Raw genomic sequence first — 144179 nt, forward strand, 5'->3', positions numbered from 1 at the left:
GACAACTAACAGCTGTCTAATTGGACTTAAGCCCTACCAAATAGGAGTGGATCCATGTCTGGGACTATAAACCTAGCCAATTACCAATGGCTGTAGAGGTCATAGACCAAAGAAGAAATTACTATTGCCATTTTCCAAGCCAGAGTCATTTCTAACTGTATTTAACATATTTATCCTTGTTCTTATAGATAAAGTGTAGATGCCACCCCTCATCAAAGAAGCTTCTTTTACAGAAGATGGAGACTATTACAGTAACCCACCATAGTCCAAAATACCCAAGCACACCTGGTATATCTGTAATGTAACCCTTACATCTTAAGGCTCAGTCAGCATCACAGAAGATGGAGCAGAAAGTTTGTAAAATCCAGAAAATCAGGATTCCTGCTGCCAGGTAATACATTCTAGATATCACAGCAAAGCTGCGCCTATGAAATCTTGACAGTATAGTTGCCCAAACACAAGACCTATATAATGACAACACTGGTTGACATGCCAGCATGGATAGGGAAAATTCTCACAAGGCCTCACCTTTAGATGAGGGGGTACAGGCAATAATGGCTTCTGAGAGAAGGAGAATCAGTTCTCTCCAGGAATAAGTCCCCTGATAGCTTATCCAACCCCAAGTTGTCAGTCTTAAACACATGTACATTTGAACAACACCAAACGGACTTGGTAATTTCTTACATATATACAATTACATGTACATATGACAGTAATACATAAAGAAGAGGTCATAAATTTGAAGAATAGAAAGAGCATGGTAGGAGTTAGATTTGGGGATGGAGATGATGCAAATACAATAGTCATGTATGAGAGTCTTTAAAAAAAAGCCCTTTTAAAAAAGAAAAGAAAAGATAGGATTGGAAGGGGTACAGTCCTATGTTTATACTGTAAAATTCCAAATTGTAAATAATGTGAATAGAAAATTAGATGTTTATATTTTCTGCACTGACTGGGTAACTCTTAGATTTGTGTTTAATATGAAAGAATAGCTGCAATGTTGAGGGAGTCTTTGAACACCGCTCATCATGGAGGAACTATGGACAATGCAAAGTCATGAGAAAGTGTAGAACTAGAATTAAGCAAGTAAGCTACAGAAGCCATTCTACATTTTCAGTATATGCAGATTCAAGCAAGCCATATATTGTAAGGAATAGACTCATCTAATGCCTTATTTCAATGACAGGTGAGAAATTCACCAGAAATGATGCACTTAATAATAAAGAATATAAAGATATGATGCCCAGAATGAACAGGAAGCAGTAATGCCTGGGCACTCTTGAGAATGTCTATCATGTCTTGCATTGCCTTGCTCTGTGTGTCAGATTGTAAAACTTATTTAAACCCTGATGGCAAGTAGTTTCTGTAACTAGTCACTGAGCCTTTGGACTCTGGATCCTCTCCATCAGCCCACTGCATGTGTAGGTCCTGTTTGGCCTGTCTCAGAGATTTGACAAGGAGAATCATGTGTGAATATGCTGGTGCTCACTATTGTCTGCTGTGCTCTGAGAAAGCAAGTCCATTGTCTTTGACCTAGGAGTCTCTTATCATCCTCTAACATTCTGGATTCCAAGTAGAGCTGACACCGTAAACCCACATTACATACCCCATGTTACAGTGTGCTATGATCAGCAACCATTATTAAAGGCAATACTAAAAGGCAAAAAATATTAATACCGGAAAAAGGAAAAGGCACGATGAAGAAAAAATCAAACACAAAACCTATCAACAGTAGTAGATTGAACAATTGTAAACTCCTTTGCATTTAAAGTTATATAGTAGCTTTATCCGTATTTTTAGTATATATTTTATAAAGAAATAAGGAGAACTGTTGTTCAAGTATGCAGTCTGAATATCAACTAGGGAGCCAGAACATACATAGCTATAATTCCTTACTCATTATGAGCATGACACTGGGGTTTAAATACATATATAGTCATTCTGTATAGCTAAAATGTATGTGCACACATACCAATTTTCAAGAATTATCAACCATGAAATATTCTTATCACCAAGTATGAATTTCCTAATATAGTCAATAAAAGAAATAATGTTTCGTTTCTAGCACCTGGAAGCTATGGGCAGGAGGATCAGGAGTTCAAAGTATTCGTCAGGTATACGGTGAGTTTAAAGTCTACTTAAGCTTCATGAGAACCTATCTCAAAAATTAAAAATTAAAATGAACAACTAAATAGAATTCATTAGTATTTATTGTCTTTAATAAAGAATCACGTTAAGCCTACTCAATGTCACAGAAACACTAATTGATTCAGCAGCATGCTTGAATTTACATTAGAAAGCAAAACCCCTTGATTATTATTGCACGTAAAAGTTGTCCATATTCTAATCATGGATTTCAGCATCACAGATGTCATCCAAATGTGAACTCTTAACAATAATTAATGTTTTCAGATTAATGTATTTTCAAGAACTTGAAAACTTCAGCAAACTCATTCACCAGAAGACATTTTACAAGACTTATTTTGAAGACTATATGTGTGTACATGACAGAACATTATTATTTTGTTCTAATATTTACATATGTTTATTGAAACAATGTCAAGATAGGCCTGAATTAAGAGGTAGTCTTCCCATACCAAATAGCTCACTGGTATATTTAAGAGAAATATACCACACTAAAGCATCAGTTTGGAGTGGTGATTTACATTTTATAGTGTTTGGTGTCTAAGTCCTCAACTCAAGGAAGGAAAGAAGGAAGGAAAGGAGGGAGGGAGGGAGGGAAGAAAGAAAGAAGGAAGGAAGGAACAGAGGGAGGGAGGCAGGGAAGGGAGGAAGGAAGGGAAGGAAGAAAAGAAGGAAGAAAGAAATAAGGAAAGAAGGAAGGAAGGAAGGAAGGAAGGAAGGAAGGAAGGAAGGAAGGAAGAGGGAGGCAAGAAGCAGTTTTAGTTGATGGACTGAAAATAAAAACCAAGATACTGTAAATAGCTGCTACCAATTTTATGTCTTCTGGTAATTACAATACAAGAAACCATTTTTAGGGCTTTGTCTTAGTCACTGTTCTATTGCTGGGAAGAAACACCAGGACCAAGGCGACTTACAGAAGAAAGCATTTAATGTGAGAACTTGTTGTCAGTCAGAGTGTGAACCCATGGCTATCACAGCTAGGAGCATGGCAGCAGGCAGGTAGGCATGGTGCCGAAACAATAGCTGAGTGGTGAAATCGCATCTGCAAGTTGGAGGCAGAGAGCCAAAGACTGGGCCTGGCACGGGCTTTGGAAATATCAACACCCATGCCCATGACATATGTTCTCCCACTAGGCCACACCTCCTAATCCTTCCCCAGAGAGTTCTAGGCACTGGGGAGTAAGTATTCATATATGGGAGCCAATGGGGGCCATTCTCATTCAAACCACATAGGGCTGGAAGGCTTTTCCTTTATGTGATGGCTAATCTTTGTTGTCAACCTGACTGCATCTGGAATTAACCAAAATGCAAGCATCTCGGCACACCTGTAAGAGATTTTTCTTGGTTGGATTACTTGAGGCCACACATTTTGGTTGCAGCCCACACAAAAGGACACAGAAAAAGGAAGCTTTTGCTTCTTGATTCTTGATTCTTGCTTCTTTGCCCTTACCCTATCAAGTTTATCTATACTGTTCCTGAGCCATTATTCTCTGGAGTTACAACTTATTTCTTTGGGATTACAATGTTGATTGAAAACTGGCTGCTCTCTTGGGTCTCCCTGAAACTCCAGCACCAGAATGAGATAGCTGAAACATTTAGTCTTGTGGATGGTCAACTACTGGATCCTTGACCTGTCAGTCAGGAGACAGCCATTGTTGGACTACAGTCTATAAGTAACTCCAATAAATCCCATACAAACATACATACACACACACACACACACCAGTATATAAGATAATGATAGAATCATGTGTGTGTGTGTGTGATATATATAAACAGAACTGATAGAATAAAATACATACATATTTCATTCTACCAATTTCTGTATTTTAAGAGAATCTTAAAATATCAATATCTTATTTCCATGAAATGAGAGCCACATGATTTTTCTATACCTTAGGCAGTTTTACATTCATGGCCCAGTTATTCAAGAAAAATATAATTGTTGCCTTTTAATAAGTGGGTCAGCAAGGAGATACATTTTATATTATTTTTTTTCCTTAATGTACTGGTTTATGTCTCTGATTTACAGGGCATTTAAGTGTTTTTACAGGATAGAGTGTGAAGCTCAGTGCTAGAGCACTTGCCCAGCATGTAGCCTTTTGTTTGATATCCAGTCCCCATTATGTGTGTGTTATGGGGAGGGGAATTCAGCCTTAATGTTAAAGTTTAATAACATTAATAGCATTTCCAGGATTAGAACTATTACCAGAGCAAAAACTCTGAATGCCTTTCCAAAGCCCTGCGCATTCAGAAATGATGCCTGGCGCATAGCTCACATGCACTCAACTATTCTGTTGTTTTAAGCACTAATGCTGGAGTTGAGAAATTTAGAGGAGAAGAGACAAAGGAGAAACAGCTGTTCCCAACAAAGTTTCAAATGTTACCTCTAAATTGAGTCAGTTGGCAGAACACAGAGTCTTTAAATTATGCCAGATTTGCTGTTGATCAGATGCCACATTTTGTCCTCCAACCCACTGGAAGGTAAGCAAACACTCACGACGTGTTTGACAGAATAAATATGCCTGTCCTATTTAGGAGGAAGCCAATTTACATTATTCATTTTTCCATTTAATAAATATTAATTATTGCCTATTGTATTCATTGTTTGGCATATAAGAACAAACGTAAAAGTGTAGAAAAGCCTAGTGAGTTTAGAAATCGGAAAGCAACTCTGTAGGCTGAGTCTGAACAGATTGGAGTTGGAGATGGTGGTGATGAGCGCAGAAAGAGATTGGTCAGATGTTATAGTGGTTTTATACATCTTGGGGAAGAGGATGATTTTATCATAGAGTAAATAGGGAGCTCCTGAATAGTTGTACAGAAAAATACGATGTAGTTAGATTTAGTTTTTAAAAACATATTTACAATAATAAAGTTCACAACATCAGTTTCATAGATCTACTTGAGGATCCTTAAAGTAAGTCACTACCCATTCATCACCATGGAAAGATTCTCTTTACTTGGGCTAAGGAGCCCCAGTATAAGGCTTTTTTTTTTTTTTCTTCTTCTTTTTTTGGTTTGTACAGGAGGCGTTTGCTTTATTTATTTTATTTTATATTTTTTTCTTATTTTACATATTGATCCTTGTTCTCTTTTTCTCCCATCCTCCCATGCCCATCCCCAGACCGCCATCCCCTCCATCACATTCCCCATCCACTCCTCAGGGAGGGTGAGGCCTTCCAGGAGGGATCATCAAAATCTGTCAAGTCATTTGGAGTAGGGTCTAGGCCATCCCTCCTGCCTCTAGGCTAAGGGAATATCCCTCCATGGGGATTGTGCCATCAAAGTCCTTTCGTGCACCAGGGATACAAACTGGTTCCACTGTCAGAGGTCCCATAGACTGCCCAGGCCTCCTGAGACCCACATTTAGGAGGTCTGGGTCAGTCCTATGCTGGTTTCCCAGCTATCAGTCTGGCGTCCATGAGCTCTGCCATGTTCAGATCAGCTGTCTGTGGGTTTCTGTAGCTTGGTCTTGACCCCTTTGCTCATCACTTTACCCTCTCTGCAACTGGATTCCAGGAGTTCAGTTCAGTGTTTAGCTGTGGGTGTCTGCTTCTGTTTCCAACAGCTACTAGATGAAGGCTCTAGAATGGCATATAAGATAGTTATTAATCTTATTATCAGGGAAGGGGATTTAAGGTAACCTATCCACTAGTGCTCAGATTGTTAGTTGTGGTCATCTTTGTAGATCTCTGGACATTTCCCTACTGCCAGATTTCTCTTCAAACCTATAACGACTCCCTTTATTATGGTATCTCTTTTCTTGCTCTCCTCTATTCCTCCCCTGGCTCAATCATAAGGCTTTTAAAAGCTTCATAGGTGATGCTAGTGCATAGCCAAGGATGGAAACACACTGCTATAGAAAACAGACTGGACTGAAATGAGACTGCACTATGCTAAAGTCAGAGATTACCAGAGAACACTGCATATAAAAATTTGGGTTGGTTGGTTTTACCATTAGTTGTTTCACAATGATGAGTACATTAAAGCTAGAGTCTCCAGGATCTAGCCACATGGCTCCACCATGTGGATAAACTGTGATGTACCAAGGCATCTGATGATTTTTTTTTTATTCAAATACTAATAGAAACAAATTAAAAAGCCAACAATAATATGTTGATTAAAGGAAAAATATATTGACTCTTAAAAATATTTAGAGCTCAAATACTTTATTAAGATTTGAAATAATGTTATGCATATAATTTCTTTATAATATTTCTTTGGGCACGTTTATGAAAAGGGTATTTATTTGCATTTATTATCAATAAATGTATTAGATAGTAAAATGATAGTATATAATTTTAAGTAGAGATAGAGTTGCTATGAGGATATTTGAAATTCCAAACACTTAAAACTGCTTTTTATGTCTCTAGGATGCCTTTCAAGCAGCCCATAATCACACTACATTTATTCTCAGGATATATATGAATAGTTCAGGTAGAAATTTCTGTTGATTAGAAGGAAAGCAAAATAAATTGACTGATTTTTGACTACAGCAGTTCCTCATCTTACTTAACTACTCAAATAATTATTTTCAAAGGCTGGAATGCATGATTCTTAATTGCAAAATAAACCATTTTCATAGTCTGTAAACTTTCATATACGATTGGCTGTTACAATTTATCAATATCTCCTCAAGCATATTCTGAAAATAAGATTATCAAGATGGGAAATTAAATAATATTCTTAGTTCTGCAGTCATCAGGCAATTTGCACAGTAAGCAATTCATAATTGAGGTGTAGTTTTTAATGTAAGGGCTGCATCATTTAAATTTCAACCCTACAGTCTCCCTTAATATATCAATTCAAAGATTTGGATTTTATTTAGTGATAGTTTTTGTACTGGAAGACATATGATTCTTTCTTATTGGTACAATTTGGAGAGTACACAGAAGTAATGGAATTTAAGTTAAATAGACCTAAAGAAACTGATATAGGCATATGTTTGAGACACTGTAGTCAGGGACTGTGACGAGTGAAAATTGGGAAGCAAAAGCAGTCTGCAATCCAGCAGCATGGCCTCCCTGAGGATCAAGATGGAAATGAAAGTGGATCCTGACCTCCTGGATCAAAGTCAACATTTTAACAAGATCTCCCAGGTGACTTGTGTGCATATTAAACTCTTAAAACCAGCATCTTGGGACAATGTTGAACAAAGTGTGCTCTCTAATGGGGCAGAGAGTAAATATATTAGGCCTTGCAGGTCATATGCTCTGTCTCTACTTCTGTAGCCTGGAAGCAGTGCTGGATGTCAGCAGTCAAATGAGTGCAGAGACAGGGGTAGGAGGAGCATCTAAGTGAGAACTCCCTCTCCCCGTCTGAATAATTCTTTTGTATTCAATTTTCATGGCTGCCTCTCATGATTCCTAGCCCTTCAAATTCTCACTGGAACTGTCTCCTGGGCTTGAGTTTACAGAAAGGACATCTGGGCATAGAATTTCTCAGCCTCCATATTGTGTAAATTCTTTATATAAATACATGCACAAGCACCATAATGGTCCCTTGTGTGAAGTGGTAATAGAGATACATAAAATACCCCATTGGATACTTCCAGCCAGCCAATTACAAGAAATTGGGAGCTGGGTGGCTCTGAATGCACTATAGAACTTCTTTTGGAAACTGTGCTGGTTGGTTTTTGTCATCTTGACACAAACTAGAGTCATCTAGGAAGATGAGACCTAAACTGAGAAAATGTCTCCATCAGATTGGTCTGTAGACAAGAATGGGGCATGTTCTAAATTTGGAAGGGTCTACTCCACTGTAAGACTTTCTAATGGCTGCCAAGGCTCTTGGAGAGATGGGCCTGGATGGTGTAAGAAAGAAGTCTGAGTGAGTCATGGAAAAAGTAAGCCAGCAAGCAGCATCCTTTCATGATTCCTACTTCTGTTCTTGTTTCCAGATTCTTACTTTGAGTTCCTGCCCTTATTTTTCTTCATGATGTACTATAAGGTAAAATATGAAATAAATCCTTTCCTCCCAAAGTTGATTTTAGTCATGGTGTTTGTCACAGTAATACAAAGGAAACAAGGACAAAAAAGTAAACAATATAATGAAATTTTCTGGTTGTTCCACTGTCACTGAAGAAAAGTAATCAACAAGAAGGAGGAGTTAGAAAGTAAATCTCTTAACTTGGGTACCTCATGTGTGTCTTGAAAAGACTTGAAGACTGAGATCATTGAAAATAAAATGCAGAATTTCATTTTGTATCTGACAAAATTATAACTCAAGGTCAACTTCCTGCCCCATAGGATATTTATGTCAAAGAGAAGGCACTGATTAGGAAAGAATGACAACCTATAATATGGTATAGGGAGGTATGAAAAAATCAGGAAGAAACTGGTAAGTTGAGCCTCTAAATTCCAGTAGATCCACACCATCCCACTCTTCTGTTATTTGCTTTTAGATACGTAATTAGAACCAAGTCCTAGAGGCTCATAAATGAAGTACAAAGTGTGACCAATGGAAAAAAAAAAGAGCTGCAGTCTGTAGTCAGACTTTCTTTGGACCATCAGCTCTAAAATAGTGACACAGATATTTATTTCTTATTAAGTATGAAAGTTTGGCCTTAGCTTAGTCTTGTCCCCAACTAACTCTCAAATCTTAAATGAACCCATTTATATTAATCTACATTCTGCCATGTAGCTTGTTACCTCTCCTCCATACAGTGTGTCTGATCTCCTCTACATCTTGCTGGTAAATCTGTTGCCACTCAGATTCTTCCTCAAGTTCCGCTCTCTCTTTGGAAGTTCTGCCTGTCCTCTCCTTCCAGTCAGATTTTTATTAGAAGGTGATCAAGTATACCACAACAGCAGTCAGTTTTCTATTTCATACAGATATAAATACAGAACCCATATTTGGGAATGGCAGGAGGAACATAAAATTGGATAGCACTGGAGAGACTCTGCAGTGTGAGGTATAATCACTTACTCTGGGTATGGATTTGCTTTTCCTGCATTCAATGCTTCCACACTATGCCTGATCTATTGTCACAACTACATTGCAACTCACTTCCCAGTGCAATAATTATGGCAATGGGCTTCATACTCATGTAATGTATGAGGTAGATCTTGCCACATTCCTCACCATCCTAGAGTGGTAGATTTGACAAAAGCTTAAAATCACATTTTGAAGAGTCATTTATAACATCAGCTTTAGAGAAATACATTGTAGGGCTGGAACACAAGCTCCAGAAGGTCTTGCATGCATTGACTCAGCATGGAGCTGACTCAAGGGATTAGGGTAAAAATGTGGACTATGTCAATCACTATTACTCTCAATAACCATCTAGCAAAATCTGTGCTTTCTCTTCCTATGGCCTTAAGCTTTCCTGGCCCAAAGTCTTGATTCCAAAGACAGGAATGTCACCTTAAAGAGGCAAAATAATGATTCCACTTATCTAGAAATTAAGACTCCTGTGCAGTCACTTTGTAGGTCTCAAGTCTCTGAATGAACAGATTAGAGAGTAGCTGTGCTTGAGATAAGTGAGATGACTGATCACTACCACCTGTGAGAAACTGGCCTAGCAGTCCATCAGTGGTGGTAAGAAAGGCTGTGGATGGTATACAGTGATTCTTCAGAGTGTTTAGTATTAGAAAATTAATAACTAAAATAAACAGAAAATAACAGTAACTCAATCCAGCCAGAGCTACTAATGCTCTAGACAACAATTATCAACCTGTGGGTCATGATTCCTTTTGGGTAGAGGTAGACAGATCTCTGTTAGTTCAAGGCCACACAGAGTTACTCAAAATGATCTAGTCCTAAAGAGAAACAGCTCACACAAGGATGATCTCAGCACCTGGGATTACATGCCTTTAATCCCAGCCTGGGAGGGGTATATAAAAGATAGGAGCCCAGTGTCTCCGACTGCATTTTCTGAGGTAGTCTCTGGGTTCTCTCCTGCCATGTTGAGGAGAGCTTGTGGATCAGCTCTTTCAGCCTGAGGTAGAGGTAAGAGATAGTGGCTGCCTGCTTTGCTTCTCTTATCTTCAGCTTGAAGTTTGAATCCCAATATCTGTCTCTGGGTATTTTATTTATTGTGTTACAGTTTTCCCAATGTAACAACTCTGCTCTGGCAAGGAAAGGTTTCCCCAGAGAAAGGGTTACAGTTCTGCTGTGCCCTGGTCAGCCCTGCCCTACCCCACTCTGCTCTATTCCTGAAAAGGTATCACCCAAAACTCATTCAAGAGATTTATTGGGCAAGAAGAATCCAGGAGGGTGGCTTGGCTGCCTCTGCCAGGGTGGAAAAAGGCAGCTCCCACCTGAACAGTCAACAGGATTTAAAAGGGATGGAGTTTTTCCAGGGTGAAGATTTTCTGGGTGGGAATTGGTCAGATTTCAATCTTGGACAAGCTCAGAGATTGGCTGGATTTCATGGTTGGTTTCCCTGCTTGGGGAACGATTGGTTTTCCTATTCATCAGGGACTGGTGTGTGTGTGTGTGTGTGTGTGTGTGTGTGTGTGTGTGTGTGTGTGTGTGTGTGTTGAGTTAAGTCAGGGCTCTGGTTTGAAGGCCAAAGTGTGTTTCATTCATTGGCCCTTTTTAGTCTTTCAGATCTAGTTTCAGGACCAGGGTGTGTTTCTTTCAATGACTCTGGTTTCAGGGTCAGAATGTGTTTCTTTGGCTGGGCCCATTCACCCTACATTTGTGCAGTGTGACTGTGGAGTTCCTTGACTCCTGACTGCCAAGATACCATTCCATCCAAGCTGTAATGCTTACAAAAAGAATACAAAATACATCCAACAAAGGGAAACCATTCCAGATACTGGAAACCTGGCTAACGATCAGTGCTAGGGAAGTCAAGGCAGAAAAAAAGAATTGTAATGGATTTAAAGGTTTTTACAAAATAATATGTAAGTCTGTACTTAAAACATATTTAATAGCTAAAGGAATACAGTATCATGTTATATCTCAAAGTATATTATTTCTGTGAGCTTAAATGTAATTCACTCTTTTCCTTAAAAACAAAACTTCATGTAGCCCAGGCAGTCCCGAAACTCATTACACAGTTGGCTTTTAACTCTTGATCCTTCTGCCACCTACTCCTCTGTGTTGAGGTTACAAGCATCACCACCACTCCCGACTTCATTCTTTTTTCTCTAACCTCTAACCTTCACACAGAAACTGTGTGAAATAAGGCAATACGTTAAAGATATTTATACAAAATTTGACTTAAAAATACTCTAATTTGGGGATTAAGCATTTGCCTCTCAAATGTGAGGACCAGAGTTAGGATGTCCAGAACTCAAGTTAAAATCTAGCATGCCTGTTGAGCACCTGTAACCCTGCTCATCACCCTGAGTACAGAAATGGGTAATCTGGCAGCTTGCCAGGCGGGAACTGGTGAGCTCTGGTTTAATTGAAATGATCTTTCAATAAGTACACTGGAGAGAAATTGAGGAAGGCACCTACCATCAACTTTGGACTTTTGTACACTTTGGACTTGTAAACATGCACACATACATGCACTCATACCATACATACAAACACACATGCAAAAAAAAAAAAAAAAAAAAAAAGATACCTTTTCTTCTGGTTCCGTTTTCTTCCTTTTGAGGTGAGAACACACAGTCTTGGATTCTTTAGTTTTCCAGTATTAGGGTCACTGGGACAAGGCTTTAAAAACTGGAGAAATCTGTAGTGAGATATCAACACCACCTGCACCTGTTGCACTGAGCACGCCCATTGGGGGTGGGCACAGGTGACCTGTGGGAGGCTAAGTCTTGGGTCCCAAACTCCAGCTTGCTCTCTTTTGGTTCCCATAGGGTCATAGAGAGCAGCTTGCGATGTGGATCCTTGGAGGGGGAACTTGGCGGGTCCTTGGTTTCCCATGTAAATGATTTCACCCAGAATAAAATATACGACCATATTTTATCCTAGTCCTGTGTGTCTTTATCTGTTCTTCATTAGAGATTTCCCCAAAGCTAGAAAGGAATTCCTAATACAGTGTTCTTTCAAGTCTCTTTGGCAGAGCGTGAATAACCTCTCTTTGGAGACCAACAGGTAGCAAGTGCTCTATTAGCACTCCTAGGATTTAAAATCTGTCTAAAAATAATATATAGCATAATTTTAAGAACAAAGACAATTGTGTGTGTGTGTGTGTGTGTGTGTGTGTGTGTGTGTGTTTAAACCACTGAACATTTTCCTGTTAGTCTCTTCTTGGTAATGTTTAAATTTCATCAGATATCATTAGCATCTTTGTCATCAACTTGTGAATTTACATGTTCCTATTCTAGGAAGATAGAGCCTGTTTTGATTGAATAACCTCCATTTAGAGGCAGTGAAATGTGATCTGAAGATAAGGTGAGGTGGGTAGGGTTATACATACCTGTGTTGGCAGATTTTGAAAAGATTAGACAGGAGGATCATACATTTGAAACCACCCTAAATAGTGACTTCTAGTATACAGTGGGAGAAGTATTGGGGGTTGGGGCGGAGGGAGGGGGGGAGACAGGAAAAGATGGTGGAAAACTCCACTGCACAATTCATGGTGGTGGTGGTGGGGAGGTGGGTGCTTTGTACTCTGCCTCTGAAAAAGGAAAGGAAAAAAACAAAACAGTGTAGGCTTTCAGAACCAATGTAAACTTAGCATCTCAAATGCAGTTCTAAAAGCCCAAATAACAAAACCAAAAGATAAATCTCTTAGGCATTATGATAGTTTATTGTTATGATTCACTTAAAGCAATGACGGGGATGGGAATACCAAGAAGTGTATAGGAATCATCCACTTTGGCTTCAGAAATCAGAATGCAGGAAAGGAGAACTGGAAACCGCGCCAGAGAAAGGTCGTGTTAGCCTTAGCACGAATATGCATCTAGCGCTCCATTTTCCAACCATCTCCCGGGCCCCAACCCCTTCCGTGGCAAAGGCTTTAGGACTGGAAGGCTTAGGCCTTGTGTGTGCCCGCTTATTCTCTGAGGACGCCTCCTGCCAGCGCTCTGGAACCGTCTTCACTTTGTGAGGCGCGAGTCCCCGCGGCCACGCCCACTTTCTAATTCAGCCTGGGCACGCCCCTCAGGCTCCCGCCCCGCCCCAAAGGCCCGGAGTCCCGAGGCTCCGCCCTCCCGCGCCGCGGAACACCTCCCCCGGGCTCCGGAAGCGGGGCAGCAGGCGCCAGCACGTGACGTGACGTCACGTGCGCGCCTCGGGTCTGGGCTGCGGGCTTCTCGCGGTCGCGATCGCGCGTGGCCGCGGTCTCCTGGCACGTCGCTGTCGCTGTGGCGGTCTTGCGACCCGCCAGGGCTGCAGCATGTACCACAGCAGCAGCCAGAAGCGGCACTGGACCTTTGCCAGCGAGGAGCAGCTGGCGCGCCTGCGGGCCGACGCCAACCGCAAATTCAAGTGCAAAGCGGTGGCTAACGGGAAGGTGAGGGCCCCGCGCGCGGGCCAGCCTCCGCGCCCACCCTGAGTGGCCCCGGGAACTTGAGGGCTCTCCCGAATCCTCGCTTCCCTGCGGGCCGGCGGGCACCCTCTCTGCCTGACTGGGGTCAACCCAGGCTGCCCGTGACAGGGACGAGTAACGACGTCCTAGGAAATGGCCAAAAGCCTTGGTGGGATGCGGAGTTAGTGCGGGGCTCGAGCTGCTCCCTCGACCTGCAGGATGTCAGGACTAACCTTTCTCAGTAGTTGACAAGAGGGGCAAAAGACGGTCCCGGCAGACAGCCGCTGGTGCCAGGTGGGACGTCAGAGTCACAGGCGGGTGCGTAGAGCGCTCGTGGGCGTTTGTGGGCGAAGCTCTACCTGTGCAGCAGTAGTTGGAGCACGTAGGCAAGGAGCTTGTAAACGGAAACTGAAGGGAGCTTTTCCAAGACTTGAAACAGGGAAATGATGGCTTGTTGTTGGATCTGTTTACTGTAAACAGCCTTCATGCAGAGAGTTGCACAGGGATAGGAAATAGTTGACACAAGCCAGATGAGCAGGGAATGGTCTGTGGCCCTCTATCCAGGTCTTACAGTTCTACCGCCCATTTCTGTTGTTGTGACCTGTGGTCGCTATATACTAGCTCCTACATATTTCAAGTAAGTGATATTTACACTCCAAATACAAGGATGTAGCAAATGTAGTCATTTGTTGCTGTGTCCTTTAATTTGAATGACACAGTGATTCACTGAGAAGGGGAATTTGGGAGATTTCCCACCAGTGAAAATACTATTTATGTACACATAATGGTATTAAACCTGGGAGCATATTGACACATGCTCTGTCTTGATTGTTTAAATCTGTCCAGCTGATATTTTGGGAAATTGAGAGATGATGCTTTGGATTCAGTTTTATTATTTTTTAACATATTTTGTGTAATACTTACATAAAGAGAAAATTATGTGAGGTATTTTCCCTTTCCTGAAGCCATAAATCAAATTTAAGCAGGACAGAGAAGACAGTTTTACAGTTAACTCATTGAACTTACATTGAAATGTTCACTCTCTTCAAAGGTTCTTCCAAATGATCCAGTGTTTCTTGAGCCTTATGAAGAAATTACACTTTGCAAATACTATGAGAAAAGATTACTGGAATTCTGTTCAGTGTTTAAGCCAGCAATGCCACGGTCTGTTGTGGTAAGTACTGGGAGTGAAGTATAGTGCCTTTTAGCAGGCTTGGGAGACTGAGCTCTCTTCACTCTACAAGACTCAGCTTAGTTGTGTGTTTATTTTTGTGACCTTGTTTTTAAAACAGCAATGCTTTATTTATGTTAGAGTTGTCCTTTAGGTTAGCATAGTCTTAAGTATAGAACTAAATAGGCCTCAAACTATATAATGGCAAACCAACAACAACAAATCTAGTAGTTAATTTCTTCTCATAGTGTGGTCCAGTACAGGCCATTTCATGAGAAAGTAGCTCTCTGTAGTCATGACTACACTCTCAGACCTCTGCCCTCTGTGTCTCTAGCTTTGCCTCACTTAGTAACCCATTGCTTCGGTTGGATAAGAGGGTACTGTGGGGAAGGCATACCTACTGTTTGAACTCTGGGTGTGAGAGACATTACACTTTATCTTTTAACCTTAACAGGCAAAAGCAAGCTATGGAAATGTGGCTTCTACCTAGAAGCTTAGTTCTCTGTGTCAGGGCATGAATTTTAAGTTAGCCACTATAAGGACCTAAGTGGAAGTGTGTACCAATCAGCTGTAGTTTTTTTTTTTTTTTTAATATGGATAATTCATACATGTACCAGTATAATGAGTAAGAAAAACTAATTTTTTTTGTGTGTGTGAGATTTTAAAATAAAGACCTTAAATCCTAAGTTGCTGTGGCTGTGTTTTGTGAATTTAGGATTCTAGTGCTTCAACTTCAAATGCTGGGATTATAGGCACTGCAAATCTGGTTATAGTTAGTACTGGGGATCAAACCCCCCTGGGTGCATGCATGCCTGGCCAGCACACAACCAACTGAGCTTAAATGTCTCAGGGTTACTTTATATGATTCTTAGTGTTTTTTGTGTGTTTTACTGGGGTGAGCAATGGTATTAGAAAGCTAAACTAACACAGAAAAAGGCTGGTTTTGAGGCTGTCTAAAGCACTGTTACCTTTCTTAGTACTTACTCTCAGGCTGGTTAGTTGTAAAGGTCAAGTATGAAAGGCTGTTTTTAAAGTTTTAAAGCAGAGAGGTACTATCTAGGATCCTTCTTTTTTATAGTAGAAAAAAAGTTCAAGAACATTGAAAGTATTAAATACACATGGATTTATGGTTCATTTTTAAGTTGCAGACATATATGAGAGATGAAACAGTCATAAACAGTATCAGATACAGTAGATAGTTTCTATGATGAAATTTGTGTTTTGTCCTTTTCATTACAGAGACTGTAGAATGTGGTACAATTAAATTATCTCTTTGGGTCAAGCAATTCTCAAATGAAATTTACAAAATTTATTAATTCAATGAATATTTTTTTTTTGCTTTTTAACATAAATTGGTAGCAAATTTTTAATCATTTAAATGAAGGATTTTTCCTATTATCAAATGAATGGTTACTGTTTTGTGAAGTGATAGAATTAGCTACAGGTAGTTCTTAGTTGAGTATAGCCTGTGACCCTTAATATCAGATAAATTGTGACACTATTCTTTTTCTATGGCGATAGTGATGTTTTACTAATGTGTTAACAAAGATTGGAATAGGTTGGTCCTTTTGAACTTGGCACAGTGGGGCTTACTGAGTGGGCTGTACTCAGGTAGTATGATGTGGTGCAGTTTGGTAGCAGTCATGGTTTGTCACAGATCTGAAATTGACAGAGAAAAGGCTTTTTGCTCCAATCATTTTATTCTTTTAGCATTTTTTTTTCCAAGATTGGGTAACCTGTGATCACTGGTAGTTTTAGTCTTTAAAATTTTCTGTTGCTCTGAATTCTAACATTTTGATTATTTTGTTATACTTTAATACTTTACCACAGTTTATTTTGATTAAAGCAAAATTCAAAAGTATCAGTGTGGAGAACCTTTTCAGGGAAACCTGTGCATGGATAAGTTATTGTTTTCAAAATTTAACATGTAAGCAGATCCTGCTTTTATGGATGTATTTTTTTTTTTTTTTCTTTTAATCTTAGGGTACAGCTTGTATGTATTTCAAGCGTTTTTATCTTAATAATTCAGTAATGGAATATCACCCCCGGATAATAATGTGAGTATAAAAGTTTGTCTTTATGTTTTCATTGAAGATGTTTGTAATTTGTGGACATTTGTCTGTAGGATGTATATGAGATAATTGACTTCTTAAATACAATTTAGACTTGAATTCTGTTTTTTTTTTTTTTTTTTTTTTTTTTTCTTTTCCTACTTGAGGATAAGGACTCCTTACTTGCCATTGTCTTCTAATGCTATCTGAACTGCAACTTGTCTATCCATTCACAAAGTTTTTCTTAATCCTAGCTATTTGCTAATGTCACTCTCAGTGATGTCTTTATTCTTCCAGTTCTCAGGCTAAGAATCATTAATCATTAATGGAAATTTCTCTCCACTCCCATCCTATAGCTTTATATTGTTTTTGGTTAAACATGGGTGTATTTTTCTTCTCTTTGCTTATCACTAAAGATGAGGACAGAATTAATATAGGACTCATCAGAGTTTGCTGTCATTCATGTTTCTGTTTTTGTTGTTTTTCCCATTCCATTCTCAGCAGTCAAGCTTGGGCCTTTATTTTGACTTCAGCTTCTAAAAGCTGTGAGCAGTAGCTTGCTACTAGTTCCCCTCTCTGAACTTAGTTCTCAGGTGAAGTTCATACTTGTCCATAAGCTGGTTACTCTGTACTCAAGTAACTTGAGACTTCTACTGATGACCTTCTTCAGTGTTAATTACCTTTGGTCACATGTACATACATATGTATTATTCTGTTTTTATTAACTCTTCCATTTACTCTTCCATTAACTCTTTCTTGATACACACTACTTTTATTCCTTAGTTAATTCTCTTCCAAGTTTCTGGCTGGACTACATGATGCTACCAGTTCATTAATGGTGGCTAAATGCTGTAGCAGGATTAGATGATGGCTCTACCTGACTTATAGTTTCTCCTAAGTCTCCTAATGGATAAAATTGGAAGAGGAACTCATTTCAACTTTTATTTCTTAATGCACACAGTGTCTAGCTAGCATAGTCACATGTAAATACTAAGCAATTTACAAAGTATTTTAAGGAATATTTAGTTATTTTTGCTCTCCTTTATTTCTTCATGTAGGCTCACTTGTGCATTTCTGGCCTGCAAAGTAGATGAATTCAATGTGTCTAGTCCTCAGTTTGTTGGAAATCTTCGAGAGAGTCCCCTTGGACAGGAGAAAGCATTAGAGCAGATTTTGGAATATGAACTACTCCTTATACAGCAGCTTAATTTTCACCTTATTGTCCACAATCCTTATCGACCTTTTGAAGGCTTCCTCATTGATATAAAGGTAAACTGTACTGATAGGAAATTAGCTAATAGATATACTCCTTTGTTGTTATTTGCTAAAAGGAATTGAAAACTTTATAACCAGTAATATCCTAAGTGGTACAACGTAGGTGCAACCTGAAGATTTGGTTATCTTGGATGGTTAGATAAGAATTTCCAGGTTTCTGGTTTAGTAATCTATTGTAGTAGATTATGAGTTTATAGTAATGCTCTTAAAGAATTATGGTAACTTCTATTTGATGTATATTGTTATAGATCTGGACCTAGAACTTAAAAAAGTTCTTAATATTAAACTAAAAAGGTAAGTAACTCCTATTTTTAATGTTTTATGAACTCAGGTCACAAATTATAACCAAAACACCAAAATTATAAGTAAATAGCTGACACCTGTAGCTTTAGTCCTCAGGAAGTTTAGACTGGAGGATCATGTGAAGCTGGAAGTTTGAGACTAGCCTGCAATGTAGTGATACTGTATCACAAAACATGCATACTTTATGCATAGTACTTATATTTATGTATTTACATGTGCCACGTGTTGATACTTATGTAAATATTGACATAGTCAAGTTGTTGAATAATATAAGTTGAGGAGAAGTCAATAACTGGTTATTCTCAGTTAAGCAGCTATGGATATTCTGTTTATGCTAAATGTGTTTGAGGGTGCAGCCTGGAAACAAGACAGGACATGACCCTACAGTTTAATATTTTAGATAAGTATTTATTCAAATCAAGAAAAGGAATTAGGTACAGAAAGAATATCCCTTCCAGAGACCTTCCTAGGTCAGAGCTCAGATCTATAACTCTTAAGAAATGAAGAGCCTGGGGACAGAGGGGGAGAGTGTTACGTTTTTAATGAAAAGCAAAAGTCTACACTATATAAGTAGTGTTGAAGATTTTGAACAAAGGGTAAAGAAGAGAGTGAAAGTCTTATTTAGAGAATTGGTATGGTTAGGCTTGCGTTGTGAAGAAAATGGCATGTTCTCAGCCTCACAGGTTACTGTGATCTATATTAGGGTTCTCAACAGTAATAGAATCTGTGTTGGAAATAGAGGGGGCTTATTAGAATGACCTACAGGCTGTGTTCTAGCTAATCCAACAATGACTGTCTATGAATGTAAGGTTCAGCAATTTAGTAAACATTCCATCTATGAAGCTGGGTGTCTCAGCTAATCCTCAGTATACACTAGAATGCCAGTAAAGTAGGTTCTAATGCCAGTGAAGTAGGTTCTAATGCCAGTGAAGGAACAGCCTTCTCAACAAGGCCAGGGCAAGCAGGCCAAAAGAGGAGCTTCCTTTTTCCATGTTCTTATAGGAATACATTAGAGGCAGATCTTTCCACATTAAATGATCTGGATTAGAAGGGGATTTAATTAAGCAAAAACCCCTCGCAGTTGTGTCCAGTTTTGGGTTTCAGTTAATTCCAGATGTAGTCAAGTTGACAACAAAAACAGTCATTGCAACATCAGATGAGATTGGACAAACCAAAACAGTCATTGCAACATCAGATGAGATTGGACATCTGTATGTGTTTTGCATTATGAGGAGAGTGGATCAGAATGGGCAAAGGGATAGATACAGTGAGGACTAGTCTTGAGAAATAGTTAATGGTAGTTGAGCAATGAAGAAACTTGTAAGGGAACTAAAATTTATTCAGAGTTTTAGGATTTATTGGGAAAACAAAGGGAAATAGAGTATGCTTTTTTAAGAAGGCATAGCAACTTTCTCATTCTGCTTAGTTCAGACAACAGAAAGGTAGGGTAATAATGTTTGCTGAGTTTAGTGCCAGAAAGATCATTTATGATTTTGTTGAAATTTGTCTTTGAAGTGTAGAAAAAAGAAACAAGCAGATTGGTTGTTTGGGGGGAATAAATTGAAAAATAACTGGCTGTATAGATGGCTCACCAGTTAAGCTCTTCCAGACTTAACAGGGTTCGATTCCCAGCATCCACATGGCAGCTCATAATTGATTGTAACTTCAGTTCCAAGGAATCCAGTGCCTCCTTCTGTCTTCTGTCCCTCTTGAGCACCAGACATGCATGTTGTACACAGACATACATTCATACATACGGGCAAAATAACAATATACTTCATATGCATAAAGTAAATAAAAGAAAATATTTTTAAAACAAAAAGGAAGGAGAGTTTCAGAACTCAGAATTGTGCCTGGCCAGCTTCTCATAACATTGGTTTGTTACTTAATTATGACCTGATTGGGGTGTTTTATAATTAAACTTTTTGTTACTGAGTGGAAGGAATATGCACTAAAATAATAATTTAAAATACATAGTGAAGTGTCATTTTCAAAATTCTGCAATGTGTATAATTGTGTCTTATGCTGAACCCCAGGCTTGTTTGCACAAATATCACTAAAAACAAACATACTTGTAATGGTTGTAAAATCACTAAATGATAGGAAATGTTCAGCTGCATTAGAACCTTGTAGAACGTAAGTCTGTTATTCATTATTGATAGAAAAATTGTTTTGTAGAACAGAACTTGTATACATAACTTAGATTAAATAGTTTATCTTTGATGCGGAAAGAGGTAACATGGAGGAAATGCTGAATGTAGAGGTATTTAGAAGAGATTGACACATGTTTATATACTGATCCAAGGAGCTAGTAATAAGAAAAAGATTAAAGGGTAAACAGAGACCATACAGCATAGCTCTAGATTCTCAGTGAACCACATACAGGTTAGCATGGGGTTTGAAATGGTACAATTGGCCTTAGAGAGAGGTCAAACCCTTGCATTGACATGAGAAGGGATGGATGAAGATGCTGTTGTATCTGGGGATTTGGTGGAAATAGTGCTTTTTTTTTCTTTAGTGTAGAGATAATTTTCCACAGAATGTTGGTTTTTGAGAATTAGAAAAGACATAAAGGTAGAAAATATTGACTATCATCACTGACAAATGGGCAAACAATTTTCAGACTGAGCTGAGAGACAGACATACCCAGATAAATGAATTTGAATTTATATTTGTATCCCAAGACCTTTTGTAGATTTTTTCTGGCAGTACCCAGAAATCAAAAGCATAGAAATGGATTTGGATGTCATTGAAATTGGGGCTGGAGAGATTGCTCATCAGTTAAGAATGCTTGCTGCCCGTCCAGAGGAACTGAGGTCTGTTCGCAGCATGCACATCTGGTGGTTCAAAACTGCCTGTAACTCCAGTTGCAGGAGATGTGACACCTTTTTCTGTTTCTGTGGGCACTGTGCACATGTTATATACACTCACACAAACACAGACACACATACATAAATAAAAATTTAAAAAGTGCAGGAAAGAAATGATTGAAGACTGGTAAGTGGGATCGGGTAGAAGTGTTCATAACCAAATGGTCTGATATTTATAAGAACAGCATGAACAAATTAAAATCCTGAGAAAGGGGACATCAAGAGTGACTGCATTTATTATTTCAGGGTCAGACATTGGGGATGATAACTAGGCCTATGTGTGGTTGGACATTGGTACCTGATACTTTGTTTCAGGATATGTGCTGGTTGTCTAACTGCTTCAGGACTGGACTGAGTATCTGAAGTCTTTTTGAGGGATTGAGACTTAGTAGCTGATAGGCAGTCTAAGGTTTTCCAGATCTAATGGGTATAGTTTTAAAAATATTTCTATAAAGCCAGGCATTGGTGGCGCATTCCTTTAGTCCCAGCACTCAGGAGGCAGAGGTAGGTGGATCTCTGAGTTCCAGGCCAGCCTGGTCTATAGAGCTGGTTCCAGGACAGGCTCCAAAGCAATACAGAGAAACCTAGTCTCAAAAAACCAAAAAAAAAGAAAAGAAAAGGAAAAAAAAAATTTGTAGATATTTGGGAATGCTGATTGATCCAACATTTATTTCCATTTATTTTCTCCCACAATATTCATTAGAACAATTTCCCTGTGACATTGATGTTGTATAATTGCTTATTTGACCTTACAATTGTCTGGATTAATCTTTATCTGAAACTGTATGTCTAATATATCTTGTGTCTGCCTTGAATCCAGTAGAAATTCTAAGAGCCTACCTTTCTAACTTTGAAAAGGACCAAATTGAGAGTAATGTTAAGTATTACCATCTTAAAGCATGTGTTTCTGTTTTGTTCTTATAAGCATATATTTCTAATTGTGGTTCTGGTTTTAAAGCCGTATCAGAAAAACAGAAAGAATTATTCAAACATTTGATGAATACATTTTAGCTATGTTCTATTAATATATACCAAGTAATGTAACATTGAAAGATTAGTTTTTGGACACTGGAAAGGAGTTACTATTTTTAAATCATACTTTATTAACTCCCTTCTGCTTACTATATGTTTTTTACTGGTTATTGATCTTCAATAAACTCTCAAAAATGGTAATATCTTTATTTCTAGACGCGGTACCCCATGTTGGAGAATCCAGAGACTTTGAGGAAAACAGCTGATGATTTTCTTAGTAGAATTGCATTGACAGATGCTTATCTTTTATACACACCTTCACAAATTGCCCTGACTGCCATTCTATCGAGTGCCTCTAGGGCTGGAATTACTATGGAAAGGTATCAATTTATTTACTTTAGTTCAAGTTCCAGTTTTACCTCATAGTTGAGTTCAAGCTTTTAACTAAGGTCCATTAGATCATTGTCTTTGTATATATAATGCCTTATATCTGGTAAGCTTCATGACTGAAGAAGAAATGAAATTGTCTTTAAAGAAAGTATTTAATCAATTATTGTTGAACTAAGAGAATACTTTTCCAAGTAAGGTAGAAGTAAAACGGGTAGTTTTGGAAGACTACTAACTATAGCCATATAACATTTACAAGTGGATGAACTTGTAAATGTAGCAGACCTGCTCTATTGTGTCACTCATATGTTGTAGAGTATGTGTAACACATGCAGTAATCATTTGTAGAACTAATGCTTTAGGGTATAACCACATGAAAATTGAAGTTGTGCCATAAATAATAATATCCAGACATTACAATAAGTACTTTATATGGATTAAATTCACTTTTTTAAAAACATTATCTTATGCACATATTAATTCTTATACTTATAACAGTACTATAGATACGTTACTAGGGAGCTAGAAGAACAGCAGATTAGAAATATTAATGTACTTCAGTTAATTTCTAAATTATACTACTTTTTATTGTTTATAATTTCTCTTATGACTGGATTCTTTTATTTTTATAAATAGCTGAAGAAGGTAAAATTTTCTAAACTGAAACTATTTTGTATACTTACAGTTTAAAAAACAGTGATAAGACTGTAACAAAGATAAGCACAAATGATTTGGTTTTTGTACTCCCTCATTTGGAATCTTTCTTATTACTACATAAGTACCCATATTCCTGACCCTTAGATGCCATATTTTACATAAAGCAGCAGTCTAGCTTTATATACTGTGAACACTTATAAATTTTGAAATACATTTCCATCCAGGGTAAGGGTCCTTAGGCTTTTTTATTTATGATATGTATACCTTTTTTTAAAATATTTATTTTTAATCTGTGTGTACATGTAAATGTATGCCATGTATAGAAATACCTGTGCAGAACAGCAAAAGGGTGTCAGATCCCTGGAGTTAGAGTTAGGTAGCCATGAGCTACCAGATACAGTTTCTAGAAACCAAACTTAGGTCTTTTATGAGAACAGGATGGACTATTAAGCATTGAGACATCCCTCCAGCCCCAGTATACCTTTTTTTGTTGTTGTTCAAACAACTCCATGTAGATTTAAGCCTATTGTGATTTATATCCATTTATTTAGTGAGCTTCTGCTATATTACACTTACGGAAAGGAAGAATGAAACATGTGCTAAGAAGAAAAGACATCCATGTGAATAACTGACTTGTCTGGGGTTTAGGTGTGGAGCCTCTATAAGAGATAGCATATCTATAATTCAAACACATAGAGGAGATAGCATATCTATAATTCAAGCACATAGAAGATGAAAACAGGAATATCAGGAGTTAAAAGTCATCCTCAACAGTTATGCTGAATTCTAATTGGTCCTACATGAGACCCTGCTTCAAAAAATTTTTTTTTAAAAAAATGAAAGAATAACCCTCTCCTCCCCAAGGAAAGTGGCAAAAGTGTAACATGATGGGAAGGAAACTAGACTAGTTAATATGAAACAGAGTCATCAATGTTTTGTATGTAACTTACTACAAGTAGTCTTAAATACAGCAACAACAGTTCTTAAAACTTTTTATTTAGAACTAATTTACCTGAGAGAAAAGTTACTTTTTATATTTATGTTTGAAAGACCTAGGGTCTAAGAATCTTCATTTGGGGTTGTAGCACCAATGTACCATGTCTTGGTACATAAAATCTCAGAGGAACCAAAATGTAAACAAAGTTTAATTAGGGTTTATAAGACATTCATAGAGCATTTTTACACATTTGCAAAGCATGAGATGATACCTTGTTGGTAAATGCTCAAGTACAGCTATAATGTTGCCTTGGAATGAAAACTGACTGGTGCTGATTCCTTATCTTCTACCTTTGAGCTTAACCCATCTACAGCTCAGACTCCACGAATCACATAAAGTTAGGTTTATGGAATGTCTATATCAAATATTTAATATAAAATGATAAATATTGGTTGTTAGTACTGTTATTTTATCTCTGAAAGGTTATATATAATAAAATTTGAATAAACTTGGAACAGTACACATCTCTTAAGCTAGCAAAAGGTACTAAATCTTTGAGACTAGTTGCTGTAGATTTTAGTATTGTGGAGCTTCTAATATTGTATCATATTTAAGTAAGTAAAAACTGTACTTGATGAAATAAACATGGAAGCAAATAATTTATGCCTTGTCTTTTCAATGTGCTGTGTGTTTTCAGTGAGTTAAAATGCCTTTTTTTTTTTTTTTTTTTTTTCTCCAATAGCTATTTATCAGACAGTCTAATGCTGAGAGAAAATAGAACTTGCCTGTCACAGTTACTGGATATAATGAAAAGTAAGTGCTATTAACCAAGTTTTTTTCTGAATAAATGTTTTGGTATTTAATGTGCAGTGTTTATTGAATTACTGTGTTGTGATGCATTGAAGATACATTGGTAAGAATAAACAAACAGTATATGAAAATTGTTTTTGTAGAGATTATGGATATCAGATTTAGACAAAGCTGATTCAAAACAAGGTTCTTTTAGAAGAATCCACAGATAATGAGATAGACATGTAGCCCCAAGAGAACTAACTTCAGGGTAAGGTTTAACATTTGGAACCTCTGTTTTGTAAATAATTTTAACTAGTTAATATATGTCATTTCATGGTCATTTTGTTACTAACACAAAGCCAGTAATTCTCAAGTGGGGTTAACTGGGATGAAGTGTCAATTTCAGAAGACATATTGATTGTTACAGCTTGGTTGGAGTTTGATAAAAATGTAGGTTGTCAGCTGGGCTTGGATTGGGACTTGGTGGTAGAGCTCTTGTCTAGCACATTTCAAAAAAAATACTACTGCAAGAAAAAAACATGAAGAATGCTGCTAAAAATTGGCCCCTAAAAGGAGGTCCATATGTAGAACCTGTATCTGTTACCTTAACTCACAAGAGTTGGAGTTATATATTTCATCAGAAGATGGTGATAGTGACATGAGTTATTGCAATGACAAGTACATGTAGTCACCAGGTTCCTCATGAACTCAAAAGGCAGAGAGAAATTTGAGACATAAAAACAATGTCATAACAGCAAAATAGATGTGCAGTTTTGACCATAAAAATTGGAATGATCTAACCAAAGGAAGGAAGGAAGGAAGGAAGGAAGGAAGGAAGGAAGGAAGGAAGGAAGGAAAGAGAATGTTGGCAGTCACCAAAACGAATAGACAAAATGGATTTTCATTAGAGCTTTTGGACAGAATTTGCCTCTGCCTATACTCTGATTTTGGCCCAAGGAAACAGATTTATGATCCTGGGCCTCTAATGTGTGAAGAAAATACATTTGGTTGCTTTAAAACACCAAGTTAGTGATGATTTTAATAGTAGCCTTGGGAAACTTATTAGTGTTGGTGTTGGGAAATTGTCTTTAGAATTTCTGCTTAGCTGATGGGCACATAATACACACAGAGAGACACATGTATATGGGTTTTTGAGACTGTAGCCCAGACTGAGTTTAACTTGGAATCTCTTGCCTCAGTTTCGTGAGTGCTGAGATTGTAGAGTATGCCACCACACTCAATTCTTCAATTGTCTTGGCAATTATGTAAAAGGTAAGGTGAGTAACCAATAAAATACAGGATTGCAGACCTTTATTTAGGTGACAGTAAATGTGTGTACAAAATTAATGTTCATTTATTTTAAAAACTGGGATTCAAGATAGGCAATTCTCATGCCATGATGTGATTATTTGCTTGAAGTGATTTTTGGATTTCCTCTGAGCATAATGGAGCAGGTGTTTTTCTTTTTGCTTGGCATAAACTGTATGTCTTCATATTTACCACTAGAGGGTTCACTTCCAGAGCTAATTGTGATTTGGTAATAGATAGTAGTAGTTCCTAACAAGTCAGTGAAGGGTCATAAGGATAATTTATGCTGCTTATTTGAAGCTTAACATTTAATTACTGATTTCTCATTATCATTATTTTCTCCAATTTTAATAAATATGACACAAAGATAGTGCTTCAGAAAATACTCAGCTTTAATATAACCAATTTTCAGTTTAGCTACCAGTCTGAAACACATAACCACACAGTAAATCTCTGGACTTGGACTTAATTCATCATGTTCCTAATAAATCATAAGTTAGAGCATAGTTTATTACCTTACAATTACTGATCTATAGATTTTTTTTAAATCTTAGAGGATATCTTTTTATAGCAGTTATGTTTTTTGTTTTGTTTCAGAAGCATCCCCTTTTTTATATGTAGGTTGTTTTTGCTTTTTGTAAACAAGAGGTATATTCTTGGGCCACTATCTGTTAATAAATATGGTTGGTGGTAGAGAATAAGGAATATTTAGTAAATCACAGAGGTTACTGCACAATCCTTAAATTGAGTGAAATGTAAACATGGAGGTACTTAAAAAAATACTACCTATATTATACAGTATTCTTATATTTATGCCATATATAATGAGATAAATAGATACCTATTACTTGAACTTAAAAGGCTAGTGCCTCTTGATTTTAATATAGAATATAAACTCTGGTAAGTATGTGTAGCATCACCAATGTCCTAAAGTAAGTTAGATTATTTTGCTTTCTTTATATGAAAACAGACTTTATTTATTTTGGGTTTTTGAGACAGGTATAGCCCTAACTGTCCAGGAACCTGCTCTGTACACCAGGATGGCCCCAAACTCAAGAGATCTGCCTACCTCTGACTCTGGAGTGCAGAGATTAAAGTGTGCACCAACGCCACACTCAGCTGAAAGCAGACATTATTAAATACTTCTGCTTCTCCATGTAGGCATGAGAAACCTCGTAAAAAAGTATGAGCCACCGAGGTCTGAAGAAGTTGCTGTTCTGAAACAGAAGTTGGAGCGATGTCATTCTGCTGACCTTGCGCTTAATGTGGCTACGTAAGTAGGCGTGACACAGAAGTTATGTTCACAGTCATTGAGTTCAACTCTTCTTTAATTAGGACCCAAATTTTTGTTTATTCTTCTAGCATACTGGTTTTGCTTGTGTTGGGAGTTAAACCCAGGGCCTTGTCCATAGGCAAGTGCTCTACCTGTCTCACATCCCCCACCTGGCCTATGTGTACATTTCTAAAAGTGAAGGAAGAAATTTGTGGCTTTCATGCTACAGTTCTGATTCTGATCATTACTGTGTAACTTGGCTTGCTTTTCCACTTCATGGAATTACTGGGAATCAATCTTCCTTAAACTTTCTTTTCTTTACCAACCCGATTCTTGGTTTGAGCAACTAGTATACTGCTTTAAACTTAATTTTTATAAACTAGTAAGGAAACTTGGCTTTATTTCAATTTGAGGAAACATTGTATTAGAGAATCAATAAAATGTGTTCTTAGGTTGCTTTGTGTAAGTTTAAGTTCATACTTAATGTTTCTTATTTATAGGCTAATGTGGAATTCATCATAAAATGTTATGCTCCACCAAAACTTAATTCTTTGTAAGCGTATCATAGGACCAATGCGAGATTCTAAAGTTCTGTTATCTATTAACATGTAATGGGAATTAGCTGTGGTGTGTGTGTGTGTGTATATGTATGTATGTATGGCATTTTGATATCTATGATTAGTGAATGACTGACAAATAATATGAAAAGCTGAAGAGCATGCCAAGACTTTCAGTGCAAGGCAGCCATGACTTTAATTTCTTAACTGTAGTTGTAGTAGAGTATTATTCAACAGCTATACAGAGTGCAAATTATAGGACTGTTGTTTTAAAGTTGTGGCTTCAAAGCATGTAAATCTTGAAATTGTAATATTTCATATGTAATAACCAATTGTTAGCTGTAGAGAAAAGTTGACCTACTGGTGAATAAAAGTTCTGTAGCACTTACCTGTGTTCTTACATAGATTTGAAATGTGCAAATGAGACCCAGTACCCAACAATCTAGCCCACACCTATTTTTTCTAGATGCAGAGTTATTAGAAAATAGAATGCCCATTATTAACTTTTCATTCTTTGGCAGAAAAGGTAAGTGGCTTTGGCAGAAACTGTATTTGTGGGTCTTCCTCCTCCTCAGGGATCCTTGGCCACCAGTCCACGAGGGAGGAGGGTTTGAATGGCTGTGAACATTGATAGAAATATCCTCAGGGACAGTTTCAGTGTTACAGTTCACCTTTATTCCAGAGTAAGAGATATACAGGATGGAACAGCAGCTGTGCATCACCTAATTTATATTTGGCAGCAGCTCCAGGCAGTAGGCAGAGTGTCTGCAGGATTCTGTGTCAAAGGTCGTCCTTGAGATAGGTCAGACATCCTGGTTTAGGGACAGCTTTTAGGTAAGTTCAGGCCTCCAAGCCTAGACACTATCCAGGGAGGGAGACCTGCTGGAAAGGGAGGGAGTCTTCCATTTGCACTGAACCCAAAGAGCTCTCTGGACATGGTGGACTGCAGCCTAAGTTCAACAGGGTACTCCAACATGTATAGCCTGTAAGACCTGAAGTACTTACTAATTTGTCCTCCTAGTTGGACCATTCATTTGTTAATTCTGTTGTAGCTAATAATGGAATGGGTCATATTCTAAAATTACTAATTGACAGAGTTTACATTTTATTCCAAGTTGCCATTTGCTTTGCACTCTGCCAAGGAAATTCTACATTTCCATGAAAGTGTCTTGAATATTTCTTAGTATAGGAATGACTTTAACAAATATCACAGACAGATTTTTATAAAATATAGCCAAAGTTTCTACAAAGGAAAATAAGACAATAAAATGTTAAAATTTTATTAGATTCTATGGTCAAAATAGTCTGTCAAATTTCTGTATAGTTTCTAAGTACAGTGTCTGCCATCTCACTGCAGGCTAGAAACGGTTTATGAACAACACTAAATAGCACTACTTCAGCACAGAGCATTTGTTTTCCTTGGTCATTTAAAACTTTTGCCTTTATTTTTCATAATACAGTAACTGTATTTGGTAAGTCACTCATTGAGTAAAAACCAAAGTTCCCTTTGATCAAACTGCTTATCTCAATCCTGGCCTCAGAAGTAACTTAACAGATAGGTCTACCCTCTGTCAACCCTTTCAGTACATAAATGCATGAAATACTTTGACAGTGTGTCTGAAGCATGCACTTATTACCAATCTTTTACTCTTGCCGTCTGAGTGAAAAAAGAATATTGTCTTGATCATTTATATTTCCCCTATTAGTTTGAATATTATGTTTCCAGGTTTGATAGCCATTTGAATTTCTTTTTTTGCATTGGTTCAGGTATTTTATTCTTACAAAGCTTCCTATATCATCATCTTTTTAAAAATGTGTGGTCCTACTTATTTTGATACAAAAAATTTCTTATTCTACTTTGATAACTTATTTTTTTAAATAAAAAAATGCTTATTGGGGTAAGCCCCCCCCCATATTAGTAGTTTTGTCTAGTTTGCTTTTGAGTATTTCATGGTTTTCTTAGGTGACATTTTTATCACACAAATTTAAATGTGTAGCCATTTATTGTGTTTCAGTTCAGAAGTGGGTACCTGTGTGTAGGGCAGAGGACACCCATTTGGGTCAGGGGAACAAAATGAGGTTGTCTGTCTGGATTGTTGTCTAAACCCAGTGAGGCTGTCACCAGATGTGTGAAGCCACTTTTGCTTATCTGCTTTAATCACTGATGTATAGACACCACATTATTAATAACCGTAGCTTTTATAGTGTGTGCTTTTATTGTTCCTTGGCAGGGTCTTGTTATAAGACCTACTGAGAGTCTCCAACTCTCAATCCTCCTGCTTTACCCATCCAAGTATTGACATTGCAGGTGTGTACCACAATTGAGCTCCACTTTAGTATTCCTTTATGATAACTAAGACAAAGTCTTCCAACACTTTTCTTCTAGAGTCTCTTTGCTATGTTTACTTGAAGCAAGGTATCACTGAGTAGCCCAGGATTATCCAAAAGCCTCATTAGTCACTAATACTGTGTTTTATAGCTATGTTCAGCCTCTTTACATAATCTGTGCAGGTTCTTGCTACATTGGATTAAGTATTGTTTTCATAGTCACAGATGATCCCTTGTTTATTTTGTTTTTAAAGATAGGGTCTCACTGTGTAAACCCAGGCTAGCCTGAACTTAAGGCAGTAGTGTTGCCACAGTTTGAGTACTAGTATTATAGCTGTGAGCTACCACATTGGGTTCTGGCTCACATGGCCTTGCTAATTCTGTTTTTATAGTTTTGTTACTATTATCAGTTTGCAAATTGCTAATTGCTTCATTATAGGAAGAAGAGGAAAGGCTATGAAGATGATGACTATGTATCAAAGAAACCCAAGCAAGAAGAGGTAAATTTTATATAAGTCATTTTACATTTTCTGACATGACCTAAGTTAAGATGTTCTGGAGCATTGTAAGCATTATAGACAGGCGGGGACATCAATATTCTAAACAGTGTCCTGCTACATAGCCCAGATTGGCTTTGAACTCCCAATTGTCTTACTTCAGCCCTCAAAGGGCTAGGACTACATGTACCTCTGAAGATTGAAATAATTTTTTACTCACCTCTTTATACAGTCTGAATTTAAAAAAAAATCTTTAATTGGAGGGTTTATTTTGGGTAACAGTTCAGAGTGGTTAGAATCCACTGCAGGGGGTAAGCATGGCAGAGGACAGGAGCATGTGGGGCAGTTGCTTGTTACATGATGCTGACTAGGTAGCAGAGTACCTTGTCAACATTTATGAGATTTGGGTTTTTTGCTTTGTCTTTTAACACTACTGTATGAGCCAATTCTAAAACTTGAAGAATCCTTCTTATATTAGAAGGGAATGTCTTATTCTGCAAGGATTCTTCCCTTACCTTGCCCCAGTTTTTAAAATTGTCTCTAACAAGTCTAAGATAAATAAGCAGAGGCAAAAAAAATAGCCTTTATATACTCTTGCATACAATTGAGTCCCTGTCATCACAATCAAGTGCTGGACTCAGCCCACACCTGTAGTCCTAGTACTTGGGAGGCAGGAGAATCCTAGGTTGGCTGCAGCCACAGGAGACATCTCAGAAAAACAAATCTGTAGTAGACTGTTGTCAACCAGTGTTTTCTTAAAGGGTGGTTTAAAAAAAAAAAAAAAAAAACTGACTCCCTGCTTCAATGTTATCCTTATTACATTTTTTCCCCTCAGGAGGAATGGACTGATGATGACCTGGTAGATTCTCTCTAATCACTTGAAATGACTACGGGGAGTGCTAACTAAGCAACAGAAGTAGGAGGCATGTCTGGCATTTAACTTTCTTTAAAGTAGTACAGTGTGAAAACATCAAAATATATTAAACTTTTCTAATTGTATTTTTTTCTTGTGATGCTTTATATATAACTTGAAAAGAGGCTGAATGCTACCTTCTTTAGATATTTCTAACTCACTAAGATTAGTAGCAAATCCGTCCTCCTAGGATGGCCAAAGTCATACTGTGGTGCACTTCCTTATATTGTTTTGAACAAAATGTGATTAAACAAACCTATCATTTAGAAGAAAAGGAGAAAACAAACCTTAGTAATAGATAAACTTTGGACATGCTAAGGAAATAGGTTTCATCTCCAGAAGGTCTTACAAATAGCTTTTCAAAAAATTTAATAGTCTGCACTAATTATGAATTACTACTAGCTGTATACTGGGCAGTTATTTAGTGCTTAGGCACCAACTCTTATTCTAAGCAGTTACTCACATCTGAGTTTAAATAAAATACAACTTTTGAGTTTAGATAAAAATCTTAAATTACTACAATTAAGTGGTAGCAAATTAGATATTCACTTTTATCATTAAATGATCATATCTAAGTGAAACCATATGAAGTAGGCATTTATAGATGAGATACATTAAAAGTTTAAAAATGAAATAAGTTAGTATACTTCTATTCTTCTATGACTTTAGTAAATTATACCTCAGTGTGCTACTTTCCCAAGCAGAGAATGGGGAAAAAGATGATGCCTACTCCTTGGATTGTTCACAGCAGTTCTTGGCATGCTAATATGTATTTGTCATGCATTAATTAGTAAGTGGTACATATTACAATTAGGACCAAATATTAGACAAGTGTTTTGTTTTTTGGATTTTTTTTTTTTCCTTTCTCCCCCTCACCTGGAAAACTGGCTTGAAGAAATTCTGAGAAACTCAACCACCTCAAATGTAAATCCACCCAGCTTTACATATTCCACGATATACTTCCCAGGAGGGTAGGTAGCATTTTAGTCTATCTTAAAATGTGGTGATATTTGTGTTCATGTTTATCCCTATATACATGTTGATCTCTCGTAATTACTTTTATGGCTTGAGTTTCTGGTTTGTTTTCTTTTTTTGTTCTGGAATAAAATTGATGAAGCATAATGCTTTATTATAGAATAAAAACTAAAGCTCATATGCCCAAGTATATATAGTTCAAGTTAAAGCAACATGATATTCTGTAGACTGAATTGCAAATGCTCAGTGTGTCTCCTGTTTCTCTTTCAGATCATTAAAGGTTAGCATCAGAGCAAAGTCCACATGCACTTCTGAAAATTTTCCACCCAGCCCCATTTAGGAAAAAAAAAAGTTTCAAAGATTTTATTTATGTCACCACTAACCACCTAGCTACTTCAGGGCCCACAAAGGTAAGTAACTCCAATTTAAGACAAACATGTCAGTAAAACACAGAAATGAGGATGAGTTTTTCTGATTCTTAAAAAGGAGAAGCATGTCAGGCCAAATAATGGCAGATAGGACATCATGACTAAACACTGAAGAATTGGTAAGGATCAACTAAAATGCCTTACACTAGAGTTTGGACCTAGGCCTATTTTTGAAAGTCCTTATCTACATTAACCAGTCTATACCCCTTTCACCTTGTAACTAAGGTAATGAGATTCATTACTGTCATAGCATAGCCAACAAGAACAGAACTGTTGAAGAGAGACAGGGACTGCAGAGATAACAAAGCCAAAAGCACGGTTTTGTTTTTTGTTACCACAGTTAACCTGAATGAAGCTATGTAAGGACAATAAATTACCTTTATGGCTGCATTCAGTACCAATTTAAGCTAGGGAAAACTGTCAATGGTAATAGACACCTTTCTAAAGAATACACTGAGACCTTTTCAGTTTTTTCCTCAGCAAAAGGAAATAAACTTTTGGCTACTTAACATCTTTCACTGTATATAGCACCTCTGAGGAATGCAATCAATGGTTTTGGAATGTAGGCCTTCAGCAAAACATTAATACTTTCCTTGATAGTTATTTTTAGTCATACCTTGGTAGTTCTTTTTAAACAATCAAAAAACCAATTTTGATTACTAAGGATACTCTGCTACACATTGTTTTGAAGTCTTGTCTTTAGAACAAGACATGTTGCCTACCAAGTTGTACATTGAATAAGTGAAGTCCTCTGTGAAAGAAACAATTAATAAAAATCTTCCTGGGTTTTGCTCTGTTACTAAGGCTTCAACTGTCCCTAAAAGCAGAAGAAAATTACAATGAAGTTAAATAGTAAGCTGATTGGCTATGCAAGCTATCCCTCAGTTTATTTTAATTTAACCCTTGTGAATATTTCACAAAAATACAAACACAGGAACAGATGAAACTATACAAACTAAATATCCAGCAGAAAAAAAAAAACAAATACAAATTCAAAGATGTGTAAGTTGTTAAGTGGCTGATGAGGTTGTCTGTATAATCAAAGCAGTAACAAAAGTCATCTTAGAATAGACATGAGTATTCTAGCAGTTTGTTTATACATAAAAGACATCTGTAATCTATGAAATGGTCAAATGGATAACATGCATTGACTGATACAATGACCAATAATATTTATTGAATTTAAACTATTTACTGTTGTAAACATTTTAACAAAACCATGAGATTAAGTACAGTCTTTGACAATTCCAACAAAATAAGTGGTATGTTTAAAAAATAAAGCTGATGAGCATAGATTCATCCATTCTATATATTGTCTTTCAACAGTTCCAGGAAGAATAGCACAGTATTTTTTAAAGGTATACAGCAAGATTGTTCCTATTATAATGTCAAACTCTGGAAACTGTAAATACAAATTCAGTGAACAGTCAAATGGTCATATTCTTAGAAAGAAATTACAGTAAGAAGAGTCTGCAATCCAGTTAAAAATTCTGTTGTCAAATAGGGTGCATTTTCTTGTCAGTTGATTTCATAGTTCCTTTTCCAAGAGACAGCAAAACTTTGGCAAATGAATATACTGAAAATATATTTTCAAAGTTCAAGACATAGCTTTTTTTTTTTTTTTTTTTTTTTTTTTTTTTTGTGAAAGTTGATCTGTACACCAAGGCTCAGAGTTTGGTAAAGATTCCATGTGGAAAAAGTGCAAATATTCTGCACAGATAGCTTACAAAGGTGCCGGCAGTGCCAGCAGAATCTTGGGCTTTTGTTTGCATAGCTTACACATCACTGGAATGTGGAAAGGTGTGCTATTTTTTTCTTTCTCTCTTTTTTTGGCAAGAGCAAAGAAGACATAGTGATGTGAATTACCATGTTGCACGTGCTGAATCCATGCAGAACACCAGGCTGCTACCTGACATCATTGGTTTTTGTGTACTGGTTTTGTTTTTGTTGTAGCAGTTCTGTTATAGCCAAAAGCTTTTTCAGTACATGCTAGGCACAAGGAAAAACAATGGGGGGAAAAATGACTAAGCAAAGAGTCTAATATTTCAAGAAATAAATTTGGGTTTAATAAAAACTATATCAAAACAATGGGATTCTTAAGGTACTAGCATTCTACTCATTACTAAAATGTGAGTTTTGGTTACATATATTTTTGGTTGTGAGCCTAGCCTTTAAGGGCTGAGCCATCTCTGTAGAACAAAGTTCTGATTACTTAAACTGAGCATTTTTAGTAGTAACCAAGATAAATAAGATCCTACCACACTACATTTGTCATTATAAACATTATTTAGGCTGTTTTCTAAACTTAAAGATTGTAGAATCTCAGTCTAATAAGAATTAATACTCACTCTTAATTTCTTTTTTGTGAAATCTCTGCCAGATAGGTCAGCAGTGCAGTGATAGTTGAAATCATGAACAAATTAAAATTTAGGATGTATCTTGATTTATACTTATTTAACTATCTACAATGATTTAACACTAAGTCAATTAAAAACCTTTCCTAGCTCTAGTCCTCATTTAAATATACCCACCCCCCTACATTGGTATGGACAGCAGAAGTTTAAGGTGTGAGCTATGATCCACACCAACTTTGATGACACTTTTCAAATTTCCCATATAGTTCTCCTATGTTTCTAAAGTTAACTTTGCTCATGTAGTTGGTGTGAGAGTAGCTGATGGAATAATATGCCTCACTACTGACAATAACTCACTTGACAGTTTTACATGTTCCTATGAACATTACCATTTTGTAAAACCTACCTGCTGTGCACCACGCTCATTACTGAGTGTTCTCAGTTCATCTGAATGAGCTACACAAATCTCATGCAGGGCTGCTAAGTCACGAGACAGGTCAGTTCTAGAATGTTCGGTAGTGTCCGGAAGTTCAGGTACGTTCTTTAAGAGAATCATAAAACTGCATTTAGAAATAAAGATACTTGTAGTCTCTTCTAAAATTATCCTAACTAGCTATAAAATACTAATTTATCTAAGAATTTTTATTTTGCTATACATAGGTTTTAGAACCTCTATTCACAAGGAATCCCAGGCAGATTCCACACACTTCCATAGGATGACAGTATCATGAGTTGTTTCTTGTTTTATTTTGTTTTTTCTTTTAAATTTAGAACATTGTTAATTGCTGATTTTGATTAACTAAACTTGTATGCCTAGACTGAATACCACTAAGATACTATATATAAATTGACCAGCATCTAAAGAGGAACTACATTATGATAATTTAATAAAGGTTTACTTTGTTTGCAATTTCTATAGACTGCTCAAGATAAAAATGTGACTTTACTGGTCATAATAGTGCTTAAGGTTCATAGAGTAATTTAGCCATCTTATATGACATGGCGGTATTGTTTCAGGCCTTGAAGTAAAATTTAACGTATGGTTGAATTAATCTTAGATGTATTCTATTTTTTAGTTATAGCGATTGTTACACATTTCTAAAAGTTGAAGAACATTTTAGTTTTTTGAGGTAAAGAATTAACTCAAATATGTTCACTAAAGTCAATTAAAATTGACTCACTTGCTAAGAGATTTGGTGAATAAAAGATTACAAGATGAAATAAATTACAATCTTGCTTTCTTTCACAGAGGTTGAAGGTTAGTAGACAAAAAAGTAAAGGGAAAACAAACTAAATATATATTTTTTTTTAGTAGAAATACTCCTAATGGAAGCTTCACAGAAGTTTACCTCAAAGTTTCTTATAAATATAGAGCTTACAAATTTGGCCTGACTTGCCATTCCATTTTTCTTGCCAAACTGGTATGGTGGTGGTAAACATGTGCTTTGAAGTGAATCACTGTATTGGAACATACTAATGTATTCCAAAACATAAACAACCCAGCCTTCAACAATTCTGATGACATAAACATGGCTCAACTCACATACATGCTATTTGGGCTTTTTTTTTTTCCCTCTGTGTATACACACTACATGATGTATCTATTTACTTTAAAATTCACTCAGTCCTTGAAATGTACCTTTGAAATGGTAGAGAAAATTTAACTTTAGTATTTAGTGTCTCAGAAATTATAGATTTTTTTTTTAATTTTGTATCAATTTTATAAAAGCTAAATAAAATGAGGCACATTAATTACATTTTCATCTAGTTCTAACTTTAGGTTCCAATCTAACTGGCTTCAAATCTTATTTTAGCTCCAACTTAAAAAGACCAAATATAACAACAGCTAAAAGATAATGAATGAAAAGAGTCTAAAATATGGGTGGATAAAAGCCACAATTGTGTCAAGAATAACTGGAAAATTTTATGTAGAAGATTTTATTTTGAAGTTCTGGTTTTAAAATCTAAAGGTTATGCTTATATGGCTAAATTCATTCTCAAAGAATGAAAATTAAATACATACCCCAAGTTCATCTAAAAACATGATCATGCGATGTTTATTGCTTTTGATAAATGGATTGACACCTTCCATATAAGGTTCCTAAACAATTAAAAACACAGGATTCATATGTCTTACAAAATCTATACAGGTAGCAAGAATTATTTTACTATATGAAATTTTGCTTATAATATAAACAACTATATGGTAGAAACATTTAATAAAAAGAAGTTCAAATAAAAAAATCACTTAACATAGCTTGGCAGACACAAATTATTTATATGTATGTTAGACTTTATTACTGGTAAATTATGAAGACTCCAATATATTGTAGGAAGTTAAAACACAATGAAACCAAAAAATCCCTATGATTGACTTGGGTTCCAGCTAAATTCAAAAGATAACCCATAAATGTTAACTACTTAACTAAAATCCTAACCTACTATATATATCTGTTAAAATTTATAGTTAGGGCAGTATCAACAATAAACTTCAAATGTGATATGGTTCAATTAAAGATGCAGGCAGGAAATTTCTAAGAAAAACAACCAAACATAAAGAGGCTGGAGAGAGATAGCTCAGTATTAAGTCACTTGCTGCTCTTGAAGAGGACCAGGGTTTAGTTCCCAGCACCCATATGATGGCTCATAACTGTCATGTTCCAGGGAATCTGGTGTTTTCTTCTGGCATAGGTAGGCAACAGGCGCAGACTAGTGTACTTAATATGCATCCAGGAAAAACAGTCATTCGCATAAAAGTAAATCTTTTTTTTTTTTTTTTTTTTTTTTTTTTTTTGGAGGGGGAAGAAAAATTACTGAATATGACAAGAATAAGATAACTGACTACTTAGAGAGAAGCCTAATTGTGTATTTAATTATTAATCACACCCCAAAGTTTAAGACAAGTCTGAAAAGAAAGAGAATACATTACATCTGAACATCTGAACGAGAACAGCATACTAACTAGTAGTTGGTAAGAAAGGAAGTACTTGAGTTGGGCAACAAGTTTGTCACAAAGTAAATCACAATAGCAGATAATTGTATTATCCCAGTATTTATATAGTATACTGAGTTTTGAAGATGATTGTTAAATAAAATAAAATTCACTGACCACATTTTAAATGTTTAAGTATCAAAATTTTACCTTAGCTCCAAATTCCACAAGATTTGCTAAATTCTGCACAGACTTAGCCACTAATGTCAGTGTTCTTGCAGCAATAGGAGATGGGGAATCTAGAAGAGAATTGGGTACAACCAATGATACCAACTCCAAAGGTAATTTCAAGTAAAGTGTTAAAAATTTAGCGCTTTTAGTTTACTAACAATCCTTTACTCAGAATATATTCAGAACAGTATTAAGAAATGCAGGACCTAATTCCAAAGAACTTGAATTAAAAGGGGAAAATTTTGAGTGCATTTATAAGTGTTTCTTGCTTTGTGAACTACAAATGTGAGTAATTCCCAACTGGCTGATAATATTCCAGAATACCTCAAAAAGCTGCTTTATGGCTAAGAAGACTGTCACTCTACAAACCTTTCAGGACAATTCACAAATCTAATTTCAACCCACTTAGGGGAGCATTTTTCAGTCTTAGTAATTCCCTGCTCCTAACATTTGCAAGCTAGTAACTGCATATAGTTCACTTGAAAGGTCAGTTTTTGAGCTCATGTAAAACTTCTCTGTAGAACATAGAACACTCTAATCCAAGGACAACCTTGAGTTTATAACCCCCTCCCTTTTCTTGCTTACTGAAGTTTTTTGTTTGTTTGTTTTTTGAGACAGGTTTTCTCTGTATTGCTTTGGAGCCTGTCCTGGAATTAGCTCTGTACACCAGGCTGGCCTCAAACTCAAGAGATTCTCTTGCCTCTGCCTCTCGAGTGCTGGGATTAAAGGCATGTGCCACCAATGCCTGGCTTACTGAGTTTTATCAGGTACCAGGAATTGACCCCAGAGCCTCATATGCTCTGTCAGCATTCTACCAACTGAGTTACACCTTTAACACAAGATAATAACAGTAATCCATAATATTCTAGCTGTTTTAGATTATATTATAAAAATTTAACTCAACTTTAAATAATGTTGAAGTGTTAGTTTAAAGCTAGTGTTTGGGTAGAAGTCTAAGAACAAATTCTAAGCCTTTCATTCAATTTTTTAAAAAATTATATGTATTTGTGTGTGGATATGATATGTGGTGGGTGTCTGGCCCCTTGCAGGTGGAGTTTTGTTGGTTTTGAGCCACCTGACATGGGTATTGGCTGTCTTAACCACTGAAGCATTTTAGCAGCCGGTCTCTTATCCTTAATATGCACATATTCAATCACTTCAGTAGCAATGAAAATTAGAGGAATGTGATTAATATTAAAGTAAAATTTAAACATTGAAAAAATGGGGTCTTGTTTGCTTTTAAGGTCCATGGAACTGGGTTCACACCACTGTGCTGAGCAGCATGGTCTAGCTAAGTAGTCTAGGCTGGCCTTGAACTTTCTTTGTGCTTCCTAAGTTCTGTGACTACAAAATGCATTCCCAGCTCAAATAATTTTTAATACAGTTTGAGCTCAAATTACTAGTATAAAAATGATTGTTTCCTTCAATTAATATTGATTGGCTGATTATGACATTGAAGTTATATTAACACTTTCCCTTAAGTTTACAAATCTGAAAATTTCCATAATGAACAATGAGTAAAAATCTCAAAATGTGATCAATCTTAGAAAATAAAACGGTCAATTTATGTTCTATAACTGCAAGAATCTGGGCTACCTTCTTTGTTAAATGTTCACAAACTACTAGTGCATCTTTTAGTTTACAGCAACCTGATATAGACTAAGGAAAAGATAGGAGGCATTCCTGATCTGCAAACACTGGGATTGCAAGAGCCAGCAAGGTATATATCTCAGTACTACCAAGCCTGGTGCCCTGAATGAATGCCAGCCACTCACACAGTGAAAAGGCAATCACCTCCCAGAGGCTGTTCTCTGAACCATGCATATGTATCATGGCAAGCAAATGCCTGTAGACATACACTTAAACGTGCTTAAAATAAATATAATGCAAACTCTTTAAAAGTCACAGGAACAAAAGAATCTAACATCTTTGATTTGATATTAAAAGAATAAAGCAGGGAATAGTGCTTTAGTGCCCTTTATTTGTGTCTCAGATTTTTAAATTCTGACTTATTTTTTTTTCAAATATTATGAAAATACTAAAGCTTTTCCCATTTCAAAGTTTATTAAAAGGTAATTACCTGAAATGATATTAAACATCCGAGGACTCAAGATAGCAGGGCAGATAAGCCGAAGAAAAACAAAACCACTAATTGGAAGGGAAAAATTTTTGTTTAGAAAAGTATGTATGTTTAAAATACAAACATATAACAGTTAAACTTAGAACCATAACTTTAATTTTCAACATGAGGAAGCCCAAATAAAGTCATTAAAAAAGCTGTAAGGCAACCATAATTTCAGATTAACTTTGGACCTCTCTTAGCTGCTTATTGCAGATGAGTAATTTGGATTATTGTTAGAGGAAGTAGTGTATTAAAACACAACTGCTACGAGATTATGAGGATAGTAACATCAGTAACAATCCTGTAAGGTCCCAAATTACCTACTTTCTTGTCTTTCAAAGTTTATTTAAACAGAAAAGTCCGTGAGTATGAATTAAGATGGTTGTATCAATATTGCTGACAACTTATTAACACTGAACAAATTAAAATGTGCACAGCAAACACTTGAAAGTTCTGTCGTTAATATAAAAGTTTATAAAGCTATCCTACTCTGCCTCTTTCAGTCAATAGTATTAAATGTATGTTGCTAATAATTAACCCTGACAAGCATTAGTCCTCACAGTTTATAAAATTCCTTCTATAATTACAGGAATGAGTAATTTCTCCTTTTTTATATTTCTTCTTAAAGAAGGCTTCTAGATAAGGTTTAGTGAAAGTACTTTATTATTTAACTAGAAACCTGAACTGGCAACACTAAACCATTAAAATATTTTTCAATTTTTAAGGTGATTTTTTTTTATATATATTAAATTCATGGTAACCACACAATTTAAAACGTATTACTAAGGAAGAGAAATAGACTTCAGGTAATGAAAAACTTCTAAATTACTTTGTCACATTAAATCCAATTAGAGGGTTCCCTGTTGTATTAGTTTAACAGAATCACACACAATAGCTTAAATAGCATGCTTGTAATTTTTCTTTCTTCTTACAACTCTTCTGTGTGACTTAGTGTAGTTTTATTGAAGATAGAATCAAATCCAGGCCCTCTTAGTGTTAACCTAGTGCCTTACCTCAAGTTATGCTCTTAGGCCACTAATAGAAATTCTGTCTGCAAGAAATGTAGAAGCCTCCTGACATTAGAAATGTAATGTGACTGATAATGTGTATTTTCCATAATTACTACAAAACTATTTGACACATTTCTACTAAATTTCTAGTTACTTTGTAGTGACTGAGATGTTTAACAAAATCATTTAACAATATTAATCATATTAGGTGGTCATAGGTTTGCTTAAGCAAATAATTTAATTTAATTAAGTCCATATAGGAGATCTCAAATTTGACTAGCTGCCAAAGCAGTGATAAAGAGACTAAATGAAAGCTTCATAACTAGAAGGTATGATTGGAGATTAGCCTGGAATCAAAAATGTTGCAAGCCAATTAAAACCTCGATGGTTCAACTACCACACTTCTCCTAGCACTAATTCCCTCCATTTCTGCCTACATTCACAAATCAGTGTGTGCTGCATACAGTGACTATGACAAATGAAAGGGCAACTCTTACCTAACAACTCTTGTTCTCATGGTGTTATTTGTAGGCCACTTACGCTGAACAGATTTCTGTAAACACCCATAAATATATCTCAGTGTCCTGTCAAAATAACATAAACATCTCAATACAGAACATAAATATCATCATAATGATAATCTACTGGCAACCAAAATCTTAATTACCCAACCAGTATACCATATAGTAATACATTTGACCTGTTAATTTCAAAAAGGTATTTTGTCAAAAGTAATGAGAAAGACATAAAGTAAGAAGTTTAGGAACATAAAGCATTAAGTTATGCTCCATTGATTTTAATTTCTGTGTTAATGAAAAGTATAAACAAGTTATTAGACATGAGATTACAGAGTTAATGTGGCACATGTTCTATTATTTTGACTTCTTCCATCTAAACCAGTGAGTTTATTTATAATGACTTGTAAGCAGACATGACACTGGTATCTTGTGTACCTATTTGATTGGTTTTTGTTTCCTGGCAAGACTAGAAACTAGATTTACAGATCGTGTTCTCAGATCTGATGCATGTCATTTACTCCCTAAGCTACAATATAAGCCAGACTTACTCAATACATATAAGCATAGTTTAATTTATAAATGTATGTGTTTCTATTTTCTCTTTCTGTGAGACAGGATCTTGGTTTGTAGCGCAGGCTGGCCTAAACTCCTAAACCACTCCAATACTGGGAATATAGACAGGTACTACAGTATCTAAATTTTACTCTGGCTGCTTTCAACAGTAATTTCACTCATTTACTCTTTTTTTCTTAAACATAATTGATCTTTTTTGGTTGGGGGAAGTGGGTGGAGACAGGCTTTCTCTGTGTATCCCTGGCTGTCTTGGAACTTACTCTGTAGACTAGGTAGTCTCAAACTCAGAAATTACCCTGCCTCTGCCTCCCAATTGCTGAGATTAAAGGTATGCACTACCCACACCCAGTTCATAATCAATTTTTTGAGTATTAAAAACCTGCGTATAATACTGAAGAAAGTATTTATTAAAATGTAGAAAACATAGATTAGTTAATATTTTGCAAAAAAATTGACAACTTACGGTGGGAGTATTTCTGAAGCCATGAATATTTTCTCCACAAGCTCTGAAAGTATGTTCAATAGGTGTGCTAAGTTAGTGTTCACATCTTCATTCTTTTCTAACTTTGATGGACTTAACTAAGAGAAGGAACAAACCAATACAAATTCATTTTGGTGATGATAAATTCAGATAAATCATGGTAAATGAACAGTTATTTTTTTCAAAGCTATCAACTGTTCCACACATGCAAATTCAATAGGTTTATCAAACATCCATTCCCAGTTTCTCAACATAAACTACTCAGTTCTATTAATCTAAGGAAAAAAACAAAACAAGACAAAACTGTTTTTAATGAGGTTTCAAGTAGGGGCTAATGAAAATAGCCAAAATGTTTAAGTAGAATTGTGAACCCTTCTCAGAACTTTTCAAGTACACCCCAACCCCAGCCTATGTGTTCTCAGTTCTGATCTGCCAGATGTAACTACAAATCTGAAGGACTTTGTCAGCTTCATAGTAAGTAATGATGGGATTACCCTCACTTCTAACAATAAATTACTCATATTCTTATGGCAGAATTAATATTTGACAGATGCAAGTGTTAAAAAAAAAAGTATTTATTTTCCTGACACTGAATCCAGCAAGCCTAAAGATTTAAACTATCTTGCTTTGTAATTGCTCTGTAGCATCCATGGATAGAATAGTTATGTAAGCATGATTCAATTTATGACTATTTGGTTCCTTATAAACTCACACTGAAAGCTTAATAATCACCACAAGATTTTTCCATTTTCTTTTGATCCTGATCTTCCACAAAACTACCCATAGAGCCCTCTAAGGAAAAGATGCTACATTTCACAAGGCAGGCATCCTTAAGTATAACTTTGGGTGCCAGAATGGCACTACAAATGGGAAATCCACATCTTACTAAACATGATGGGCCAAAATCATAATACAAGCCTTCTAGAACTCATGTAAAATGTACTTCAGCCACAAATGTATTTCATGCTTAGAGTTCCGTTCCATCCTAAAGATACCTTATTGTGTATATTATAGTAATAAAATTTCAAAACAACTTTTAGAGTAACAGATTGTTACATGTACAACAAAAGTCCCTGGAAAAATATTCAATTTAAGTCAACATACATTTTCTTAAAGCAAGGTACATTTGATCAATAGTAGAAATTAGAAGAAATGCCAAAAGAGCTGTGTATGTGTATGTGCGCGCGCACATGTACATGGGATGTGTGTGGAGGAGGGGGGGGGTGTAAATCTATTATAGAGGGTATAACTGCATTGACAAATTTAGTTCTCATTAAAATGTGCTATTGCTGCAAAGATTAAAACAATAAAGTCTTACCTCACAAGACTGCTTGCTTTCCATTATCTTTAAAATGGAGTCTTTCAAAGCATGGTGAACAAATTGTGTGGCAGTGGCTTTCATATACTGCTCCATCAAGGTACTAGCAAGTGTTGTAGCTCGAAATAGGGTAGTGGCTTCATCTATACCAAAAAAAAAAAAAAGGTCATTAGATTACATTAACAGAACTGTACTAATACAATAAAGTTGGAAATTAAATTATTTTTCTTCAGTAATTTACTTTTTACATAGTAAATATAGTAGGAATAAAATAAATATAGTAGGAAGCTGTGAAAAGCAAAGTAGTTCCTTAACCTTGGAACTATTATCAATCTAGAAATAAAATATGAGTGACAGCTAACTTCTTATACACTGCTAAGTAAAAACTGAGGTAAGATGATAAATACTGTGATACTGTTGATCACACACTGAGTCCGGTTAAAGAAATCATTTTCTTATAGCATCTAATACTTAATCTTCCATGAGAGAATTAGAAATAGCAACCCGTAATCCCAAAATCAAGAATCTCAGATGCTTTGTAAAATAATTTAAGTTTACAAAGAGTCTCAGTTAATTTATTTAAAGACAGAGCCCAAGTTTGATATATAAAGTCATACGTATTTTATGCTTTTAAAAATATCACACATCCATATTACCTTCCATACTTATCTCTCTGTCATTTAGTGTGCATAACAACAATGATTCAAGCTTTTCATGAAGGAAAATCTTCAGTAGGATGCTGGCTAGTAGTGTTCGGTCTTGTCCACATACATGTGATAAAGCATAGACTACATGAAGTTCCTTTTGTAGTACAAGCTAAAAATGACATAAAAAAAGATTGCTGAAAGTATGTAGTATTATTTACCATTGGAAACCAATGGGATGGAGAAAGAGTAGCTAATGAATACAACTGTTAATTATGGAGTAAGTTTGGAGACTATATATTTCTAGCCTTGTAAGATCAAAATCATACTACATGTTTTTTACCTCTGGCTATTAGCATGCTACCAGTCTAGGACATTACTATTTAGCTTGATGGATTTTTATTATGTTTAATGTAATACCTCTTTAAATTCACTGTACTCTTCTTCTGGCATGATTTTCTCCATAGAGTAGCGTGCTCGAACACGCAGAGATCCTGGTTCAATACCTTTTAGTGGTATATGAGAGCTGAGCAGAAACCATTCATCTGTGGCATGTCCTTTCTGTAACCTGCTCAACTGGCAACGCATAAATACTACAAAAGAAAAACCGCTATGGTCATACAATTACGTTTTCTCAATACAGTTTTCTATAGTTTTAAATGCTTTTCATTAACCCAAGTTTTAATAACATGACAAAACCAACACTTAACTGGTTTGGTTGTTCTTTTCATTTACTAAAGGTCTGCCTACTTGACATCTTGTCATCGGCTGGGGATATGGAATTAAGAAATGATTAAGGCATGGTTTCTGACGTGCATGGAAAATATCTTAAGCTATCCAAGAAGATGTAGTGTAAGTGCTACAACAGTGGATAATACTTTCAGACTCAAAGATACATAAGAGACTAGGGGAGTTAAAAAATCCATCCCAAACAAACCTGTGAGTTGAATTAGCTAGGTAGCAATAAAGACCACAATCCAAATAGAAAGTATGGCTTTCTCTCTGTGCTACTACTGGGATTTTATCAAACAAGTAATGGAAAGACATTTAAAAATATAAGCAATTACAGAATAAACATTATATTCAGAGAGCTTCAGGTTTTGATCTGTTAGTACATATCACTGCCTACCCCAAAAGCTTGAGTTGTAAGAAGGTATTAACCTAATTCACCCTGATAAGAATCACTAAACCCAACTGCCATCTGTCCTACCAACAGGAAGAAGTGTGCTGCTCACAATAGGAACAGAGTATTGGATGTTATAACAGAAAATAGCATAGCTAAACATTGTCTTTTTTTCTTTGCAGGGCTAGGTATTAGCCTCCAGGCCACTGCATACCAGACAAATACTCTACAACTGTGCTACATCTCTAGTCTGAAACGAACCTTTAATAATTGAAGTGTAGGAAATTAGAGGAAGCTAAAAAAAAAAAAAAAAAAAAAAAAAAAGAAAGAGAATGAAAAATAATCACCACTACCATTTTCTTGTTTTATTCTTTGGGGAAAGTGAGAGTAGATTTGTATATTTTAAATAGTTAGAGGTCTACAGTACATACACTTTAGCCATTTTGTTCTTTCCTTAATAGTCTCTTCTGAGACTGCACAACATGTACTTCATCTTAAGACATTTTGTTTATAAGTTCTAAAAATATATTCAACATGCTTTCATTACTTTAGAAAGCTTTTTAATCAACTTACAGATATCTGGATCTTTGCTTTTCTTTGTTTTATTACTGAGCGTGATTTCAAATCTATTGATATCAGGAGGAAGATCACTAAAGAAGGAAGGAGAAAAATTAGTAAAAAATGTTCTAGTGTAGAACTACCTTATTTCTGTTTAAAAATTCAGTGTGTTATATTTAATGTCAGATTTATATAACCTGTTACACAAGAATAATGATAACGACACATTTTCCCAATAATCTTAAACTTTCTAAACCACTAAAAACCCATGAATAGGATCTAGAAAATATAGAAAACATTGTCATTACATTTCAGTAATCCAAAGTCATTTTATTAATAAAGATTAACAAATCCAACAAAAAATAGTATTAAAACAACTGATAACAACAGAAACTTAAATTTATTTGTAAACAGCAGGAGAAAATGACTCTAAAAATGGACTGAATATTATAAAATAAGACTTACTCAAAGACAAACTCCTCTGACCACACTGGGTTTTGGCCCTCCCTTGCATGAGTTTTTGCTACTTGGACGCTATTCAGGTAGATGTTACAATATGGATTAGTAAAGTGTTTTACTGGGAGTTTGTGGGCTTCTTCAATATGTAAAACAAGGCTGCTGACCTAAAGAGAAAACAGAAATTCATATTTTCAAGACCTGTATATAAACAAAGATAGTGAATTGTTTTTCTTTGTATTTCAAAAACAAGCTTTGCTAATCAACTGTCACCATCCATTTCAAAACTCCAAATATCAATGTATGCTTATCATGAAGATTTTACTACTCTAGAAGAGTCTAGGCTAAGATGTGATTAAGACACTGATTTTATGATCTGAGGCTACAAAAAAGACACACTCTAAGAAACTAATGTATTACCAGTATAAGCACCAGAGCTGTCCATCTACTTCTTACTATCAGGTATTCCTCTACCTTAAGTTGTCTCACCTTCAACAAACAAGTCAGTCTCTGATCCTCGCCTTTCTTACATATATCATGTAGAAGACTAGGCATGCTAAGGATTGTCATCCATCCTTAAACCCACTGCAGATTAACGAACATATATCAAAGAGGTACTAAGATATGTGACAACTTCTATATATTAAATGCTAGTGTGTGTTGTGTGTGTGTGTGTGTGTGTGTATACTCATGTACATAAAACAGTTAAGTCCAACAAGGTTACTGAAAATATCAAATAGGGTCATTTTGCTCCATAAATAAACAATGTCTTAACTGTCTTCAAAATTCCAACCACAATAGAGTTTGACTACTTCCAAACTTCCAATTATCTAGGCATAATTTTAATGCAACAACAAAAGCTGTGATGGCCAAGATATAAGGAAGAAGTCAGTTACAGTTACGGTGGGTCACACTTGTTATCCTAGCATTTAGGATAGAAGTGCAGGAGAAATACTACAAATCTGAACCCAGCATAGGCTACAGAAAACCCCTATCTCTAACAATAAAAACTAAGAAAAGGTAATAATGCAGTACATACCTAGATAAAGAAACTTAGCTTAACTTCCTATTAACAAAAGTATATACAAGGTTTAGATTTTCAGAAGATTGGCTAGTTCCTATAAATTATGTAGTCAGTTTCAAGGACAAACAGGGTACTGCTGTGAATATGATGAACTCTTCAGAAGTACCTTTCATTCTACCTGAGATAATTTTCCAAATGAGAAAAAAGGCAAAATAAGGGTTTCTTTTACTGCCTTTGAATTGTAAGCAGAACAATAATCTTTTTTTAAAGTTGGCACAGTAGACTAGGAAGCAAGAGTTTAAATATAAAGAACCTGTTCACAAAGCAATCTGCTATTAAGTCCAGCAAGTGACAGTCAAGGCTATAAAATGCTTGGAAGACTAAACCTTTCTACTCTTAAGAAATGTTGGCAAAATAGCATGTAGAAAAAAAAGAGGAAAGTGACATGATAACAAGACTGTTAAAAGTTAGACATGATGAAATTTTACCTGACGAAGGCGTTTATTAGATGTCCCTGGGCTACTTTTTCGTAAACTGCAAAATGCTTGAAGACCTTTCATCCAATCCTACAAAGAAACATGAGTATTACAAAGAAACATGAGTTTATTTAGTTATCAATTTACTTTTTTATATTTATTACTTCCATCCCTAGACTGCCATTTCTAGACTCAGAATATACTACACTGTAATTTTCAATCTCAGCAAAATGAAACAATAAACAAAGTAATAGTAGTTCTCTTACTCTAATAAAGTCAACGGACCTATCTAGAGTCACCTCGTTTATATCTGGGGCTAATTGATGATATTATATTGCCAACAAAGCCACTTTCATTCACTTTTAATCCCATCTGTTTCTCCTCAGAGAAGTGCTATTGGTACAAAATATAGTTAAACCCTCCAGAAATATTACACCTAGTTGGGTTACTTATGGATTATATTGAGAACAACTTAGGGAAATATGATGATTTAAAATTATTAGCCTTAATTGAATTCAGAGTATGTAATGATCAATTTTAAATGGCACTATTTGTTCCTAATAATCCTTCACTGTTTGTTAAAAAGAATGAAAAAAAAAAAAGAAGAAAACACTTGGACAGTTTCCCACTTTTTAAAACACTAAGATTTCAGGCATGGCTTATATAAACCTGTACCATAGTAGTTTTCTACCCTAGTTAATAATGAAAGTGATCTCACCTCTGCTTGTTCTGGAGTTTCTCCTGCAAAGTAAAAGATGTAATGTTCTTCACTAAAGTGCTGAACTACTATCTGAAAACAGTTTGGCCTTGGAACACAAACAACAACAAAAAAAAAAAGGTATTAAGAAACTTTAAAAATATTAAAATATTTCTATCAACTTTAGAAACACAAAGTGTAATTTAATATTGTCAAAATTTTTAATTTAGAAGTATGTATTTTCATTGTGTCAGATTATGATGCCGTGTGCATAAATATTATAAAATTGAAACTTTTAAGTCTTTCAAGGATTAAGCTAAAGTGCAATATAAATTAATATTAAAATATACCATAAAGAGAAAAGTAATAAAAAAATTTAAGAATTCCTAGAATTACACAATAAAAAAAATTTAAGAATTCCTAGAATTACACATAATTTATATCTGAAACTGTGTACTAGCACTGAAAAGTAAAAAGGATTATTTTTACTTGTAAAAAATGTTTATGCTTTTCCCTAAGCAGACTGAGGGTGGATTAAATGTTCTTTATTGTAATTTTATATATTTTCATTTTTTTTTACAATTATTTTTTCATCTATTAAATCAAAAGCACCATCTCTCTTACACCACTTGTTCTAGAGTTTAATGGCATAGTAAGTAGTAAATAATGTTTGTTCATGTCTTCCTCTAGAATGAACTACTATAAATCTTTTGTCAGACAACTATATAATACTTAATAATGTGTACCTGTTTTGGAGATATGCTGACTTTATAGTTAAACAATTTTATTAAGCATTATCCAGTTTAACGAGGGCCTATGAATTTTCAGAACTTGGTAAGTATTACTTCTCTATTAATTTAGACAAAGATTTATATCATATGCACTTGTTTAAAAATTAAAACTTTTTCATGCTTTGGGAAAATCATAACAAAATGGAAAATGTGAACTGAGAATTTCTGGTCTGAATATATTTTGATTGAGATTAGCTGTCCAGACTGGAAAAAAAGAAAGTATAGAAAGAAATAACAGATGGCCATGCAAAGACACGTGGAAAACCTAAAGCTGGGAAATCTGAAGGGACATGCTCTTTTTGAGGGCAGTCTGACTACCCCCATTCCTCTTCAACCGTTCAAGGACATAGACAGTAAAGGCTGATGTGCTAAACAAAAAGCATGTGAAGTGATAGCTAGACTCTACGAATTCCACAGTGACTGGAGAGGAAACAGGACCCAGGTCTTTCAAAGATGAGGCTTTCATGTAAGACACCCGAAATTGACTTCATGTAAGAAGGGCAAAGTAAAGAGGCTGCCTTCCCAACCTCAAATTCAGTTTTCAAGAACACTATCTTCTGGAAGCAGTAATGCTACTCATAGCTTTTCACAGACAACATCCATCATTCACTCAAACATAAGCAGACAATATAAGAACTAGAACCAAACGAATGAAAAAGCCAAGAGGAAAATATGGAAAACAGAGGCCCAAGTTTTCAAGTATAACTTAAATGTTTAAAAAAAATTTAAAGATGGAGAATGAGATCTATAAAAATGGAACTTCTAAACTGAAAAATGTGATAAATAAAATTAAGTGGACTTAACTGTGGATCAATAGATAGTGAGCCATTAAGGTAAATATTTAGCTTGAAAAAGAGATGGCAAGAGAGGATATAAAACACAGCTCATATTTAGATTTATGGGATATGATATGTTTAATGCACATCTTAGAAGATGAGGAAATGATGTAGAAGCATTGTTTGGGGGGGGAACAGGAACGCTAACAAAAATTTTCTAAGCTCACAAAAGTCAGCAGGTCATTCATTTAAGAAATATAATCATTAGAATTATATATATCATAGTAGGCACATTTCAAAGCATCCATTAGCCCAGATAGATATATGATAGATTAGATATATAGATGGATAGATTAAAAGAAAAAAATAACAGTGAAAATAATGGAAGGTATTAAGTTATAATCAATATGGTAAAGTACTGAGAAGCTTCTTGCTGGGCATTGGTGGGGCACACTTTTAATCCCAGCACTCGGGAGGCAGAGGAAGGTGGATCTTTGTGAGTTTGAGACCAGCCTGGTTTCAGGACAACCTCCAAAGCAATAGAGAAACCCTGTCTCGAAAAACCCAAAACAGACTGAGAGGCTTCTTAATGCAGTGGGTAGTTTAATGCAAACACATCATTGTTCACAGTGCTGAGAATAAGCAACTGAGTGCTTGCTCAGTCTTAGATGAGACATCTGTTATCAAACCCCTATACCAAGACTTAGAAAATATGAAGGGCAGGCAGAAAGAATATAATAAATAGAATGTGTTGTAACATGCTGCCCTCTCCACATGGCCTGGCGGTTGCATATAAACCATAGCAACTGTAGTTACCTACTTTAAGATTCCAGCATGGAACACATCTTTGTTCTACATTATTTTGGAAGAAGTTCACTCTATTCAGTAAATAGAATATTCACATAAGAGGGTATTTCCTACAGAAAATATATTTTTAACAAAATTCTTTTACCCAGGTAATATTCTTTGATATCCAATGGTCATAGTCTGATCCTTTCTCTTCACATAAAAACAAAACAATGTGGCTGAAGCTCCCTGGATTTTTTCAAAGCCTTCTCCCAACCCCCTCACCACCCAGTTTTTCAAGACAGGGTTTCTCTGTGTAACAGCTCTGGCTGTCCTGGAACTGGCCTCAAAGTCACAGAGATCTATTTGCCTGCCTCTGCCCTCCTGAGTGCCCAGATTAAAGGCATGTGCCACCAACATCTGGCCAATCTTCATAAAAAAAAAAAAAAGAAAGAAAGAAAGAAAGGAAGGGAGAAAGAAAGAAAGAAAAAGAAAGAAAGAAATTGTTTAGTATGTATTCAGGTCTATAGGCAAAACCTATAACCATGCCCATATTGATTATTTTTAAGAAGCAAAATGTTTAATTTGGTGGGCCTCTACTGGGTTCTAAATCTAGGCCTACATCTAATTCTCTCTTGCCATAGATAATGTTCCTTTCCATACTGTACTACTCATAGCTGGGAAAGAAGTAACATACTATTTCCATCTGGACTCCTTCATTGAATCTTGTCTTATGTTCCTAAAATCAAATGTTATTTCTGCTTCTGTTTTCTTTAGCGCTAGTGAAGACAATTTTGTACATGAATAGTTGTTGCAATTAACATGGTGAGTGGAAGGTCTTATTTTGCCATGTTGCTCCAACCCTAGTCTTTCATACTATGATTTTATTAGGAATTCTTATCCTTACCATCATCCTATTTTGTTTTAAAATAATCCTTTTGATAAAAGGAAGAAAAGATAACAAGATCAAGTGAATTTCTGAATTACTTAAATACCTACTTCTATGTCTGCCTAGAGTCAAATTTTACACAGAACTTAGTGAAAATGGAGGAAAAAACCTTAAAAATCGATTAATTAATATTAGATAATTTTATGCTCTTAAAACAGGTTATAATTCAAATGGTCTGAAAATATCCACTGTTTGTATTATTAAAACAATATTTAGAAAACCAATGTCTTACCTGCCAAAGAGACTATCATGGACAACATAGACAGAACATACACTGAGATCTATTAACCCTTTTGGTTTTGTAGCTCGTTTTTCACTTTCAAAATAAATAAGTTGGGCGTCACTACCTTCTAGGATAAAATACAAGTTTTTCCAGCGTTTTCCTTTGCCTGTTTAAAAAAAAAAATGTATTTCTTTAGGAACTAAGAAATGGTATTTTCAGAATGCATATATATATATATATATGCATATATATATATATATATGCATTCTAAGAACAAATCAATCCATATATAATTACAAAATACCTATAAAGAAACTTGCCTTTCATTGTTATTCCTTGTTTAATGAATTAATGAGTGGTAGAATTGATCAGAATATTTTAACTTTATCTTCAGAAATTTTATTATGATAAAAATCTTCAAAAATTCCTGTTTTAGAGTAATTGTTTTCTACCAGAACTCACTCCTCAATATCTTAGTGTGAAATTGAGGTAGATAGATAAAGTAAAAATTTTAGTACCCTGAAGGCCAGGAATTTCTTTTAAAAACCACAGGGAGAGCCTGAAAACAAGTCAAGGTTTAACGACACACTTGGAATACAAGCTTGTTCTAAAACCCTGTTTAGATAAACAAGTATTAGTGACTGATGAAATCAACAACAAAGCTATGTCTTAAGTAAATTTTATGTATAATATTTATGACTATCATATGATGAGCACTAAAATCCTAAATTAAATTCTTAGTCCTAAATGTTGACTTACCCTTCTTCAGAAGGTAACCTTTCTTAACAATGTTTTTATAAAAGGCATCCTTTGTTTTACGACGGATTGTATTATAGATTTCCTTCCCATCCACAGTATCATTGAGTACTTGTTCTTGATCCTGAATTTAAAGAAACATTAAAATTACTTATGAAAATATGTCAAATTACTAATTAAAAAGCAGGTAAAATATTTCTAATACTAAAATCTAAATGTAAATAGTACAAAGAAATTCTTACAAAGGTTTATCATTTGTCAAGAACATCCCTCATGGATGTTCAGTCAGATTGATGAAATCATTTTGAAAGTGGCTACTTATTCCAGAATTAACTGGCAAATGAGGAGGCAGTGTGAATTAGAGCAAAGTCATGTTGGTGAATGTTCTTTATCCCTGAGAAACACCAAGTAACTAGCAAACTAACAGTTGAATCAGGACACATACCCACGTTAACCCTCACTTCACCCTCAGTTCACCACATATAACACAGCATACTGTTACATCCATACCTGGTTCTTATAAACTATCTGAATTAAGATACTTTTCTTCCCAATACTTCAAAGCTTTCTCTTGCTTCAATACTTTTAATGGTCTCATATCTACAATACCACCTTTATTATAACCTTTACATACTTCTTTATCATTAAGGATATTTAAAACAAGACTACATTTTTCAGTTCCTATTCTATTATGTGTCAAAGATGAAATGTTACGCTTTGAACTCCATTTTTCCTATGCTTGATTTTACATAATAGGCTTTAGTAATACATATAATACAGCTGACATTAATTGCTAAATTGCCTAAAGAACTATGTCACAAAGAATATAAAAAACTCATGACCTCCCCAGATAAATTAATTTTCAATTGTAAATCAGGTATGTTAAACTGAATTTTAGTCTTCCCATTTATTTATAGCAGTTCTTTAATTTTGAAAGAATACTATTTTATGGTACTTAGCCATTTTTTAGTCTGTCAAGTCTATTCAACTTTTTGTACATATAGAACATTAAACAATTTTCCTGATCACCTCTCTGTTCTATTTTGAGAGATTCTATTTCATTACCTTACTCAGCAATTGTGCCCCAGCACTAAGATGGCAATTTATGCATGCTAAAATCAACCCATTATCTCACTCTTTGTTGTTGTTTGTGGTATTGTGGTTTGAACTTAGGGCATTCTGCATGCTTGGCAAGTTCTCTACTATTCAATTATATTACCATGTGCACCACCTCCAAGCTCAGTCCTCCATTTTTGTACACAAAGTTTTACTGGACCACAGCCATGTTTATTACTTTAAATATTGTCTATAGGTACTTTCAATTACCAAGGTAGAATTAGGTATCTGAAACAGATTGTATATAAAACATAATGTATTTTCTACCTGGAACTTTTTAGAAAACCTTTGCCAATCCCTGGTAAAGATACAAGGATGCAATAGTGAAGTAAGCCCTGTATTGTATTATCCTTTAATGCATTGCCAGGTATTATAGCATCTTTAAAAGGGTAAGAAAATATTTTCTTGCCTTTTGTCATATTATTCATTAAACAGATAATGAAAACTTTAAACTTTTTAATTTTCTGTTATGAATAAGAGAAAAATATTGACATTTGCTAGAGCAATGGACGAATTAAAAAAAACAGCCACACTCTGAACTCTATTGTGAGGAAATTGATTTTCATAACACAATGTATTTTCTCAAAACTAAGAATCAATGAATATTTCTAAAAAAAAAAGAGAAATCTGAACCTTTCAGTCATGTATAAAAAGAACCCTAGCCAACTAACATATGCATATATGAGTCTATGTATCTATATAAACACATACATACACACACATATACACACATATGTATTTATAAATACATACATTTCCTTATCTAAGGCATCACTAAATGACAGCAAGGCCTGTTTCCGATCTCATCTCACACAGTCCTCCTTGAGAGTAGTAGATACACAGAACCAACAGGCTATATATAGAAGCCAGGCTTCAATTCTGAATTTGTTAACTCAATAGCTAAGAAAACAGCATTCAACACACTAAAATAACCACACATCATTAATGTAGGTTCTAATTAGAGAAAGTCAATAAGCATAGTAAGTGCACTGTTTGTTAAAGCAAGCAGAGTGTTTTGCAAAGCAGAAGCAGCTATAATGTTGGTTTCTAAATAAATCTCACTGTGCATCTCACTTTTTAGTAGAATTTGAATAACTAAAGAAAAGTAAGGATTTCTGAGATAAAAGCTAGTTCAAAGATCCAAAGGAAAAGCCTAGTATATTTATAAATCTCAAACAAGGTCAAAATATGAATTCAGTAACAGATGAGGACAGTAGAATAAAGTGTAGGTGGGGAAGACTGAAATATCAGTACAGAGTTTTCTTGTCTGCCACAAGATATTTTTTTTTCTTTCATTCTGAAATACTGAACATGTTCAAGTATTATTAAACATAAGAATGGACCCAACTCCCATTTGAAATGGATGAATACTAACTCCCCAGTTAATAACTGCAATCAATTCAATATACAGCCATTTGAAATGACCTAACTTGTAAACAGTGGATAACTTTGTAAGGGAACACCAAACTCTTTTCACAGTACTTCCTATATCTTTATTTCATCCATTCCACTTAAAACTAAATTCTTTTGTTTTCCTTTGCACTTGTTTAAAGCCATGGCCTAGAACTTATAAAGTATACCAGGGTGGTATCTTACTAGCAGCAATCCTTCTATCTCTGCCTTAGGAGCATGAGATTACAGGTGTGAATACCTCATACACCAGTTTCTGCTATATCCTCTCATGGTACACTTCAGACAGGACAAGTGTAATATACAACAGCTACTCACCTGGCATGTTAACCAGTATTTACTAGACTCTCTCATTCCATCATTCCTGACTTGTACGGCAAGTGCTTCCACTCGTTACCCCAACCCATTATTCTCACTGTCCTTTTACTCTACTTGAGTATACAGACATACTCTTCCCATGACAAAACTATAGTCAAATGAAGTAATGAAAACTTCAAACTTCTCTTGGCCTTAATATTCTTTCATTTTTTTTAAACCTGCATAAGACTGGCTCTGAAAACTGTGCCACCTTTATCCTTCCCTCAAAAGAATTCACTCCTTTCCCTAGTGTTATTCTGTCCTCACCACTATCTCCCTTCAAACAAGGTACCTAGTACTATAAGCCTGGCAAACAAACAAGCCAGGTCTGCAGGGAGGGGAGCACAACCACAACTTACACCACCCACTCTAACACTCAGGGGTCATTACCATGTAGATGCAGAAAATACGTGAAATCTGGAAATGGGGGTAAAGGCTACAAATGGCATTCTCTTGGCTCAATATAACCGGTGCAATTATCAACAACTCACAACAGCTGTAATTATCTATATTGAGTCCTTATTAGACTGGTTGTATCAACAATCATAAAATTAGGAGGGACTCACTAGGCACTACTCTATGCTTTTGATCTATTGATAGATTCTAGGAGAAGTGAGAATCACTGTCTTTAGTTGTGATAGCACTCCTAGCAAAGCACGACTCCAACAGACAGCTCCAAACACACAGTTACACAGACAACCCTGGTTAAACTTTGTGGGTCACAAAGCAAAATTAACAGACTGAATGAGAGGCATTTTGGTGGAGGAGGTGAGGCAGACAAGTGATGAGGGAATAGCCTCTAAGCATGCATACATGTGTAAAACTATAAAAGAATAAATTTAATAAAAATGAACCAAACAAAGAAAAAGAAGCTACCAAGGACTTACTTGGTATCTCCTAAGGACTTCACAAATTATCTAAAGTGAACAATTTGAAAAGTAAGAAATTCTCTTTTCTAAAGAAATTGAAAGAATCTGTAGTTTTAAGTATTATCTAGTTTTAGCAGAATCAAGGCTTATATAACCACCACAAAATTATTTTTAAAACAATATATTCGTTAAAGCAAGAAAAAAATACTACTAACCTGCATTGGTACAGGTTCCTTAAGATAATAGCCTTCCACAATCTGCTCTTTCCGATAGTGCTCTATGATATCCCCAATACTGTTAAAAAAAAAAAAAAAAAAAAACTGTATAAATTTCTTAGAATACAAGTAAACTCTGTTTCCAGTGATTATTCATAAGTAGTTTTTGATAGCACATAGTATGAATATATTCATAGAATATAGTAATAGTAAATTACCTTGTAAAAATATAAATGTTCCAAATACAGATTTATAGTTAGAATATGTAAGCCAAAGGTTTTGGTTTCCCATATATATCAAACACACAGCCAAGTCAACGACACTATAGTGACACTCAGTGAGAAAACGATTACAAGTTATGGTTTTGCTTTTTTTTTAAGCAAACAAACAAAAAAACCAACTCTTCACACATGAAGAACAGTTATGTCATCTATTTTAGCAAATGATAAACTAAGAACTTTTGTCATCAAACTTATACATTTGCTTTTGCTCATAATGCCATTATGTCATAACACATGAAAAGAAAAAGTCAAAAGAAGAAAAAAGAAAAACTAATATATTTTTGCATGTATAGTTGTCACTGTGATCAAGCCCATGGTTGAGCATCATAGGCTCCAGCAGGAAAAGGCTACAGATGCTATTCAGAGGAGTGGACAAGATTTACATCCACATTTCATAGACAAACATAGTAGAACACACCTTTAAACTAGCACTGGGGAAGAAGAGACAGGTGGATTTTTGTATGTACAAGCAAGGCGAATATGGTCTATACAGTTATCATGTCAGCCAAGGCTATGATAATCAACAGTGGCCATAATAGAGAAAGCTATTTTCTTCGGTTATTGTAGCCACTGGGAGGAGACTTATAAATAAGTCTAAAAGAATTCTAAAGACACATGTCATGTACTCTAATTTAGTATCCACTGCATATCCTGCATTTCTTCCTGAACTGTCAATGTCTTACTAAAATCCCCCTTCCTTTACACTGTTATCTAAATTACATCCTTTTTAGTGATTCCCATGGCTATTTGTATTTTCTTTCAATTTACCAAAGAACACCATCTTTTATAACAGTTCAGAGCACTGATAATGGAGAAGTGATTTTTTTTTTCTTTAATTTGTATGCAGCACAGCAGATTTCATTAAATAATCAGTCAATATATGTATGCTGAATTCAGTTCGGTGCTAATGCTTCTCCGTTTCTAAAGTTGCACCAAAGCTGTAGCTCAGTAGTTACTTCATGAAACAAAGCAAGAAGTCTAATGGGAAAACAGAATCCCACAGTATGCCTCTGTTAGAGCTAATGAATATTATATCAGAGATCTAAATAATAATTCATATCTAAATAATAGCAAATGTGTGTTTTCTTTTAACTTCCAAGGAAATATTACTAATTTTTTTTCTGTTTATCAGCCTCATTATTTGAGCTTTCTTTTTATTTTGGGTACAAGAAGGCATGTGAGTAGAGGTCAGAGGTAAGCTTTTGAGTGTCAGTTCTCTCTTTCCACCATGGGTTCCAGAAACCTAACTCATGTTGTCAGGCTTGCACAGAACATGGTTTTTGACTCTTTGAGAATTAAACAACAAACAAAACTAGAAACAAGGTACCTGAGTATTTTAAGATTAATATACCCATACGGAATAAAAGTCAGAAAGTCAGATTTGAGGAGTAGTAGAGACCATTTTTAATATTATTTTGCAAGCACTCTATGTGTAAAATGTGTAAAAATCCCTTAATTCTTTTCCTCTTGTTCCTTATGGTCTCTAATTACAAAGACTGCTTTTACAAAGCTTATCAAGAGCTCACAGTTGGTAAAAAGATTTTCCATGTTTGTACAGATAAAAAAGTTTATGACAAAATAATCTTTAAAATAAATAATCCTATGTATATCAGTTCATCCTTGTGGTAGATGGAATGAAAATGGCCCCCATCTCAGGGAGTAACGCTATTAGGTTTAGTTTTGTTGGAGAAAGTGTGTCACTGGGGGTGGGCTTTGAGGTTTCAGAAACTCAAGCCAGGCCCAGTGTCTCTGTCATCTGCTGCCTGTAGATCAAGATATAGAACTCTCAGCTACCTCTACAATACCACGTTTGCTTACACAACACCATGCTTCCTGACATTGATGATAATAGACTATAAACCTCTGAACTGTATGCCAGTCCCAGTTAAATGTTTTCCTTTATAAGAGTTGCTGTGGTCATGGTCTCTCTTCACACCAATATAACCCTAACCAAGACAATATTTAAAAAAGAAAAAAAAGAAGAAAATCTCAATTTGAATATTTAGTAATTTAGTCTATATGATTGCTTTCAAATGTATGTTTCAAGTCTTCCAAAACCTTGATAATGGGAAAATCTAAATTAAGACAAATTAAAACTCTAGGAAGCTAGATTCTAGGTGAACATGTCTAAAACCAAGGTACTCAAGTAGCTTAAATATGATGAGGTATGCAAACATCTAAAATTACATCTTCCAATTAATGTTTTTTAACTGTCCACTAAACTTCTGATAAGCAAAAGATCTTATCACTGAATTTTTTTTTCCAGATAAGCCAGATGTTGGAGCTTTATGAATTTAAAACTCAAGATTGAAATTTATGGGATTCTAATTGAAATGGGGAATACTAGTGCAGTATTAACAAGTTAAGCAGGTAAATATATTTTTAAAACAAGACTATGCCAGTCCCTGAAAGAGGAAACAACAGTACTTTCATTATCAAAGTAGGCAAAAGTTTCTTCCAGCCTTTCTTTTCCCAAAGAATACTATTCTCTGTATCTTACAGTTTTGGGTATTAATTTAATTACTTTCCTAAGCAAGCAACTGAAACTCATACATTTTAAGACAAAGTTTTCTCAGAAGTTGAGAGGTGGAAACTAATCATGACACACAGAAGTATCAACTTCAGAGGATAATCCAATTATATAATGACATTTTAAAAAGCCAGATGACTCCTAGGGAGCTACCTATAAATAGCTTATAAAGAAGTATTTTATTAAACAATACGATATTTTGGAGGAGACAGATTAACAATATTCATGTTTCATTCTGTTTAAAGCAATCTCAGATAAGAAACTCTTAATATATTAGAAATTTTATGTATTTTGAGCCCAACTGTTTTGACCACAGCTAAAAGATAATTTAAACTGTCATGATTTACCTGTTATAATATCGGCCTCCCATCATAAACTGGTTGTTAGGTGTTGGACAAATTTTAAATCGCTGAATATTTTCATTAGTCCGAAAATACAGGGAATAATCGCCAGGAGTATTATCTGAAGGCCTCACAAGAAAGCTGCAGACTTGGCCAACTGTAAAAGTTAAGTTGTTAGTTTTATACTTTATCAAATAAAAAGAAAATATGTTAAGTAATCTAATTAGGAAGCATATTCAAAGTCATAACCACATGTAAATTTTTACCATAAAACTTTAAGACAGTGTTTCCTATTTTCATTTTATGACTTATAAGCACATATAACTGGTTTTTTTTTCTAGACATATGGAACTGAAAGTCTGTAACAGTGACTTCTGTAGTAAGGCCTCTTTATCCTTCTCAGAAAAATGATAGTGACAGTAACTAAAACTATTACATCAAATGTTAATCTCCTAAAGAGGATCTTCAAAAGTTAAACTTATTTGACCTAATAGTCTATACTTTCTCTGGATTTCCAATTAATGATTAAAAAGTAAAACTGTATCGGCACTTAACAAAGGCATGTTAAAAGTAACTTAAGTATGTGAGCCTATCATCCATTGCCAATAAACACATATATTTTACTCACTCAGTGTCATCCTGAAAAGGTGACAAAAAATAATTTCTTTAATTAGCAATGGCCCCTAACACTATAATGTTTCCTTTGTGGTTAAGTACTGGTTAACAGAAGATTAGGAATTGACTTGTAAGAAAGCATGACTAATACAGTATCACATGTAATGAGAGTAATCAGCTTAGCCTCTTGCTATCAAATAATTTTGTGTTCAATACAAAGAAATATATAATAATAAAAATCTGTACAAACTGTGCAGTTTAATATATGATAAAGAAAACTCGGTAACAATGATATTTTGTTTCCTCTTCAGTGTAAGATGGAATCATGTGTAAATTTATACATGAATGTGCTTGTGTCTTTTCAGTCAAGTGTCCACTCTTTCAAAAGGAGTATATGAATAAGAAAAAAATACAAACTAATCTAAGAAATATTTTTAGATTCTTTTTATGTTTACACAGCTAAAAAAAAATCATGGACACATCAAGTATTCACTATCAAAATATAAACCTACAGCAACAACTCACTAAAGTGAGTAATTTTGATTCCAACCGTAAAGTTTTCATAGCACTCTATTTAAGCACGGTCTAGCATTGGCATGTTTTAAACTCTTTTCTGAACCTACTTAGTGCAGTTTAATATGTTAAGCACTTCAAAATCTGCCTCAAATCCTATATAAGGGTAACTAACTGATTTAAGATGTAATGACATTTTATAAAAACAGAGATCACATATTTATGAATTATCATTTATTTACTATAGTTACCTATTTCAGGGTTCCTATAAAATATAGTAACTATCAATTTTTCAAGTCCCCAATTTTGTCAGGCATAACTTACTAATAAATACCTGCTAGTTATATTAACCTAGCAAGGAACAGTTACTAATAAAGAACAAAGTAACATAGTTGTTATTTTGAATCACTTGTTCTCAACTTACCTAATGCTGCAACCTTTAATACAATTCATCATGTTTTGAACCACTGCAACTATAAAATTAGTATCATTCCTAGTTCACAACTGTAATTGTGCTAATGCTATGATTTGTAATGTAAGTATGTTGGGTGATAGAGGTTTGTCAAAAAGGTCACAACCCACAGGTTGAGAACTACTGCTTTAAATAATAAACCCTTAATGTAAATAAATCTGATTTGTATTTTCCTGTAACAATCACAGAAATTAGGAATACAGTTTTTAAAAGGCTCAATTATGTAATTCCACCATGCACACAAATAATACAAGAATGTATATTGGTGCATTCATTTAATCCCAGCATTCAGGAGAGAAAGGGAGGTAGATCTCTCTGAGTTTGAGGCCAACCTGGTCTACAGAGCAAATTCCAGTACAGCCAGAACTACACAAGAAACCCTGTCTTGAAAAAACAAACAAACAAAGTACATTATAAATGAATTATAAAAAAAAATGATATGGTTATATGGTATTTGTAGACTAGAAATCAAATGATCAATAAAAAGAGACAAAAGTTTGTATTTGTAAATATGAAATGTTTTCTTAGTTTATTTCTTAACATTAAAAAGTATATTCTTCTAAGTATATTATATGTAGGATAGATCTAAGATACACACAAACAAAATATATATCATAAGATCATAAGCTGTAAACACATGGGGAAGGAAACAGGCCCAGAAGATAAGGAAGAAGAAAAATATACTTCACAAGTGTTTATTTTACATGGATGTTTTAACTTAAAACAAACCAGAAAAATACCAGCTTCCAAGTATTGGGAACAAATTGCAATATGCATACATATTAATCAAACAAACAGGAAAGCATAGTACATGAAAAAAGATTGTTTCAATTTTAAACTTTATGAAGACATTAAAGAATACAAAGGTACCTGTCATTAGTAAATTATAAGCTTCTTGTTTGGAAATCTTCCCATGGAACCATCTTAAAAGGAGAACAAATTTGACATGTAAATCAAAAGGCCACACACAAGCTGTTGCTCTTTTCATATACTCAAAAGTAAGCAAAAATATTTCTAATTCAAGCTAACATGAAATAAACGTAGTAGAAATGATCAACTTTCATCATTACATTTTTATTGTATTTTGGAAAGTTAATATGCTTTATTTCAACAAAGTACAGAAAAACTAGGAACGATCAAATATAAACTATAGTTTCCATATTAATTATAATATTTGAAAAACACTAATTTTTCGTTCTAGTAGTATCTGTTACATGCTTATATCATGGCTATTTTTTCCTTGGACAGCTTGTAGGGGATGGGAAGATGATACACAGCACAACTAAATTATTTTTTCTCATGTTTCTCTTATAATTAATTTTCTCTTAACATAAGATCTCTCCCAGTAAAATTAAAATGTTGACAAAAGAACAAGTACACACCAACAGAGAGAACTAAAACTATTTTAAATTTTGAGCTAAAAGCCTATCAAACTGGACTACTAAAGTATTTTATAATCTGTGTCCTGGAATTAAACATTTAGGATATATTATAAACTATAGTAGTTGAAATATGACATAATAAAATTTCAAGTACGTAGCATTTACCTTCTCATAAAGTAACGTTAAAAAAATTACTTAACGATCAAAGTAGTGCATGCCTTTAATCCCATCACTTGGGAAGCAAAGACAGGCAGATAACTATAAATTCAGGCCAGCTTAGTCTACACAGCAAGATCCAAGCCAGCCAGAACCATACAGTGAGACCTTGTCTCAAAAATAAAATAAATTATTTAAAAGCCAAAGTTCTTAAATTTTTCCTCTTATTTACATTAAATCCCATTTTCTCTCACTGGGAATCTCAGATCACTTCTCTGCCACTCTGGTTTATCTTCTTATTACAATGACTTGTAGTACTGAGTTAAGACTCAGTTGTCAGGTACACATAATACAAGACAGGAAACACAAGTGCTATAGTCGTTCATTCTGCTTCAAATTGACTATTCTGTTACTAGGGAAAGTTAAAATACAACTTAATTTTCAACTAAATGAAGAAGAAAGCTTTAAAAAAATTATTTCAACCATTACTTACTAATTCAAATTTCTTGATGCTCTCAGAGCAGACATGAATAATGAAAGGGAAATAAACAATACAGTCCAGAATGCTTTAAAATGTTTGTGGCTACATACTGCATTCACGTTAAGGCTAAACTACAATTCAGTACACATGCTAGAGTAATTTCTACATTCTAGGAGAATCAGCTAGATGGCATCAAAGACCAACCCTATAGCTTTCTAGCCAGTAAAAATAAAACCCAGAGAGTTTTTTAAAATTCAATAATGTTAAAAATACTCAACTTTGAAAATTAAGAAAATAGTCTTGAGGCAAAGGGGTAATAATATTTTCTGGAGTCATTTTTGGGTAAAACGTATAACTCAATGACTTGATTTGTGCTCTTACGTCTAGACTCTGGTTAGGAAAAACAGCATATGACTTCAGTAAGTACAGTGATGAGTATGTGCTGAGGAGTTTGGAGAGTAATGGAGAGTCTTTAGCACATGTAAGGAACAACATGAAGATTCACTGAACTTAAATTTACTAAGTTAGATAAATACAAACAACTAAAGGGTAACCCTTACTTGGGAAGCAGCTTAATAAAAGCATAAAAAATAAATCCATGCATTAAATAAAAGCTTAAAAAGGGGAAAATAAGACGATATAAGGCTAATAAAAGGTACAGGAGACAGGTGTGACAGGTCATCTTTTGAAGCTCTCCTGAACTCCAGTTAACAGAGGATCAGTTTGGGATTTTCATTGAGAAAGTGGTACTATCTGAGAAGTCTTTTAGACAAACCACTCAGTGAGTGGGAGGAAACCTAACAATTTAGAGTACCTAGCAGAAAAGAAGGTGGCTGCTATATCAGGTACTTTAAAGAATGACTATAGTAAAGTTATTTATGACTGAAAGAAGGCACACAGTAAATAAATATTTTAGAAGAAAGATTTATTAGAACTTAGTAGTGCCCACACAGAAAACATGGAGCAGAGAAACGAAGTTAGTCATGCTAGCTATTTAATCCCAAAGGGAATTTATACTCTTCTGCCAGAGCCTTTACTTTAAATACTTAAGACAGTAGGCATATATATAAAACAAATCAACACAAATTTAACTTATGCAAATACCTCATAAATATAAAGGTCAAAAAAATAAAACATGAACATATGTTAATATAAAACTTCCCAGTGAAGACTTATACTTGACATTAAAAAATGAATGAAGTTTTAAATATTTACTATCATCTTAGATCTGTCTATACTGTTACAATAGGGATACAAGAGGATTTATACTTTCTCTTGAAAACCTAAAGAATTTCATAATACTGAATTCAGATTCATAGAGTATGTTTAAATGTGTGGATACCATGAAAAGCATGTAGAGGTTAGAGGACAACTTGTAGGACTTAGTTCATCTGTTCTACCATGTGGGTCCTGGAAATTGAATTTAGGTCATCAGGTTTGGCAGTAAATATCTTTACCTGCAAACCATCTCATCTGCCCCATGAGCTTCTGTTCTTGAACATATTAACTACACAGAGTGGTGACCTTAAGACATGCAAAAAACTTTCAAGTTTTTTTTACTTCTCATAATTGTTAATATTAAACAATGAATATAAATTACCATTTGCTACAGTAACTCTGCTGTCTTCTGACAAGAGAAAAAATGATTCTTTGCATTATGACCTCTATGAAGATGTTATATAATGAAGATCAGAATTATTGTGTTTGGAGAAAAATGGGAATATATATTATATCTACAAAATATATGTACATACATATACACACACACATTCACACATTCAGACACAGACACACAAACACACCTCCAATCTACTTGTTATGAATTTGATTCCTTCAACCATTAACTAGAATTTAAAACTACTGATACAGATTTCTAACATAATTCACTAGGTATAGTTCAGTAATTGAGTCACTTGTACCCATATGGAGTAATAATATAAGAACATACTCATAAGATAATATGTATTAAGAAAAAACAAAATAAAAAGAACTACATACATATTGAATATTTTAATGTATTTCCTCTACTAATAACTACAGAACATAAAGTAAAACATTTGAGGCAAGCTTTAAATTCCATCTATAAATGTTGTTAGGCTACTTAGGAAAAAAAAAATGCACTGAAAAGATAATAGATGAGTACTCTATTGAAATAATATGAATAAAATAGAATACGATTGAAGGCTAAGATTTTAAAAGGAATCCTGCATACACAAAAGCAGTCTAAAAAGTTTATTTTGAAAGACCTTGCTGGGTTATACTAAAATTGTCAAAAGTTCTCTCACATACACATGATAAAAATTGAATTTAAAAGTTCATTAGTGCAGGGCAATGGTGGCACACACCTTTAGTTCCAGCACTCTGGAGGCAGAGGCAGGTGGATCTTTGTGAGTTCGAGACCAGCTTGGTCTACAAGAGCTAGTCCCAGGACAGGCTCCAAAGCAATACAGAGAAACCCTGCCTTGAAAAACAAAAGAAACCCCCCCCCAAAAAAAGGCAGTAAGAAATGGGAGGAGGAGAGGTATGCTGGTCACTAAGATGCAAATACAACATTTACTTGATAAGGCTTTTTGTTTGAGGGTATGAGATTTGTATATCACTATAGGCCACTGCTAGCTTAAAACTAAGAATTTAGTACTAGATCTTTAAGAGATATTTGTGTATCAGTTCTCTGAACCAAACTAAAAACACATACATCAGTCTAAAATTCATTAAGTATTTTTGAATATTATTCTAATTTACAGTTTTACATTCTTTTTCTTTTAATCATTAATACAAACTCACATTTTGCCTTCGTGTGGATCTTCTTCCCGGCCCTAAAGGGAAGAGATTAAGACAGCATAATTTTTAATTAAATAAAATTAAATCCTAATCTAATTTCATTAAAATTCCTAAGAATCCAATCTTCAAAATTATCTCTATACTTTTTATAGTTGTGTTAGGAGAGAAGATGTTTCTGATCAAGAACTATCCCTACATAGTTCGCTGTTCTCTCTTTTCACCTCTTCCTCTTGCCATCAGTTTAAATCAGACCCTTTCTTCTTTTTACAAGCTATTAAGGTAGCCCAAATAAAGTATAATTACTGCTGTGCCCACTCCAACCTCTCTAAGTTCCTTTGTGTCAATTGTAGATGTGCACTTAAGAAGAAACAAACCAAATGGACACAGTATTTTAAAGCCAAACCTTTATTATCCTCTCTCCTGCCTACATACTCCTCATTTTATAACCAATGCCTGTAGCCATAGGCCTCAGGTATGTAATTCCTGCCTCACACTACCTACTCCCTTTCTGGGTGTCTATGCCATGGCCATACCTAACTACTCATTTGCTAATCTAGTTCACCTCTCCACTGTAGTCTGCATTCTGCTATTCTGCTGTGATTTTTGCTATTAGAATGTCCTTTAACTTATTGCCACCTACCTAATTAAAATAAATAAACAAATAAATAAAAAACAAGCCTTAATTAAGGGTAACTAACTCAACTGCTACCTTCTTGCAGTTGAACACTTAGACCCTAAAATGTGAGAACTTACTTTCTTTTCTGTGGAATACAAAATGAATCCTCTCTCTTTTTGTCATCTTAAATTTTATTTTACTCTAATCTGTACTCCTGGTTTTAAAGCTATTCTAGTATTAGTATTATTCATTCCACAATAGTGACTATCTTACTAAAGTCTAAGTTATTCTCTATAACATCACCACCACCCCAAACAGAGACTAAGTTCAGTTTTCATTGAGTATATGTTGAACTGTAGTTGTAGCAGCTTACATTAAGTTTTTAATGAACTGATAATAAAAGGAAAAAAAGAAAAAAATATTAGCAAGCACTTCTCTTAATTAGGTCCTTACTAAGTATTTCGTCAGACTAAAATAAACAATCAATGAATGTTTACTATAAAAACTACAAACGAATATTATAATTGCCATCCTAAAAACGCTGTCTATATAATAGTGTTTTAAGTATAAGGGAATATAGAATCATTGAGTACTGTGAAAACAGTGGTAGAAATAATTTGTCCTTTAAAAAAGTATCTAGAAACAATATCTCTGATGAAAGAGAAAGAGAGAGAAGAGAGAGAGGTTGACAATTAGACTGATCTAGTAACAATAAATAAGTTTTACAAGACAACCTAACAGACCAAGAATGTGAAGAAGAGGGACCATTATACTGGACTCATCTACTAAAAATTTACAGCTACCAGAGAGCAATCTAGGCAATGGGCTATAGCAGTGAATTAAAACAATACCAACAAGAAAAAGATGCCTTTTCATGGAGCATACAATCTAGAGGTGGAATTTAAAAATGTGAACGTGCTTAGACAGTCCTAGTTAGAATTTCAGAGAGGAGAATTCCCTAAATCAGTGTCCAAGTGGCTTTTCATTCTGCAAGGAATTCCAAAACTTCCCATAAGCCTACTGTATAAAATTATACTGAATGTTGTAGTACTTCTTAGAATGATTAATTTGCATTATGGCTCTATTCCTTTTTAGCTATCACACCATAGTGTTCGTTTATAATGAATTAACTTTTTTGTTTCATGTTAGGTAATATCCCCTTATCCTACAGTGGACTATTCTATATTATTCTTCTGTAGACACTTGCTAATGTTCATTTCTTCTTACTGAAGTTTATTTTATTAATTTTGACCCAGAAATCCAATACATCAGGAAAAGTACAACTATATTTTCATCCCTTCATCATCAGAACAGGGAAGAATAGTATAATAGGGAAAAGGAAACTTAACATAAACAAAACCTAAAAACTTATATGAGGACTAACATAGACAAAAAGGTGATTACAATAAGGTGATTCAGTCTGGATGTCCTCCCTATGTGGTGTTAGTACCTCTAGAATGAACACTAAAGAACTGTAAATTATAATCCTAGATCTTTCGCTATGTATGTGACTGAATACAGAACATATCACATATAACTTCCATAATTCCTTCCAATTTTCCTCAGTATGTTTTATGCTTGTCAATCAAGACCTAGTTGCCAGATTAGGCAGACAAAAGTAGCCAAAAACAAAAAAATTTACTCTGCCATATTCCACAGACTGTTCAGGGATTGAGGTCGGGGAGGAGACAGGGAATAAAAGATCACTGAAAGCCAATCCTACCACACAAATCTAAAAGGAAAAGCTAAATTCCAAAATAATAATGTTTAATACACTTAGTTGGTAGTGAATATTGTCTACAAAGCACAAACATTGCTTGAGTGCTGATCTGCCTCTAAAAATATATGGGGTAATTTATATTATGTACTAAGATAAATAATAATGTGATAGCAAAGTAAACAAAAGGAATAATCAAACTGTAAGACTTTGAGATTATGTGTAATATAATTACATTTTTCTAGATTATTTAAAAGCATACACATACTTGAAAACTTGTAACAAACATACAACCACTTAAAATTCCTCTATGATTGAAATATACCTGATGATGAACAGGAGCACAAAATATATCAAAATAAGTGACTGCTTAGTTCAGAAGCAGAGAAGCACTTCTGGAAAGGTAGCTATATATTATAACATACTAATAAACTGTTTATGTCCTTATAAATAAATACCATTTACTAACACCAAATATACCTTAAAATGTCCTTGTGCTAATGACTTTCAAAAGAAATTTGTCCCTATCTAAATAGCCCAGAAAGTGTACAAGTCTCAATTTTTTATTAGGACTCAGGATGTAAAGTATAGGAAAACATGAAACTCACCACCTCTTCTACTAGGTCTTCAACAATAAGGCCTTGTTCATCTGTTCGTAGATTTGTAACCCACATCCATCCATCTTCTAATTCATTGTGAACAATGAACATATCTCCTTTTAAGAAGCTAAAATAGCAAATGATATTAAAATTTTAAAAATGAACATTGAAGTAGTCCTAAGCTACCATACTGGATATTATGATATCGGCAAAAGCAGAAACACTTATAAAACCTAAAGTTCTGTGCTGTTTCTGACATGTTTTGTGAAACTGAAGACAGTTAATAATCTGAATCCTAATTTCATTACATGTATAATTTCATTATAAGTTTGATAATGGTGTTTAGTTTGCTTGATTACATTCAAATTAGTTTTTCTACCTACTATCTACTTTGCTATATTAGATTCAAATTAAAATTTCCCTAAATAATAAATTATAAGTAGTTCCAAGCAAATTGAATTATTAGTTTGTTTCAATGATGTTATTCTTCCATATGTATGAAAAATGTAATAAATATAATATATATGAGAAAGTAAATTCAGAAAGTTTCCTTTAGATAATCACACTTGATTTTATTATATAAAAATATTAATTAGCATTTATTTTTCATTCAAATGCCTATTGTGCAATGAGTACAGCCTTCTTTATCTCAACATGGCACCCATGTATTAGAAGTCATCTATACTTTTTAGAGCTTGCTTTTCCTCTTTACTACCTAGATGTTTTTAAGCTTTACACCATTAGGGGGCATGAGATGTTGACTGATGTGTGTCATCAATATAAAAAAAACCATCAGCCAGCAATTCCTTGCCATTTTTTTTCCAGGCTTTAAAACATAAAAAAACATAGACCAAATGTCTATAAGGTATCTTCATATATTTTTCAATAATTTTCTCTTTGTCTTAATACGAATAAACCTTAGTTCTATTAAATACTTCTCTCAATATACTTGAAAGCTTTGTTTCCTCTAAATGATCACATTCTTTATTGTTTCTCAAATTTCAGAAAACGAAGCTTGTACAAAGCAGAACTTATATCACTACATTTAAACAGCCACAGAATAATATCATAGTGATTTTTTTTTGTTTTGTTTTGTTTTCTTTTTTGAGACAGGGTTTCTCTGTAGCTTGGAACCTGTCCTGGAACTCACTCTGTAGACCAAGCTGGCCTTGAATTCACAGGATCCCCCTGCCTCTGTCTCCCCTGAGTGCCGGGATTAAAGGTATGTGCCACCAACCCCACCATCTTGATTCTTAATTCCTCCTTAATGGTGCCCAATATTTTCTGAGGTAGCATATTTTATCACTTAACCAAATAAATGAAGCCTTTCTAGAATCACTTTCCCAGGTGCTAGGATAACAGACACATACCCATTAACACCTATATGGAAGAATTTTCTCATTCACTACAAGAAATACTAGAAAGATGTACAAACACAATAGAATAAGCACTTTGTTTCCTCATCCATAGCATCCAATGAAGCTATTTTTGTTTAGCTACAACACTGTGATCTTCTGTGCTGTTCTCTCTCCTTTAAAGCACCAGCAGTTTCTGATTAGCAAACACTTCTGACTACCATGTGCACTCACAATTTAAAATAGTTATGGAAATAATATCTCAAAGACTTGGGTAGTTAATTTCACATTAATAGGATGACAAAGTACCTACATGAAGATTCCTTCTAGGCTTTTCTTGTGATATTTTTTATTTTCTATCAAAGATTAGAGTACAAAGCTAGACACACTAGTCAGCCATACAGACCAAGCAGTAATGGTGCACAACTTTAATCCCAGGAGCCATACTAAGCAGCCATACAGGCCAGGCAGTGGTGGTTCATACCTTTAATCCCAACACTAGAGAGGAATATAAGGCGGGTGGAGACAGGAGTGCAGTGTATTCAATCTGCAATCAAGCCGAGGACAGGATCACCCCTTTTTGGTCTGAGCCTTGGTAGAGGTAAGAACTCTATAGTGGCTTGATTGCTTTGCTTTTCTGATCTTAAGCTTGAACCCCAATATCTGTCTCTGGCTTTTTATGATTCCTGCTACATTTTCTAGGTGAATAGGAGTATCTTGTTTTCCTCCATAGAATAAATATGATCCAGTATATTGAGTTCACTGAGTGTAAGACAAATGCTTGTTTTTCTCCCCGTCTGCCTCACTCACTAGTTTCTCTGAGACATTTCTTCTTATGTCTGTCCTCAAATTGGGACTTACACTGACTCCCATGGTCTCCTCAAGCCTCTGGACTTAATGCAATGACAGCATTGGTCTCCTGAATCTGCCTCCAATTCTTGAAGTAAATCTTCACTTGAGAAGACCAGATAACATATGGACTTTTGTGAATGAGTCTCGGGTCAGCACTTAAAATGGAATATACTTTGAGAACTGCTGCCTTAGATGATTTGACTGGAACTTTATAAATTTTCTAGAACTTATATTTCAATACTACTTATGTCTAATAAAGGACTTTCTTCTTTTTAGTTGCTTTTATTCATTTTCCCACATTAATTCAAATATAAGTGCGTTAATAAGAATCAAATGAAAAGTCATTAGATTGACTATAACTATCTAAAACTGGAACTTTTATTTTGAGATTCAAACTACTAAGTCTTTGTTTTCTGATACAAATTTCCAAAACTTTTAGTACCACAAAAAATGTTTTTATATTTTATTATGCTGCTATTTCAAAGAGAAACCATATAGTTAGTAAAAATTTTATAGTTAAGAAATGAGGTTTCTATGAAAGATTAAATAGCTTTTAGAAAAGGATAATTCGATTATCAAGTTTAATAATTAGTTATAATCAAATTATACACAAATACAAACAAAAAACTATGATGTTCTATGGTTACACAATAGTCTTGAAACTTAAAATTATTCATACATTATACAAAATTCAAAAAAATTCAGTATCATTTATAGTAGACCCATAAATGTTATGGGTATAAAAACCAATCAATCTGGTTACAAAGCACTGGAACTGCATGACTGATTATAGTGCCTGCTCAAAAGGGGTGTGACAGGAAAAAAAAAAATCAATCAATAAATAAATAGGTGAGCCACCAAATTGTGAACGAACACTACTTTCTCATAAATATTTTTACAAAAAAAAAAAAAAAAAAAAAAAGGCTGTTATTTCTCCTACCATTTTCACTATGGCTACCCTGATTCCTATCTTTGATCTGAATAGACAAGACATCACATGGGACCACAACAAATCCAATACTAAAGGCAATTTTACATAGTTATCATATTTCCTCAAATTCAAAACCTGCCCTAGTTTAAGAGCAATAAATCTTCATTGTCTAGCTCTTTCAAATGCATAAACATAAATAGTATAAAATACCTTATTTCATCAGTTTCTGGTACTTTTGTGTAGGGTAGAATGGCTCGAACACGCCTTCTATCTTCTACTGGCTAAAAACCATTAAAAGTAATTAATAATTAAAGGTTGGGGATACCATTCATTTCTCTGTAGCTAAAACCCCTATCCCACAGTCTGAATACCAAAATTGGATCCATAGGACCCATATAAAAATTGTTACAGGTGACAAGTGTGGCAGCTGCCTGTAATCCCAGCATTTAGAAGGCAGGAACAGGGGATACCTGAAGTAAACTATTCAAGCCAAACTAGCCAAACTGAAAATCTCTGGGTTCATCCAAAGACTCTGCTTCAATTAATCAAGAAGAAAACAATCAAGACAGACTTCTTATGTCAACTTCTAGCCACCAGTCATGAGTATGCACATACAACCCTGACACACATGTGAGTCTGTACACATAGTCACACATACACTCATGCACATAATCAAAAGAAGACTGTCTCTGTATCCAAGTCAAAGAAGATGTATCCACACAAAGCTTAAAGCCAACTGCATATGATAAAACTCCATAAGATCACTCAAATTAAACTTTACTGGGCCTCTATCAGAACCTAGAAATGTTTACTACTCTTGCCTGTTACTTTCACAGACATTGTAAAAGTTTAACATTTTTCTTTAAGGTAATCTGAACAATCATTAAATAAGCTATCCAGAACATAGAGATTAATCTTCATTTTATAATATAAAACATTTTAACTTCTCTAGCAATTACGTTAAGTTATAAATGCACAAGATTATCTTAAAAATCTAGTTACTTCAATACAAAATTTAGTAAAAAAACAATGATTTTTGTTCTAACATTATAACCAAAATTAAAAGAAATACTTATAAAATTACAATAGACCTAAGAATTTAATTAGATCAAAGTTCATCTGATTTTGTAGAAGTTATGATATTTCATTCAAGTTTCACTTGCCTCTGGTGGTGCAACTGGATATAGTAATTTTTCTCCTTTAAGTAAACAAGAAACATGACTGTAATAACCTATTAGGTCTGAAAGTGAAGAAAAACGCCTTCCACCAATGTAGTAATCTCCACACATAGCAATAATCCTGGTTGTAAAGAAAAAATAAACAAATAGTTTGAAAAGGATCTTAAAAACAAGTGTCTTTAATTCTCTTTTTTTTTTGAGTAGAAATTAAATCCATGTTCTTTCCCATGGGGCTTTGTCCCTCTAGTACCTTTGTCCAACTTTTTGTTTTGTTTTGTTTTGTTTTTAGAGACAGGGTTTCTCTGTGTAACAGTTCTGGCTGTTCTGGAACTCACTTTGTAGATCAGGCTGGCCTCAAACTCACTGAGATTCACCTCTCTCTGCCTCCAAGTGCTAGGATTAAAGGCCACCAATGCCCAGGATTTACGTCCAATTTTTAAAACCAAGTTTCACAAAGAGAATAATTTTATCAATTTCACAATCTTTTCCATTAACATATATTCCTGTACTTCAAAAATCTACTTATTAATAATATCATCACTGGTAACTGAGTATTATTTTTTAATATGACACTGTATTTACAAGACTCCATTATGTAATTGAACCAAATATTTGAAAATTTGACCTCAGATATCTCCCATCACTTTCTATATTTAAGACTCTACAATATTTTTTTCTTTTTCTGTTTTTTTTTTTTTTGGGGGGGGGGGTATGACAAGGTCTCTCTGTACACAGGAACCTATCCTGGCACTTGTTCAGTAGACCAGGCTGGCTTCAAACTAACATTCATCTGCCTCTGCCTCCCAAGTGATGAGATTAAAGAAGGTGTGTCTCCAACACTCTGCAAGACTTAGCCATTTTTTAAAGACTTCTATGGGTAGAAGTAGCTTACAAATCTCTTAAAATTTGTGTAAATTATAATAAAAATGTTATATAAAATTATGATCAAATACTGTTATATTTTAAATTATACTTTATGTTAAAGTTATACATGTAATAAGGATGACAGTCCTCTTAAAACTTATTCTAAAATTTAAAAGTCTAAGGCACAAGAACATTTATCAGTTAATAAGGATGACACCTTATTTGAAAATATACATATCTGTTTATCTCACAAAAGTGAACATGTACCAAATTTCAAGATAGAGAAGCTAAAAAGAACTAAGGACAATCTCAACTTCTATACAGTGTTTTGTGTATTTTCTGTGACTCTACAGTCAAGTTTCAGTTTATATTTCTTTCAGTTTAGCTTTCATCTTTTCAGAGTGCATCTCAAGTATGAGAAATATATTTGAACACTGGCATTGTAATGACTAATATTACTTACTATCTTTAATCAAAGTTTAAACATTTCAAAAATATTTACTATAAATGATTAACTTAATTGAAATCAAGTAAAAGTGAATGTATTTATAAGTATGTATCAGGTTAAATACCAAATTGCTATATTAAAACAAATAACAACAAAGTATTAGGAACAAATACTTACCTAAAATGGTTGACAACATTTGTCTGACTAAGAAATGAAAGTACAAAGGACCCCGGCCTCCGATCACTCTCTCTTATAAGATAGCTTCCAGATTTCCCTGCCTGCCTGAGGCGTTCTTCTGCTATAGTTCTATCAAGTTTTCCATGATACCACCTAGGGGAGAACACACATAATTAAAATAAAAATTAATACTCTAAGTTTTAAACACTCACATGCAATTTAAACATCTGTGTAGTCTGAACAACTCAGTTTTAACTCCATTTTTCACCTCCTCCCAAAATTCCATAAAATCACTGATTCACACAAAGTTTCTAAATTTGTTCTGCACACCCAAATCCTGTATCTCACTGTTCCCTCAACCCCCTTGGCTCCAGGTTTACCTCTATTTCCTCAAAATAGAAACCTTTATTGTATCAATTCCTTTCCTGGAACATGACTAATTAGAAATAATTGACAACAACTCTATATATTAGGGAATCCATCTGACATAGCAAAGAACTCAGGATCATGTAGAAAATAATATTTTATCTAATTTTAGTCTTACTACCCTAACAGGAAAACAGATAACTATTTAAAAGACTGCTATTCAAATTTCCTGTTTTAACAGGAACCTGATCATTGCCCAGGATTTTAGACAACCTACTTCATGACCATATATTTAAGCTTAAGTCTTCTTACAAGAAAACACAATGTTTCTGTATAGAAATTCAATTGCCAGGGAACCCTTTATTACCTGAACTACATGGTTACATAGCTGATCATACTACTTCAGAAGTGTTCTATAACTTTCAAAAGGCTAACCAAATTGTCTAACAAAATTCCTGTCTCTTCTAAAATTGGTTATTTCTTGCTGGCGTTAAGTTTATTATTTGCAAAAACCATAAGCCCCATAAAGCAAATTAAGCACAGACAACTCAAAGGCTACCATGAAAGACTCCAATCTTCCTCTTTAGCCACACTAGGATGATTGCTGTATCACAAATATTGTTAACACATTCTCTCACAAAAGTCTCATAACCCTGCTTCTGTTTATCAAAATACCAGTCTGTTTTGAGATGAGATGCTATCTCAACAAAGGGAACTAAAAAGAGCAGGGTTTTGCTTAGGATTTCCAAAATAAACTTGAGAAAAGGTAGAATACATGTGTCCTAAGTAATTTGCTATATTTGCCAGTGTTATGATCAAGAGAAATTTTAATAAGTTAAATCATTCCTAACTCTCCCATCAATTTTAGAGACAAAACAGCTGCTGAATCTTTCAATATGAACCAACAATTCAAACCAAGCAAGTTAAAAATAAAACATGATGATGATAATGATAGAAATCACCTCATGCCACACTCCTCTCCTCTCCAGGATATGGCTAAAATGTTCAGGTTGGTTTGGAACTCATTCAGTCCAGGAGGGCAATGAACTTGTGATTTCCTGACTCAGTCCCCAATATAGTTGGGCACATGGCCTAACCTTTCTAGATCTTTTTATCTTTCTGCTCCTTATCATGACTTGTCATTAACATCAATCTAAACCAGTCCCTACCTCTTCTTCTAGTACTCTACAGGTTTTCAAGTAATAGTTATTTTAAGTGGGGATGCAGCTTAGTGGGGCAGAACAGTTAACTAGATGTCAAAGGCTATAGGTTCAACTTCCAACATCACAGGAAAAATTAAACAAATGAAATTATTAAATATAAAAATAAATCAAAAAACAGAAGAGAAATATAATGAAAGGGAAGCATAAAAAATCAAAACATTTAAAATAATTAAATTTATAAAATTAAGAGTTAAATGAGGTTAACAGGAAATTAAGCATATTTTCAAAAGACAGATACCTGAAAACAGAATATATGCCTACTAAAGAACAAAATCAAATAAGAAAATACAGAAAAGAAAACAAATGATTTTGCATACATGTGATGAAGTGATTTGATTGAGATGTCATCCAGAGTTTTGGGCATTTAGATATTCGGTCCCAGAAGTATAGGAGGTATGGCCTTGTTGGTTTTGAGAATTTCATGACCCCAGCCACACCCATGTGCCATCATACCTTTGTTCCACTATCACAGACTATATCGATCTGAAACCATAAGGCCCAATAAGCCTTTAGTTTCTATAAAAAAGAAACTAAACATGGGGAGTCCCTAAAAGAACGTAGGAAAGAGAACAGAAAAAAGTAAAATCTGAAAAAAAATGCAAAAAATTCTCAAGTCCAGGAAAAATATTAAAAAAATATTACAGAGAAAATATCCTTCAGAAAAAGAAAAATTTTTAACAGCAGATTAAAAAAAAAACCTCCAAGAGCTACTGAAAGGACAAATGCATGGGCAAATTTAAATAAATACTAAGAGTATGCATAATAATTATGTCCAGTGAGTATTTTAATGCATATGTAAATGGTATAAAAAGCTGGAGAAAAGCAAATTGAGTTTATATGTTCTAAGTTCTTATCATTATTACAAGAGAAGTAAAAGTGTTTTCAATAAAACTGTAATAAACCAATGCTGCATATTATAATCTCTAGGACAACCACTACAAGACCAAGATTTTCATACTGGGTAAGATAATAAAATCCATATACATTAGAGATGCATCTTTAAAGTAAGAACACAGAAATATTTAAAATAATAGGAAATATGTTATATCATACAAGTACACATATGCACAAACACAAGAAATATTATTAGGGGCACCAACATTAAAATATACAAAGTATAAACAGAACTATACATATTTTTAACAGACAAACCCCATATGGTTAAAACACAAGGATTTCTTACATACACATGGTCCCCCAAAACACAAAAAGAGAAAGTTAATCTATTAAAATTAAGACACAGCAGTTTAGTTCGCTAAAACTAAAGCACCTATAACTGTCCTACTGATCACAGTTCCAATGTCCAAAGGAGAGAGAGAAAAAAAAGACACAACAAATAACATAATTTATTAGTACCATTGTCCCTACATAATGCTAGCATTATTCACTTGCATAATTGAGATTCATTTATTCTTTTGAGATTTGTGTGGGTTTCTATTCCTGTGGCAGTTAATGGCAATGCCACTACAATTTCCAGTGGTATTAGGCAGTACATGGCAAACACATCCCTTCTTCCCCTGGAATACATACATACATACATACATACATACATACACACACACACACACACACACACACACACACACACACACACACACACACACACACTGACCACTTTGGTAACACATACACTAAAATCTAAATGGCACAGAAATTAGCATTGACCCTGCTTGAAGACAGCGCTCCCTCCATTCTTCCAGTTGTCTACACAATTAACTCTGAAATGTTGGGAATATTAATTTAATATTTAATAAGTATGTAGTTAAAAAGCATTGTGTGCCAAGTACATACAGAAAAGAACTATGTATAATATTTATATACTAAATACATCATTAAAGAGTTATGCTAACCATAAAGCATCAATATCACTATGAAACAAAAAGGAAAATGCTACCAAATTCTCAAAAATACTGAATCAAAGGAATTTAAACATACTCTTTCAATGCAATTCATTAAGAGAACTAAAGTCACAAGTTTTCCAAGGCATTTTCTTCCCAGTATTACTTTATAAACACCAAATGCTTAGAAAGTTAGTATGGTACTGTTGTTATGTTCCTGAAACTATGCAAAGAATCATTAAGTGTGTTAATTTAGGAAAAGATGAATTAAGGCAAGAAAGAAGCTTAGTAAATTTAACACTCTTAAGAGAATCCCTACACTAATATCCATGCTGGATTCCCAATAGTACACACCTGAAATTTGGAAGAGCGTAAGATATTTAACTGTCTAAAACATTACTAGCTCCTTACACTAAATATCAGAGTACACAGTGGCTAAATGTTACTGCGTGCTCATATAAAACAGTTAACATATTGAATTGCTATAATTCCTTGTAATTGTTCAAAACTGTTTCCTTCTGACAAAATATGCAGGCTTTAATCAAACCTATTAATACTGAAAATATAATGTTGTTTACTGTTAAATGTAGAAGTAAAAACAAGAAAATCAACCAAATAGTAGAAATAAAAGTTAAATGTTTATTATATATAATTAAGAAATTACCAATCAAATTGTATCTTTTTTGTTATTTTGAATAAAGTACTTACTTTATAATCTTGTCTACCCATCGTTATCTTACTATTACATTTCATAATATAAATCACTGTTCTTTGCTTATACTCTTAAAAGATGCTCTAATTTCCATAAACCAATCTCTGTATTAAGTTGGCATGGGAGCACATGCATGTAACTCTAGCACCCAGCAGGCAGAGGCAGAATAATTACCATGAGTTTTAGGCCATCTGGTCTACATAATGAGTACCAACTCATCTAGGGAAACACAGCAAGATGCTGTCTCAAAAGAAAAAAAAACATAAACAACAACAAAACGTCTTGTAAAAACACTTCCAGTTTCCTGTGTAGCATGTTAAGAAAAATCCAAAAAGAATTCATCCTTTTAAAAAGTAATGACCTGGACAAAGTAAAAAAAAATCTACAACTCTCCTACAACCTTAAACATGAAATATGAATGATAGGATTAGATGTGCACCACTACACAGAACTCAAACAGGAATTTTAAAACATCTTTTACTCAGTACTTGGGATTTAACTTGGGGCTAGTCATATGCTAGGTAAATGTTATACCACAAAGATACATGCCCTCCCAGCATCAAATAGTTATTTTAAAAATTAGGCATTCTATATTCAATATAATCCAAAGACGTGACTAACTTTTTATACAGGATATGATTTCTCCCTTAAAAATAATTTTATTTATTCTTTCTTAATTTATTTTTTATAATTCATTTATTCTTTGAGTATACAAATATACTATCATCTTGTACTACATATTCATGCTCTTTTAACAATGCCTCCCTTCAAAGAAATTTAGTTTACCAAAGCCTAACTATCTACATAGGTGAAAGATTCCACCTGCCTTTAGCCTTCTCTATAGAGAAAGAGAAGTAATGGACTCCAGCTCCTTATAGCTCTTTGGTCCCAACTAAGGACAAGGACGGCAGCAGACTACTAAAAACACTGGTGAAAACATGAATTCACTAAGACTTAGTCAGACCCACTCTTAGGACATAGACTGCTTCCTCTGCCACTGCAATCCTAACAGTGCCAATACATCACATTAACTATTGCATACTAAAAGATACAAAATACAGTTTGAAAAATCAGTGCAAGTATCAAAACCAAACATGTTAAAGAATTTCTGGAAACCCTGGCTGAAACTTTGAAAAAAATCTTACTGATATACTGAGTACTCTAACAAAGAGGTAGAAAACCTTCAAACATGAATAAGTAGTAAGCAAGGAGATAGAAAACATTTAAAAAGCTTTAGACATTAAAAAAGAAGCTGTAGAGAACATTTAGAAGTTAAGAGCAGCAAGAGGTAGAAAACCTTCAAACATGAATAAGTAGTAAGCAAGGAGATAGAAAACATTTAAAAAGCTTTAGACATTAAAAAAGAAGCTGTAGAGAACATTTAGAAGGTAAGAGCAGCATTTGCTGCTCTTACAGAGGACCCAGGTTCCATTCCCAGCATCCACATAGAAGCTTACAACCATCTGTAATTACATTTCCAACGGATCTGACACCTTCCTCTGACTTTAAAAGGGCATTGATTGTACAATGTGGTGTACAAAGATACATGCATGCAAACAACATAAAAAAAATCTTAATTTTTAACTTGGTTCTTTTCACCATACAAAACATTAATAAGCCTCTAGCTAAGCTAAAAATTACTAATGTTAGGAATTGAAGTATTATTATAGATCCCATAAAACTTCTTAATAATAAAAATTACAATTATAGTAATTTGCTACTCACAAATTTAAAAATCTATATGAAGTATACTCATTACTTGAAATACATACTCTGCCTAAACTCACAAGAAAAGGGTAATATGAATGTGTATAGCATTTTTAAGAAAATTAAATCAATAATTAATAATTTTCAGAAATGGGTACACTTGGCCCAGATGTTAATCACTGGTAAATTTTAGTTAGCATTTATGAAAAATAATAATTATTTACAGATATTAATGATTTATGTGTTACTAGCCACCAAACATTGCATCTAATAACTGGTTTATGTTACATACACTAAAGGTAAAAAGGACACAAAACTTGAGATCTGAAAATAAATAAGATTAGTAAACATTGTCAATGTTTATCATTAGATATTTTTGCACATGTAGAGTACAAGTCTCTTTGTTAGTCACACTATTTAGAAGCACACTGTCAAGAAAGGAAGTTCCAATAATTGGAAACTGAGTAAGTATTTCGGTAAAGTACTTCATTACTAAAATCAAGAATTCAGCCTAAGAATGTTTCCTGTAGTAGCCCTTTTAATAATAATTGTGTAGTATTTTAATAGGCTATAATCCCTTCATAATAAAGGGAGAAATGAACAAGAAGACATACATGCAAAGAGTTTGTGAAAAAAAATGTAATGCCTTTGTTTTACATACTTATCTTTGTTAACACCAGGAACTTTAATGTAAGAATACTGTGTGTAAATATGCTGCCTTCACTAGAAGATATACTTGTAAAACAACACTAAGCATGATTTAGATGTGATTCCCTCAAAGATTCTGAATGTTTGATGTCCACATGTTAATAAGAGACAGTGAAAGGGCTAAAGATACAACTCAGTGGAACAGTGCTTGCCTAGATGCACTAGGACCTGGGTTCATTGCCCAGCAGTGATTGGGGTTAAAGCTGCAGCAGACCCTTTAAGAAGTGGAACTTAGTAGGAGACTTCCCGTGGGTGGGATTACTTTGAGTGTTGTTGTCTTAGAATAAGCTAACTCCTGAGTACACTGTTTGACCCACTCTGCATAAAGCTATTTGCCTCCCGCTTGTCTCTCATTTTGTGAGAGAGCTACTGTACAGATGGAGCAGCCCAATATTGAATTTTTACTCTAAAACCACCACCTAAATAAATCTGCCTTTAAAAAGTACCTATTCCCAAATACTTTGTGGCAGCAACAGAAAACAAATTAAAATACTACGCTTCAGTGTTTTCCCAAGTTAAATGAAAACACTATACAAAAAAAAAAAAAAAATTTTGCACATGACTCTACAGCTGGTTTAAAAAAAAATGCACATGACTCTACAGCTGGTTTATTCTGACAAAACTTGGAAGCAACCAACATTTGAGTATCTCAATAAATAATAACTGTGGTACATTCAGATAATATAATACTAGTCACTGTTAAAAAGAAATGTACTGCACAGTCATGGAGACATTGAAATTTTTAAATTCATATAAAGAGAAGCAAGCCCATCTTTAAAAACTATTATATGATCTCATCAGTATGACACTGTGGAAAAGGCAAAACCATGGAGTCAATAAAAATATCAGTGACTGCCAGAGGTCATGACAACATCTAGTGCTACCAAACGTCAATTAAGTTCTAATTTATGTAACCATAGGAATAACAATGGGCAGGTACCCTTCATGTGACCCACTGAGAATTCCTGACCTTGGAGTATTCGTCAGGAATGAGCAAACTAAGTTCAATTATAAAGTAAAATACAAAGAAAGACTACTTTGAAAATCTTGCATAAAAGAAATAAAAAGCTGAGCAAACTATTCTGGGTTTAAGGAAATTAAATGAATGTGACATCAAAATTTTTTAAACAATATTTTAGAAACATCTGAATATTGTATTACTTTTAAGTTGATTATGTTTAACTACTTAGGTTTCCTTATTTCTACAAAAGTATATAAAGTATTTAAGAAAGGACATGATTATTAGTTTGGCATAAATAATACATATGTAAAGTAATTAAATGAGGCAAAATGTCAAAGTAAAGGATATATGATTAATTTACAGTGTTTTCACAAATTTTCCATAGACTTTAGATTTTAAATTTTTAACACAAAATGGGGATTTGCTTACATAGCCTTCATAAAAAAGTATAATTCATGCACACAACAAAAATATTAACATAATAACAAGATAAAAGCTGCACCAGAAACAGGTTTCATCCTTAGACTGAAGAAGCCCAAGAAGCCCACTGGTTTGAATACATCACTGACAAGCTACAAATTAACTGATACATGTGAGGTTAATTTTCTGATAAAAAACTTCTTACAGTTATTATTTTGAACAAAACTTTTTTATTTTTCAGTTATATCACAGCAACTTCATGATGTCCTGTTAAATACAAAAGAAAGAAGATTCACCCACAATCACAGTAGGAGGTAAGTATCTCAGACAACAGAGAGACATAAAACTCCCTAAGTTACAGAATAACCAGTAAAGCATGAAGAGACTGGAGAAAAGGTTAAGGTAATTCTACTTTTTTGCTTTATATGCAAGACCGAGATATTAGGTAAAGAAATCATCTTACATGACCAGCATTTTTGTTAAATGTGATAGAGATTTTAAAAAGGACTATAAATGAGGTGCCTCATTATTTGTAAGGGTCTTTTCAACTGTTGTCTCCATACTATTTGCTTGTTAATGCTATGTGCACTAATAAAAGGCTAGTTTTGAGTCACTATCAAAATTAGGGTTAAAAGTCACTACTGTCTAGACAAGGATATTCACAAAAGATTTCAAAAAAGAGGCTAAGATTTATCTGTACAAGATTGTTCTGGAAAGTTACAATGTGTAAACCTTTCTGTGGCCTTCACAACACAGTAAGCATATACTTTTATTGTATTTTTCTTCTACTGATTCTCTCAAAGGTACGTAACAACATGTCCACCAAATTTAGTGCTAAGTGATCCAAAGGCAAAAGTTTCTCCACAGCAATCTAAGCTCCTGAATAATCTTAACAATGAAGTGAATCCATGTTTTTGTTGCCACTCTAAAACATAACTGACATGGGCAAATAAATAAGCTCTCTATATACTGGTCTATTTTATACACAAAAAGAAACAAAAGCACTTGAGTGATGAAATAATGTGTCAAAGAATTTCTATGGCTACTGCTCTATAGATAATGAGACCCTGTCTCAAAGCAGGAACACAGAACAAAGGGAAATGCATGATTAAATTCTGCCATATCAATAAAACTGATACATAGCAAGATTAACAAAGAGAAAGATACAAATTACCAATACAAGGAATAAAAAAGAGTATCACTACATAGCCAGATTTTCAGAAAATAATTAGCATGGATTAGAAAAGTGCTTCTTCTTCAAGGGACCCCATTAAAAGAAGGCAAAGACAAGCTATAGAAGCTATAGACTGAGAAAAATCTTTGCAAACCATATAGATTAAAAAAAAAAAAAACAAATGACTAATATTTGGAACACATAGAACTACTGAATCTTAAAAATTATAAAAATTATAAACTTAAAAATTAATTTAAAAAAAAAAAAACAGCCATCAAGACTGCTCAGCAGGTAAAGACACCTGCTACCAAATCTGAGTTTGATCCCCAGAATCCACACAGTGAAGAGATGGAACAAACTCTCACGAGAGTTGTCATCTGACCTTTACATGTGCACCATGGGACCTGAATATGTCTACACCTGAAAGAAGTAGAACTGTAATTTTAAAAAATAAAGAAGAAGAGGCTATTTCACCAGAGAGGATATACAGGTAGCAAATAAGTTCATGAAAAGATTTTACATTGTTAGTCATTAGGAAAAAGTTCAAACCCTAATGAGTTATCCAGAACATTAATTAGAAAGGCTAAAATTAACAAACAGTGACACCAAATGCTGGTGGAAATGGAGAGAAATAAAGTCACTTGTATATTGCTGGTGGGATATAAAATGGGAAAAGAGGCTGAAGAGATAGCTCAGAAGGTGAAGTAAGAGAAGCCTTTAGTCAGACCAGTAAGTCATGATAGAAGCCAGGCATGGCTGTGAGCATTTACAGCACCGAGCTGTGAGGGGCAGAGAAAAGATGGACCATGGGCTTGTTGGCTGCCACCCTGACTCAAGTTCAGTCAGACACCCTGCTGCAAGGGAATAAGGCAAAGTGACAGAGGAGGACATACACAGGAAGAATACAGACAGGCTGGAAAATAGAGGACAGCTTCTGACAAAAGCAGGGGATGCCTATGTACAACCCAGCTACTGTATTCATGGGCATTTTTATCTAATATAACACGGAAATAAATGTTTACAGGTTTTTGTTTTTGTTTTTCATGGCAGCCTAAACTAAAAGGACTCGAATATTCACCAGTGACTGATTGGTCACCCATGTGTAAATACCACACAACATAAATACTATTGAACAATGAAAAAGGAACGAAGGTATATACTACATAGCTGAAATGGGACAGCATTTTACTAAGTGACAAATGCCAATGTCAAAAGGCGACATATTAGGATTCCATTTCCATAACATCCTTTAAATGAAACAATGAAAAGCAGGTAAATAGTTGCTGGGGGATAAGAAAAAGTATAAGAAGCAGATAGAAGTTAGTCACAAAAGTACACAGACAACCATGTTACAAAACTATTCTCTACCCAGAGTGTGGTGATAATTACATCTATCTACATATGTGACAGAACTGCACAGCTAATGCTAATGAACACTCAGCTAATGAAACCTGAGTAAATGGATTATATTAGTTTCTTGCTTTGATATTGTATTTAGTTATGTAAAATATTACTACTGCAGAAGTCTAGCCTGAAGATTTCCCCTGACCCCCTCCCCCTCCTTCCATGCACCCTTCCAGATCTAGCTCCCAGGTCCCTCATCCAGGGCCCCAGACTAGTCTGGCCACCTGTGCCTGCTCAGAAACAAAGTCTAGACTTCCACTAGGAATGGTCCCACCCATCCCCCAATTCACAGTCCACTTCCGCACAACACCCAACCCCTCTACTCAAGACAGATCTACCACCACAGTACACCCAGGATTAGACCAGAATACACACCTGTACACCAGCCCAGTGCCCTCTGTCCAACTGTCTTCATTTCACCTAAGCATTTCAACCTCCAGGCCCAATCCCTGACGCACAGTGACCCATGACACATCCTCTCTTCTGCCCCAACCTGCTCTATCCATATCAGACTTGGAACTAATAAAAAATGTTCACATGCCCAGATCTCCTTCCCAGAATAGGTACAATATGAAAGATCAGGCTAGTATCTCCTCTCCAAAAATTACCAGTTGAAGGGACTGAGACAGCCAAAGCATAACAAAGGTGGCTCTGACAAGCATTGCTAATAACCATTAGATTACATTTCTAAAGCTGCCACCAAGATCTATTCCCTTACGTGTCCACTTCCTCCTCCTGAGGCTGACCACCAAGGTTCAGCTATCAAAGTATTAAAATCCAGCAATAAAAACTTCGCAGCTCTCTACAAAAAAGCCCCCTTTGGGTCCTTAATAAACACACCCAATCAAATTAACATCCTAACATGGAAACTGCCATTTCTTTAAGGGCCATGTCTGTCCGAGGGAGTTCTTCAAAACCACTGCCACCCTCCCGCAAAAAAAAAAAAAAAAAAAAAAAAAACCTTCCCCCTCTCTCATATTTCTTTCCCCCTTCTCCCTTGTCCTTTGTCCCTCTGGAGTAAATAAATCTCCTTCGTGTTGAGAACTTGATCTTGGAGTGTCTTGTACCAGTTCTGTAGAAATGTTTACCAAAGAGAATGTCTAGAGCAGAGGTCCTCAACCTTCCCAATGCCATAACCCTTTAATAAAGTTCCTCATGTTGTAGAGACCCCAACCATAAAATTACTTTTGTTGCTACTTCATACCTGTAATTTTTGCTACTATTATGAATCATAATATAAGTACCTGATATATACTATATCTGATATGTGACCCAAGACTACAAAGGGGTCATGATTCATAGGTTGAGAACTGCTGACCTAGATGAGCCCAGAAGACATAATTTTAAAAGAAAAATCATAGTTCCTCAAAAAAATTCAAGAAACTTAAAAACACATGTATGGAGAGAAGGAAGGGAGGGAGGGAGGGAGGGAAGAAGGGAAAGAACAAACAGATCACTGAAATTATTAGAAGGAAGAACTTGAGAGTGAACACATGAGTGATACCCAAGAACACACAAACAGAAGGCTGATGGAAATAACAAAGGCAGTATAGGACTTGAGAACAGAATTCAATAAGAGATATGAACAATGATGAACAAAGCTGAAATGGAAATGGGACTGAAAAACTCAAAACTTACCAGATGCTGTAGCCCACACCTTTATTTCCAACACTCAGAGGCAGGCAGGTGAGTCTACCAAAGTTTGAGGCTAGCCTGTTCTACAAAGTGAGTGCCAGGGCAGTCAGGGCTACATAGAGCAACCCTGTCTCAAAAAATCCAGAGAGAGAGAGGCACAACTAGAAAACTCAAAGGAGGATTAATGGGGGCTTGAAAGAGTCAAGCATAAGTAACACTTTATACAAAATGTAGCTGTTTGGGTTCTTATAATCAAGAATAGGTACTAATATCATAAAATGAAGGTCAGGGCCATACTTACCCTTCTAAGTTGTCATTGCAAGAGAGTGATGCTTATCAGCTGTATGGGAATACTTAATGCACTGTTATTATCTAAATATTGTATATTTACTATCATATAAATAGTACTATTTTTTTAAAGATTTTTCTCAGTAGACTCCAAAAGCATTATACAAAGTCTTGAACTGAGACATCATTTTTAAGAGGTGAAAGTACTTTTTAGGCGTTTTATACAATATGTCCTTTCTAAACTAGTTTAGATATTTGTGAAGTGTACCTGTCTCCATTTTACTCATTTTTCTACACGCATACCCTCTCTTTGTTCATAGCCACTGCTGCAGCCCTCCTTGCTCCATTATGCTGTGTGTACTCACAAGACAATGCCCTTGGTGGCCCACACTGGAGATACACGATGAGTTTCCTCTTCAGGGCTTAATTTTTCTGAAGCTATCATGCAATCACTCTCAAAGTTCCAACTATGATCAATTACATTTATTGTATTTTCTTAGTTAAAATAAAACTTACCTTACTTTGGAAAACAACAAAAAATTAAAAGTCATAGGAAATACCTTAAGTAGAATGGATCAAGTAGAAGACAAAATATCAGGCCTGAAAGATATGTAGAGTATCTAGACCAAATAAATAAGGAATATGAAAAGTAAAACAAACAAACAAAAACAGGAAAAATACAGAGGGAATACAGGACATCAAGAAAAGACCAAATTTTCAAATTACAGACATAGATGAATGAGGAGAATCCCAAGTTAATGACATAGACCATAACTTCAATAAGAGCATAAAAGAAAACAACTCCAAATTCATAGGGGAAAAAACAAAAACAAAAAGATCCATGAGGCACATAGAACACCAAACAGACAAGACCAGCAAAGAAAATCCCCATGGCATATCATAGTTAAAACAATAAGTACACATAACAAAGAAAGTGTACTGAAGAATGCAAGAGGGGAAAAATGCACATAAAGGAGAAAGCATCATAGTGACAACTTATTTCTCAATGAAAACTTTGAAAGCCAGAAGAACCTAGAGGGATGTATTCCAAGTCCTAAAAGACTACGATGACCAGACAAGACTAACGTATGTCACAAACTACTCACCACAGTTGAAAAACAAAGAAAAATGTTCCACAATACAAGCAGTCAACCTAAAACATTTTATATCAAACAAACCAAACTTAGAAGAAATATAGATAGCAATACTGGGGCTAAAGACAGGAATGAACACAAACAAGAGAATGTGGAAAGAAGTAAAAAGCTATCAAAGTGCCAGTGAGAACACAAAATACTACCACCAAAAACCAACAACCAGATGACCAATTAACACATACATTTCAGTAATTGTAAATTGCAATGGCCTCAATTCTCCAAGCAAAAGACACAGGATGACTAAATGGACCAAAAAACAAAATCCACCTGTTTTCTACAAGAAACACAGCTTAGCTTTAAAGATAGGCACAAATCTAGAATAAAGAATAGACAAAAGTTCTCCAATCAAGTGGGATCAGGAAACATGCAGATATCTCTACCCTAAAATCAGATAAACATACTTCATACTAAAAGCAATCAGAAGGGAGAACACTGTGTTCTAATCAAAATAACCATTTGGCAAGATATTGCTATCCTAAACATATGTGCACTAAACTCTGGGATATCCAGTTTCACACATTCAGGAAGGGGGTGGGGGGGCAGGGGCAGGCAGGGAGGGAGGGGTACTACATGATTCAAAGACACAGATTAGCATCAATTTATTAAAAGTGGGTGATTTCAATAGCTCACTTTCTCCAATAGACAGGTCATCTGAATGAAAATTATGATGATATTTAAATAGATGACATCATATCAAATGAACTTAACTAATACCCAAAAAATATTCTACAAAAACACATTCAACTCTGCAGCACACACAAGATTCTCTACAACAGAACATATCGTAGGACACAAAGTAAATCTTTACAAATTTAAAGACTAAAAATAACTAATGTATATTCTCTGGGGATAATGAAATAAAACAAAATTGACAACACCCACACACATGCATACACACACACACACGCACGCACGCGTGCGTGCACACACATACACAATCTCTAATAAATACACAAACTCATAGAGATTAAATAATTCATCAAAGAAGTAATCAAGAAATTAAAAAAAGTTCTTGGAGCTAAATGAAAATGAAAACAGTACAACAAAACGTCTTGAACACACTGAAAGCACTTTCCCTTCTTTGAGGAAAAATGACAGCTCTATGTACATACATTAAAAAAAATAAATCAGAAAGAGCACAAATAACTTAATGGTGCAACTCAAAAATTTGGAAAAACAAAAATCAACCAAATACAAACCCAGTACATGGCAAGAAAAAATAAAAATTCAGAGCAAAAATTAATGAAATAGAAACAAAGAAAACAGTACAAAGACTAAATGAATCTAATAAAGGTTTGTTGAGAAGATTGACAGCACTCTGGCCCCAAATCAAAAAAAAAAAATCATAAAGTAACAGAGAATATTACAAATGGACCTAAGAAATTCAGAATATTATAAATACTTTAAAAGCCTGTACCTGCAGTCCATTAAGCTGGAAGGCCTATAAGAATAATAGATTTTCAGGAACCTTGAGGCAGAAGCTGATACAGAGGTCACAGAGGACTGCAGCTTACTGGCTTGCTCTTCCTCACTTCCTGAGTCTTAAAGAAACCAGGACCATGTAGGCCCACAGATGGCACCACTCACAATGGGCTGAACTCTCCCTCTTTAAGAGAATGCCTTACAGGCTTGCCTACAACCTAATCTTATGGAGTCATTTTCTTAATTGATGTTCCCTGCTCTTAGATGACTTTAGTTTGTGTCAAGTTGAGATAAAATTATACAATACAACCTGTATCTACAAAAACTAACTCCAAACAGATCAAAGACCTAAATCTGAAACCTGAATCCCTCAAAAAGCTACAAGAATACATAAGCAGTACCCTATATGATACAAATGTAGGAAAGGCTTTTCTGAATAGGACTCCACTTGCCCAAGAATTAAGGCCAAAATTTAAGAAGTGGGTCATCATGAAACCAAAAAGCTTCTGTATAGCTAAAGAAACAATGAACTGTGTGTCGAGAAAGCCCACAGAATGTGGATCATTCTTTGCTATTTATCTGAAAGTGGGTTAATATCCAAAATACATACAGAACTCAAAAGTTAAAAAGCAAATCACTCATTCAAACACTGGGCCTGGATCTAAACAAAAATTTGCAAAAGAAGGTAAGAGAGTGGCTAAGAAATATCCTTTAAAAATGTTCATCAATGCTAGTAATTAGGGAAATGCAAATTAAAACAACTTTTGAGAGTTCATCTTATCCCAGTCAGAATGGCAAAGTTGAGCAAAACAACTGACAACAAAGGAATGGGGAAGTGGAGAAAAGTTAAACCTCATTCACTGTTGGAGGGATTGAAACTGGTCCAGACACCGCAAATCAGTGTGGATAACTCTCAAAAAATATCAAAAATAAATCTACCATATGACCTAACTCCTTGGAATATGCTCAAAGGACGAGTCTTCATGTTCATTGCTTTAGTTGCAATAACTAAGAAATGAAAAGAACCTAAATATTCTACAATTGAAAGGGGGATAACGAAAATATTGTGCATATATGCTATGGAATACTAACTAGCTATAAAGAAAAAAATGAAGTCATAATTTTGAAGGTAAATGGATAAAACTAAAAAAGATTATATTGAGTAAGTAACACAGATACAGGAAGGCTAAAACCACATGTTCTCTCTCATTAGAGGCTTGCTCCTGAAGCCAAATATTCCGATGTAAGTATATACCCTAGAGTAACTATAAAAACCAAGTAAGTAAAAGGGACTATTGCCAGGTTGGGAAGCAACAGAGAGGAATAGCTGGATATAAGTAATCTCTGATTGGGAAACTGGGAGTGGGATCTTTGATTAGGGAGATAAATACAGGAGAAGGGACAGGGAGTAAAATAACAGTAAGGATGTCCGAAAAGTTAAGAAATACTATTAACTACCTACCCCCCAAAAAAGGTTACAATGCACATAAGTCTGTGTATAGGTACAAGTATATAGTCCCTTCTGGGCTGGCAGTGTGCCAAGACATAATGATCTAACAAAAACCCCAACAGTAGGTATGAGAAGCCCTCTGTTGAGTTATTAGTCAAAGGAATCCAAAAACTCCCAAAGCATTACAGGCTATTGTTAACTGCCTCTGCCCCTCAGTGATAGAAAGTTAAGTCTCTATAGCTGAAAGATCTCTATAGCTGAGGATGGTAAGATGTCTCAGCCAATAAAGACACCTGCCACCAAGCCTGCTGACCTAAGTGTGATCCCCAGGGCTCCCTTGGTGGAAGGAGAATCAACTCCCACAAGTTGTCCTCTGAACTCTACACATGTGCAGTGGTATGTGCATCCAGACATGCAGATAGCCACACAAAAATGGGGGGGGGGAGTGGATTTGTCCCATGCTCATATGCCATCCAAGAAATGTCCTCTTGCAATGGGTAACAGTTAATGTAGAAACTCACAACTGGTCAAAGTACAGAGAATATGTGTCTATGAAGTACTTATCAATAAACCAAACATCTACACCACAAATCTCCCCAAAACTCAATGAATATCTCAGAATAGGGAATGTAAAGAGCCAGAGGTCAGGGGAAAACTGGGCAAAGTGGCTCTCTTCTGGACAAGACAGAGCTACTGCATTCATGAACTCACAGTGTCCTTGTCCATGCCAGAGGGACAGATATGTCAACTGAAGTTCCAGGTGTCAGCCGACCATAAGGAAACTGGCTGATGGAACAATCCTGTTTTGGCAAGGCCACAAGACTGAAGACCCCGGAATGTCTTTTGCTTCTGTTATGACATTACATATCTGCTGCAGCTCTCTTTCTCTGGTATCTAGTATAATCTTAGTGGATGCTGGGAAAGAGCTCTCCAATGCCTATAATAGTGTGTTTATCTCTTGGAAACATCCCTTTCTACTGGGCATTTTTACCTGTGGATTGTCAAGAAGACTCCTCCCTAAGCTGTACTGTCTAATTTGATGATGATGATGATGATGATGATAATAATAATAATAGAGTATACAGAGTTTTGATGAATACAAATAAATACAAGGATATGTTTTATAGCTAAGGCCTATGAGTTCAATCTTAGGAGCTACCCAGTTTAATGATTAAAAGGAAAGCATCTGAATCCAGGAGCCAGGCTGGCTCTAATTCTCCTAATGCTGGAAAGCAGTCATGTACCATTAGCTAACATAAAGCTTCAAAATAATTTCATGTTATATTGGATGCCTTGCTAATGTTTTAAGATAATTAACCTCTAAAAACAGTAAGTTCACAAGGACAAAAAGCTGAGCTATCTGACTCATTAGGCTAGGGTTGAAAATATGAAACAATCTGATGTTTCTAGCTCCCCATGCTAGGTTTGGTTAATAACCAAATGTGATGATTAATTCCTTATACGCATTTCTGCCCTCGATCTCCTGATATTAAAAAAGAAAAAAAAAACACAAAAACAAACAAAACCCTTATTTGAATGTGTATGTATCCTAAAGATTTAAAATAGAGCTGACGGATTCATTTTTATTTATTAAAGTTTAGGTTTGTGATTCCTTTAAGATTCCTTATAAGATTACCTTTCAACATATGTAATAAAGTAATCGGGCCTTTCTTTTAAACTGCAAAATGCAGCCAATAAAAGATCTGATAAGAATACCTTGCTTGCACACACAGTTAATCTATTACAAGTTGCCCGGGTATGAATGCATATGGGTTCTTGGGATAATTGTTTTTCATCTGCAGTACATAAAATGTTTAATCATGTAAGGGCTATGGAAAACATGCTGTTTTTTACTGTTTGTTTTGTATTCATTGTAACCATTTGCTTGAAAAACAGAATGTAACCACGTTGTAATTCCTATATTGCCTGAACACTTTTGTGGAATATATAAGCTGTAGGAAAAAAAAAAAAGAAAGAAAGAAAAAATCAGTAGAAAAACATGAAAAAACAGGAATTAAGGAGGAAACCATCAAGAGAAGTATTGTCTTTTTCCTTAAAACCCCTCAAATGGAAAAGTCTAGTTTATGTCAACTCCATGGATTCCTCTCAAAATATTGTGCTGCTGGAGGCAACCCCTCCATCACCACCTCGCCCCACACACACACACCCAAGACAAGTGTATCACAGCAGCTATGATTGCCTGCACAAGATCAAGCCAGTCAACATTCTGGTAGAGGTACACACCTCTAACTGAGTGAGTACCAATGGCTGACAGCTTCGAGTGAAGAAAGAGTCAATTCTCTTTAACGGTGTGGGGTCCCTGGTATGTCAACCAAGCTCCAGTGGATGGCCTCACAATCATGCATATATGGGCATCACAAATCAAACTCAATTGGTTACATTGAGTACCAACAAGAAGTTGAGGAAAAACGAAGGTGGACCTAAGAGTAGCTAGAGGGAGGTATGTAAATCATCAAAATATATTCTATGTATGTATGAAATTCTTGAAGATGAAAAATACTGTAATAAGAAATTTAATCAATGTTAAAACAAACACATAATACAGAAAATCTGATGCAGTAATATTCCATCCATAGTACTTTGACAGCTATCATAATCATGTGAAGTTTCTTTTCATACAATAACAGACATGAATTTAAATATATTCCCATCTTTTAGCGCAGATATATTCTACTGCCATATCCCCTGAATGTGCCTTATCTTGTCAGCAAAGATAGAACCAAAAGAGAAATGTTACACACAAAGTGAAAGGGTAAAATAACACAAGCTTTTCTTTTCTACATGAGAGAAAGGAAGAAAATGACAACTCTTCTCAAAGTAGCATTTGTTTAATTGCCTCAAAAAAAAAAAAAAAAAGAATCACCCATCTCAATGTTTAATATATACAATTAACCATGGTTCAATTCAAGCTGCCATAAAGAAGGAAGAGGAGGAGGAGAAGGAAGAAGGAAGAAGCAGCAGCAGCAGCAGCAATTACAGCATAGTCTAAGTAGCTTGAACAACTGCAATTACTGTTTCACTCTCCTGAGAGCTACAAATGAAAAGACCAAGGTGCTAGCGAGGCAGGCTTCACTCCTTGGCTCCAGATCGTGAACTTCTCAGTATTGTGATATGCACTATCCTCAGTATCTGCACACTCCAAGCATCTCTTCTGAAAAGACAGCAGTTCTGCTAAATTTGTGAACCATGATATTTATGAACTCATTTAATATAATTACCGATTTAAAAACACTATCAGCAAATATAGTCAGATCATGGATTAGGGCTTCAAAATGAACACTGGCAGGGACATAGTTCAATCCAGGACAACAATGACAGCTAGCCATGAGGTATTATAAATTCTTAAATAGTGTATATGTGTGTATGTGTATTACATCATAGACGAGACAAAACAAAGAAAAATAAGCAAAGTATTGTTGTGGAATAATATTCTTGTAAACTGTGAAGATGTCACTCTGATTGGTTTAATAAAAAGCTGAACAGCCTAATTCCCAGGCACAGAGTACACTGGGAAGAAGGGCAGAGATGCAGAGATGCAGAGCCAGCAGAATGGGAACTAAATAAAGTCACAAGGCAGAAAGTATATTAACAGAAATGGGTTAATTTAAGTTATACGAACTAGTTAACAATAAGCCTAAGCTATTGGCCAAGCTTTCATAATTAATAAGAAAGAGGTCTCTGTCATTACTGGGGAGCCCACAATCCTGATGAAAAAGTACGATTGATTATATATGGTATCCAACAACCAGGCATGTATTTCCACATAAGACCCGAGAAGCTTTAAAAACATTTCCAAACACACAAAAACGGAGGCAAATGCAGCTTCTTAGTACCGTAGTTTCCCGGGCTTCAGTGCAGAGACACAGTTTAAGTTTTGCTCATGCAGACAGAAAAGGTCACAGATATACAGTAAAGCAGATCCAGACAGGAAAAAAAAAAAAAAAAAAAAAAAAAAATCTAAAGAGATTACTATGTGTTTTTAAAATGTGGGTAGTTTAAAAAAATGAAAAAAAAAGGATATAGACAGTCATAGGAAAAAAATAGTTTATAAATAACAAGGTAAAGTCTTTAAAGAAAAAATAATATAAAAAGGATAAGCCACATAAAGATGGAAAATACCAAGTCTGAAGCCTATATGGTGTCTTTGAATTTTTGATTGCTGACGAACAAACAATAGCTGCTGAGAGACATTGGATTATGGAAACTACTAAATTAAACCTATATATTTTTAAATGCCTTAATTTACAAACGAAGTCAAAAAATGTTACCCTGGGGAAGAGGTTATGCTTTTGTTTCCACAGGTAATGAAAAGCTGTGAATTCCTTCCAGGTTAATAGTGATCAGGTTTGATCAAAAATCCCATGAAAATCCTGGCCACAGATACATACAAATAAACCTAGAAAAACTACAAGATAGGTGGCCTATATTTTACCTGCTCAAACATAAAACAAAAATTCATCTTTAATTGACTTGTACACACTGCACATTCCATATTTGTGTCAATATACATATATATGGTACCTTTGAAAGTCTGTATGTTTTCACAGCAAGGGGACAAGACACCAATGAAAATGAGTTGCCCAGGTGATCCAGCCTCTCAATATGCCTGCTACACTTTCCTGAGAGTTCTACATTCAAAACAACTTCAAGGATGCTGGCTGAGATGGTCTAGCCGCACAAACTATTCTATCCAGGACTTGACCATCATCCTAATTTTCTCAGGATCCCCCAAAATGCCAGTGCCCCCAGACAACAAGAAACAGTCTAGAGAACACAATGCCCAATTCGCAAAAAATGTTTTTTGGTCATTTGATGGGTTATGGATATTTGTCATCATTGGGGGGGGGGGGCTGGTTACAAGATGTTATTTGGTAATAGTCAAGAAAAAAGCTGAACAAAGGAGATTAGATTCAGAAATCTTTATGAAGAAAAAAAGGGGAGAGAAGTATAAAAATGATAACAGGGAGGATTGTTGAGTCTAGTTTTGAACAACCAATAGTCTCAAATATTTAACATTGATATGAATTTCTGTACACTGATACAAATTTAAGGTTATTTTTGTTAGAAGATGCTGTGCATACATTTCTATCTTGTTTAAGGTATGATACTTTAACATTTAACAATGCAATATAAATTTCTTATTTAACAATGTAATATAAATGTCTAGTCCTTGAAAGTTGTTATTACAAGCTATGTAAGGCAATAAAGAAATTCAGGTTAGTAGCTAGTCACCTATAACAATCAAACTTGTAGTCATGTTAGTTATTTTTTCAATGTCAAACAGATGTATTTTAGATAGCTTCAAAGACCTACAGAATATAGCATTTAAAATGTTTTTGTTAACATAGGCATTTCAAGACAATGAGATACATCTGCTCCTGGCAGCACCGATTTACTTCAGAGATTATGGGGATAGAAGAGCCTCCATATGAAATTTCCTTTCAATGTGCCAAAACCAGCCATTTGAACAAGGAACTGCTCTTTCCTTGATTTCTGACAGTATAATATACAAACTGTACAAGTAAGACACAAAGAAAAAAGACTGTTGAACTTTGCTAAAGCAAGGTGGGACAGTCCTTCAAATTTCCTGTTCCATAGAAGATTCTGCCAGATATTGTAGGGCTGTGGGTTGATGATTAGATGCCCCAAAACTGCAGAGGAACCTTGGGTGACTCTCCAGACAGTCAGATGTCTATCATCTGTATAGGTTTGGAAGTGGCTTGCGCTGTACTACCTGTTTACTTAATATTATATCCTTCTGGGATCTTTGATGAAGTTAAAGACTAGGTAGTTATAGTTGCAATTTTCCTTGGTTACCATAGAAAATAAATTAGGTACAGAGCTTTGAACTCATCAAAATAGAATAATGGCATATTTTCTTTAAATATTCCAAATGCAGATGGACTAGACATTGTAAATGTGATTCTTGCTTTATGATTGTTCTTACTGTATATAACAAGTTTCATTAGTTAAATACCTTTCCTTTTTATTTAGACAATACCTGATAATTGTTCTTATTGTATATAGTTTTGCTATGTTAGCGTTTAAACCTATCCCTTTTATTTCAACAAAAAGGGGGAAATGCTGTGGAGTACTCTTTTTTTTTTTTTTTTTTTTTTAACCATTCTATTTCAGGATTTTTTTTTTATTATTTTGTTTTATATAAAAAAGTCCAATTAAATGAAAACAAACATTTATACACTTTTGTACACTGTGAAGATGTCACTCTGACTAGCTTAATAAAAAGCTGAACAGCCAATAAAAAGGCAGAATTCCCAGGCACAGAGTACACTAGAAAGAAGGACAGAGATGACACAAGATGCAGAGCCATCAGGATAGGCATTACAAAGATAAGGTAATAAAGCCATGAGGCAGAAAGCATGTTAACAGAAATAGGTTAACTTAAGTTAGAAACAAGCCTAAGCTATCAGCCAAGCTTTTATAACTAATAAAAAGTCTCTGTGCCAATAGTTCCGACATAAAAGACCAATTGCAAATCCCTAATATAAACAATAAAATTTTAAATGGATTCAAATTCAATTGGATTGATAAAATATATACATGTAATCCAGAATTTGACAAATTTAAATCTGAAATAACTGATCCAAGCATTTTGGATAAGAAATAATCTGTGTTTTTCCATCACTAACTTTCAGCTCTATCACTCAAGAATTCCCATTATTACACATTAGTGTGGCATCAATTTTCATTGTACAGTTATAAAAAGTAAGAAAATCTGTAATCCCAGCACTCGGGAAGTGAAGCAAGAGAAATAAGAGTTCAAGGTAGCTGAGCTACATGGCAAGCAAGATAGGAAGGAGTGAATGACTTGTTCATGCATACACACACAAATCTGACTAAGCATATGATACACACCTATACTCCCAGTACTTGAGACAGGAGGATATTTAACCCTGAACTAGTATACAGCAACTATAAGAGCTTGTCTCAAGTAAATAAACAAACAAAAAAAAAATTAAGTAAAATAGTTTTTTGAGCCAGTGAAGTGGCCATCCCTAAAATCCCAGTTACTCAGGATGCTCACATAAGATGGTCATTTGAGATAAAAATTCCAAGCTATATATGACCCAACAGGTTACCATTCAAGAATATATAGATATGTACAAATATATATGTATGTATGTATATATGTATGTATGTATATATGCATGCATGCATGCATGCAGTAACAATGAAAAGAGGTTATGAATTTGAAGGATGTCAGGGAGGTGTATATGGGAGGGTTTGGAAGGAAGAAAAAAAAGGGAGAAATGTATTTAAATTACAATCTCAAAAATAACAAAGATTCATATAAATATATATACATATATAATATATATTAAAAGTATAGAGAACTTTTTAGAATATTAACAACTCAGCTGGGTGGCAGTGGTGCACACTTTTAATCCCAGCACTAGGGAAGCAGAGAGGCAGGTGGATCTCATGTGAGTTCCATTCCAGCCTGGTCTGTAGAGTTAGTTCCAGGACAATCAAAGCTATTACACAGAAACACTATGTCTTCCAAAAAAAAAAAAAAAAACAGAAAAGAAAGAAATATGAACAACTCTTAATCAAATTTTATGTTCATTTTTAAATATAATTAAAAATAAGAATCATTTCTAATAGATTTGTCACAAAATTTTCTCCAAATAATCATGCTTATTTTTAAAATTTTAGTGTGAGACTAATCTGTATTTTCCCATTCCATTTTACTGTCAAGTTTAAATTCCTCTTTTAAAACCTATTACAACCTACAAAGGGAATATGATGGCTCAAGCCTACCAGCACCTGAGAGGCTAAAAGGGATCACCACAAATCCAGGGTAGCTTGGGGTAACATAGTGAGTTACATACATGTCATCCTACACTAGAATGTCAGCCTGTCTTGAAAAATAAAATAAACAAATCTACTGGAAATAATTGAATAATAAACTTGGATGGAGAGATGGCTCAGCAGTAAAAAAGCACTTGCTGCTTCTCCAGAGGAGCAGTGTTTGGTTACCATCACCCACAGAGCAGCTCTCAACCACCTGTAACTCCAGTTCCAGGAAATCTGATGCCCTCTTCTGGCCTCTGTCACTGGTCACTTTCACAATGTGCATGCAAACATGCAGGCAAACACTCATAAAATAACTGAAGTTTCAAACACCTTTAAAAAAACAAAATTCTGAATATGCCTAAATCAAATTCGATTACAAAAATGGCATAAGGCCACATTCCCTCAGTATTAAAAACTATATTATAAAGACATAATTGATTTTGGAAAAAAGGTATACACAATGCTGCAATTTTTTTTTAGCACTTACAGAACATTTCCAGGACAGACTGCAATTCACAGACATAAACTAGATTAAAATTAGAAAATAGAGGTTACACTTTGTGATGAATAACATAAAAGGAACATCCTTTCACCATAGCTGGGAAGAATCAAAACAGACCTAAATTATAATTTACAAATGTCAACAAACATAAAGCATTCTGACAAATGCATTTCTAAATCACAACACCCAATCAAAAGAGCAATAAATGTAGCTTAACTCAAATGGATTACTATTACAAAATGCTTCCCTGATAGTTTTTGACATTTTTTTAAGCCTCATAAGAAGCTGACCCTCCCAAAGAAAACTTAAGTGTCCAGAAAGTGTCAATATATGAACCAAATCTATTTTCCTAATATTCACAATGTTGTTGCAATTCCAAAGTCTCCATAAAACACGCTTTACCTAGTAATTCCACTTCCCATCTCAACACTTTTCCCTCATCAAAATCAACCTACATTCACAAAGACATACGTATTTAACTTATGAAAAGAACACATTAAGGAGACAACTCTAATTTAAAAGGGAAAGCCATTTTCCCTGATTAATTCACAATAAACTACCAAAATTAATTTCCAAACAGAACAGAATATCAGCCACTACCAATGTACTAAGAACAGTATTGTTTTATTTTAACGTTTTATACTGTCTCAGTATATAAGTATTACATGAATACTAACAAATAGTTTTAAGGAACAAGTTAGTGTTCAGCCTGTGGGCCCTTAATCACACCTGTACTTCACAGAACTTTCCATTCTTCTGCTTCTCTAAAGTGATTAGGTCTTTTCTGAATCACAACGCTTCCAGCAGACATTAAAGTAGGTTCTTGCAACTGCAGCAAAAACAAAAGTCTGACCAATGAGCTTTCAACTTACATTAATGTAATAGCTATTTAAACACCTGTACTCATGATTCTCACTATATATCCAGCTTCAGCAGGGAGTATGGGAGTTAGCATAGACAGTGGCTGCCTTTATAATGCCAAGTTCTGCAGAATCGCGGACACTATCTCTGTTAGGAAGGGGCAGAACCATATCCGGTTCTCACTGGATACAATTTCCCATGCTTCCCATCAGAAAAACTTTACATCTTCCCAGAAGAGCAATAAACACACGAGGACGCCAGGGACAGTGCCTGTAGGGAAGATGACTGATCAAATTAAACCCCTATATATATATATATATATATGAACATAAAACTTCAAAACTTTTCAAACAAATTACAGCCGCAGGAGCATGGTATGTTTTGCTCCTTCTTGGCCATTTCTTTCAGGGAACCAGCTTCCACAATCCCTCAACAGCATTTTGGACTTACTGGTTAGTGGGAGGTGCGGTCAGCGGTATGGCCACCTCTTCCTCCTCGTATTCAGGTCCATCCAGGGAGTCACCTTCATCCACCGTCCCCAGGCCGGAGCCCAAAGGGGGCAGCTGAGGAGGCGGCGGCAGAGGAGGGAATCCGCCGCAGGGCCCGAGGGTCTCGGCAGACAACGACAGAGTCCCCTTGGTGAAAGCAACATCCCCGGCAGGTCCGGCGGCGACAGCGCCCGCCACGCCAGCAGCAGCAGCAGCACCGCCGGTCAGCGCGGCGCCCCCCAGGACACCCGCCACTGGCCCTGTCCCCAGGAACCCGGACCCCAACGCGGCTCCGCCACCCAGGGCCGCGGCCAGCTCGGCGTCCGCCAGCCCGGGACAGGGGGCGGCTGCCACCGGCAGAGCCGCCGGTAACTTCACCCGGCACGCTGCGGGGTAGGCGCCAGAGCCCGCGGCCGCGCCGCCTCCGGCCCCCGCGGTGGCCGGGCCGCCTTCCTCACCGCCGGCCTCGGCCGCCATCATGTTGAAGCCCGCTCTCCTCTAGCTTACCCCGGCCGCCCGGGAGCCCCGGGGGCCAGCAGGCCCGGGCTGCGAGCCGCCCCACCCAGGCGCGTCCCCCTTCAGCTCTCCAGGCAGAGGAAACAACAACAAAAGGAGAGCGCCCGCCGCCGCGCCCCCTCCTCCGGCCACAGCCCAAGCTCGGCGGCTGCTGGCTTACGGGAAGCGACGCGGGCAAAAAAGCCCAGCGCCTGCAGAAACGCTACCCGAGCTGGCCGCGCACACCCACACTCACGCGCACACATGCACGGGGCGCCAAACTTCCTGGCTGCGCTAAAGAGGAAGGGAAGCCCGCTGCAGCGGCCGAGGCAGCTGCCTCCTCCGCCGCCGCCGCCGCCGCCGCCGCGCCTCAAGGCCCGGGTTCCGGCCGCCCCCACCGCAGCCACCGCCGGGGCTGCCGGAGCCTCGGCCGCCGCAGCCTCATCTCCGCCGGCTGGAGACCCGGGCGCTGGGAGGGGCGGAGGAAGGGGGCGGGCGCGCACTACCCGACTCCGAGGCTGCCTACCGGCCGCTCTCGGGAACGAAACCCGAGAGAGGGAGAGAGAGAGGGAGAAAGGAGGGCGGGGCGCGGAGGAAGGGAGGGGAGCAGGAGCCGGACGCTTCTGCGCAGGCGCCTTCCGGGAGCGCGTCTGGAGGGAGCGCAGGGAACGGCAGCCCGGGCAGGCAGGAAGCGGCGGCGGACGCGCGGGCGCGCGCCCGGAGGCGTGGCAGGCTCTCCCACTGAGCGGCCAGGGACGCGTGGCGCGGTCCCTCCACGCCAAGGGGCTCCGTGCAAGCGTGCCTCTCCAGGCTTTGTTTGTTAACGGGACGAGGAGGAAGGTCCCCGAGGGACCGGAGGGACGAGGCGGCGGTGGGAAGGAAAGAGTGATGCCAGGAAGTCCATTCCCTACTTTCTAACTGGTAGAAAAATGTCCTCACCCACCGATGCAGTGGGCAACAAAGGTCAAAAAGCAGCAGTCCCAGTTTATTCCTTTTCGTTGCACAATGTAAGTCGCCGTATAACTGCCACCCGTTAAAATAATGCAAACCTAGAACTTGGGACTCCAAGAAAAAACTGATGAAAGGAGCCATGGAAAACTGTGAAGGTGCACACACAGGTAAAGCCGGATTTCTACTACTATATACTAAAGTTCCCTTCACTGAACGTGTCTCTCACACGTTTGTATGCCAGATAGTAAAGAAGTGTGAACAGGAAAAGTACCACAGAAAGCATAAGTCAGTGTGTTTTCGTCCTAGTTTGTATGCAAGAATTTGCAAGACAAACCAAAATCTGAACTTAACAAAATTACCAAACCAAGATCAATGTCATCCTTAATGTGGTGGCCAAGGAAAAGGTTTTAAGTGAGTGTGTATGTAAGCTCACAGACACACACACAGTATTGTCTTTTGGTGTTCCCTGGGGATATGTTCCAGGGCACTGGTTAGTTCCAAAATATGATTATGACTTAGTATCTTATATAATTTGTGCACATTTTCCATACACATTAAATCATCACTAGGTAATTTTCAGTAGCTATTATGACCTAAATGTCTTTTATGTCGATATTGTTTGGGAATAAGAGCAAAAAGTCTGCACATGTTCAGTACAGGTAAAACTTTTTTGAATGTTTTCATATGAGGTGTGCGCCACCCATGAATATATAGTTTGCTGATATAGAGAGCAGATAGTATATAGGAATTCATATAGAGAGGTTATTCTGATTATTTAAAATTAGCAAAGTTAGGAATTTGTCCTTCGGGGTTCATGTATTGTACTAGCATTTCACTTCTCCCTGAATAGAGTGTCACATTGAATGCCACTGATCATATTTTCTCTGTTAATTTGACCAAACCAACCTGCTGAGGATGGCAAGAATTTGAGCTAGAATACCAGGGAAAGGGGATGGTGGTATACCTTTAAAGGAAATGACAAAGCATAGGCAGGACATTTCCACAGTCTGCATATCTCAGTACACCCTGTCTGTAACAACAAGCCAACCTAATTAAACAGTGGTGCTTGCCACTTATGCAGTGTGTCACCTGAGAAAGTGAAAGTGAGTTAGTTAAGGGAGCTGTGACTCTGGGTAGAACTCTGACCAATAACGTTTAAGAAATTTTCATCTTAGACTTTCTGAATCAGAAGCGGCACCATTTGTATTTAAATGAGTCCTCCCAGTGATTGTTGACACACTTAAATTTGAGAAATTCTATGCTATACTAGAATATCCTAGTTAAGGAGGCAATATGGCATTCACTAGGTAGATGGGTAAGATGTGGTTTGCTAAGGTCTGTACTATTCTAAAACAACACATGAGAACAAAATAAAGGAGATCCATGATCATTAAAATGATAATGAAATACTGCTTCTTACAGTGGTCTTAGAACAGATTTTCTTTTAAATATAAACTAATCTCCCACCTGTGCCTACTGCTGAATGCATGAAACACATATACACAGAAATAGCTGAGAGTTCACATCTTAAACTGCAAGTAGGAGGCAGAGAGGGGCCACACTGAGAATGGCAGGAGCCTTTTGAAACCTCATAGCCTGGCTCCAATGACATATCTCATCTCCTGACACAAGTCCATACCTACTTTCCAAACAATTCCACCAGCTGGAAAACAAGCATTGAAGTATCTGAGCCTATTATTCAAACCACCACAGTCCAATCCCTGGCTCTCATAGAATTGTAGCCATATCATAATGAAAATACCTTTATTCCAACATCAGAAACCCCTGGTAGTCCCTCAGTCTCAACACTGTATAGAAGTCCAAAGTCTCTTATGAGACATCTTAATTGTAATCCCCTGAAAATCAAAAGTAAATCACATTCGTCACCTCAAAAATTGAGGAACCAGGATCTAGTCAGACTTTTGGCCCCTGAGCACACCTGGTGAAAGGAATGAGAATTACTCTGTATGTTTATGATTGTTTCCCTGAGAACCTTTCGCTGTCTTGAAATAAAAGTTACAAAGAAGCCCAGTAATGGGCTCTTGAGTAGTATCACCTACAGTCACCTAGTCTGTTGAATCTCAAATCCAGCTTTCATTCCTCAGCACTGTTCACTGGTGTGCCAGGATATGCCTCTACCAAAGAAATTAGTCTACTACTTTTCAATTTAGCCTCAAATAAATTCTTAGGCTATGGGCCAAAGGCAACCACATTCTTTGCCAGATTATTACCGTATTGGTCTCTAGCCTAGTTCCAGGATTGTTCCCTTCTAAAACCTCTTGATCTGGATCTCCACAGAACACATTGCTGTCAGCCCCTACTGTCTTCCAGATACATTAGGATGGCATACTAATTCCTACTTAGATGGTTCAAATGCTTTCCTTGTTCCAAGTCCCAAACTCTTCTATATTCCTCCAAAGGACCATACCACACAGTAAGATCAATGTCAGCAATAACCCACTTACTATTGCTGTGAGAAAACACCATGATCAAGACAGTTCATAAAAGAAAGAATTTAATTTGACTTACAGCGTTAGAGGTTTAGAGTCCATAATGTTTGGGAAAAGGTATGGCAGCAGGAACAGCTGGGAGCTGCAAGTGGGAGGCAGAGAGAAAACTCACTGGGAACGGAATCAGTCTTGCAAATACAGAGTTTTATAAATCTTTTTCAGTGAGTAAGTTACAATAATCTCTGAATGAGAATGAATCTCTGAATGAGAATGACCCCTATAGGCTCATATGTTTGAATACTTGGTCCCCAGTTGGTGGCACTGTTTGGGGAGGATTAGGTGGAGTGGCCTTGTTAGAGGAGGTGTGTCACTGGGGAAAAACTCTTATACTGGATCCTCATCACTGACCCCCCATCCCCGGGCCCCTGTCTGTGGAGAGACCTCCTAGAGAGCTTGGACCACACAGAGCTACAGATATTTAACCTCCAACCCACATAAGCCCACCTGGGAAGTACCATAGAGAAAGGGGGAGACTCCACCAACACCTACTGGAAGAAGCTATGGGAAGAAGGCAATACAAGAAAACACCTAACAACAGAAAGACAGGCATGACACTACCAGAATCTAGGGAATCTACACCAACTAGAATGGAACACAACAACAAAGCAGAGGAAGCAGAAGGGAATGACTTAAAAATTACCGTCATAAAAAATGATAGAGGCCCTCAAAGAAGATGTGAGAAAATCCCTTAAAGAAATGGAGGAAAAAACAAACAAAAAAGTGGAAGAAATAAAAATAATAAAGTTTTAAAGAGTGTAAAGTAATAAAAAATAATAATAAGCCGTGTAAAGATGGGAAATATATAGGGTGCCTGGATCCTGTATAATGCTTTGTTGACTTTGATTTTTTAAATGCTAATCAACAACAACAATAGCTGCTGAGAAACATTAGATTATGGAAACTGCTAAATTAAACCAACCTATATATTTTAAGAATGTCTTAACTTCAACATGGAAGTCAGAAAATATGTTACATTGGGGGAGAGGATATGCCTTTGTTTCTCTGGGAAACAAAAAGTTATGCTTCTCTTCAGAGATAAGAAAGATCAGATTTGATTGAGGGAGACCTTCTGAGGATCTTTCCTGCGACATGAGAGAAAAAGCCAAGAAAATGTACAGCTCAACATGGGAACAGCTCAGAAACTGTATGAGACATAATAACTCTTTATGGCTATAGAATCCTCATGTCATCCTTTCATATAGCATGGATAGAGTTTTGGTTATACAGTTATATAAACAAACATAAAGTCAACAAATGCCTTTTTATTGATCACACATAAACAGAAAAAAAATTTTCAACTGACTTGTGCACACTATTCTATACTTGTGTTAATACAGATATACATGTTACCTTTAAAAGTTTGGGTGTTTTCAGAACAAAAGAACTAGACACAAAACGCCAATTAAGACAAGTAGCCCAGGTGATCTAGCCTTTCAAAATGCCTCTGTTACAGTTTCCTCAAAATTCTGCATTCTGCATCCAGAATAACTTCAAAGCTGCTAGCTAAGATGCTTCAGCCTCATAGACTATCCAAGCAAGACTTCAAAGAAGCCCTATACTTTCCCATCCCACAGAGAATAAACAAAAGATAATACAGCTAACTCTTCCAGGACTTGACTATTATCCAAATTTTCTCAAAGTCCCTAAAGATGTCATCACCTCAGAACAACAGAAACAAGTCTAGAGGACATGAAGCCCACATTCCCAAGAGATTAGTGGGCAATTTTTGCTCATTCAATGGTTTATTGGTGTTTTTCATTGTTTGGAGCCGGGGGGGGGGGGTTGGTTACAAGGTGTTATTGGTAATGGTCAGGAAAAAAGAAAACTAAACAAAAGGGATCAGATTCAGGAATCTTTGAGAGGAAAAAAGGGGGTATAGAAAGATAGTATAAAGGGGTGAATTGTTGTGTTGAGTCTACTTTTAACCATTAGTCTCAAATATTTTACATTGATACAATTTTTTTACAATGTAAGGTTACTTTTATTATAATGTGTGTGTGTGTGTGTGTGTGTGTGTGTGTGTGTGTGTGTGTGTATTCTTGGTTAAGGTATTGTACCTATGCAGCTCATCTAAAAATGTAAAGTAGTGGGTCCTTAGGAAATATTTAGGATAATTAGAAAAATAAAGGTTAGTAGTTAGATCATCTATAATAATCAAACTTTTACATGTTAGGTATGTTTTCAAGATTTGAAAGACATATTTTAAATCTATTTAGATAGGTTTTCTTCAAACACTTCAGAGACCTACAGAATATGGTATTTAAGATGTTTTATTAACTTAAGGCTTTTCATGACAGTGAGCCATGTCTACTCCTGACAGCACTAATTTACTTCAAAAACGTACAATGGGCATCCAAGGACCTGCATATGGAGTTCGCTTTCTCTGTGGCAAAGTTAGCCACTGGCAAAGAAACTGCCTTTATCTCAACAGCTGACAGTATGCTGTCCAAACTGGACAAGCAGGACACAAAAGAAAGCAACTGCTGAACTTTGCTAAGACAAAGTAGGACAGTCCTCAAAATTCCTGCTTCACAGAGAAGTCTGTCAATATTCTAGGTCTGTGGACTGAAGATGGATCCCCAACATTACAAAGGAAACTTTGTAATCCAACAGTCTGCTATTTCTATAGTTTTGGAAGTTGCTTTCTCTATCTCTCCTGCTTACTCAGGTAATATCATTCCTTTCTCATATCTCTGATGGAGTTGAAGATGAGATTGTTATAGTTACAGTTTTCCTTGATACAAAATTCAGCAAAGAAAATTACATAATAAATATAAACTATATAAGGTTGAGAGACATAAAAACTTAAATTGTTCACCTAAGAAAATGTGTTGAGGTCTAAAAAGGTAGTTTTGTGTAGCATGGAAAATAAAAAACTCAGAGACAGATATTGGGGTTCAAGCTGAAGATCAGAAAAAGCAAAGCAGCCAAGCCAGTAGAGAGTTCTTACCTCCTATCAAGTCTCATAGCAGTGGAGAGGGGAGGGCAATCTTGTCCTCAAAGTGACTGCACACTGCAGTGCAATCCACCAAAAACCTGCCTGCTCCAGTATGACTTCCCTGAGCTCCTGCCTTGTATTCCTCTCTATTGCTGGGGTTAAAGGTGTGTAATCCCAATGCTGGGATCAAAGGTGTGAGCTCTGTTTCTCTTTTAGACAGATCCACTCTCATGTAGCCCAGGGTGACCTTGAACTCACATAAATCCATCTCTATCCCCCGAATGCTGTGATTAAAGGATTGGTTACCATTGCATATCCTGTATGGCTAACCAGTGGCTTAGGTGTGTATCTAACTAGTGAGTTTGTGTGTGTGTGTGTGTGTGTGTGTGTGTGTGTGTGTGTGTGTGTGTGTGTAGCTAATGGCTAACTCTTAACTAGATGTGTGGTTAACTAGTGCCCTAGCACTGCATTCTGCTATTCAGACAAAATTTATTTGTACCACTACACTTTTGGGTTGGTAATACAAGTTAGAATAGAAAGTGAATTAGATACAAACTTTGAATTCACTAAGATAGGAAAGATAATACAGTACTTTCTTCAAATTTGACAAGTACAAATGGAGTAGATACTATGAATGTAATTCTTACCTTGTAATTTTTCTTATTGTATGTAGTTTTACCATGTATATAGTTTGTGCTGCCTCCTGAGTCCATGTTGGTGTCCATGATCTATGTCAAGATGGTTCACTTTCAGTTAAGTCGTGGGACAAAACGTAACTTAAGAAACAGTAGTCTTTCTATGTATACACTGAGAAAGAGATAGAGGAAGCAGCCTAATATTCACAATAACCTAAATGTATATCTTGGAGCAAATGTAACACAAGAGATAAAGGAACTTTACAATAAAAACTTTAAATCTCTGAAGAAAGAAATTACAAAGGACTGGCAGATGGAAAGACCTATACTACTGGATTGGCATTATTAATATTGTGAAAATAATCATATCAAAAGCAATTTATAGATCTAATACAACCCAAATTAAAATCCTCTTTGTAATTGGACATTTCCAGCCAGTTCCCAGATAATCATCTAGAGGTTTAATATTACTTATAAATGCTTGGCCAATAACTTGGGCTTGTTACTAGCTAATTCTTACATTTAAATTAACCCATTTCTATTAACCTATATATTGCCATGTGGCTCATGGATTTATCTGTCCTCTAGCATGTCTTGCTTCCTGAGTGACTGACTGGCATTTCCCTTGAATCTGCCTTCCTTCTGCCCATTATTGGTCACACTGAGTATGCTTCCTGCCTGTCTACTGGCCAGTCGTGTTCCATTAAACTAATTATAGTGACAAATCTTTACAGGGTACAAAATGATTATTCCATAACACCCCATACTATTCTTCACCTGGGATTATTTTGGTGTCTGAGGGTCATCCTGCCACCATGCCAGTCTGAGGCCTGCACTGACAACTTGGACCATGGTGTCATCCAGGCCAAGAATGCAGCCAAAGACCATGTCTGCAACTATGGAACACCATAGGTGATTCTGTATTAATACTTATGGCCCATGTTGCCAACAAAGGCCACACAATGATCGGGGTCTAGGAAGCAACCTGTGACCAGGCTGGTGTATGAGGGCCATGTCACCACTGAAGCCATGCCAGTCTAAGTGACCTATGATGCCATGCTATCATTCAGACCTGGGCTGCTGCTAAAGGTCATGTCTGGGTCTGTGGTCCTACTGCATCTGGTGTCTGTGTTGATGTACATGGTTCATGTTACTACATGAAGCCATAGGAACCATGGTGAAGTTTGAGGGCTGTGCTGAGCTGGCCCCACTCTCATTGCCCTGTGATAGTTGGCCATGCTCCTTGTTCTACACTTTAGTAGGAGAGCTGAACTCCCACATTCGGGAGAGATGGTATCACCCCTCATCACTGGAGTAGGAGAGCTAGTACCCAATGGCATGGGCCTAGGAGAGCTGGATCCACCTCTCACCTAAGGGGGTAGTCCCAGCAATCAGGACTGAACAGCTCAGCCACCACCTAGACCCAATCCCTGGACCTTGGTTTGGCCTACCCCAATATCTAACCCATCTGTACCTGCTGGGCCATGTGAAGGAGGAAGGGACTAGTCCTGTGGAATGATAGCCATGGGATTTCCATGACTTGGGCAACATCAGGATATCCAAGAGGAGTTTCAGTGAGGGTCCAGTGATGATGGTGTGCCCGAAGTCAGAAGCCTTGAAACAAACCAATGAGTGACATGTGTCAGTGGGGCTGACTGGACTAAAGGGTATACTGTATGACACACCACAGCAACCAATGACACTAGGACAAATGATAAAGTGTTGGAAAGATGAGTGAGGGAAATAGGGGTTTTGTTGTTGTTGTTTTTAAATTAATTTTGGGGGGTCATTTTGGGGGAACACTGCAGGATTGAGGAGTCAATTGGAAGAACTCTGAGGTAAGTGGGATTGAGTGGGATGTGAAATTTCCAAAAAATAAAGAAAGAATTGTGTTATATGAAAAAAAAAAAAAAAAGACAAGCTTCAGTTTCATTTGGAAATACAAAAGATCTAAGGCAGCCAAGGCAACTGTGAGTGAAAACAAGAATACTGGAGTCATTACTGTATCTGATCTCAAGTAATATTATACAGCTACAAAAACACGATGGTACTGGCACTGAAACAGACACATAGATCAGTGGAATAGAATAGAAGACCCAGATTTCAATTCATACACCTAAAGCAATCTGATTTTTATAACCACCAAAATTTGAAGAAAGCGTCTTTAACAAAATGTATTAGGAAAACTGGATGTCCACATGTAAAGGAATCAAACTATACATTATATCTCACCTTGGAAAAATCAACTAAAAATGAATCAAAGACTTCAATGTAAAACCTGAAACTCTGGAATTCTTCTCTGCTAGAAGGGAAGGCAAGGTACATATTATAATATGAAGGCATAAGTGAGACTTTCAAAATAAGACTCTGGTAATTGGGGAAATAAAATTAACAATAGACAAATAGAACCTTATAGATATAAAAGGTTTCTGAAAAAGCAAAAGAAACAAAATAGCAAAAGCAATAGTTAATTAAATGAAAATTATCCTATAGAATGAAAGGAAAACATCTGACAGAGGATAAATATCTACATAAAGAATGGGAGGGGAAAAACATAACTTCAAGAAAATAAGCCCATTAAGAAAATGGGCTATATATTTGAACAGATATTTGTCCATAGAAGAAATGTGAATGCCCAATCAGCATGTAAGTGCTTAGTATCATTAGGCATCAGGGGAATGCAAAATTAAAAGTACATTGACGTTCTTTCTTATCCTAGTCAGAATGGCTACCACCAAGGAATCAAGCAACAGAAAATGCTGTAGAGGATGTAGGAAAAGAAAGGAACTTATTCTGTGTTGGTGGGACTATAAAAAACAGGATTGGGATTCCTCAGAAAGTTAGAAATAGAAACACCATGTGACTAGCTACTCTATTCCTGAATCTATACGATTGAGTCCAAGTAGTGTTGTGTGCATATGATTTCAGGACTGACCAGTTGGTATTGAAAAACCCAATCAGAGAGTTTATTTCCCTTTTCTTTAGCTGCCTGTGGTTTATGGTTAGGGGTGGTATTCTATGAGCTTTTTTACCCCACATTAATTGCTATTGGTGTTTTCCTTTTTCAAGTCTTCTTTAGGCAACCATATTGTTGAGACATGATGAGTAAAGCTTTTCTGTCATTTCTAGGAGACACTGTAAGCACAGTTTTCCTGTCCTAACTGCTTGCTCCCAAATAATGACTCAGAGACATAATATGAATTATTAGTTCCTAGGCAATAGCTCAGGCTTATTATTAACTAGCTTTTATAACTTAGCCCATTTCTATTCATCTGTGTGCTGGCCCAACACTTCTGGCTTTTACCTCTGTCCCATTTTGTATGTCTAACTGGGTCTCTGGTTGTTTGGCAACTCTTCTGACTCTGTTATCAAGTAATAATTATTTACAATATCCAGTCTACTTGTATTTGGTAAAATTAGGGAAAATACTCTATTATCTATCTTGATGAGTCTAAAATTTTATACCTAATTTGTTTTCTATCATCACTAAGGAAAACTATTAAGTTTAACTATTTAGTCTAAAACTCCATCAGAGACCCCAAAAGAATGAAATGTTACCTAATGGCAGGGGCATCTGGCTGCCTGGACAGTCACCCAAAGTTCCTCTGTAACATAATTTTGAATAATTTTGAAGGACTCTCCTGTCTTGTCTTGGCAAAGTTTAGCAGCCATCTTTCTTGCAACCTGCTAGTCCAGTTTAGACAGTATATTGTCAGCAATTGAGGGAAGGGCAGTTTCTTTGCCCACATGGCTAGCTTTTGCCATAAAGACAACAAGCTCTATATGTAGTTTCTTTGATGACCATCATCTTCACTGAAGTAAATTGTTGCTACCAGGAACAGACATGTCTCGGTGAAAAGCCTTAAGTTATTTAACATATTAAATGGCATATTCTTTAGGTCTCCTAAGTGTTTGAAGACTACCTGTCAGTCTAAATATATTTGTGTATGACCTTGAAAACCTAACATGACTATAAAGTTGACTATTGTAGATCACACTTAATCTGTATTTCTTAATTATAGATTACATTTTCAAATGAGCTGCATAAATACAGTGCCTTAAACAAGAGTAGAAATATACATAGAGTATAACAACATTAACTTTAAATTCATATCAATAAACCCAAATCCATACCAATGTAAAATATTTAAGATTAATAGTCTTTTTTTTGGATTAAAGTAGGTTCAATAATGTACCCTTTTATCCTAACATTTCCATAACCCCCACCATTTTAGAATGAGATCTCTGAATCTAATCTCCTTTGTTCAGATTTTTTTCTTGACCATTACCAATAAGAACTTGTAACCAACCCCCATAAATGATAATAAACATCCATAACCCATCTTTTGGGAATGTGGGTATAGTTTTCTAGATTACTTTGTACTCTTTGGGGGAGCTGGTAATCTTTTTAAAACCCTGAGAAAATTTAGAATTATTGTTAAGTCTTGGCTGGGGTAGTTTGTGATGCTGAACCATTTTAGCCAACAGCCTTGAAGCTGTTCAGGATGAAGAACTTCTAGGAAACTACAACAGAGATGTTTTGAAATGCTGCGCCATTTTTTTTCTACTGGTACCTTATGCATAAACTTTTAAAGGTAACATATATATCTGCATTAATACAAGTATAGGCTGCACATTGTACACAAATCAGCCAAAGATGAGATTTTATTTTATGTTTGATCAGGGAAACATACACATCACATGTTTTGTAGTCCTACTACGTTTATTTTCTTATGTTTGTAGCCAGAATTTTCAGGGAGTCTTCCTCAATCAAATCTGATGATCTTTAACTTTGAACGAATACACAGTCTTTTATTTTCTATGGAAAGAAAAGCAGAACCTCTTTTCCAATGTAACATATCTTTTGACTTCCATTTTGAAGTCAAGACACGTTCAAAATATATAGGTTGGGTTAATCCAACGACATTTGTAACCAGATGTCTATTAGCAGCTATTGCCCCTTCCTAAGCAGTCAAAAAATTCAAAGACAACACAATAGCATACAGTATCCAGACTCTGTGTATTTTTCATCTTTAGAAGGGTTTTTCTTATATATTACTTTACTCCCCTTATAAGGACTTTATTATTGTTGTTGTTGTTTTTGTTATGGTTTTTGGAGATAGAGTTTCTCTTTATTGCTTTGGAGCCTGTCCTGGAACTAGCTCTCTAGACCAAGCTGGCCTTGAACTCATAGAGATCCGCCTGCCTCTGCCTCCTTCAGCTGGGATTAAAGGCATATGCCACGAATGCCTGGCTTTTATTTTATAATTTTAAAGCTGTATTTTTAAATCTACGACTATGTATGCTCTTTCTTGTGGGAGAATCTAACTGGGCTACATCTGGCATGTATGCAGAGTTCTACCACCTCATTCTAGTCCATCTTTTGTTTACGGATACCTTTTGTTTCTCTTCTTGTCCTTATGTGAATCTCCCTGAGAGCTTCTCAAGGACACAACCCCTATGCATAACTTGGTTTCAGGGAAATCTGGAAAACTGTGGTACCTCATGAATCGAGATTTGCACTTGGCATTGTCCATTTGGAAGCTTTATTCAGGTAGTTTTGAAGATAGCAAAATCAACTTGCTAAGGTATAAATAGGAGAACAATAAGAGGCTTGTTCCCCCACAGCCCCAGAAAGGCTAAATTCATTCCTAAGGTGTCTCTGAGTCTTCTTTGCATTGTACTTCCATGAACCCAACACCAGTGTCACAACACTGTCTTTTCTCTCTCCTGAGCCTATGTATATTTTTAAACACAGCATAAACCATTTAGAAGTTTGTTTTTTATCTGAATCTGTTTTACTGCATATTTACATCATTTTCTGGCCACATGAGCCCTTAGCTACTAAGTGGTATGGCTAATACCAAGGCAGAAGCTTGGATGCTGGCTCTGCCCTGCTTCTTCATGACACAGGTATCAGTGGGAAGTCATGTTCATTGCCCCAGCTCTGGGGAACTTGGGGGTCCATGCCATCACCCAATATTGCTCTGCCCACTGCTCATGAACCCCATTTAAGTGTTCTGTAGCAAGATCTCCCAAAAGAGCAGTCTCTGTTGCTAGTGCGATCCAGGAAGCCATGGTTTGGAGTATCTGTTTCTGCATATTAAAGAAGCTGCATTTTAAAGGAGCCCTGCTATTTGTCATGAGCAAACAGAGCTTTCCAGAAGAAAGAGTTATTGTTATTAATAAGTCAAGTCTGTTTTCATTTTATTTATTTATTTATTTTGTGGTTTTTGGAACCCTTTTTAAAGCTTTTCCAGGCTTTATGTGGATGAATGTAAGTGTCCCTGGGCAATCAACTTCCTTTGTAGGAGGAGTTTTCCTGCCTGACCACCTGCTCCCCAATAATCATTCAGCGGCGTAATAGAAATTATAAATGCTTAGGAGATAGCTCAGGCTTACTACGAACTAGCTCTTACAATTTAGCCCATTTCTGTTAATATATGTGCTGCCCTGAGGCTCATGGCTTTTACCTCTATCCCATTTAATGTGTCCAATTGATTCTCTGGATGGGGATTCCTCTGGCTCTGCCCTTCCTCATTCCATAATTCTCAGTTTGGCTTTCCCGCCTAACTGTATCCTATTCAGCTATTGGCCAGTCAGCTTTCTTATTAAACCAATCATAATGACATATATTCACACGGTGTACAGAAATGCCATGTCCTATAGGTCTATAAAGTGTTTGAAGATAAAGCATCTATGTCTGACTAATCTCATAGGTATAAGAAACATGGGTAAAGATAATCTGTAATACTCAGGAACCTAGCTATACTAATGGTTGAAACTTTCCTAAGTAATAGCAGGGACAATCATTTTAGCAATATAACTATATACATATGTATACATGTACATCTCTAAAACAGAGGTAGAGTAGAAATGTCTTGACCAGAGGTGGAACTGTATAGTGCAGCATGATGAAAATATCCTAAATTGTATTGACATATAAAATGTCTTGAACATAAGTAAAAGTATACATACATAGACTATGATAAATATATTGTGCACAAACCATCATAAACAGAAAGATTTTACACAATATGACAAAATATACAAATCGTCCAAGAAAGGAATACAAACTTAATTTTACATGTTACAACATATAAGAATCTATAACAATGTAAGTTGTATATAACTAATAATTACTAAGATAATTCACAAGAAGATAAATTAATCTACCTATATCCCATCTAAACCATACCCTTCCCATACCCTATACATATCTAAAAGTGATACCCGAGTCTGAGCATCATCTTCCATACGCAATCCTAAATAACTAAAACTAACCCAATGTGGATGAATATTATTCCTAAAAGCCAACAGTAGGGAAAGGGGCCGTTGTTATCTTAAGATTACTTCCTGCTGAAATGGGACAACTATGACTCATGGAATCCTGTAGGAAGAAAATTTTAAGCAACAAAATTTCTCCAGGGGACTAGCTGTAACATTTGTAGCTAGTCTCTGCATGGCAGGAAATGCTTGACTGAAGTTCTGTTAGAAACTCTGGCCAGGGTGTAATAAGAAGGTGAACATTCCTGCTCGCTAGTCTGGAGTTGTTTCCAGCATTACAGTCCCAAACTGGTTTTAGGGTGATGTTTGTAGTCCAGATGCATCAGGGTGAATCAAGTGGAAACAATGAAGTGGGGCCCCATCTTCTTTCTGGAGAGTTCAAAGATTGCTGCTAGGAATTATTATTGTTCCCTGTGGAAAACTTAAACATCAATATCAACATAAAAATTTCAAGCATTAAGGTATGCATATTGGGAAAGGCAACATTAAGCATGAAAATGAGTATGAGGAAAAGTAGAATTTCAGAGAGAAAACTGAATATAGGCAAACAACAGTTGCCAGATTTTGTTTTCTTCTATCTTATACCAATTGGCTTCTTGATATAAGGCAGAAACTGTGAATTTAATTTTAACAACATGCTTGAATAGAGGAGGAAAGCCAAATCCAACATCAAAGCCAAAATTGGTTTACATGAACTGGGACTAAAGGAGTACTAGGAAGTAAAGAGAAATAGATTCCTGTATAGAAATAGTTCACTAGAATCAAATATTTTTACTATATATCAGATTCCTCTTTGTTAGATAGTTCTTTCTGGAGAGCTATCTTCTCTTCTGTAGGTACCAACACATTCAGTGTCTTTTGGCTGTTTGAAGATGGGTGTTTTCTGTTTTCCTGTAGAGACAAGAACAGAACACTTCCCCTACCTTTGAGAGGTCTCCACACAACTCATGGGAACTACTTTGGTGGATGACTTGTCATTTTTCCTCATTAAGAGGTTTCTCTTGTTTAACTCAGATCTCGATCAATTTAGAGGTATCCACAGCTTTTCTTCTCCTGTAGACACAAAGGCAAAACCCCTACCCCAACGTAGCGCATATCCTGGTTTCCATACTGAGGTCAATACATACTTGAAGTACACTAGCTGGTTTAGTTTAGAAGTTTTTTCTATTGTCCAGTGTCTTTATGCAGCTGATTTTCCTTCTCATTAGCATTAGGAAAATTTAATGTTAATAAAGCATTATGTAATCTGTGTTTGGGTGTCTTGGTTCCCCCTGCCTGTTTATAGAGCATTTCATTTAAAGTCCGATTAGATCTCTCAACTACTGTTTGTCCTGTAGGATTATGTGGTATACCAGTTATGTGCTTTATGTTATAATATTAAAAAAAAAAACAACTGTTTCAATTTGTTGGAGACATATGTTGGAGCATTGTTAGTTTTTATTTGTGTAGGTGTGCCCATAATTGCCATTACCTCTAATAGGTTTGTGATAACAGAATCAGCCTTTTCAGAGCTCAAAGCAGTGGCCTATTGAAACCCTTAAAATGTGTCTATAGTATGGTACACATATTTTAATTTTCAAAATTCTGTAAAATGAAACATATCCATTTGCTATATTTTATTCCTATTTATACCTTTAGAGTTACTGCCTGGTGGGAGAGGGGTTTGGTTATAGAATGAACAAGTAGGACATTGCCTTACTGTTTCCTTAGCTTGTTGCCAAGTGATAGAAAAATCCTTTTTTAAATTTTTGCTGTTCACATGGTGTTTTTTATGAAATTCCTAGGCCTTATATGGAGTACTTTCGGGAAAGTTGAAGGAAAAAAAAAACATTTAAGGCAATTTTTTAGCATCCTTATTTTTTTTTAAGACAGAATCATTAGACTAGACTATACCTGTTTCACATGTGTCATTTTTTTGTTAGCATTTAATTAACTTTATTTTTTTAACAGATAGCATTTTTTTTCTGTTTGTGTTTTTAATGTATCTGTCACAAAAATGCCTACACTGAGCATTTCTTTCTTATCTTAGATTCATGGAATTTCAGGTTTGGCAGCAGGGAGGAAAATTAAAGATTATGCCATGGTTTGCTAGCATTTAAGGGAAAGGAGGTTAAAGAGGGTCTTTTGCTTTGTGTACTTAGTAAAATAGCAAGGTGCAGGTGTATTTCTTTTGAATACATATACTTCTCAAGTGATAGCAGATGTGGTCATCCCTGCTGACTGCCTTCCTTGAAATAGAACAGAAACTTAAATAGGAAGAATGGGCAGGGTACCAAGGAAGCAGACTAATCAGGCAGTTGTGGCTGTTCTGGAGAAAGACTGACAAAAATTCTAACTGCCACAGTGAGCTGAAAAGGGGCACCAGGAGCACGGGAAACTTGGTGTGGTATTTTTTTTTTTTTTAATGTCTCATTATGTTACAATAAAACACTAGATCTGCATACAGATTTTTCTATAGATTTTATTATAAAATTTTGTTGTTCCTTCATTGTAGTGTTTCTTCTTAACAAAAGCAAACTTCTGCCTAAAATAAAACTTTTTCATAATTAAGATACCACAGTAGATTTCTTTGTTTCTCCCAATATACTTTCAAGTCTTTGCCATAATTTTTGAGGTCTATTAATCTTACAGTATTTAGTCATTTTGCTGTGAGTTCTTTTTAAATTTAATAAACATAGGTGTACAAATAACAGGGCTCTGCCTATATAGAAATAAAAGTAATAGTTAACTGAAATGTATTTGTTAAAGAGTGGAATTTTGCATGAAACGTAGGTTTAAAAAAAAATGCTAACAGGAAACCAGAAACGGAATAAAAACACAAAAGGTATCTCTGGCACATTGCCCTGGAGGTCAGCAACCATGGCCAAGAGCATGAGGTAATGTCAGAAATAAGAAAACACCCTGGGTTGGGTCTTTGTCACTCTGACCCTAAGATCATTAGTGTTTGTGTAAAATATGGTCTGTAGAGAAAATTATAAAGATGTGAGTTGAATATTTCGTTTTATTCCATCTTTCTGTACCCTAGAAGGACACAACAGCTCTTGTTATTCCCAATCTCCAGATGAACAAATGAATACCATACAGAAATTAGGTTGCTGGAATTCAAACAGTTCAGAAGCAACTAAACCTGACTACCCCCCCCCAGAACTCTGTAACTGAAGATTAGAAGTCAGAAGAGGGTAGCAGCTAACTTAGTAAATAAAAATGAATTTGTTTTCATTCACTATCTTAACAAATATGCAGCTTGAAATTTGTCTGTTTACCATAGCAAGCTGCTTTTACTTTACAAGATAATGGTTGGTGTTTATCATCGTCATCATCATCATCATTTTCCCAAACACACCTAACATCCACCACCACCACCCCACCCAAAAACTTTTGTTTTCAGTATCTTTTGGAATATTATGATGAGCTTTAATAGTTTAATAACAATTCCAGAGCTTTGTCTCTCTTGTATCAATGGAAAGAAATCAAAAGGTACAACCAGGAAATAATGAATCTGTGATGCTTCACAGAAGTGGATCATTCTTACTGAATTCATGATGCTAAAGATGCCTTCCTTAACTGGGGAAAAATAGGAGGGGTGATTCGCAAATGCAATTAAAAGGGAGCAAGCCTGGGGGCTGCATTGTGAGCTGTTCTGCTTACACTTCAGAGAGAGCAGCTGTGACCAATAAATAAATAAATAATTTTGTGTGGGTCTGACTCTTTCTCTGTCACAAAATAAAGAGTGTTCTATATGAGGTGCAGGAAGCTGGCTCAGTAATGTGCTTGTTGTGTAAGCATAAGGATGGGAATTCAGAACCCCAGCACCTATGTTAAAAAATCAAGTGCAGTGGAGTACTTCCAGTGCTTTAAAACTAAGGACATGGGCCGTTGCTGTAGACTTCTGTCTTTTTAGTCAATGACGAGTTAAAGGAGAATACTGGAAACATACCTGGGAGAGTTATAAAAGAAGCTAGTTGTAATCTAGATTCCTGATACAAAAATGTAGGCTAAGCATTTTATTCTGCTAGCTACACTCAGAAAGGGTTAGGGCTACCTTACTATATAAACAAGTTTACTTGTACATAGCAAATCTAATATGAACAGGAAGGGTAGTGACATCTAATGAACAGATCCCAGAATCCTCTTTAGCTTTGGTAACAGCTTTTCACCTACATTTGTTTAGCCCTTTATTGATGTTTTATTTTATTTTGAAAAAAATTAGGGTTATAAGAAGTTATATTACAAAGAATTCCTTTATCTGCTTATTCCAACATTAAAACCTTAAGCAAGAACACCTTACTCATCAAGCAAGAAGCTCATATGGAGAACATAGTAATAATGTACATACTTCACTCAGCTCTTGTCAGTTATCCTTGCAATGCCTTCTTCTGGTTCCGTATCTCACACTGTATTTGTTATCATGTCTCCTTGGTCTCTCTCTTTAGTCTTTCTTCAACCTTAGTTCCTTGTCTTACAAGAACTTCATTGCTAAACGATGCTGGCCAGGTGTTTTGAAGAATGCCCCTTAGTTTGTGTCTTCTGATATTTCTTCAGGGTTACATTTGGGTTATGTATCTTAGGTGAAGCTCATACAACAGTGCTGTCCCTTTCTTAATGCATGATAACAGTAATCATGGGGCAGTGATATGTATTAAAAGGTGTGGTTTGAGCCTTATTAATATTTTATGGGTTGAAACCATTCAATGAGAATGGCACATGTTTAGACAGACTCTTTCCCCCTTCTTTGGCTAGAAGTTGTTGCTTAAGATGACTTTGGAAGATATTTGTGAAAGATGAAGAAAAAAAATCAGTCATCTCAGGTCTCTGAATAATTTCACAAGCAGGATCCCTCTCGGTTCCAACTACTAACCATAACTACCTTGGTGAATTTATACAGATGGAAATAAACAAACCATTTGTTGTGACAGAACCATTGTAGTTCATAGTTTTTCTTTGTGCAGTGGTGCTGTTAGTCCACTTTGTCATGTTTTCTGTATTTAGTGCTCTGATAATTAAACTTTTCATTGTGATAGTTTGAATATGAAATACCCTCCACAGACTGTGTGTTGAACACTTGGCCCCAGCCGGTGGTGATGCACTGGAAGGTGGTAGAAACTCAGAAAGTCCTAGCTTCTAGGAAGAAGTAGAGCACTGTAAAAGTGACTGACAGTTGTACCAGGTCACAGTTTCTGAGGTGGGTAGCTTCTGTCACATGCTACCATAATGTTCTGTGAAATATGGGCATGGAGCAATGGAGCCATTGACTCTTCAATGGAGTATCTGAAAATACAAACAAAATAAGCAGTTCCCCATTTAAGGTGTGTTTCTCAGGAATTTGCCATAGCATAGGAAAACTAACACATCTTTTCCGAACATTCTTATGGTTTCCTTCTTTATCAGTAGCTCCAAAGTCTAATTCTGTAGCCCACCATTAGCTTCTACCAATATTTCTATCCAATCCCCTTTAAATTCAAGAAATTTAAAATATTTAAGCTTGATATCCAACTTTTAGCTGCTATACTATCACTTATATGAATTAGATGACACCTGTTTTTCAGCCCCTTAAATTAATCACTATTTTTACAGTGTTGAGTCAGATTTATTATCTTTCCCAATTAATATTTTTTCTTAACAGACATCCCTCTTACTTTTAACATTTTTAATTGATTCTTTGATTCATCTTCCCATCACTTCATATACATCCTTTAGCTTTGCAACTCCCCCAATCTGAAATACAATTTAAATGAAAAGGAAGCTGTAGTGTGTCACAGTGAGTTAAATAGTTTACTTTTTTGTTTGTTTTTGTTTGTTTTGTTTCAAGACAGAGTTTATCTGTTTTGGAGACTATCCCGGAAGTAGCTCTTGTAGACCAGACTGGTCTTGAACTCACAAAGATCCACCTGCATCTGTGTCCCAAGTGCTTGGATTAAAGGCATTCGCCACCACCGACTGAGAGCACAGTTTACTCTTTAGTCCATACATCTTTACTTGCAGGTGTCCATTGCAGTGGATCATTGGTTTGGTTCAAGGCCTCTGGCTTCCTGTACATTATTAATACCGGGCTCTCACTGGAACTCCTCTAGGATATCCTGTTTCCTGTGTCATGGAGATGCTGCAGTTCTGGATCTGTAGATTCATCCCGTTTACTTGTTCCAACAATTCATAGATGAGGTATTTGTTGGGCCACTTCATAGCCCTCATTCTGGGCCTGGGTGGTAGCTGGATTGGTCAGCCAGCTCTTCTGCCTGCCAAAGATGACAAGGGATCAGCAGGGAGCATCTGTCCCTTGAACATGGTATATAACAGACAAGTAGTGGGGCCAGTTCTCCCAGTCTCATGCCCTCAGGGCTTTCTTACCTGTGTTCCAGCAACAGGTCATCTCTACTGAGCTCCCCAGGCAATGTGCAGGGCCCCCTTTCCCTGCCGCCAGTGAGGAGCAGGGCCAGCTGTTGGAAACTGGCATTCTTCTGACTCCTCCCCCTAATGATTGCTGGGACATGTCATCACTACGGTCACTTGTCACTCGTTAAGGGGTTACACAGGGACTCAGTCACACATGCCCATGTTTTCCTTTTTAAGCAAGCACTCCTCACCCCAATCCCTCTCCTGCTTTCGGTTGGCCACCAGCTAATAATCCCTTCTTTTCTCTCCACCAATCAACTTCATATGGGCGTGTTGAGTCTTTCGTGTTTCATTGGCAACAGCTGCAGCAAAGGAACAACATTTGGTGTCATGAAACTCAGTCAGGCTCTCTCCATAAGATCTCTTGTTGCCTACTGGTGGGTGGCCAGAGGTGCGCCAGGATCCTGATTCTGAACCAATAGTCCATTTCCATCCACCTGTTCGCTGGAAATAACATCCTACACTGGCTACAAGTCAGTAAGGCACTCTTTCCCACACATTATAAACGTTTCATTTCTCTTATTCTTAGAAATGGGGGAGCCTTCAGCCACAGTCTTTAAGGCCATGGCTGATCTTCCCTCTGACCATAACCTCTGGTACATTTACCAAGGACGAGGTAAAGTACCTACCTCGATGAGCGGTACATCTAACTTTCCATTTTAAGCCCTCTTTTGACTTTCAGCTTGACACCTCGGCCGTTATCACCTTCTCGGACTGCTGGGTCCTTCCTATCAGGCATTTTGCCCTCTGGCAGAGCTTTTCAGCTGAAGAGTCCTCCGCAAAAGTGATCTGCCCTCTCACATCCCCTTGGCTAATGCTTTTGGGCTGATGAGCTTTCAAGAGCAATTTGCCAATTTTTTGCTTCACCCATGGGAAATAAACCAACCAAGGAAATAAGCCCATCCACTCCACTGGGATGTCTACTAGAAAATTTAAAACCCCTTCATTTAATGCCTTTTGTTAAGGCACCCAGACTCACTTATCACTGTACTAAAAAATGGCTTAGATAGCCCCTAGAAAACAAGTCAAATTGGCCACATAATGGCTTTCTAGACCCCAATGTTTTACAGGACCTTTCCAATTACTGCCAGTGGACAGGTAGATGGAAGGAGTTACCATATATCAAAGCTTTCCTTTATCTCTCTGCTAAACCCTCTCCTTCCTCTTCCACTTCTCTATCTCATGTCCTTCTAGCCATGAAAGCTGAACCTGAAGAAAACTCCACTAACTTAGGCCCCACTGAGGAACATCCACCTCTCTGTCCTCAACATCCAATTACCTCTCCTGCTTCTTCTTCCTCTTCAACTTCTTCCTCCTCTCCAATGCCAGGATGTTGTAAAGGCCCAACCCTGTCACCCACTTTCATAACCCCTGTTACCTGCTCTCCTCCATTTCATGCTCTCAATCTACCAAAGCCAATCCAGCTATAGTTCGCTCCCTTCCAGAAGTGGCTGGAGTAGATGGTCTGGTTAAAGTGCATGTCCCCTTCTCACTATCAAAACTTTCTCAAATATAACAGACTGGGGTCCTATACTAATAACCCCACTGCTTTTATAAAAGAATTTCAATATATCACCCAATCTTGTAGTCTCTCTTTTGATGATATATACAATGTCTTAACCAACAACCTACTACCTGAGGAATGCAGACAAGGTTTGGGAGCAGGCTAAACCCCATGCAGATGAAGTTCACCAGACTCATACATTTCACCCTGCTGGGTAAGAGGTTGTTCCAGATCAGGAGCCCAATTGGGACTACAATACCCCAGGGGGGAATTCTGACTAGAGATCAGTTTATGACCTGCCTCATGACTGGTCTCCATAAGGCCAAAAAACTATGAAAAGATTCTAGAGGTAGTCCAGCACAAAAAGGAAAATCCCTCTCAGTTCCTAGAACACCTTAACAGGCCTTCTTACAGTAAACTAACCTAGACAGTGAGACATCAGAGGGAAGACAACTCCTTATGACTTACTTTTTTTCTCAGAGGTACCATGACATTAGGGCTAAACTTAAGTATTTGGAGCTGGGACACTATAACCTCACAGGTAGAAGCTTTAAGAGTGGCTATTTTTTTCTTCTTTCTTTGTTTCTTTCTTCCTTTTTTTCCTGACTTTTTTTTTCCTTTTTTTAAATTTAAATTTAAAACAAAGTTGTTTTGCATATCAATCCCAGAAACAAGGGAGATCTTGTCCCTTTCCCCTTCCTCAGGGGACCATGTATGTCTCTCTTAGGGTCCTCTTTGTTTCCTAGCTTTTCTGGTGGTGATAATTGTAGGCTGGTGATCCTTTGCTCTATTTCAAAAAAACCATAAATGAGTGAGTACATGCCATGTTTGTCTTTTTGTGACTGGGTTCCCTCACTCAGGATGGTTTCTTCTAGGTACACCCTTTCCTTGCAAATTTCAGGATTCCATTGTGTTTTTCCACTGAGTAGTACTCCATTGTGTAAATGTACTACATTTTTTTTTCATCCATTCTTCAGTTGAGGTGCATTTAGGTTGCTTCTAGGTTCTGAACAGAGTTGAACAGATGTTCTTGTTGCATGGATGTGTATCTTTTGGGTATATGCCAAAGAATGGAATTACAGGATCTTGAGGTAGACTAATTTCCATTTTCTTGAGGAACTGACATACTGAATTCCAAAGTGGCTGTATGAGTTTGCACTCCCATCAGCAGTGGAGGAGTGTTCCCCTTTCTCCACATCCTCTCCAGAGTAAACTGTTATTTGTGTTTTTGATTTTAGCCATTCTGACAGGAGTAAGATGGTCTCTCAGAGTTGTTTTGATTTGCATTTCCCTGATGGCTAAAGATGTTGAGCACTTTCTTAAATGCCTTTCAGCCATTTTAAATTCCTCCAATGAGAATTCTCTACTTAGTTGTACCCCACTTTTTAATTGGATTACTTGGTGTCACTCCATTGGTGTCCAAAATGCCAGGAAGAGGGCCACTGATCAACAAACTTCCACCTCTCCTTCTAGTCTCCCTATCATTGGGGTAGGGGGACCCTTACCTACCTCATCAGACCCCACCACTCAGTTGCATTTTCAGGGGAATTTACTTCACTCATTCTTTTCCCTTCACTCATTCTTTTCTGGTTATACCTATGTGTCCTTTGCCCTTACTGGGAAGGGATCTTTAAGCCATAGTAGGAGCTTCTATTTCTTTTGCTACCCTCATTCGCCTAACCCCACACTCATCACCAGTTCTTCTTCCCGTAGCCACTCACCCTACTGGTTCCAATATGTCGTTTCCTCTGCCACCCTCTCAGGCAGACCTCCCAAGTCTGGAACACCACAAACACTTCTGTGGCTAGATACCATTCTCCCATTGTCATTCAGTTACAGAACCCCTTGAAGTACTTAACTCAAGTCCAGTACTTACTCCCACTCCAGAGCCTTAGGGGACTTAAACCTATCATCTCTGACTTCCTAAGGAAAAAGTTACTTTGTCCTATGTCTTTTCCCTTTAAAACCCCTATACTGGCAGTGAGAAAACCTAATGGTACCTGTTGCCTGGTTCAATACCTCTGGCTCATTAATTCTGCAGTGATACCCCTCCATCCTGTGGTACCTAATCCTTACACACTTCTTTCTCCTATACCCTCAGGGACCTCTCATTTCTCAGTTTTGAATCTTAAGGATGACTTTTTCTCTATCCCTCTTGACACCCAATCTCAAAATATCTTTGCTTTTTTTTTTTTTTTTTTTTTTAACCTGGACTGACCCTAACAGCCATGCCTCCACACAGCTCACCTGGACTATCCTACCTCAGAGATTCCGGAACAGCCCACATCTGTTTGGCAAGGCTCTGGCTTCTGATCTGTTCTCTCTGTCTCTCCCCAAATTTAAAATCATACAGAATGAAGACGATAGTCTACTTTGCAGCCTGTCCTTAGAAGTTAGCCAGACTGACACCTCTGCTCTTCTAAATTTCCTGTCTAGCAGGGGTTATAGAGTCTCGCTTTCTAAGGTCCAACTGTCCACTCCTCAGGACACCTACTTGGGACTAACCATCACCCCTACTCTCAAAGCTATTACCTGGCTTCTTATGCTCCTGGATCCCCTTTTACTCTCTCCTTGCCCATTCTCTATATGAGGTAGCTCTTGGCTCTCTATATGAACCCCTCCTTAACCCTGTTACTAAGCCCTTTCAAAAACTCAAACAGGCTCTTCTCCAGGCCCCAGCTCTTCATATTCCAGACCTAACTTGTCCTTTCTCCCTCTATGTAGCAGAAAAGAAGGGATATGCCCTTAGAGTTCTAGGCCACCAGCTAGGACATTCCTTTGCACTGGTAGCATATGTGTCAAAGAAACTATACCTAACTACCCAAGGATGGGCACCCTGCATGTGTGCTTTATCAGCTGCTGAGCTCCTCATTCATAAATCAAAGAAAGTAACCTTTGGGTCAGGTCACCCATCACTGTCTTCTCCCACCATAATCTGTCTCATCTCTTAACTTATAAAGGCTTACAAACTCTACCTCCTCCCCAAGTTCTTTCTCTCCAGGTGGCACCAGTAGAAGATACCACACTTACTTTCCAATCCTGCCCACCCCTCAATATCTCAAATCTTCTACCTCAACCTAATACTAACTATTCTCCATCCCATTCCTGCATTGAAACATTAGAGGAACTATTGCCCCATCCTTCACACATACAGGAGGGCACACTACCTCAGGCCACCTATACCTGGTACACAGATCCAGTTCCTTTTTACAAGAGGGTACCCATAGAGTGGGCTATGGCATAGAGAGTGTCAGATACCAGAATGGTGGAGGCACAGGCACTTCCTGCCCATACTGCTAACCAGCAGGCTAAGTTAATAGCACTCACCCATGCCTTCCAATTAGCACTGGGACAAACCCTAAATGTTTACACAGACTCCAACTATGCCTTTCACATCCTACTTTCCCATGCTGCTATGTGGAAAGAGTGCAGGCTACTTACTACAAAAGGAGGATCGATAACTAATGCAGGTCTTATTATGGCCATGCTAAAGGCCTCCCACCTCTCCAAAGCTGTAGGGAGTATTCACTGCTGGTCTCATCAGACTGACAGCTCCATTATCTAAGGGAAACAACCAGGCTGGTGTATCATCTAGGACTGTAGCCCTCCAAGACCCAGACTTACCTCACCCACCACAGGGAGTTCATACATTACATCCCACGCACCTCCTGATACTCAACAAATTCTGTCCTATTTACCAGCTCTTTCATCCTAATAGCAAGGCTCTTTCTCATTTTGTTGAGGCTCATCTGCAGGCCACTCCTAAGGACCTGCTTTCTTAAAAACTGTCATTGCCTCTTGTAAACCCTCTCAGATGTCAGGCACTAACTCCAGGTACCGTAGCTTCCCTTTTCCTACCTTCCCTTCCCACCAGGCCAGAGGCTCTCTCCCAGGGACTGACTGGCAACTTGACTTTACCCACATGCCCAGAGTCAGACAGGTCAAATATCTCCTGATATTAGTTGATACCTTCTCGGGGTGGGAGAAGCTTGTCTGACCACTAACAAAAAGGCTCAGTCTCTGACATCCTTCTCATGGAAGTTATTTCACAGTTTGGAATTCCAGCTTTTCTTCAGACAGTTGTCATAAGTTCACCTCTCAGATCTCCCAAACCCTATCTAAAGCTCTCAATATCCCTTGGCATTTCCATATCCCCTATCATCCCCAATCCTCAGGGAAATTAGATTGAACAAACCATTCTTTAAAATAATTTTTGTTAAAATGTCACAGGAACTTCATCTGGGCGGATAAAGCTCTTGCCTCTGGCTCTTTCAGGCTTAGGGCTCTCCCCAAATGATCCCGTCTCATCTCACCCTTTGAACTCATGTAAGGACGGCCAGTTCTAACACCTGCCCTCCCACCTAAACTGTCGCCTCTCCCTTACCACCAGCTTACACCCTTACTTCATCATCTCTGTTCCCTCCTATGGAACTTTACTGACTACTTCCTGCCTCAACTGTGCGCCAACCCCTGTACATCCCCAATTAGCACCAGGTACCAGTTCCTTCTCTCTTCTCCAGACCAACACCCCTTACCATTTTTTTCCCTAAATGGCAGGGTCCCTTCAAGGTCATTCTTGTCACTTCAATAGCTGCTAAGTTTGAGGGCCTTCCCCCACTGGATTCACTAATCCCACCTCAAAACTTTTACTTCTCTACCTGAACCTCATCTCCCATATATAGCAACTGCAACAGGACCCTGTTCCCTTAAGCTTTGGAGGACACTGAGATTAACTACCTTGTCTCCTACTTCAGAAGAATAAGGCTTCACTCCTATAACCTCACTCTGCTAGACTGGGAACCTCATATGCTTTCCTTCCTGCCCTCAGGCTGATCTAAACTCTCCTTCTTCTAAATATACCCTACTTATCAGTCTCCTCTTTATATATCCCTCAATAACACATTCAAAACTTCTAATCTAACCAGTTAGCTATTCTTGCAGGAATGCCAGCCCAAAGCCATGGATCTGGAAACATAAAGACCATCAAACATTTGAGCCTCCTGAGTAAAGGTAACCAGACAAATTCCACATAGCCAATAAGCTATTAATCCAATTCTAACAAAATACTAAACACCATACCATACCATTGTACAATCATGACTATAACTACAAGCTCAAAATTAATGTGCTTTTCATTGTGCTAAAGATACCTGTCAGTTTTAAAAGTGTTAATTCTTTCAGCCAGGTCATTTCTAACATGAGTATGCTGCTAATGTGCCCTATAACTGCTGTTATAGTTTTTTCATGAATTTGCTTACTGTTTGGAGGTGCTGTTTTTTTTTTTTTTAAGAGTTATTCAGCCCTGATTCACTGTTGAGTGTTAGATGACCTGTGTATGAATTTAAGAATGATGGCAAACATAAGGCATGTCTTTACAGTCTAGAATATTTCAGGAACATTCAGTCATTCATTCAAGTATTAGAGAAAACAAACCCATAGCTTACTTTGGTCTTTAACTTGTAGAATTGACTGGAAGAGCTTATCTTCTCTAAGTAGGAGTGTATTCTGCAAATGGAAATGATAAGAGAACATTTTTTTTCTCCTTTTCTTCTTGGAAAGTAGTGAAAAAGCATTCCTCAGATATTTGTTAAGTGAATTGAACTTAAGGACAGACATGTTTTCAAAAGACAATGAAATACCATTAACATTTTATCTAATTAAAAAAATTGTAAAGTTTAAGATGTGTTCTCCAATCCAGGCTGAGCTTGCACATGGGCCTTACAATGGCGTGATTGTTACCACCATGACTTCCTTATTTTAAAGTTTTACAAAAAATAAACTTAAAAACTAAAATGAAATTATTCTATAAATGTTATGAGTAGGTTTTCCTCCAGCCTGGGCCCACTGCCGCACCAGCCCCAAATAATACAACAAAGAGACTCTGTATTATTGGCCTGTTACTAGTTTCTTATCGGCTAGCTCTGTCTTAAATATTAACCCATTTCTATTGACCTAAGTACTTCCACGTGGTCTCATCTTAATGGATCCTCCACCTTGGATCTCCTCCCTACTTCTTCTGGAATCCTCCTTGTCTCCTAGTCCCACCTATCTTGCTTTCCTATAGGCCAACAGTGCTTTATTCATTAACCAATACAAGAAACATTTAAAGAATGACACCTCCCATCATCTCCTCTTTTCTGTCTAAAATAAAAAGAAGGGTTTTAACATTAGCATAGCAAAATATATCATATAACAGTTATCAAATAGGAATCACAGTTAACAATATTTAGTCTATTAACATTTAGTAAGATTTAAAGAAAATATTCTATCATCTATCCTATCTTTGTGAGTCTAAAGTCCAATATGTAACTTATCTATAATCCTAACTAAGGAAAACTATAACTATAACTGTCTTCAACTCCCTCAAAGACCACAGAAGGATAATATACAAACTCTAGAATTAACAGAGGCATCTCAGTCATCTGAAGTTCTTCCCTGATGCTCCATCTTCAGCCTATAGGCCGTAGTGTGACTGGCAGACTGCTCAGCAAAGCAGGAAACTTTAAACTGTCCACCTGTATTGGCAGTTTGTCAGTCACATTTCTCTGTATCCTGCAGGATGTCTGACAGACTCTTCCATGAAGCAGGAACCCTGTCCATCTTGTATCAGCAGTCATTTTTCTGTGGGTCCTGCATGTCCAGTTTATGAAGTCAAACAAGAGCAATATCGTGTCCAAATGGCTAGTCTTGCCATATTGGAGGCAAACTCCATATCGAGTTTCTTTGATGTCCATCTTCCTTTCTGACACTGGTGGTGTTTCCAGGAGCAGTTATAGAAAAACCCTAAACCATTTTAAATGTCATATTCTATAGGTCTTTGAAAGGATTGAAGAATGCCTATCCATCTCAAATACACCTCTGTGTATCTTGAAAACCTACCTAACTTAACTCTAAGTTTTGATTATCATAGGTAATTATCTATAATCTGTACTACATTATACATTACATTTCTAAATGAGCTATATAAACACAATACCTAAACAAGAGGAGAAATATACATATCACAAAATTGACCTTTAATTGCATCAATAAATGAAAATCCATTTCAAAACATGTAGGTTTTGACAGTGTTTCAAAACACAAAAATCTTCATTTTGTACAAAATATTTAAAAAATATAAAAAGAAGGAAATTTCTATTTACCTACATAAGGCTAAAATGTTCAGTTTACCCAAAGTAGAAACAAAAATGAGGGTAAAACATTGCAGGCATTTTTCTAATAAGTTTGTATATAAATCCAGCATTTAAAAATCTATTAAGATAAAATAGTATAAGAATTATGTTTAACAATTATAAAATTGTCTATTACTATTAGTAACAAAGATGAATATCTCTCACCCTCATTAATAATCATTAGAGTTTCTTTCATTTTTTTTGAGATGGGGCCTTATTGTGTAATTCTGGCTAGCCTGTAAATCATTATATAGTCATACTGGTCTCTAATTCACAGAGATATCCACCTGCATCTGCCTCTTGAGTGCTAGAATTAGTGGTATGTGCCACCATGTCTAGCTTCTGTATAGTTTCTAACCAATGAAATGAAAATAAGTATGAGATAATAGCTATGTAAATCTTATGCACTTAGAAAATGTAGTCATACATACATGCAAAGGACTAGAATAAGATGGATAAGCAAAGTGTCTATGTGTAAGGAAGCAAGATAATAAATGCATAGCAGATCTGTATACTAGCTGATAATTATACTAACATGGTGCTGAAATATTTTCCCAGGTAATATATGAATTTCTTTCTCCAATACTGCTCTATTAGATATTCACAGTGTGACATTATGTTCATAGATGTGTTTTATGTCAGAAATAAATTAATAGGCTTATTAAAAGCCCAGAGACAGAAACACACTCATAGATGATAGGGGCTTGATGCTGTACAAGTAAATATTTTACGTTAGAGCACTAGTTCTCAACCAGTGAATCACAACCCCTTTGGGGGACAAATGACTCTTTCACAGGGGTTGCCCAAGACCATTGGAAAACACAGGTATTTTCAGTACAATTCATAACTAGCGAATTGCAGTTATGAAGTAGCAACGAAAATGATTTAATGGTTAGGAGTCACCACCACATGAGGAACTGCATTCACAGAGTCCCAGCATTAGGAAAGTTAAGAACCATTGGGACAGAGGGGGGGGGAAAAGCCCAATAACTTATATACATTGACATAGCTGCTTCTGGCACAGTAGTTTTAATTCAGAAGAGAATTAGTACAAAGTTGATATAAGTGCTAATAGTATAAACTGTGCTGTTTCAGGACCTATATTTATCTAATGAGTATAAAATCAAAGCCACAAAGAAGTATTAACTGAAGGTAATTTTATATAGCATTGTGACTGAAACCTGTCAGATGTGGAATTGTCCACTGTAGTTTCATGTTGGTGTTCAAGAAGTTTTAGATTTTAGAGTATCATTTTGACTTTCACTTTTTTTTTTTTGGATTATGATACTCAGTCTGAAATTTAAAAGATTCAGAAATTCATCAGAAGAACAAGCACAAGATAAAAGGGCAACCAGTTCATCCCATGGTAGTAAGTGAAACACAAGTCATGGAAGAAATACAGTCTAAGGCAAAGCTGAAGCCAGGACATTCCCTGTGTTGAATAAGCACTCCATTCTGAGTTATACCCTGAGTCTCTGACTTATAAAGCTACTAATACTTTTCCTCAAACTGTTTGGGAAAGAAGATAAATTGACAACATCCTCAGAAGTATTACAAAGTCATGTTCCTACCAGTACCATAGACACTGAGATCAACAATTAATAAATGGGACCTCCTGAAACTGAGAAGCTTCTGTAAGGCAAAGGACACAGTCAACAAGACAAAATGGCAGCCCATATAATGAGAAAAGATTCACCAACCCATCTGACAGAGGGCTAATATCCAAAATATACAAAGAACTCAAGAAACTAGTCACCAAAACACCAAAAAATTAATTAAAAAGCAGGTTACAGATCTAAATAGAGAATTCTCAATAGAGGAATCTAAAATTGCTGAAAGATACTTAAGAAAGTGCTCAACATCTTTAGCTAATAGGGAAATGCAAATCAAAACAACTCTGAGATACCACCTTAGTCATGTCAGAATGGCTAAAATAAAAAAAAAAAAACAAAACACCAAAAGACAATTTATACTGGAGAGGATCTGGAGAAAGGGGAACACTCCTCCACTGCTGATGGGAGTGCAAATTCATACAGCCACTTTGGAAATCAGTATGGCGGTTCCTCAGGAAAATGGGAATCAGTTTACCACAGGACCCAACAATTCTCCTCTTAGGCATATACCCAAAAGATGCACATTCATTCAGCTAAGACATCTTTTCAATTATGTTCATGGCAGCATTATTTGTAATAGCCAGAACCTGGAAGCAACATAAAGAATGGAGAAATGTGGTACTGAAGAATGAATGGAGAAAATGTGGTACATTTACACAATGGAGTACTACTTAGTGAAAAAAACAAACAAACAAACAAACAAAAACAAAACACACACACAAAAAAAGCAAAAAGCAAAAAAACAATGGAATCTTGAAATTCACAGGGAAATAGATAGAACTAGAAGAAACCACCCTGACTGAAGTAACCCAGCCTAGGGAAATGTCCAGAGATCTACAAGGATGACCCCAACTAACAATCTAAGCAATAGTGGAGAGGCTACCCAGACCTCCTGAATGTGAGTGTTAATTAGGAGGACTGAGCAGTCTATGGAGCCTCTGGTAGTGGATCAGTATTTATCCCTAGTGTACAAATGGGAGCCTGTTCCACATAGAAGGATACTTTCTCAGCCCAGACACATGGGGAGGGCCTAGGCCCAGCTCCAAATGATGTGGCAGACTTTGAAGATTCCCCCAGGGAAGGACTCACTCCCTGGGGAGCAGAAAGGGATAAGATTGGGGGCAGGGGAGAAGGCCAGGGAGAGGGAACTGGATTGACATGTAAAATAGGCTTGCTTCAAATTTAAATTAAAAAAAGAAAAAAAAAATCATGCTCCAATTTGAAATGGAGTGAAGAGATAATTAGAAGGAAGAAAACGTTGAGAATAAAAGACTCCCTTGACCTTTTCCAAGATCTCAGTTGGGAGCTATTTTCTCTTTGATTTCATAATGAATTGATATCTAAAAAGAAAAAAAAAAAAAAAAGAAACATCTGAAAATGCTATATCAAATTTTGTAAATGCTATATCAAATGTTGTCAAACTTAGAACACAAGTGCTGGAGACCTGCTTGTGTGTGTACATACATACATACATACATACATACATACATACATACATACAAGTAACCATAGGCAGCTTGAAAGTTAACTACTTCCTTAAGAACTTTAGTCAAATTTAAAAAAGCAATCAAAATAAAACCCAAGAATGGGGAAATTATAGCAAACATTTATAATGAGTATTAAATATGAATATAGAGTTAAAATTAAACAATATTGATATTTTGGTGTAAGAGAAAGTGTAGATGGTTAATTAAGACGCATCAGTAGGTTGTTAACAAAGCAGACTCTCTCTTAGCAGCCAGCAACTCTTGAAAACTGTTGAGATTGGCCAGCATATTTTTACATATCCTAAGTGGAAATTTGTCAAAAATATAGTTGAATGGATAATGCAATTCCACAAATAATATTCCTATATGTAATCTCACATAGAAATAAAATATAAAATGTATATGCTATGTATATATTTATACACATGTATTATGTATGCATATGGAATGTGAGTTTCTAGTAAGAATAAATGTTTACCATAAGGAAGTGAGATATAAGGATTGAATTTTACTTGAAACTGTATTTTCTGATTTTTTAAAAATTTCCAGCGATATTATATTTGTATTACTTAGGTAAATAATTTCAAAACTATCTGTTATGATATGTTATGATAGCAATACAGTTGAAAGAAACTATTAGTGCCATTCCCTGTGATATTATGGGGGCCATTTACAATCAGACTACCACAGCTGTTAAGAAGAATGTATTTTCTAAATTCATTAGATGGAATATTCTCTGTGGACCTTTAGTTTGAAAATCTAACAAGAATGGGATGTTGTCGCTACTGCAACAAAGATCTGTGTTGACATCTGTGACTTCTCTTATTATTGAAGGCTGAGGGGATGCCCGGGGTCTGGGTTGCCATCTGTGGACATGTTGGCATCTGGGAGCCACACAGCCACTGGAGCCATGCTGATATGGGTGACCTGTGATGCCAGTTAGGACCACAATAACATCTATGTCCAGGCTGCTGCCGAGGACCATGTCTGGTCTGTGGTCCTTCCACAGCCTGAGTCTGTGTTGATGTCCATGTTGCCACCAAAGGGCACGGGGATATCCAAGATCCCGGCTGCTGCCTGTGGCCATGTTGGTGTCTGAGGGCTGTGCCCCTGCTGGGCACATACAGATTTGAGTGAAAAGCACTATAACCCAGGGCCATGGTGTCCAATGGGCCTGAGTGGCAACTGGGACCATGTCTGGGTTGACTGCCATGCCACAGCTAGGATCTGTCTTGATATCTGAGGGTTTCGTTACCATTGAATACTATGGAGATGCCCAGATATGGGTCACCACCTGGTAGTGGTATTAAAGGGTCATGCTGTCACTGAATCCATGCTGATCGGAGTGAACTGCACTGCATCCAGGACAATGGTGACGTCTCTGCACAGGCTGTTTCCAAGGACCATGTCTGGGTCCGTGGTCCAACCACAGCTGTGGTCTCTGTTAACAGCCAAGGCCAGTGTTGCCACCAAAGGCCACATGGACATCGGGGGCCTAAGCTGCCATCTATGGCCATGTGAGGGTCCAAGGGCTTAGCATCTGTTGCTACCATACAGATCTAAGTGCTGAGTGGCCTGCACTGTTACCCAGGGCCATAGTGTCATCTGGGCCAGAGCTGCTGCCTAGGGCCACGTCTGGGTCCCTGTTGAAGTCTGTGGCACCAGTTACCACCAACGGCAATGAGGATAGGACTGTACAGATTTGCCCCTCTCCCCCATTATCTACAGGGAGAAGTGGACCTGCCCCTCACTAACTGCAGCACCCAGGACAGAGGGCCTTGATCAATAAAGCTGTCCCCATTGGCAGGAGTGCAAGTGACAGGCCCTGAAAGCAGAAGAGTAAGAGAGCTATCTCCACTGTCTGTCACATGATGGCATGGGTGAGGGAGAGACCCCACCCTAGACCCTTGCCCCTTGCCACACTGCAGGGGCAAAGGCTGGCTCTGGGTCATGAGGGTGGGAGAGCGGACCTGCTGCATCATTCAGGAGAGCAGCCCCTGCACCTTGCCCTGGCAGCACATTCAAACTTACCCTGTAGACAGGGGTGCAGATGATCCTGCACCGTGAACATGTGTGCTTGAGTGTGTACTTGCATGAGAGAGAGAGAGAGAGAGAGAGACAGAGAGACAGAGAGACAGAGAGACAGAGAGAGAGAGAGAGAAGGGGGCCTGGCCCCATCCCTCACCCACCCCTTATCTGTCATGTGGTGGCAGGGAGGAAGGGAAGTTGCCCTCCCCACTTTGCACCTTGCCACCTGTGGCAAGCAGGAGAGCTGGCCTCAAGGGAGGCGTGAGAATCAGAGTGCTAGCCCTGCCCCTTACCTGTGACAGCACAGCGGAGAGTAGGTGCTGTATATCTCCTGGGAAGCCCAACAGAGTGGACTCAGAGGGTAAGAGCAGGAAGAGTTCACCACCCCCAGCCCCTGTCCAGGAGTCCCTTTACAACAATTGGAAGAGTTGGCCCTGCACCTTGTCTGGGCAAAACAGTAGAGCAGGCACTGATGGGGTGAGTGGGGGTGAGATGGACCCAAGGGACTGAGAGCAGGAAAACTGGCTGGACTCCTTGATGCCTGCTGCATTGGGTGAGTTAGCCAGGGCTGAACTGGAGAGCTCGCCAGGGTAGTGACAACCAGGGAAAGCTGGCAGGCTGACCAACCCAGCTCCCGTCCTGGCCCAGAAGCAAGCTATGAGTTGGCCCACTTAGCATCCTCTTCATCTATGAACTGCTGGAGCATGTGAAGGGACTGGAACTACAGATCCAACACTTCAGGATCTCCAAGGCGTAAGATAAGAGGATATCTAAAAGGAGTCCCAGTGACGGCCCATTGTTGATGGTGCGGCAGAAGCTAGAGGCCTCAAATCAGACCAACCACTCATAGCAATGAATACTTACAAGTAAAGATGCATGGACTAAAGTGTACACTGCGTGGCTCACTGGGCCACACTACAGATTCCACACCAATAACTTTTGTTTTTGTTTTTGGCTTGGGTTTCTCTTTTAAATTTTTGTTTTGTTTTGTGGGGGAAGTGGTTGCTAAGACAGAGGACAGATGAGGCAGGGCAGGGAGTGGGATTCAGATGTATAATGTAAAATCCACAAAGAATAACCGAAGTTTAAAAACATGGGATATTTCAATTATTCACTTTTTTTTAAATTTAAACTGCAGTTTATTTTTTAAATACTTTTTTCTTTTGTTAATCCACAAAGAATAACCAAAGCTTAAAAACATGGGATATTTCAATTATTCACTTTTTTTTTAAATTTAAACTGCAGTTTATTTTTTAAATACTTTTTTCTTTTGTTATTTAGAAACAATCATTTTACATATCAACCCCCCTTCGATCTCCCTCCCATCCTCTCATGACCCCTACCAAACCCCCCAACCCATTCCCCATCTACTCCCCAATGACAGTGAGGTCTTCCATGGGAGATCATCAAAGTCTATCACATCATAGGTCCTCCTTTTATCTGGACTAAAATAGTATCCCTCCATAGGGAATGGGCTCCCAAAGTCCATTTGTGCACTAGGGATAAATACTGGTTCCATTGTTAGAGATCCCATAGATTGCCCAGGCCTCCTAACTGGCACCCACATTCAGAGGGCTTGGTACAGTTCAATGCTGGTTCCCTAGCTTTACAAGTAGGGTATGTGTTCTCTCACTAGATCACATCAGCTGGTTCTATAGGTTTCTCCAGCCTGGTCTTGACTCCTTTGCTCATCACTCCTCCCTGTCTACAACTGGATTCCAAGAGTATGGCTTAGTGCTTAGTTGTGGTGGATGCCTGCTTCTGCTTCCATCAACTACTGGATGAAGGCTCTAGGATGGCAATTAAAGCAGTCATCAATCTCGTTATATGGCAAGGGCATCTTAGTTAGGGTAATCCTTGTGGATCTCTGAACATTTCCCTAGGGCCAGACTTCTCTATAAACCTAGACTGTCTCCCTCTATTAAGGTATCTCTTTTCTTGCTTTTCTCTATTCCTCCCATCTCAGTCTTCCTGATCCCTATTATTCTCCTCTCCCCTTCTTTTTTTCCTCCCCCCTTCTCTCCTCCTGTGCTCCCAATTTTCTAAGGAGTTCTTGTCTGTTTCCCCTTCTTTGGGGGACTGTGTATTTTTCTCTTAGGGTCCTGCTTATTTCCTAAATTTCTCTGGTGATATGGATTGTAGGCTGGTAGTCCTTTGCTGAATGTCTAATATCCATATATGAGTGAGTACATACAATGCTTGTTTTTCTGTGACTGGGTTACCTTACTCAGGATGGTTTCTTCAAGTTCCATCCATTTGCCTGCGAATTTCAAGATTTCATTGTTTTTGTTTGTTTGTTTTGGTTTTCCTCTGAGTAATACTCCATCACGTAAATGTACTACATTTTCTTTATCCATTCTTCAGTGGAGAGGTATCTAGATTGCTTCCAGGTACTGGCTATTACAAACAATGCTGCTATGAACATAGTTGAATATATGTCCTTGTTGTATGAATGTGCATCCTTTGGATGTATGCCAAGAGTGAAATTGCTAAACTTTCATGCTTGCTAGTCATTTTCTTATGAAATTGGGAGCCCTAATATTTGATGTATGGATATTTACAATTGTTACATCTTTTTGACAAATTCTTTGCTTTATCAATATATAGTGCCATCTTTAATTGTTCTGAGTAGCTTAAGTTCAAAATCTCTTTTATCACATGTGACAACTGCTATGCCAGCTTATTTACAGCTTCTCTTGTTGGCATGCTGATTTTTATCCTTGTGTACAGCGTGTTTCTTGAAGACTACACATCTTGTTTTTCAGTATAATCTTTTACTTCGTGTCTTTTAAAACATGATTTGAGTCTATTTACACTTAGGGTTGCTACAGAGAAAGAAGGGTTTACTATCTCCTAGGCTTTGTTGGCAGTTGTGGTTGTTTTGGATTATTGCTAATTCTTTTTCTTCTCCTCAATTTCTATTAGAGGTTTTCTTGTCTAATGTGTTGTGCATAGTAGATTCCTTCCAAGGTCTGGTCTCCTTTGTTCATTTATGCTGTTCATGAAATACATCCTTTGCTGCTCTCTTGTGAATGAGACTTTCTGTCATCTTCCTCTGTGTACAGTAGATCTTTATAGTCATTTCTGAAATACTGGCTCAGTTATCATGAATTTTCTTAGTAAATGGTTATTGTAAAATATTATATCTCCATCAATTTTAAAAGATAACTTTTCTGGGTATAGACATATGGATTGTTTGCTTTCTGGACTTGAAGCATATTGTGTCATGTTGTCCTCACTTTGGAGAAAAGGTCTGATTATCTTCTGATGTTTCTGCCTTTGCATGCAAGCTAACCCTTTTCCCTTATAGATTTTAGTATTGGTTCTATGCTTTGTATTTTTGACATCTTGACTTGGTGGAGAGGTTTTTGTCTGTAATGAATATTATAGTAACTGTTGTGTTTGGATGTTAATTACCTTCATTCATATGTAGGAAAATCTCCCATGTAATTCCATTGAATAAGTTATTATACATTTCCAGTTTATTTCAACCCCTTCTTCTGTTCTGTGGATTCTGAGGTTTGGTCACCTGAAGCTTGTTTTTAGTCCAATCTATTGATGATGCCTGTCATGGTGTTCTTACTTGATAGATCTGTTCTCATTTTTTTCTATGTGATTCCTTTTCAAAATATCAATTTCCTTACTAAATATACATCCATGTTCTTGAATTTCTCATGAAATTTCTGACCATTTCATGTATTTTGCTAATTTCTTTGGCACTGACTGATTTCTTTGCTTCATTCATCAGTTTAAGTCCTTTTAAACTGTATGCCTGACATCATTGAGCCTTTTAAAATGTATGTCTGAAGTCTTTCTGCCTTTTGTTATATCATTATCTTTACTTTCTGGTATTAAGGAATTCATGAGCTTATGGAGCTGTCACTAATTACTTAGTCTCATTTTACATATGCTTTTGTTTTCTGCTTCTGTTGTGATGAATTGGGTCATTCTTTTTTAATTTTCTCCTTTATTCTCTCTTTTTGTTTATTTTGTGTAAGTCTTGCTAACAAGTTTTCTCTTAGAAATTTTCTCTTAGATATCCTTCCCTTAGTTCACCCTTAGTGGTGAAGTTAACTATAGTGATAGGTACAGCAACTGCACAGTGGTCCTGATGCTGTGAGAAAAGTCCTCTCAGATGAGACACAAGCTACAACAAAACAAGTGAACAAATAAAGTACACATTTAGATTAAAGTAAAAGTTTAAAAAACATACAAACAGAAATAAATGTTATAACCTTCCTCAGTATTTATTCCTAACTGAAATGATAATGGGATTCCCCCTACCTTGATTGTCCTCTGTAGAAAACCCTGTAGTGTTGGGAAAACTGATCATCTCAATACTCCAAACATTTATGCCAGCGTGTCCTAATTCAGAAGGATATCTTTGTGAAAATTTTCTCTTTGTTGGAATTTCTTAGTCAGAGATTTTCTATATGCCAATTAGAACTGTGTCTATGGTGTTTCAGGGATCTGTTCTTCCCATTCTTCCAACTTGAGGGATTTTCTGTGGCTCAGGCACTGAGCAAGTGTAGAAGACCCTCTTCCCATTCACCTTTGTCTATGAGAGGCCTCTTTGATATGCTCAAGTCAGGATGTTTCTATATTCCTGCTCACCAAGGCAGGGATAATAATGTTGTCATCTCCAGCATTTACCTTCAGGGTATTCATAGAGATTTGATGACATGTCTCAGCATTAGATTCTTATTATACTCCCTGCCACTGTCTCCACTGCTTGCTCTACTCTGGTTGTTTCTCTGTACATGGTGTATCTGCCCCCCAAGTGTTGATGTCATAGCCCAGTTTCTGCAGTTCACTGTTATTATGGTACCCACATTCAAGAGGGGAGATCATGTTCCTGGCAGCCACTACTACTGACTGCCACAGTGTGGCTGGGCACTGGCTGGCTGCCTGCTTGCTAATAGGACTCACAGTTGGTTATTTCTTTTTCTTCATTTATTTCTCTTATGGGAATCAGTGTTTTACATTTATACTGATTCTTGGCTTTTATGAAGTTACACAGAGGTAGTGTTTAATTTATCTGAAAGTATAAATAGCTTTTCTCCTTAGTCTCATATCCTTTTTAGAAAGATGTTTTTTCTAAAGGAATCAATAACCATCATTTGAAAACAAAAATTTGGCACAGCAGTTGTTCTAAGATTAACTTAATGACTTGTTATTGCCTTAGAAGAAAAAAACAATCTGTACTTCCAATGCTGATCTCTAAGACTATGACTAACTCTTCATTCATTGACAATATCCTCTCAGCCATCACATCCTCTATTTACTTTATGTCACATCAAACTGCCTCTTTTTGGTTGTTGAAGTATCAAGTATTTCCGGATGCCTAGGCATTTTTACTTCATGGTGTCCTTATGTACAAATGTCTTTGCTCAGTCTTTTGCCTAGCTATCTAATTTTCATCATTCAGCTCTCAGTTCAAATCCCGAGTCTACTAAGAGTTTTGTAACTGATCAAGACATAACTGCTCTGAACATGTCCACATTTTATCATGTCTCCCTTTGGATTTATTTTACAATTTTCATATGACCTAATTACCTCTTTCTTTTTATGACACATTATAGAATGCAAGTTCAATGTATAAAGAAGTTCTTTGTTTATTATCTTACTCTCACAGTTGAATATATCTGGTATAGTCTCTTAATGAATATTTAAAAACAAAATCTTTTCAACATACTGTGTGATATTACTTATTTTTATTTATTTATTTATTGGCTTTTGTCATTCTGACTCCACATTTATTCATGTACCTCTGATAAGCAGTTATCATGTTCAATTCAAGCTACCATAACAGAATATCATAGGCTGGGTGACATGAACAACAAAACTTTTATTTTTTTCACAGTCTAGCAGCTTAGCTCTTAAGCTGTTGACCAGACTGTACCTGGAACAGCTTCTCTTTTGCTTTCTGGCTTACAGACAGCCAGTTCCTCAATGCAACATATAAACATGGAAATAGGAGCTGGAGGAAAGGAGCAAACTCACTGGCATCCATTTGCTGCTTGTTTTTAATAAGTACAGTAATACTATTGCATCACCATTCTACACTCACAACCTTATTTGACCATAGCTGCTTCCTAAGAAGCTCCATCTCCAGACACAGCAATATTGGTAATTAATGCTTTTCTTTATGACTTTTCTAAGGGCACACCATCTTTTTCTCAATGATTTCATTCATACATAAAGTGCTCATATTGCTTATTTTCTCTAATGAAATTTTTAGGTCATATTCAGGTTTATTCTCTGTTTTATGTTGTCTTTATAGAGAGAAATGCCTTCATTCACATTTAGTAGATACTCTCTTGTCATTCTCTATACAAGGATCTATAAGTAGCAGTTTCTTGTCTATTTATTGGCTAATTAAATTCACTTACACATGTCTAATAATGAACTTTCATCCAGCACCACATTCTTTATCACAAGCTGCTAATTATATTTATACTTGACTCATATATTTCAGTTCCAAATTAAGGGTACCAAAACTCACCTTTTGATGACTCCCTAGTGGCCTTCCTCTCACATTGTCCTTTCCCACTGCAGTTCATTCTCCTGATCATTCAGGCCAAAACTTTTGCTGTCATCTGTGACTCATTCATTACATTTTCATCTGCTAGATCAATTTGGCCACTAAACAAGTTGCTACTTTCGTTGATTTTGCATGAGATATTTCCTTAAAATTTCTATCTTGTTTTAAAAATTAACTTTCTGTTCAGAAGGACTTTA

General features: G+C 36.3%; 2 protein-coding genes across 2 annotated transcripts; one reads left to right on the forward strand and one right to left on the reverse strand.

Annotated features, from left to right (window-relative positions):
• Window positions 1-13337: 13337 nt before the first annotated feature.
• Ccnh (cyclin H) lies at window positions 13338-31905 on the forward strand. The gene is made up of 9 exons (XM_051182940.1): window positions 13338-13513; window positions 14580-14702; window positions 16683-16756; window positions 17809-18019; window positions 22387-22550; window positions 24894-24964; window positions 27413-27524; window positions 30849-30909; window positions 31742-31905. The coding sequence occupies exons 1-9, from the start codon at window positions 13397-13399 to the stop codon at window positions 31778-31780; spliced, it is 972 nt and encodes a 323-aa protein (XP_051038897.1). The 5' UTR covers window positions 13338-13396; the 3' UTR covers window positions 31781-31905.
• Window positions 31906-34369: 2464 nt separating this feature from the next.
• Rasa1 (RAS p21 protein activator 1) lies at window positions 34370-103181 on the reverse strand. Its single transcript, XM_051182939.1, has 25 exons — window positions 102391-103181; window positions 76277-76429; window positions 74773-74908; window positions 73820-73890; window positions 70481-70598; window positions 67543-67574; window positions 63610-63662; window positions 61146-61296; window positions 57988-58066; window positions 54024-54144; window positions 53274-53430; window positions 49761-49848; window positions 49055-49132; window positions 47552-47709; window positions 47102-47178; window positions 45826-45998; window positions 45418-45577; window positions 44762-44904; window positions 43426-43541; window positions 42369-42455; window positions 40820-40887; window positions 38719-38807; window positions 37600-37677; window positions 35983-36117; window positions 34370-35211 (listed from the first exon to the last, which is right to left on the reverse strand). Exons 1-25 carry the CDS (start codon window positions 102906-102908, stop codon window positions 35128-35130), a joined length of 3123 nt encoding a protein of 1040 aa, XP_051038896.1. The 5' UTR covers window positions 102909-103181; the 3' UTR covers window positions 34370-35127.
• Between the last annotated feature and the right edge of the window lie 40998 nt (window positions 103182-144179).

The sequence above is a fragment of the Phodopus roborovskii genome, unplaced genomic scaffold (genome assembly GCF_943737965.1).
Source record: "Phodopus roborovskii unplaced genomic scaffold, PHOROB, whole genome shotgun sequence".
Taxonomy (NCBI): Eukaryota; Metazoa; Chordata; class Mammalia; order Rodentia; family Cricetidae; genus Phodopus; species Phodopus roborovskii.

Bases quoted from the DNA above. Each gene is read 5' to 3' on its own strand.
- Rasa1 (XM_051182939.1), bottom strand. From the start codon at position 102,908: ATGATGGCGGCCGAGGCCGGCGGTGAGGAAGGCGGCCCGGCCACCGCG. The intron at 45,999-47,101 runs GTAAGTTGATTA...TTTCTTTTGTAG, and splicing joins AAGCAAAGATCCAGATATCT to TATTTATGCGTTGCCAGTTG. The intron at 35,212-35,982 runs GTAGGTTTTACA...CCTTGTGCCTAG, and splicing joins ATGAGCGTGGTGCACAGCAG to CATGTACTGAAAAAGCTTTT.
- Ccnh (XM_051182940.1), top strand. From the start codon at position 13,397: ATGTACCACAGCAGCAGCCAGAAGCGGCACTGGACCTTTGCCAGCGAG. The intron at 18,020-22,386 runs GTAAACTGTACT...CTTTATTTCTAG, and splicing joins GCTTCCTCATTGATATAAAG to ACGCGGTACCCCATGTTGGA. The intron at 22,551-24,893 runs GTATCAATTTAT...TTTCTCCAATAG, and splicing joins GCTGGAATTACTATGGAAAG to CTATTTATCAGACAGTCTAA.